Here is a 101,779-nt window from a genome sequence, read left to right as displayed (position 1 = left end):
TTGACATTTGAATTAGAAAATTAGACAGTTGATGCCAATCTTAAATTTCTAGTGATCTTAAGATTGCAACTTAACCACAGAAAAGTTTCTGTCAGTTACTTCTACCGAACGTGAATGCTTATTAGGTAAGTATTATTAAATGAATATATTGAAAATGTGTAAAATGTTATTAAATACAATGTAATAACTAATAAATAATACAAATTATTCAAAATTCAAGCTATTCACAGATATTCACGGTTGATTTTGCATTACAGTACGTATGGATGAGCGCTGTGCACTCACCGCCCTTTATCTCAAAAACGATTGAGCGCATCAAAAAATGTTTCAAATAAAAGTTGTTCCAAATTTTCTGCTCTACAATTATGATAATACATGTTAACATCATTGGGGCAATAGAAACCGAGATAATCGCGAAAAACTGTTTTTTTTTTGACATTCGACCTGGAATAACTTACGACGCAGAGACGAGATTTTATGAGACTTTTGAGACAACTTTTAGAACGCTAAAATGAAGGTATATACGAAAATTCAGCTTATTATCTCTCATTCCGAGGTTGATCGCTAATTTGATTGGACTATCTGTTTTGGGGCGATAAACTCATTCAAATCAAACAAATGTCTACGAGACATTCTTCCGATGTAATGGATTCCCGTTGATAATGTGCTGTAAGTAAATTTTTTGGACTCATAACCTTTTTTGATGACCTTGGCGCATGCGGGACGTCGAACATCACGCACGGTAGCCTAGCTCGCAAACGTTAAATTGCTAGGTGTTTACGACGTCGTTATTTATAAATAAAGCTGGACGGTCGAAATTTATTTATCCTATCTACCCGTCTGATGGGCGGCCGGTGCATCCTTGCCTTACTCGCTTCTGGCTTTCCAATTGTGCATTATTTTTAATAATTTACAGAAATAGTTTTATTTTTAGCAAGACCGACACTTGAAAATTATTAAAAATATTATTATTATTGTCGTGGATATGGATTTTAAAATCAACTGACGTTCAGTTAACGTCAAAACTGATATGCGTGTCCTTGCTAAAATGATGATGACGTCACCGCAAAATTTTTTAAAATGCTCCGCTATAAAAATGTGATGAGAAAAAAAAAACATAATAGGCACACTTTATTCTTATATTAAGCTTATTCAAAAAACTAAGTTATACCCAATTGTGAGACGCCCTCTCGCTCTTGACTTATTAAAGTTTTATGTGTATTGTTACGTTGATTCGTAATTTAAAATCGGCGTGGGTTAAAACTCATAACCGTATCTCTTTAAGTCCATACTCCGCTTCTAGAGATTTCGTGATCGAGGTCTTTCTGGAATGCCCATCGCAACTTCCGCTTCCAGACTTTTTTTAAGCGAACGCCGTCATCGCCGCACATACTAGAAAACCAATAGGCGTCGTACCGCCTTGTTCATATTGCTACAAAAGCGTGTTTTTTTAGTTTATTTGAACTATAATTTTTTATAACTACGTTTGCTGATTTAGCCAGCCTGGTGAACGGAATTCTATATAAAATAATGAAAAATTGAAACAGCAAACTAATTTTTAAAATATGAAAGTTGATCTGATGTTGAGGCTTTATTCTCCGAAAATGACGTGAAGATAACACGAGCTAAATCTAGGTCAATAAAAGTAGTGTGCAATACATGCAACAATAATATGGCTCAGTATAAAGATTTCAAAACCTTAATTTCATCGTTACAAACCGAGTTTACAACTGCCATAGAGAAACTGAAAGAAGACTTTGACACTCAACTAGCCACTTTTCGGTCCGCGCTTCATGAAGACCAGCGGAGCCCCAGCAATCAATTTGAAGAAATCGTTAACGAAGTAATGGAAAGGCAAAATCGAAAACAAAACTTAATCGTATTTGGTGTTGAAGAGCAACCACAGATTTCTACTAATAATAATAATCAGCGTTCTGCAATAGATAAGTCTGCCGTTGAAAATATTTTACAATTAGTCCGGCCTGATGCTGATGTTTCTGGTATTAAGATTCAACGTTTGGGTCGCTTTTCTCAACAAAATCCCGGTAATAAACCTAGACCCATAAAAGTTATCTTGAATGATGAATTCGAGGTTCAAAAATTTATTCGTAATGCCAAGGTACTGAAAAGCAACGTAAACTATAACAACATTACTCTGTCCTTCGATCGCACTCCTAAGCAAAACGCATCCTACAGACAAGTCAAAGAACAACTTGGCATTAGAATAAGCAACGGGGAAACAAATCTGAGAATAAAATATATAAATGGCTCACCCAAAATTGTCTCGGTAAACTAAAAAGAACACCCAGTTGCACGTCTTCGTTGTGTTGTATTTACCAGAATGTTCGGGGCTTAAGATCCAAAATATCTAACTTTTACAATTCTGTTTCTGAATTAATCAATGTTGATATAATAGCGTTAACTGAAACTTGGTTGGCCAGTGATATTAGTAACACTGAATTTCTTCCTCATGATTTTGTTGTTTATCGGAAAGACAGGGATCTACAAGCGATGGGCGTCTCTCGAGGAGGTGGGGTACTTTTAGGTATTAATAATACATTGAAATCATCTGCTCTGGATCTTTCTTATTTAGGGGATATTGTTCCGACTATAGATGTTGTAGGAGTTAAATTGTTCAGTGTTAAGCAGGAATTAATTCTTATTGTCCTTTACGTACCTCCTCAGGTATCAGTACATGAATTTCAACTATTTCTTGAAGCCCTAAGTAGAATAGACATTCAAGAAAATAATAAAATTTTGATTTGTGGTGACTTTAACATTCCGGATTTCACCTTGGGTAAAATAAACCAGTTCACTCTATCTCTTAATAATTTCCAATCTTTCCTTAATTTAGAGCAGCATAATAATGTGCAAAATAAATATCACCATATTCTAGACTTAGTTTTCTCTAATATCGAGTGTAAGGTAGAGGCTTCTGATTTCAATTTCGTCGATGATGATGTTCACCATCCTTCTCTTTGTATAGTTATAAAATCTGTAATCCCCCTTGATCAATCTTTCCCTATAAATAATCTAGAACAATATGACTTTAGAAAGGCAAACTTTCCAGTTCTTTATGATATGCTTTACTCTTGCAACTGGGATTTCCTAGATACCGATGGTAGCGTTGATGAAATTTGTTCTCTTTTTTATGCCAAACTCCATGAAATTTTTGATCTTGCTGTTCCTAAATTTAAAATCAAATTGAGTACTAACCGTCGACAATATCCTCCCTGGTTTAATCAGGAAATAAGAAATGCTATACGCACTAAATACTCATTGCACAAACTGTATAAAAAATATAAAACTGCTCATTACTATAATTTATTTAAATTCCATCGTTCCAAATGTAAAGTGCTTATTCAAAATGCTTATAGAATGTACATGCGTAAGATTGAAAATAATATTTCTATAGATCCTAAGTCATTTTGGATGTTTCTTCATAACAAAAAAGGTAGCACACGTATTCCTGGCTTAATGCGCTATGATGACAGAGAACTATAATGTCCACAAGCTATAGTTAACGCTTTTGCTCATCATTTTAGTAATGTTTATATAAAGTCCGATTGTTTAGCTCCTTTTTGCACTACGAATGAAACAGCAGCTCAGCTTTCAGTTACTATTACTTCACTGTCTGAAAAAGATATTCTTTTGGCCTTAAAAAACTGTAAAAACACATTTACATCCGGTCCTGATGGCATTCCTAGCTTTCTACTCAAGGACTGTGCATATATCTTTGTGACTCCATTGCTTAGAATATTTAATCTTATTCTCAAAGATTGTCAGGTACCAGAACTTTGGAAAAAATCCTGCATTACTCCCATATTTAAGTCTGGGGATAAAGCTGATGTAAAGAACTACAGGTCCATAAGTTTATTATGTAATTTTGTGAAGACATTTGAATCAGTAATGTATAAGCTAATTTATTCATCTGTGAAATCTTTTATAACACCATACCAACATGGTTTCGTTGAGAAGAGGTCGACTGTGACGAATCTGGCTTGTTTTTCTCAATACGTATCTCAGTTAATCGATAGTAGAAGTCAAGTCGACGCGATATATATGGACTTTTCTAAGGCCTTCGACCAAATCGATTACTTTATTCTCCTAGACAAACTGCGCCAATTTGGCTTCTCTGAGTCATTACTTAAATTATTCAAGTCGTACCTTATTGGTAGAGTGCAGTCAGTACGATATCGTAACTTCTATTCAGAAATATATTCACCGACATCTGGAGTTCCTCAGGGATTTTGGGACCACTTTTGTTCTTATTGTTTATTAACGACATTGTTGAACATATATCTTCCGAAAAGTTGTTATTTGCAGATGACTTGAAATTGTTTTTTGAAATTAACACCATTGATGATTGTAGGATTCTTCAAACCAACATTAATACTGTAGTCGAGTGGTGCAACACTAATCGTTTATCACTAAATAAAAATAAATGTTTTGTAGTTTCGTATACTAAAAAACAGGAACCTATTATCTTCAATTATAATATCGATGCAGTTACCCTAAATCGTGGAGAAAAGTATAAAGACCTTGGAATCACCTTTGATAGTAGGCTAATGTTTAATGATCATATGACAGAAATAGTGTCAAAAGCTTACAGGATGTATGGTTTCATTTACAGAAGTTGTAATGATTTTCTCAACATCTCTACTCTTTGCAATCTGTATTACGCATTAGTTAGATCTCAACTTGAATACGGAGTACTAATATGGTTTCCAATTTACGAAATTCATATAAAAAATATAGAATCCGTCCAACGTAAGTTCCTGAAATTTCTGTCATATCGTTCATCTGGGGTATATCCTGACAGAGGGTGTGATCACTTACAACTGTTAAATCAATTCAACTTTATTTCCTTAGAAATTAGGCGTATTATTCATACCATCAGCTTTCTACATAAGTTAGTTAATAACAAAATAGACTGTATAATTCTTTTAGATAAAATTCGTTTCATTGTACCTCGTGTTCATTCTCGACAGTTTTTAACATTTTACTCATTAGCAACCAGAACAAATGTGTTACGTAGATCACCTATAATTCTCATGTGTGAACTATTTAATCATATATCTAAATTTTGCGACATAAATGCTGATAGTTTAGGTACTGTTATTCAAACCATTTATAAAGTCTACTGTAATAAATAATTTATTTTGTCTTTTGTTCCGATCATAATATTATAATTGAACCATTAATTAAAAGTTGCGTTTTTGGATTAAGTTTTCACTTGTGACTTATTTTTACTTAATTTTATTTGAGTTAATATTTTATACATATATATATTTTTTTTCTTTTTCTTTTTCTTTGTACATATTTACTGCACTACTTCATAATTATTGTTAATTTTTTTCCCTGTTACTGGGTGTATTATTACCTGTTGGGAATAAAGTATTATTATTATTATTATTATTTTTAAGACCCACCACTGACCCGGAAATGACCGGCATTCAGGCAAGACTTCTATCATTACGGGTACTGAGACCAAGTAATGATATGAATTGATTAGATTAACAGAACAACTTTCGAGATTCTAGAATTACAGCATACAAATTAGTCTGCTATTATTCTCTAATCTCACCCCATCCCCAAAAGTCCAGCGTAACTACCGACCATTTATCCGCGCATCACATGAAAAGTGACCTACACTACTCTGACCTACTGGTGCTAATCTAATCTGACTGACATGATCAGACTGTTCAAGAAACTTACGAACAATATGACATGTTCCTAACAAAACAGCTTTTTGAATTTTGACAATTATTATTGAATCATTCAAATGCAAAGACTTTAAATTCTCAACTAAGCTATTTGGAACTACACCTACATTAGAGATAACTAGGGGTAGAATTGAAATTTTTTTAAGATTCAACATGGATTTCATTTCTATCGATAATTGTAGATATTTTGAAATCTTGGTGTCGTATGTTTGAATAATGTTGTTTGTGTTAGGAATAGCAATGTCAATAAGAATGGCTTCGTTCGTGTGTTTTTTGATAAGTATGATGTCTGGTCTGTTAGCTGTAATGTTTAAATTTAAGTCTGTAAGTATTGTGCGATCCCAGTATAATTTGTATTTGTTATTTTCAAGGAATGGAGACGGAATATAAGTGTAATAGGGTGTCGTATCTTCGATTAAGTTCATAAGTGTTGCTAATTCTTTGTGAATGATTTTGGCTGCGTTGTCGTGTCTAGCTTTGTAATCAGTTTGTGCTAGGATGCTGCAAGAAGAGATTATGTGCTGGATCGTTTCAGGTTTTGCTTTGCATAGGCGACAGCAGTCGTTTTTTATGTTCGGATCTTTGATGATGTATTTTCTATAATTCTTGGTATTGATTACTTGGTCTTGAATAGCAAACACAAATCCTTCTGTTTCGGCATACAAACTTGATTTTTTTAACCAAATCAATGACATCTTCTTATTGACATGATTTTCTTCTAAGTCTTTGTAGAATTTTCCATGTAGTTGTTTTTGTTTTAGCCCACTTATTATTTTATCTATTGTGGGGGGTGTGGATTTCTTTGGTGTTCGACAGATTTAAGGGTGTGTGGTTCAAATCTGCTCTTGTGATGGTGTGAAACATTTCATTTCTTTCCGCTCGTTTCAAGAAATACTTCTTCAAGTCTGAAATTTGTCTCTGATATAAGTTTTCTAAGTTCTGGAAACCCCTTCCTCCATTCTGTCTTGGTAATGAGAATCTTTCAATCGACGATTTTGGGTGATTATTATTATTATTATTATTTTAGTCTCACTGTCAATAATGCCTGGCCTTTTGTTAGTTCCATACTAGTACCATAGAAACCATCACAACAAAAACGCGTCTTGTCATTTTACTAACTTTCAGCATAATTTTCAAATGAATACTGCTGCAGCGGTAAATTTCTTTCGACATCTTCTTTTCCTCTTACTTGTCTTCAAAATGGTAAGACTTTTTTTGTATCTGCAGTCTCTAATAAGATGACATTTTAAGGTAGGGGTCTTTGCGACTACACTTGCAGCAATGGACTGCATGGGTAAATTCGGAGCTTCAGTTGTTTTACCTGCGCATTTAGAAAATTTGCACGACTCTATCAACATAACCATGGATTCGCTGCAAGTGGTGCCAGTGGTGTGTATCTTCATGACGATTGTGTCTTGTGCTACAGGTTTTGCCGGCGCTGTATGTTTTGACTCTCGCCCTTTGCTCGTTTTTGTGGTAAGAATTTTCTTTGAAGACAACCTCATTGTTTTCCTTGTGATTAGACAGGTATGAATTTTTTTTTTATTATGCTCTTGGAGTTAACTGGTGCATGGATTCTGATACCGGTCATTAACAGCCTTGAAAAAATAGTAATTCAAGAAATGCAACAATTGTTTGAGCAGGTCAATGCAATGAATCCTGAGTACAAGAGCTTGCTTTCCTCCTCAGAAAACGAACTATTCGAAACATTGGGGGAGACTACTTACAGCTATCAGTTGCCTCTTGCTAATGGATGGGTACGTTTTGCAAATGGCAGTGAATTCTTAAAGGCAGAGGTAGATTATATTCAAACGAAGGTGAGATTTATTGCACTTTTAGAAGCATTTTGTTGGAAATTTTTGCATCAAATTTAAGTAAATTGAAGATGGTTTATTTATACAAAGTGGTAGTTTTCTTTGAAAAAAACTGTAAGTTTAAGTTATTTTGACTTAAAATCAATTCGATAGAAGTGAAATTGTTATCATTAGTAGTTTATAATTGAATTTAGTTTAAGTTGTCTTATAGTACATTTTCGTGTAACTTTTGCCAATCAGAAATGTATAGCTAGTATACTTGGAACGTCGTTCTAGGTTCCATCACATAATAACCTTCTTCGTGTTAAAGTTTGTGGAAATTTCTTTAAACACACGCGACTCTGTTGTCATTGTCCAGATTTGTAAGCTAAAATAAAACGCTAAAATGTTCATTTTTTAAAGATTTCTCTGACAGATTCACGAATACAATAACACCTTCGTACAAAATAAGTTTCACAGATGTAAATTAATTACATATAAGCCAAAACAAATTTCACAAGCACAAGTTCAGAAAACCACAACCATCCTTTACCACAAGGGCAATATTTGGCATTTGGTTCACAAAACAAATATGCCTCCTAGAAAGTTAGACTAGAATCTGTCAAACTACCTAAGTCTGGCACGAAATACCTCTATTACATTTTTTCAGTTGGAATGTTGCGGATTCACGGGACGCCAATTTTGGAAAATACGAATTCCTGAGAGTTGTTGTCCAGAAGAGTACCCAGGTAATAACTGTACGTTGGATGTAGCGTACAGTCGTAGTTGCACATTTAAGTTTAACGGTTTCTCGTCTTGTTTGTCAACTTTGCAAGTCGAATTTTTGATTGTTGCAGTACTATCTGTAAGGAAAATCATAACGCGTTGAAAAAAAATGCATGGTTTTGTTTTCAGTTTGTAACAGGTTGTGTTGCCATGCGGCTGGTGCGTTATAAACAGAAATATCCAGATGGCAACTATGCTTCCGATGACAGTTCTTCGTCATCAGAAGAGGACAATGTTTTCGATCCGCAGGAGACTTTTAAATAAAACATTGTGTTAATATTTACTTTAAAATAATAATAATAATAACATTCATTGTTTACCAATTTTACAATCACTTATTACATGACAATTTCAAAAGCCGTAAATAAATAATGTAGTGTTGTAAGAAATCACCCATCTCATGTTAAAACAAAAACTTGTTATAAATTCAAAAAATTCAAAAAGCAATATCATGGTTTCACTGAATGTATTTTTTGTTCATTATAAATGTCATAATCATACTTCTTCTTACAAAAAGCTTCTGATTTATTTTTACAAAAAAATTCTTGTTTATTTATTCTAGCAACTATCGTCGTTATTTGGATTTTATATCATATTTTTTATCAAAATTTCATGAATTGAATGACATGATATGGGTTCATAATGATTACGGTATTCATAAAGTTATCACAATCTCTAGCTCTTATGTGCAAAGTTTCATTCGTGTTGTAATCTCTTGCATTATAAAATAAATATTGTTACGAATGAAACCCATGCGCCGCCCTGGTATGACGCCCATGGGTCTTCTAGTACGTATGTGTTTATTCTGGTATGTACGGCGGTGATGACTCATCGGCCGAGCGCAGCGGCGTTGGGTAAAGAAAAGTCTGGCTGCGGAAGTCGCGATGGATTCCAGAAAGACTTCGATCAGGAAACCTCGAGAAGGAGAGTATGCGTTTAAATAGAGACCATCGTCTGGAACAGGATTATTCAGTCCAGCGTGTGTCGAGAAAATCCAGACAAGTTGCGCCGGAAATATTTTTGTACATAATCGCTCTGTAATTTGTCGCGTAAACAGGAGTTACTGACAAATAAAATTGTCTACAATCTCAACCCACGATTATCCGTACATGCACAGAGGCTAGTTGAAGTCGGTGTCTCTTTAACCCGAACAAAAACTCTGTAATTCGAACTGAACTTGCAAACATGCACCGACATGCAAAAATGACGCAATATCGACTGCACGTGTTGTACTTATTTAATCTGGGTAATCTGATGCAAGAACTATCACACATTTAGCCTAGGAGTATAATGTTGGAAAGGCGACCATCTGTGGTATCAAGAGAAAGAAAACTGCTATTCGTTTCATCTGCAGAAAATGATTCAGGAATAAGGAAAACTCTAAAGTTGTGCCAAATTCCTGATACAGAATGTACAAATTTCGCATGGTCCCTGCGACATATTCCTGTATCTGGTGATATTAAATATATGTCAGAAAGCAAATGGAAGTAACTACAGAAGAAGTGGAAGAGTGGATCGCAAGCAATGATGAAGAATCCCAGATTAATGATGAAGAGATTATCAATGGACTAGCCACAGAAGAAACAGCGGGCGAATATGAGGTACCTGTTGAAACAGTAAATTCGTATTTTCGAATCTAATATACTCATAATAATACAAAAAAAAAACTATAATTACATTGTGGAAAATTTCATTTTTGAAAAGTCGTCAAAAAATTCCCAAAAAATTCAGGGTTATAGAGCTTGAGGTGCTAATACGAAATATGTAGCGTGTTTAGAGTCACAGAACACTATTTTCGAAATATTCGGAGTGAAATTCGAATTTTTCCAAATTTTTAAAAAGCACAATATTTCAATAGCGATTCTGGAAAAACGGTTGCGTTTTTTCGACGAAATGAGACCGGAAGTGACTTCTGCGCCCGACGTCTACACGAAAATGGTTTTGTTAAATTTCGAAAATGGTCGAAAATGGGTTGAAATTTTCATAATGGAAAATTTCATTTTTGCAAAAGTCGTCTAAATATTCTCAAAAAATTTAGGGCTCGGTGTAAATCTCGACGTGGCAATTCCAAAAATGTAGCGTATTAATAGTCACGGACTAGTATTTTTACGTGTTCTCTACATTTAAGTTTTTTTTTGTCGATTACTTTATTCTTATATTAAGCTTATTGAAAAAATTAAGTTATACCCAATTGTGAGATGCCCTCTCGCTCTTGACTTAAACTTTTATATGTATTGTTACGTTGATTGGTAATTTAAAATCGGAGTGGGTTAAAATTCATAATCCCTTTTCAAACGTGGTCTCTCTTTAACCCCATACTCCGCTTCTAGAGGTTCCGTGATCGAGGTCTTTCTGGAACCCCTTCTCAACTTCCGCATCCAGGTTTTTTTTAGCGAACGGCGTCATCGCTGCACATACTAGAAAACCCATAGGAGTCGTATCGGGGCGGCGTATGGGTTTATTTCGTAACCGTATTTAAAGATTATTTTTAATTTTTTAGTTCGTATTGCTACAAAAGCGTGTTTTCTTAGTTCATTTAAACTATAATTTTTTATAAATACGTTTGCTCATCTAGCCAGGGTAGAGGAGAGTTATTTTTTGTTTAAACCGTCAGTATTCTAACACCTGGTACACCGAATTCTGTATCAAATATTGGAAAATTAAAACAGAAAACTAATTTTCAAAAATGAATGTTGAACTGATGTTGAGGCTTTATTTTAGTCTCACTGTACATAATGCCTGGCCTTTTCTTAGTTCCATACTAGTACCATAGAAACCATCACAACAAAAACGCGTCTTGTCATTTTACTAATTTTCAGCACGATTTTCAAATGAATACTGCTGCAGCGGTAAATTTCTTTCGACATCTTCTTTTCCTCTTACTTGTCCTGAAAATGGTAAGACTTTTTTTCGTATTTGCAGTTTCTAATAAGATGACATTTTAAGGTAGGAGTCTTTGCGATCGCACTTTCAATAGTCGACTGTCAGGGTAAATTCTCACCTGCAATTATTTTAGTTGCGTTTTTAGAAAATTTACGCGACCCTATCGCCATAGGCAATGATTCGCTGCAAGTGTTGCCACTGGTGACTGTCTTCATGTCGGTTGTGACTTGCGGTCTAGGTTTTGCCGGCGCTGTATGTTTTAACTCTCGCCCTTTGCTCGTTTTTGTGGTAAGAATTTTCCTTGAAGACAACCTCATTGCTTTTCTTGTGATTAGACAGGTATGAATTTTTTTTTTATTTTGCTCTTGGAGTTAACTGGTGCATGGATTCTGGTACCGGTCATTAACAGCCTTGAAAAAATAGTAATTCAAGAAATGCAACAATTGTTTGAGCAGGTCAATGCAATGAATCCTGAGTACAAGAGCTTGCTTTCCTCCTCAGAAAACGAACTATTCGAAACATTGGGGGAGACTACGTACAGCTATCAGTTGCCTCTTGCTAATGGATGGGTACGTTTTGCAAATGGCAGTGAATTCTTAAAGGCAGAGGTAGATTACATTCAAACGCAGGTGAGATTCATTGTACCTTTTGAAGTATTTCGTTGGACATTTTTGTATCAAATTTGAGTAAATTGAAGGTGGTTGATTTTAAGCAAATTTGGTTATACAAAGTTGTTAGATATGTTAGATATCTAGTATGTTTAGAGACTTACTTTTGTCATGTAAAATAAATAGTTACAGAAATTAAATATATTAAAGAACACTCCAATTTGTAAAGACCGTACCGTTTTCTATACAAACATAAGAAATTATTGGCGACGAGGATGCCGAATGAAGCTACGACGAGGATGTTGAATGAAACTACTCCAAGTAATACTTTCAAAGCTACTTTAAATATTGAACTTTTCGACCTTCAATGAATTGGCTGAATTGGATTAGAAGATTAAAAGGTGATTTCAAACTTTTTCAAGTTAAAGACGTGGATTACGCTCCGGGATTATTACATTATATTGGACATGAAGCATTTGATGTCATTTGTGACAAATGCTCGCCTGACGATCCGTACAACAAATCATTTGAGGAAATAATACAAATACTACAAGAATTTTACGCACCGAAACCGATAGAAATTGCCGAGAATTATCGTTTTCATCAGCGTAACCAAATGGAGGGAGAATCATTACAAGATTACGTTGTGGCGATTCAGAAATTAGCGATAAACTGTAATTTTGGAGAATATTTGAAAACTGCGTTAAGAAATAAGTTCGTTTTCGGTCTAAAAAGTAATAGAATTCGCTGCAGACTATTGGAGATGGACAAATTAACATTTGACGATGCAGTGAAAATAGCCCATGCGATGGAAATGTCAGAAAAAGATGCAAATAAAGAAATACTAAATACATCAATGAACTATGTTACACTTAGAGAAAAGAAGAAAGGTGGTACGAAAAATACGTCTAGAACTTCTTCTATACTAGAGGAGAGTACGAAGACAAAAAAATTACAATCCATTCAACCGAAGTTTACGTCGCGAAATTCTAATTCCAATATTAAATGTTACAGGTGTGGAGGAAACCATCTAGCTTCAAATTGTCAATTACCTAAGAATACAAAGTGCAGATTTTGTGGGACCCTTGGTCACATCCAAAAAGTTTGTTTTAAGCGAATAAATAATAGTAACGAATTTGGTGCAGTACCAACTCACCAGGTGGAAGCAGAGGAGGAAATAAATCAATCAGACCATACTCACTTTAGAGATAAGTACACAATTTCTTTAAATATTAGTGGGAAATGGATTAAATTTGAAATTGATTCAGGTAGTGCTGTCACAGTTATGTCAAAATTACAATTCAAAAAAATGTTTCCAAATACGACCATTAATAGTACCGTTACAAAATTATTTACTTTCTGTAATACTGAAGTAACGACTGAGGGATACGCAAATGTTATTGTCAACCACAAAAATCAACAATATAATTTAAATATCTATCTTACTGATACAAATAAAATGCCTTTACTTGGTCGAGAGTGGATTAGACAATTACAATTGTTAAAATTAGACACCTTACATACAATTGACGTTCATAAGGAAGAAATAGATTCCCGAGTACAATTTTTGTTAGAAAAATACAATTCAATTACAGAGACAAAATTAGCAAAAATTACAGGGATACAAGCAAAGTTAACATTAAAATCTAATACGGTTCCAGTTTATATTAAAGCTCGTCCAATTCCATTTAAACTTAAACAGTTAGTAGAAAATGAAATAGATAAGTTAGTTGAGGAAGGAGTTTTGATTAAAGTTAATACATCAGATTGGGCTACACCCATCGTTCCGATTTTAAAAAGTAATAATACCGTTAGAATTTGTGGGGACTTTAAAGTTACATTAAATCCACATTTGATAGTAGATGATCATCCATTACCTACAACCGATGAATTATTTGCTACTATGGCAGGGGGTAAAAAATTCACAAAAATTGACTTAAAACAAGCTTATTTACAATTAGAACTTAGACCGGAAGACCAACATTTACTTACAATTAACACACACAAAGGACTATTTCAATGTACGAGATTATTGTTTGGTATTGCCAGTGCCCCAGCTATTTGGCAAAGGGAGATGGAAAATATCCTAAATGGCATACCGGGAGTTTCAGTTTTCCTTGATGATATTAGAATTACTGGTCCTGACGATTTGATCCATATACAAAGATTAGAAGAAGTATTAAAAAGACTTCATAAATATAATATAAAAATTAACACCGATAAATGTGAATTTTTTAAAAAAGAAATAAATTATTGTGGATATAAGATCGATGAAAAGGGAATACACAAATGTAAAAATAAAATTGATGCTATCGATAAAATGCCCAGACCTGCAAATAAAAGTGAATTGCGTTCTTTTATTGGAATGATTAATTATTATGGAAAATTTATAAAAAACCTAAGTACGATTTTATACCCTTTAAATCAATTATTACGAGAAAATGTTTCATTCACGTGGTCAAAAGAATGTGAAGAAGCATATTTATTAGCAAAGGAAGAATTTAAATCCGACACAATTTTAGCACATTACGATTCTAATTTACCACTTACAGTGGCTACAGATGCAAGTTCATATGGTGTAGGAGCTGTACTTCCACAAATACAGCCAGATGGTTCAGAAAGAGTTATACAGTACGCATCTCAAACACTAAACGATACACAAAAAAAATATTCACAAATCGATAAAGAAGCTTACGGTATAATATTTGCAATAAAAAAATTTCATCAATACTGTAAAAGTGTATAAATGAATAAAGACCAGCGAACAGTAAAAGAAGTATATATTGCTAGTAACAAGTGTTATGATAACTAAGAATAACAAGAATAGAATAGTATATGACCGTGCGGTCGAGAGTGATGACTGTCAGTTACGGATTGAGAATTGCGTATGAATAAATCAGTTGAGATTTAAGAATGAATGCTACCCTGTGTTCCAAGGTGGGGGTGGCTCTGGCTCCCACCCTTACGGGTGGGGAGGGGTGAGACAGGTTCCCGCCAAAGGCACTAACATACCCCCCGCCTTGAAACAATTACATTGTTTTAATACCAAATTATAGAATATTACAATGAATATTACATTACATGTAAGCCACCTGAAAGAGATTTACAACACATTATCAGGTACAATTGAATATGTTGTGCATTTGGGAACATATAAAACACGGGATTGATTGATTACTGTTAACATGGACTTTGTTTATATTTGATGACTGAAAAACATGCCTTTTAAGTGAAGCATTCACATTTGGTCTGGGAGTAATAATCGGTTTTCCTTCGTTACGAAATTTGTGTAAATTAATTGACTCTAAGTTTCGGCAACGTTTTTCTAAAAATGAAAGTAATTCCGCTTGCCCGGGAATGGTGTTAAATTCAATAGATTCCTCCCATGCCGCACTGGAGAAATGATCTAGTTTGGAGGTCAATATGTAAACAATGACGTCCCCCCATTGATCGACAGGACGCCCCAATGCCTTTAACGTATTTAGATTAATTTGCGCTTGGTCTAGAAAACCGCGCAAAGACTTAGAATCATTTTTATTCACGTGAGGAAGGTCGAAAATATTTTTTAAGTGGTTATTGACTATAAATCTTTTGTTTTCAAATCTTTGTTTCAATAGATCCACGGCAATAGCGTAGTTATTATTGGTTGTTTTAAGACTTTCTAACGTTTTCCTTGGTTCGTCACCTAAAGACGATTTTAGGCCGTTCTGGCAAAGGGAGGCTTCGAGTTAAGCAAATGGTCGTCTAATTATCCCAATATACAAGAATGCACTCAGCCTACATCGAGCGGTAAGCGCTTAATAACGGACAAACAACACAATAATAAAACTTTAGGTATCAGGTGGGATAACCAAAATGATTCGTTTTCCTATGCCGGTTTTAGTTTTTCGGTGACAAAGGTCACCAAACGATCTGTAATGAGCGCCATATCGCAATTATTTGATCCGCTTGGTTTGGTCAATCCGGCTCGAAGGACCATGTAAAAGTGTATAAATGAATAAAGACCAGCGAACAGTAAAAGAAGTATATATTGCTAGTAACAAGTGTTATGATAACTAAGAATAACAAGAATAGAATAGTATATGACCGTGCGGTCGAGAGTGATGACTGTCAGTTACGGATTGAGAATTGCGTATGAATAAATCAGTTGAGATTTAAGAATGAATGCTACCCTGTGTTCCAAGGTGGGGGTGGCTCTGGCTCCCACCCTTACGGGTGGGGAGGGGTGAGACAGGTTCCCGCCAAAGGCACTAACAAATACTTATACGGAAATAAATTCATATTAATTACAGACCATCAACCATTAGTTCAAATTTTCTCTCCAACCAAACCTTTACCAATTTACAGCGCAATGAGAATGCAACATTATGCCTTATTCCTACAAGGATTTAAATACGATATTAAATACAGAAATACGAAAAATCATTCAAATGCTGATTGCCTTTCCAGACTTCCACAATCACATACGCGAGAATCACAATTTGATGTAGTAGATGTTTTTCAAATACAAACGATAGAGACGTTACCATTATGTTCACATGAATTTAATAAATTCCTTTTTAGTAATAATATTATTCATAAAAGAATAGCGCCGTTCAATCCTGCAACTAACGGACAATTAGAAAGATTTGTACAAAGTCTGAAGAAAAGTCTAGTTAGTTTAAATATAGATTCCCAAAATACAGATGAGGTAAATCTACAAAGAATGCTAATGCATTACAGAATTACACCACATAGTACCTACAACTAATAAAAGTCCTTCAGAATTATTGTTCGGTAGACAAATTCGAAACAGATTAGATTTAATGTTACCAAATGCAATTTCAACGAAAATAAGTAATGTTAACAAAAATAATAAAATTAGAACTGTATCAGTAGGTGATAGAGTACAGTGTAGAAATTATACGTCAAAACAAAGATGGTGTGTAGGAAAAGTTGTTAAAAGATTAGGAAAATTACACTATTTGATTCAGCTAGACGATAATCGTACCTGGAAACGTCACATTAATCAAATTATTAAATTGCCTTTAAATGATAATCAAAAAGTCCATTTTGACACAGTGTTCTCGAGAAACAATGTACCACCAAGTAACCAAGTTGATAACTACAATTCACCTATGCTTACACCTGGTATACCTGATGGAAGAACGTTACCAAGGTTTCCAAATTCAAATAATCATAATGTTCCGAATGAAACTAGACAGGTTTCTGAAGTAACCAATGTTACATTTAGCCAAGATATTGTAACCAGTCCGGAACCAACGCCGGTAGTTAGTCAACCCAGCATTCCACAAATAGTCGCAGAAACGAGGCCCAAAAGATGGAATAGAGGTTGCTTACCGAGAAGATTATTAGATTTCGAAGTAGGAAAGTAGAAGTGAAGAAAGTTGGGAATTTGAAGTTGTCCTGACAGGAGAGGGTGTTAGATATGTTAGATATCTAGTATGTTTAGAGACTTACTTTTGTCATGTAAAATAAATAGTTACAGAAATTAAATATATTAAAGAACACTCCAATTTGTAAAGACCGTACCGTTTTCTATACAAACATAACAAAAGTGAACCAAGTTACAAATAGTTTTTCTTCGAATTTTCGTTTATTTACTTTTGGGAATTGGTTGTTTTCTTTGGAAAAGATTGTAAGTTTAAGTTATTCTGACAGAGAATCAAATCGATAGAAGTGAAACTGTTATCATTAGCAGTTTATAAATTAATTTCGTTTAGGTTGTCTTATAGTACATTTTCGTGAAAACTTTTGTCAATCAGAAATCTATAGCTGGTATTCTTGGACTGTCGTCCTAGATTCCATCACATACAATAACTTTTTTCGTGTTACAGTTTGTGGAAATTTCTTTAACCACACGCGACTCCGTTGTCATTGTCCAGATTTGTAAGCTAAAAATAAAAAACTAAAATGTTAATTTTTTAAGATTTCTCTGACAATTTCACGTACAAAATAAGTTTGATAAATGTAAATTCCATACACAAACAAAAAAAAAAAATTCCAAGGATGTAAAGTTGAGAAAAAGACAACCATCGTTTACCACAAGATCAATATTTGGTAGTTGGTTCACAAAACAAATATGCCGCCTAGAAGTTAGACTAGAATCCGTCAAAGTACCTAAGTCTCACACGAAATGCCTGTGTTACATTTTTTCAGTTGGGATGTTGCGGATTCACGGGACGCCAATTTTGGAAAATACGAATTCCTGAGAGTTGTTGTCCAGAAAAGTACCCAGGTGATAACTGTACGTTGGATGTAGCGTACACTGCTACTTGCCAATTTAAGTTTAACGTTTTCTCGTCTTGTTTGTCAACTCTGCAAGTCGAATTCTTGGTTGTTGCAGTACTATCTGTAAGGAAAATCATAACGCGTTGAAAAAAACTGCATGGTTTTATTTTCAGTTTGTAGCAGGTTGTGTTGCCATGCGGCTGGTGCGTTATAAACAGAAATATCCAGATGGCAACTATGCTTCCGATGACAGTTCTTCGTCATCAGAAGAGGACAATGCTTTCGATCTGCAAGAGACTTTTAAATAAAATATTGTGTTGATATTGTAATAAGTAAATAAAAATATAAAAATGGTTCTGGATTATTCCAACACGATCTTTTCGACGTACGGTTGGCCATTTATTTTTTTGTTTTTTATGAAGTGACAGTGACATTTCTATATGTAATCTCACCCTCAAGATTTGGTCTCGCAAAAATTTGTAATGAACAAAGCAGCATTTGTTAATTTTCTACGGCATTTACTCTTTCTTCTCGTTGTTCTGAAATTTGTAAGTACTCTCTTGTTTGAAATGCAACTTCAAAGTGATGGAATTTGCAGATTAGTGGTGTAATTATGATGATTCAATCGGACACATGTAGACACTATTACGACAATCAGCATTTGGTACCACTCTACTGGGAATATGAAATTCTTGAAACTATGGAGATTTCGTTTGATATGATATTTACCGTATATATGGGCATAGGTTTTCTCGTGATTGTAATAAGTATTGTTGGCTTTGTGGGAGCCATAGAGTTAAAGCAACATAAACTAATCAATTTTTCAGTAAGATGTTGGATGTTAAAAATAAGATATTTTCTATGTTGCTCAATTTGGCAGGCTGGAATGGCTATATTCTTCATGAGTGTGGTAGAACTCACATCTGCAGTTGTTGTTGGTGAAATTATAACCACTTTGCACTACACTATAGAAGAAACAACGATAGAGTTATTCAACAGTGTTAACTTTATTCCGAATTCTTCTCATGCGAATTTGGAAGAGTTTGTGTCGGGAGATGGCAATCATTTCATATACAGGAACGGCTGGAGTACTATCGCCCATTCTAGTCCCACCAACAAAAGTTTCATTGACTTTTACCATATAATTGTAAATTTATTATTTATGTAAATACTCTTTTACTACTTGGTGGTTTACCAGAAGCAATGCTGCGGACCGACGGGAAGATTTTTCTGGGCAGTACCGCCTCCATCCACTTGTTGCTCAGAAGAATACCAAGATGCAAACTGTACCATGGCTGTTGCTCACGCTACAGGTTGTCTTCGTACTTACCGGTTATTACGCAGTTGTTTGGGCACGATGCAGATTGCAGTCATTTTCTTTGCTTTCGTATCTGTAAGAATTTTCATGTAAAGTTCTCACGTCTAGATAATTCTTTTAGCTAACTAACGGAATCATTTCTCTTTATTTGGCTCGCATTAGGGTGAAATATCCAAACGAAGAATATGGATCCGAAAGCGATTCCTCGTCGGATGTGCTAGATAACATTAGTTTCCCTTGAGCATTTGTTTTGTAAAAGTGAACCAAACATTTTAATAAATGGGAGATCAAATGTGCAATTTAATTTTTTGTTATTATTATTATTTTTGTCACAGTTCCATGACAGATTGTCAAAAATTTAGTTGCTCACTGGACAAGTGATAAAATTCTCAATGAATAAAGCAGTTTTTGTGATTTTGCTACGTCGCATTCTGTTCCTTCTCGTCGTTTTGAAGTTGGTGAGTATATTCATTTTCGTTCTATTTTCAACTAACATTTGAGCTTCCAGGTTAACAGTTTCATTCTCGTACTGCAGTCTGAGGAATGCAGGAAGTACTACGCTTCCCACTTCCTCATGCCTATCACGTACGACGAAAAAGTTGCGGCCGCTTTTCATTTCGTCGTAGATCTCACTTATAGCATATACACAAGTCTAGGTTTTACTTGTGTAGTACTAGGGATAGCCGAAATCGTCGGTGCTATTTTCTGCCATACCAAACCGGTGATCAATTTTGCAGTAAGTTGTTCGATCGATATCGTACTTTTGTACTAGTTTTGCAGGTTGGAATATCAGCTTTGTGCATATTCTCGGCGGAAATAATAGCCGTAGTGGTTTTGAAGTACTTCGTGGACACTTTCGACGAAGCAATCGAACAAACAACAACTGATTTGTTTGACAGTGTTAACTTTGTTCAAGAGGAAGCTCGAACTCGTCTGGCGGATTATGTGACGTCTAGTGGGGAACATTTTGTCTACAAGGATGGATGGAGTGTGGTTGGTCACGAGGACTCTACAAATCAACGCTATATTGACTTTATACAAACAATAGTGAGTGTTTTGATGTTATCGTCCCGATTTAAACGTTTGTCGTTAATAGTTGAAGTGCTGCGGTTTAACCGGAAGATTTTACTGGGCGGTACCACCACCGGTCAGTTGCTGTTCCGACGAATACGATCATTCCAACTGCAGTTTCGCTGTTGCTAATTTTCTGCCATGTCTTACTCGGTACGAACGATTTAGACATTTACAGGCCAGACTACAAATTCAAGCGATGGTGTATACCTTGATGACTGTAAGGAGTACTGCGATATCAGTGATCATACTTTTATGTTACGTTTTAGCTTGCCACTGCAATCATTTCTCTTTACCTGGCTTGCACAAAAATAAAGTATCTTAAGAAACCTTCTTCGTCTGACGACAATCAACCGCAGTACCCAAAATAAAAATCATCATTTATCTAGTTTTATTTTTCACTTGCTAGTAACATTACAAAACAGCTGTATTAAGAAAAGCTGCTTCTGTTCTTCGCATCGCAAATTTCGTTGCAAAGTAAACCGCTACAATTAGTGCGCACTACAAAAGACTTTTTAGCTTCCAGGATTGCACAGTATGACCCAAGTACCGCCTCTGTGGCCGTAACGAAAGCCACAATAGCCAAAATTATGTTCATCTTTCTGTATCCTTTGAATAATTTTGCACTACAACCGTCCTTGTAGGAATTCGAAGGAGTGCAAACGTCTTGGTCACAACAGCTCGAAGGAATGTTGTTTCCCCAGCTTTCAATTCCCTCCAATCCGCAACACTTTACCTACGATTTTTCGATCAAATATAATTTTAAACCAAACCGTCTTAATTAAACTTGTGTTTGGATCAAATCTACGTGATTTTTGTGAGCTTGCTCTTGACTTTCAAAGATGTGAACGATGGCGTTTTTGGTGTTGTCTTCATCCATGCTACAAGCCGACGAGTAGGACACTATGGCTAACACGAAGTGAATTGTGGACATGACTGATACAAGGAAGATGAACTGGAAAGAAAAATAGTAGTGGTTTTGAGTGAAGAGTGGTACTACTGTCTTCAGTATCCAGATTCTTTGCATGAAAAGAGCCAAGAAACCAAAGAGACAGAGGCAGAGGAAGATGCATCCGTTGACCATGCTGAAGACCCAATGACTGCTGAGGTGTAAATCGATTCGGTTGGTTATGGTGAGCAGAGAAGCAGAAAGAGTGATCGTGAATATGGCTAAAATCTAAAAGGAACGAATTTGAGAATGAGTGCTAGTCGGAAGTACTCACTAAGAAGACGAAATTGAAGACAAACAAGAGAACTCTGACAGTGCCAAAATTTCGACACATCACTTTGACAAACACAGGGAAAGTTAGTACTTTATTTGAAAATTTACGTTTCACATTTTAGATAGTACAACATGGCAACAACGAGGAGCAGTTCGATTACGGTGAGAGCTATCGTACCAATGGCTACGTTAACTCGTGATTGTAGTACTCCCTCTAGTTTGAATTTAGACAGTATCGTTGGTTTCTTGGTACTACAAGATTGGTTTTGTTCGTTGCAACAACTAAGTCTTTCCTCTTCCGAGTCGTTTGACGTGTGGTACTCGGATCCGCAACATCGGTACTGAAAGAGACTCACTCGTTAAAACGTCGCGGTTTAAACCTAAGTTACCTTTTCCTGGTACAGATAAACAGCAGCCTTTGCTCTTTCGCTCGACTTAAAATCTTTAAACAATGAAGTTAAATCTTTGTCGTGCGAATCTTCCACTGTCACTGTGATTGAGAAAAAGATGAACCAGAAAATCATCAAGATAAGATAGAATGCGTACTGAAACACTTCATTTACGCTAGTTTAAGTAAAACGGGTCTTTACCGAAGCCAGAAAATAACGTTTCAGGCGGGCAAAACCATAAAACCCTAGTACAAGAATGAAGATTTTTTGTAACGAAAGTCCAACCAATAGTACTTGATAAGCTTTCGGAATTTTACCCAACTGCTTAGCCACGTCGTCCGTTATTAGTAAAAGGTTGTTAACGACCGCTTTGGTACTTATTGCTAGTACCATGAAAGCCGAGAATATCGTCTAGAAAACAAATTTTAGATACAGTTTTTGCTATTTTGAGAGTACCAGTTTGCATGTGATGATCAACAAAGCGATGGCACGATTTGCCTTGATTGCGTACTGCGGTACTTCACACGGACTCACACACTGGACTTCCATTTGAAAAATTTTTCGTCAAAACACAATCATACCGAAATTTGACAGCTGGCAAAAATTTGTCAACCACAAAAACACAAACAAGTGCATACAATTTGATTTATTTAAAGCTTGATAGTAGAATGTCGTGCCTGGTCCGTCTGCGAAGATAGTACATCATATGTGCAGTAAGAAAAATTTCGAAACACTGTAATTAAATTTGATTATTTAATCGAAAATGTGGTGGAAATTTGGTACTCAACCATGATGAGTGCGAATCCACTTATGTACGCATCCCGCACACGTGTGTCGTATACTTTGGCGTAAGCTTTTAAAACAGTCATTTTGTCGGTGCGGCAGGTGTTGTTGAACGTTTGGTCGGCTATGCATTTTGTTGAATTGTCTATTGTTGTAGTATTACAGCAACTCAGTTGATATTTTTCAGTATCCGAGCTGTGGTACTTCGATCCACAACACTGGTACTAAAAACTCAAATAGAAAAATGGAACTTATTGGGCTTTGTTTACCTGTTTTTGTAACGTATACACGGCGGTTTTTGCTCTCGAATTTGAAGAAAAATTTTTGAATAGTGTCGCTAGATCATGGTCTTCGGGGTTTGTGGTAGAGAAGACAACGAAACAAAACATGCACATCGCGAGCATTAGTATCAAGTAAAATAGGTACTGAAAACGAGTTTACATTAAAAAGGAAGTCTTTTTAACGGAAGTTTTACGTAGGCTAGAAGATGCAGTTTTAGCCGTGCGTTGCCGTAGTACCCCAATAGACAAACAATACACGTAATAATTATGCAGGTGGCCACGAAGGTTTTGATACAGCGTGGAATATCTCCTATATGTTTTGCATATTCTTCGGTTGTATCTAGAATCTCGTATATCAAGGCATCTACTTTCAGTACTACTATCAATATCGCTGTGTATGTTAACTGGAAAAAGCTATGATTTTGGTAAAGTGGGTACTATAAAGTTTTACCAGTTTGAAGGTTATCATGAACACGGCTATGGCGCGGTTTATTTCGATGGCGGCACCTAAAGTGCTCACTATTTCAACACTCTCTTCACTTTGGCTAGACTCCTCGTCTACGGGGTTCAGCTGTTTAAGAACCACTCAGTTTATCAGCATCAAAGCAAAAATTCTTACCAGCGCTAACTGATGCAAGCTCTGAGCTCTTTTATCCTTCAGCATCTTAACAAGGTTTTGATTAATCGTTAAACAGATAGGTGAAAAAATAATTTCTTACGAAATGTGTACTCGAACTTTGAGAGTCCAATCTGTCGGTTAGAGAAGAAATGTCCATTGTTTGTAAAATATTCAAATATAAAGTGAAAAAATGTAGATAGAATAAAATTTTATTATTTTGACGTTAATGTTGTCCCCATGGCGTTTCTAGATTTTATACACACTTTTGATTCTATGGTCATTTTCAAAAACAATATACGAAAAATTAAATTTTATATGTGTCTTTGGTTTACTTTGTATAACACGATTACTTCAGAACATATTCACACGGTAACTTCTCGTCGAAAAATAAAAATTTTACTATGAAGCTCTTTGGCTCACGACGAATAAAAAAATCATCAGAATTGAGACAGGGCGGGCGGGCGGGGCTTATATTTTGCCTTTATTTTTCTTAATATACATAATAGCCATCTTTTCGCAACAAGAAACTTAAAACATGGTTGAAATGGTACAGTTTTGCAAGGAAATATGGATTTTGTAATTATATTTTGGCAAATGACATGTCCCCATAACATGTTCAAATTGAAAAAATCGCAATTCAAAAATTTTTAAATTTCAAAAATGGACAATTCGAAATGTCGATTAATCGGAAATAACAAAAATAACATAATTAAAACAAGTATTAAACAATTTTAAACTCAGGAAATCGAGAGACTGAAAAATTTAAGAAACCGAAAAATTGAAAAATCAAAGACAAAAACGAGACAGCGAATAATCTAACATTTAAAAAGTCCAAATTGAAAAATCGAATACTTAATTGGAGGACCGAAAAAATGAAAAATAGATAATTTGCAAAATCCTAAAACTGAAATGTCGAAGAACTGAAAATTGAAATAGTCCAAAGGAAAAATTAAAAATCGAAAAATCCGTAAATCGAAAAATTGAAAATTCAAAAAAAATGACATATCCTCTAAGAAAACAGAGGGTGGGTGGGCGGGGCTAATATTGATAAGATAAGACTGATTTTGGCACTTTTGACATTTTACACCATTTTTCAACTATTTCCGAAAATTAGTTGAAGACATTTTCTTGTACATTTCGATATCCAGAAGTCATTTTCGTTTTCATTTCTTTGAAAATTCCTACAGTTTTTCGAAAATCGATTTGAAATACAGCTGTTTTAAAGATTAGCGCTTTTTTACATTTTTCGCATGGTAGATTTTATTATTAATTTCCACTCCCAGTGGAGAGAAAAACATTATTAGCCCCGCCCACCCACCCTGTCTCCTTTTCAGTGATTGGTTTCATCTGATCTGAATGAAATGAATGAGTATAAAAATACTGAACAGAAATAAAATTAGTCGTTAGAATGAGAAGAGGGGTGGGTGGGTGGGGGTAGTATTTGCTACGATAAGACTGATTTTGGCAAGTGACATGTCCTCATAACATGTTCAAATTGAAAAAATCGAAATTCAAAAATTTTTAAATTTCAAAAATGGACAATCCGAAATGTCGATTAATCGGAAATAAGAAAATACAAAAATTGACATAGGTATTAAACAATTTTAAAATTAGGAAATCGAAAAATCAAAAAATTGTAAAATCGAAAGACTGAAAAATTTAAGAAATCGAAAAATTGAAAAATCAAAGACAAAAACGAGACAGCGAATAATCTAACATTTAAAAAATCCAAATTGAAAAATCGAATACCTAATTGGAGGATCGAAAAAATGAAAAATAGATGAATTGAAAAATCTTAAAACTGAAATGTCGAGGAATTGAAAGTTGAAATAGTTCAAAGAAAAAATTAAAAATTGAAAAATCCGTAAATCGAAAAATTGAAAATTTTAAAAGTGGAGAGGTCGAAAAATGGAAAGATCGAGAAATGAGAAACCGAGAAAGCAATTAAAAATTCGAAAAACAGAAAGAGCAAGTACTAATATAATTAGCCCCGCCCACCCACCCTGTCTTTTTTTCAGTGATCGATTTCATCTGATCTGAATGAAATGAATGATCTCACACTGAAGAGAATTGAAATTAGGCGTCAGAATGAGAAGAGGGGGGGGTGGGTGGGTGGGTGGGGCTAGTACTTGCTAAGACAAGACTGATTTTGGCAAATGACATATCCTTCAAGAAAACAGAGGGTGGGCGGGTGGGTCTAATATTGATAAGATAAGACTGATTTTGGCACCTTTGACTTTTTCCATCATTTTTCAACTATTTCCGAAAATTAGTGAAGACATTCTCTTGTACATTTCGATATCCAAAAATCATTTTCGGCTACGTTTCTTTGAAAATTCCTACAGTTTTTCGAAATTCGCCAATTGAAATACACCTATTTTAAAGATTTGGGTTTTTTTTATTTGGTTCATATCCTAGATTCTATTATTAATTGCCACTCCTACTCGGCAGAAGAAAATAATTAGCCCCGCCCACCCACCCTGTCGCCTTTTCAGTGATTGATTTCAGCTGATTTGAATGAAATAGGTGATCTTATCCTGAACAGAAATAAAACTAGTCGTTAGAATGAGAAGACGGGTGGGTGGGTGGGGCTAATACTTGCTAAGATAAGACTGATTTTGGCAAATCACATATCCTCCAAGAAAACAGAGGGTGGGTGGGCGGGGCTAATATTGATAAGATAAGACTGATTTTGGCACTTTTGACATTTTACACCATATTTCAACTATTTCCGAAAATTAGTTGAAGACATTTTCTTGTACATTTCGATATCCAAAAATCATTTTCGGCTGCGTTTCTTTGAAAATTCCTATAGTTTTTCGAAATTCGCCAATTGAAATACACCTATTTTAAAGATTTGCGCTTTTTTCCTTTGTTCACATCCTAGATTCCATTATAAATTGCCACTCCCACTAGACAGAAGAAAATAATTAGCCCCGCCCACCCACCCTGTCGCCTTTTCAGTGATTGATTTCAGCTGATTTGAGTGAAATAGGTGATCTTATCCTGAACAGAAATAAAATTAGTCGTTAGAATGAGAAGACGGGTGGGTTGGTGGGGCTACTACTTGCTAAGAAAAGACTGATTTTGGCAAATGACATATTCTTTAAAAAAATAGAGGGTAGGTGGGCGGGGCTAGTATTTGCTAAGAAAAGACTGATTTTGGCAAATGACACGTCCTCATAACATGTTCAAATTGACAAAATCGAAATTCAAAAATTTTTTAATTTTAAAAATGGACAATCCGAAATGTCGATTAATCGGAAATAAGAAAAATAAAAAAATTGAAACAAGTATTAAACAATTTTAAAATCAGGAAATCGAAAAGTCAAAAAATTGTAAAATCGAAAGACTAAAAAATTTAAGAAATCGAAAAATTGAAAATTTTAAAAATGGAGAGGTCGAAAAATGGAAAGATCGAGAAATTGAGACACCGAGAAAGCAATTAAAAATTCGAAAAACAGAAATAGTAAGTTCTAATATAATTAGCCCCGCCCACCCACCCTGTCTCCTTTTCAGTGATTGATTTCATCTGATCTGAATGAAATGAATGATCTTACACTGAACAGAAATAAAAATAGTCGTAGAATGAGAAGACGGGTGGGTGGGTGGGGCTAGTACTTGATAAGATAAGACTGATTTTGGCAAATGACATACCTTCCAAGAAAACACAGGGTGGGTGGGCGGGGCTAATATTGATAAGATAAGACTTGTTTAGCACTTTTGACATTTTCCACCATTTTTCAACCATTTCCGAAAATTAGTTGAAGACATTTTCTTGTACATTTCGATATCCAGATGTCACTTTTCGCTTCCCTTTTTCGGAAATTCCTACCGTTTTTCGAAAATCGCCAACTGATATACAATTATTTTAAAGATTAGTGTTTTTTTACTTTTTTCACATCCTAGATTCTATTATTAATTGCCACTCCCACTCGAGAGAAGAAAATAATTTGCCCCGCCCACCCACCCTGTCTCCTTTTCAGTGATTGATTTCATCTGATCTGAATAAAATGAATGATCTTATACTGAACAGAAATAAAATTAGTCGTTAGAATGAGAAGAGGGGGGTGGGCGGGGCTCGTAATTGCTAAGATAAGACTGATTTTGGCAAATGACATATCCTCCAAGAAAACAGAGGGTGGGTGGGCGGGGCTAATATTGATAAGATAAGACCACGGTGATTTTGCCACTTCTGACATTTTCCACCATTTTTCAACTATTTTCGAAAATTAGTTCAAGACATTCTCTTATACATTTCGATATCCAGAAGTAATTTTCGTTTTCATTTCGTGGAAAATTCCTACAATTTTTCGAAAATTGCCAATTGAAATAAATCGTAATCAATGCATGCATTTATTTCTTAGTTAAACAACAACATTGCGATACTTATAAAATACGTTAACTAGATATGTTCGACATCTGGCTTTCTGTACTATCCATAGCTTTTTTTCTCAAACGATAAATCATTCCAAAAGTAAGAACAGCTTCAAGGATCTAAGAGCAAACCAGTTGAATTCTGCCCCAACGAGGATTCTTTTTTACCATAATCGCTATAACTGAACCAAAGATCACTATAACGTATTCATCGATTTCCCTCCTTTTCATCGACGTCCAAGCTTGCGCTACAAATGTATTACAAAGCTGTGGGAATACTTTTTCCGGTTGACACCTGACAACCCTCTTTTGACCACAGCAGCTTGAAGGCAACGCGTCTAGATCTTCAAATTTGTAGAAATCGGTACCGCAACACTGAAACTAGAAACAGCGGTAACTGTAACCAAATAAGTCCAACTAACATGAATCTGGAACATATTTAGCCTTCTCTCTTTTGTTTTGTCGTCGCGGAAGTTTTCGAACAGCGTTATTACATTTATATCTCTGGTATCTTGCGGAAGTACGGTAATAAGGAAGACGATCCCTGTGATTATGAGTGCGTTAGTTCCATACTAGAAAGCAGACTTCAGTTTGTGAAAATAGTTCCATGTTTTTGGTACAAAGGTAAGCAGGTGGGTGTTCAGCGTTGCAAAGCCGTAAATTCCAAACGCACACAGCATGCACACCTCGAAGGCGATTATCGCGTTGGTCCGCTGTATAGCATCGGGAAGGTCATACAAAGGTATGGCTTGGTCTTCTGTAACTCCTAAAAGTTGATTGATTGCATCCTGACCGCACACCACCAGTACGAAGACGGCCAAACAAGCAAGCTGAAACACAACGTGAGAATTTAGAGATGTGCCAAACACTCACGAATTTGCTTATGATCAAGACGAGAGACACCGAACGAGTTAAGTCCATGCATTTGTCTCTTTTAACTTGAGGCTTTTTGAACCTGCGCCGTTTGGTGATCGATAGGTCGGATAGGCGATCTTCGTGGATGAACATTTTCTCAAAGATGAAACGTCGACGAAACTGATGAGTTGAATGTTTGATAAATGTGGGTTGCCTGGGAGAAAAACAAGTTGGAAACTTTCTTAAATCGCGGGTGACTGGAACTCTTGCCAAAATCTACTTGGCAGACAGTTTTCCAAAATGTGTAAAAATTGTGGATTACAACTACTCCGATTTGTGTTTTTAGCCGTCTGTGTTATCATTTCGGTAAGTCGGTTTGTCGAACACTTAAAACTTGTGTTTTCTCGAAGATTCTAGCTGTGGTACTCATAGTACTGACTTGTATGTACATAAATCCCGACAAGTTAATTTTCGACGAGTATTTGAGCGCTGTTTGTATTGTTGGACTTACAGTGTCATTTTTTGTCCTACTGGACACCATAATCTTAGGAACTTTTTGTGGAAATTACAAAAAGTACCCGAAATTTCTCAAAGTGGTACGTACTTACACGTACGAACAACGAAACTAATTAATTTCTAGTACGCTTACTCTGTTTTCGGTTTCGCTCCCGTCTGCCTTATCATAGGTATGATAGCTGTGGTTGTAAGTAACCACAAAGTCAAGACAACGGTTAAAGATCTATTTGACCATTTCTCGAGGAATGTGACTGAAGATGTGGACTATATCCAACAAACGGTACTACTTTATCTGTGTAAACTAAAGTACTAACTCGATTCTAGTACGAGTGCTGTGGACGTGATGGTAATTTTCAATGGACCACTCCGCCTCTCGAAAGTTGTTGCTCATCCAAGTCGTGCAAAGAGGATGAAAAATACGCGAGAGGTTGCATCAATGCAGTTTCAGATCAGTTTAGAAGGTACAGAGAATTAGTCGGTATTTTTGTGCTATGTCTGCTTGTTTGGATTGTACCTTTTCAAAGGTTTGTATTTCTTGGGTTATCATGGATTGTTTTAGACTCTTGCTGGTATAATGGCGGTTTATACAAGCAGTGTGATCAAAAAAGAGTAATGTTGCACTTTCGACCAATAGGGACAAATTTTATTTTGTTGAAAATAAAGCAAAAAGCAAGACTTGTGTTTATTTCTTTATCTTATTGGATGCAGAAAAAAAATTACAAAACAGGGGAAGTACTATCTGAATTCCGATAAGTATTACTTAATACTAGGAATTTGGTCTCTTTATTACTGATTCGACATTTGCCCGTCTTATCTGATTATATTGTGGAAAATGTACAGTCATGTACTCCATATTTTTACAACTTTAAAAACACTTGAAATTAGAAATTCTAAGAAAAGATAAAGTTCGAGCTCAAGTAAGCTTATGCCAAATACATATTTTATGACAAAGATAAAGTTAACAGCGCACATAATTACATCATTGTTTCTCAAACCTGTGACAAAGATTCCTTCGAGTAAAAACGCGAAAATTTTTAATTTTTTGTAATTTTATTAAAAACAGTTATAAATACTTGTACATAAATAGCGTTACAGATTACGTCAGTTTTCACTTCTTCCTCACCATGCAAGCAAAAATTGCACCAACGAGCTAAAAATTTTTGCTATAGTTATTTCGACACCAAATCCACAACCACTTACCTCTACTACGGCGAATCCAATAGCGACTCCACCGATAATTTTAATGTTATCCATAATTATATCCCTAAAAGCTGCGGCACATCCTACTGTGTATAGTGTGTTTCCTTTGCTCGCACCTTCGTAACAACTATCAAGTAGGTCAGTGCCCCAATATGCAGTACCGTTAACACCGCAACATTCAAACTGAAACCCAAAATTATTTCTGAAACTACTAACTCCATAAACCACTCACGTCTTGTTGAATCTCGTCAATAATTTTTTCTTTGTCGTTCGTCGGTGTACTTTTATAATCGTCGAATACTTCTTGCACGACTTTTAATACTGCTTTGTCCAACTCCTCGTCGTCGTTGCGAATGGCGACGAAAGCCAACGCTCCCAAGACAATTTGGAGAATGAAAAGCACGATCAAAATAACTGCATACTGAAAAAAGTCGTCAGTTTTTGCTTATTGGGGGTGGTTAGACTCACTGTTGTTAGCATGCAGCTGTTTTGCTTGATGGCTCCGCAGCAGCCGAAGAAGGCTATAAGGAAAATTATGACACCCACAGCTATGGCGAACCCACCAACTGAGAAATCGGTGAAACTATCCAGGCCCTTGTTTTCGTTGACTAGGATTATAGCACCCACGGCTATGAGGGCTATACCGCATACCTGCAGACAACGTGCCAATTTAGATAAGATAGAACTATTATTAGAAGAGTGGTAATTACGTAACGTAACCGACTATTGATTTTTTTAATAATTTGAGAATAGGGGCTAATTTTGTTGAGGTTAAATGTTTGAAAAAGTGAATACGTTTTACTGAAAAAATAACTGATTAGTACTTACCACAATCAAGAAGTTGAATAAAAATAAAAGGTACTTTGCTATTCCTGAGAGGCAGCCCATGGTGGTGTGTTGTGGGAGACAATCGAGAGGGGAAGTTTACACTAAATGTTTGATTTTTAAAATGACAAGTTTTTCTGATAGGTGTAGTTTATATAGAGGCTTATGAGAGTCAAACCTTTATTATACCTTACTTAGGTTTTACTGTTAATGATGTTGATGAGGGGAGATAAAAGATAATGGGAAATAAACAATATGACTAATAAAACTACTCATAGTGGACGTATTACCGATTTCCTTTAAAATATCGGGCAAATGATTAATTTATCAAAAATTTGTCAGTGCGTAAGAACTAGATCTCTTAACAGGAATTTGAAATGACTTATTTGCAGTGTACATCAATTTACGATAACAGTGATAACAAAAACGTTGTCTCGAGTGTTGCTAAAACGTTTTTCAAAAAATATTAAAAATAGTGGAAAAAGGATTTTTACTTGATTTGCTCAGAAATTCTAGTATTCAGCTTCTTAAAAAAAATCGGGCAATAACAGTAATTAATGTGGTTTTACTAGCCACTTAAGTCTATTATTTTTACTGTAATTTTCAATAGTAGTGCTTGAGATAACTGGTATCTACCAGAGAATACTAGAAACGTGACAATTCGTGCGAAAAAATTCCCTAATGACGGCTATCCACCCTACATTGCTGACACACATTTTAAAGTTATACGCAGTGTCCGAAGTGCGATTTTCGTTTTGTGATTAACATCCTCGCACCCCTGCGTCTTTAAATATGACTGTATTTGTTTTTTTTTGTTTCATCTCGGATTCTTTTGTATTCTTCCGGATTCTCCCCGATCCTCTCGGAATTTGGCCGATTCTCTTATATTACTTTCTTGTATTCTCTCATATTTCTTCGGATTCTTTGCGTATTATTTAAGATTTCGTCAAATTTTATGCAATTGTTTTCAGATTTTCTCTGGTTCACTCTGATAGTTATAAATTCTACCAGATTTTCTTGGATTCTTTCAAAAACGTCCGGATTCTTTCATATTCTCTCATATTTTCTGAATTCTTTTCGTATTCTTCCGGATTCTCTCGGATTTAGGATTTTTACTTCCCGAGCGTAAGCAAAGGAAGTATTATAATCGAGTCCGTCGGCCGACTCTCTACTTTTACGTTTTCTCGATCTTTTATGACCCCTAGAAGACGAAGAAATAGGTCTCCCATTTCCGTCTGTCTGTCCGTCCGTCTGTCCGTCTGTCCGTCTGTTGTCCCGAATTTTTATTAGACAGATAATCTCCGAAAGTACTCGACCGATTGTTGTGAAATTTTGTACTTATATTAAGAATATCATGTAGATGGTAAAACGCTAACCAAAATTTGTCTAATCATCCCCACCACTAATGCGATGACGTCACTTCAAAATTGTACATAGTAAATGGGTTTTCAATTGTATAAAATAACATAGTCCTACACATGTAGTTTACAACTCTGAATCGACTTTTCACCCGAAACGTCCAGATTTTTGGAAAAAAAATCAAAATTATAAAACAACATTTTGAAATTTAATTTTTAATCTGCTAACCAGAATGCTTTGAAATGTTGCAGATGTTTTAAGGCTATAAAGAGCATCATAAATCTTTAGTCAAAAAATATTTGCTTATCCCCTCCAAAAACTTGATGACGTCAGCTCAAAAGTTTGTGGAATAAATCATATCTAAAATGTACAAAATATGATGAGCCTGTACTTGTGATCTATCACTCCATTCATATTTTTTGGATTTGCATATACAGGGTGACTCAAAAAAATTAATGAATGCGTAAATATATTTTATTGATTTAATCAGTAACTACAAAACCGAATGCTCTGAAATCTTGCAGATGTTTTAAGGTCATAAAGAGCATAATAAATGTTTAGTCAAAATATATTTGCTTATCCCCTCCAAAAACTTGATGACGTCAGCTCGAAAGTTTGCCGAATAAATCATATCTAAAATGTACAAAATATGATGGGCCTGTACTTGTCATTTATCACTCCATTCATATTTTTTGGATTTGCATATACAGAGTGACTCAAAAAAATTAATGAATGCGTAAATATATTTTATTGATTTAATCAGGAACTACAAAACGGAATGCTCTGACATCTTGCAGATGTTTTAAGGTTATAAAGGGCATAATAAATGTTTAGTCAAAATATATTTGCTTATCCCCTCCAAAAACTTGATGACGTCAGCTCGAAAGTTTGCCGAATAAATCATATCTAAAATGTACAAAATATGATGAGCCTGTACTTGTCATTTATCACTCCATTCATATTTTTTGGATTTGCATATACAGAGTGACTCAAAAAAATTAATGAATGCGTAAATATATTTTATTGATTTAATCAGGAACTACAAAACCGAATGCTCTGAAATCTTACAGATGTTTTAAGGTCATAAAGAGCATAATAAATGTTTAGTCAAAATATATTTGCTTATCCCCTCCAAAAACTTGATGACGTCAGCTCGAAAGTTTGCCGAATAAATCATATCTAAAATGTACAAAATATGATGAGCCTGTACTTGTCATTAATCACTCCACTCATATTTTTTGGATTTGCATATACAGAGTGACTCAAAAAAATTAATGAATGCGTAAATATATTTTATTGATTTAATCAGGAACTACAAAACGGAATGCTCTGACATCTTGCAGATGTTTTAAGGTTATAAAGGGCATAATAAATGTTTAGTCAAAATATATTTGCTTATCCCCTCCAAAAACTTGATGACGTCAGCTCGAAAATTTGCCGAATAAATCATATCTAAAATGTACAAAATATGATCAGTCTGTACTTGTGATCTATCACTCCATTCATATTTTTTGGATTTGCATATACAGGGTGATTCAAGAAAATAAATGAAAGCGTAAATTTATTTTACTGATTTACTCAGGAACTACAAAACCGAATGCTTTGAAATCTTGCAGATGTTTTAAGGTTATAAAGAGCATAATAAATTTTTAGTCAAAATATATTTGGTTATCTTCTACAAAAAACTGATGACGTCAGCTCAAAAGTTTGCCGAATAAATCGTATCTAAAATGTACAAAATATGATGAGTCTGTACTTGTGATTTATCATTCCATTCATATTTTTGGATTTGCATATGCAGGGTGACTCAAAAAAATTAATGAAGGCGTGAATTTATTTTATCGATTTAATCAGAAATTACAAAACCGAATGCTTTGAAATCTTGGGAATATTTTAAAGTTATTATAAGCATGGTAAACTTTTGTTCAAAATGTATTTGTTCATCCCTCCTAAAAAAATTGATGACGTCACCCTTAAATTTTGCTGAATAATCCTATCTAAAAGCCAAAAAATATGATGAGTTTGTACTTGTGATTTATCATTCCATTCATATTTTTTAGATTTTCTTAAGAGGTGGTTCAAAAAAATTAATGAAGTCAATTTATTTTATTGATTAAATTAAAGGCAACACTTATTATTAGTATTACACCCCAACCAACCCAATTTGGTAGACACAAAATTTGTTAAAGGAAAAACTCGGTTGAAACATAAGGGTAGCATTTGTTTTATGCGTTCACTTGATTCCGCGAATGTGAAATAGACATGTTTATAATCAACCAATTGTGAATTTCACCGTCAAGAATTAAAATAAAACCCAATGTTTTATATAATAAGCGGAAGTCGAAGCAATAAAACCGACGGTCGTTTTGTTTACAGTTTCTCTGTTTGGCTCTCACGTATGCTGTTACGCCTGTCATCTTAAATTAAGAATGTTTATACATACACGATTTTCAGTTGCCTCTGATACGTAGGTATACGTGAGTAAATTGTTTCGTTATTTTATTGATTATTACAAATCAATATTCAAACGACCCAATTCATTTTCCCGAAAATTTGAGAATATAATAATTTTATTCTTAGTATTACACTACATCTATCCCAACTGATATACGTGTCCTTGCAAAAATGTTGATGACGTCATCGCAATTTTTTTTTAAATTCCCACTACAAAAATGTAATGAGAAAAAAAACACAATAGGCATGCAGTCGTCAAGTTTCCGACAGCGAGGGAAGTACTGTCTAAACTCTTTAGACCAATTTTTTGTTTTTCAATGGCCATTTTACACTAAATAAAATAAGTTAGTGAAATGGAGAAAGGAGCTACTAACCCCACCCACCCACCCTCTCTTTTCTTAGAGGCTATGTCATTTGCCAAAATCAGTTTTATCTTTGCAGATACTAGCCCCGCCCACCCACCCTCTCTTTTTTTAGAGAGTATGCGATTTGCCAAAATCAGCTTTATCCTAGCAGCTACTAACCCTGCCCACCCACCCTCTCTTTTCTTAGAAGGTATGTCATCTGCCAAAATCGATCTTATTTTAGCAGGTACTAACCCCACCCTCTCTTTTCTTAGAGAATATCTCATTTGCCAAAATCAGTCTTATCTTAGCAGATACTAGCCCCGCCCACCCACCCTCTCTTTTCTGAGAAGGTATGTTTTTGCCAAAATCATTTTATCTTGTGGTGACCGAAAACATAAGCAACCATGTGCACGTTAGCGCTTTTGGGTAGCGTGTAGTTCTGCTTGAAATTTTAGTTAGAGGGTTGTTAAAAGAGGGCGGCTTGGTAGAGAGGTGAAAGCGCCATTGTTGGTTTGGTGCTGTGTGTGAAATCATGGTGAAAAGGCGCCTTGAGTTAGGTTAAATTTAGTTGGTTTGGTAGTTAATAAAATGGAGCCTTTGTTTTCTAATCGAAAAAATGCTAACACGTGCGGTAAATTTGTTTTAGTGTTTGTAAATTCACAGGTTATGTTAGGAGTTTAATCGTTAACTGGGCATTAGATTTGTTCAGACTGAACACTTGCTAGGAGATTTCATGAAATTCACTGTGTCAGGACTCGTTTGATTTTGTTTTTTTAATTATGAATAAGTTTCTGGATGCCTTACATTGTAACACTTCTTAATCCTTCACACAAGATTGCTAGTAGTTCATTTAAGGCAGTTAAATTAACCCATATCTAATACTACTATATCGCTAACTCTTCAGAAGTAACATAGAAACGGTGTTCACGAACAGAGAGAGACAGAAGATGTTGTTTTCTGTTTATAAGAATACCGAGGGTCTGTGCGCATGTACACAAAATAGAAGCGAAAGTACGAAATGTCAAAACGCATCCAGTCACGCTATCGACTACAAATCAACCAAGTATGAGTGTATGCGCAGTACTGTTTAGTTCCACAGAGAGACAGAGAGGTCCGATATATTGCTCTGCCGTTATGTTTTCGGACTCTTTTGAGGCCAGTTAGCAGTATAGTACTATTAGATATATAAGGTTATTTCGATAGAACTTTCCTCTCCCTTCAAGTATAATATGACAAATCTTGCTTCTCTAAAAAAAAATCGATTTTGAGATTTTCGTTTTTGTGATAATTTTTATATAGAAAACTAGCGGCTTCCAAGTACGGTCAATGTAAAATATATTTGAATCAGATAACCAACGGGAAAAATATCCTCTTAGCACTAATAACAAGCTTCAATTCAAGTGTTTATGTTTATACATCACTAACGTGGATACAGTCATAACAGAAAAGAAAAAAAGAAAATACTAATTTTGGCATAAAACATGCGACTGCTATCCCAGGAACGGTTATATCCTGCTATTATATCGTTTTAAGTTTTTTGTGAAAATTTGGACCTTTCAGGAAAAGCACAAGCCTAGGAATATATTGTTGTATAATATTTAAATCATTTCAAAACAGAATTCCTTGAGATGACGTCATCAAATTGTTGGTAAGGATGATTAGCCAAATTTTGGTTTGCGTTTAACCATGTCCATGACATTCCGAATATACGTAAAAAATTTCGCTACAATCGGTCTGGTGGCTTCGGAGATTACGTGTCCAATGAAAATCGACACAGACACCAGAAAGACAGACAGACAGAAACGGGGGATCACTTTTTTCGTACATGAATCGTCTAGAAAACATGAAACTGGCAAATCGCCCGATGGACTCGATTACTATTAGGTATGTCTTCCTTAGCTTACCCTTGGAAAGTAAACATTTTAAGAAAACTAATTAAACAAAGTAAACTGTGGTTGTAAAGCCGAAGAGGAGGTCAATTAAAATATATAAAAATATATAGGGTGTTTCATTAAAAACAAGTTTTGTGTAACGCCTTAAAACCGGAACACTTTGTATAGTTAAATATAATTTTAAAACATACCGGGTGTCTGGAAAATGTCGGATTAACTCTCCGCTACGCTCTTAACAATCAACTGGTGAGTCTGGGAAAAATAGTAGAAAAATGGTGTTTTATTTCCGGGTAGATTTAAAGGAATCTGATGTTTTGTTGCTGGATGAACTTAAAAAGATCTTTTGAGCATTAGTGTTTTATTTTTTACGAATGTGAAAAAGTCTTGAGTGTCGCAGTGTTTTTTTTTTATTTGGGAGACTCTTGGATACCCATAGAGTATTACTTTGGAAGCCCATGGAGATTTTTTTTGCACTCTTTTTTCTTAAGGGGTGTCTCATTTGAAAAATCAGTTTTATCTTAGCAAGTACTAGGCCCGCCCACCCGCCCTCTCTTTTCTTAGAGGGTATATCATTTTCTAGAATCATTCTTATCTTAGCAGGTACTAACCCCAGCCGCCCGCCCTCCATTTTCTTAGAGAATATGTCACTGGCCAAAATCAGTCTTCACAGGTCCTAGCCCTACCCACCCGCCCTCTCTTTTCTTAGAGGTTATCTCATTTGCAAAATCAGTTTTATCTTAGCAGGTACTAGGCCCGCCCACCCGCCCTCTCTTTTCTTAGAAGGTATCTCATTTGCCAAAATCACTCTTATCTTAGCAGGTATTAGCCCCGCCCACCCACCCTCTCTTTTCTTATAGGGTATATCATCTGCCAAAATCACTCTTATCTTAGCAAGTACTAGGCCCGCCCACCTGTCCTCTCTTTTCTTAGAGGGTATCTCATTTGCCGGAAAGGAAAAAATTTATTTTGACCAGAAACATTCGTAGCAGGTACCCTCTTCTTTACAATAGACGCAGACCACTCTTTTTTTTTAAATACTTACGTTCTTAGGCCCTTATTTTTTACTTGTTGTATTGTTTAAAGCTTGTTTCTCTATACATTGCTATCAAAATTTTCCTTTATTTTCAATTTCTTTTAAGTTTTGTAGATGCAGACTTCTATTAATTTGGATGTATTTAAAAATGATTCAAAATGAGGTTAATTGTTTAGGACGCGATAACCAGCAGCGAGTACCCTCTTCTTCATTCAACGCACTTCTGTTTATTTCTTGTTTGAATAAATTTTGGAACTCAATGTCTCTCAGCAAGTAATTTAGCACTCTCGGCTACGCCTCGGGTATAAACAGCACCTTTCGTCATAAAATTTAATTTTTACTGATTTGAAAGACGTTTAAATGGATTTTTAAATTATGACTTTCATTTTTCCGTATAAATTTCTATCCCGGGTGTCTGAAAAATGATGTGGTTGTGTTTTTTTTTTGTAATAATTTGATAAAATTCCGTTTGACAACACTGTTTGGCGTATCAAAAATTGTCAAAGTTTTCAAAACCCACGTTTAAAATGTTCACGGTTAATTTTAGGTTCCTTGGTGTATTTTTTTCGGATAAATTTAAAGAAATCTGATGTTTTGTTGCTGGATGAACTTGAAAAAATCTTTTCAGTTTTTAGTGTTTTCTTTTTTACGAATTTGAAAAACTCTTGAGTGTTTTTTTTTTAATTCGGGAGACCCTTGTGTACCCATGCTCTATGAATTCGGAAACCCATGGAGATTTTGTTGGAACACCGTTATTTTTTGAAAAATTTAAAATATTCTAGAGGTTCTAGCTATCCTTGTTTGGAAAGAATTTAAAAGTGCTTTGGAGCCTGAAGTGTCTTTTCTTATAATCATTTAATTAAATTTCTTAGAGGGTATCTCATTTGCCAAAATCACTCTTATCTTAGCAGGTATTAACCCCGCCCACCCACCCTCTCCTTTTTTATAGGGTATATCATCTGCCAAAGTCACTTTTATCTTAGCAGGTAGAAAAAGACCGTAGAAAAGTGCAGCAGAATTCATAATATAATATCGTGGACTGACGGGGGGATTAAAGATTTCTCTGCTTAGACAATTACGTCGCAACGTGAATAATTACATCACCGAGGAGCTTTCCTCGCAACGCCTAATGTATTTTGTGTTTATTTATCATGTGTTTTTTTGGGGATAAACAGTCCCCGATATAAACCCCCAAAACAAATTGTTTTAAGTAACCCATCACTTGGATCATGGCATAATGTAACATCATATAAATTCTTTGTTTGAATCGTTGATAAAATATGGTGGTTGTTAAAAATTTCACAAGATTATATGGCGAATTTAAATGTTGTTTATCGCTCTTTTTGAAACTTTAACACTTGTTCAGTTGTCGTTAATACTAGAGTTATAAGATTTGAACATTTAAATGGCATTGAGGCTAAATAACGCAATAACACGTAGTCGAAGCGGAGTGCGCGGTTCCTAGTCGAGCTGGCGGGATTTATCGCGCCATTTGCACAAGAGATGCAGGTTAGAATAGAATTCTAGATGATGTAACGCTGTCGACGTGGCCCAATAGTCGAAACCCACTCTTGTGGTGCTGGGCGACAGTGCTTGCGTTAGATAGAATCACCATCTTGGGTAGGAGAACAGCCACGACCGGGAGCCCCAAACTCCGCTCGCGCTACAACGCCCCTTATGGGTATTTTTGCTGTGCTCTATAATGAAACGGAAATAGTTCGATCGCCACACTGTTATAGCGCTCTGGTGCCGCTACCGCTGCATAGTTTGTTATTAAAATTGTGTCCTTTTAATGACTGCCATTGTTTTAAATTTACCACCACACGTCTGTAATAACTTTACTAAGGATTTCGCTTTGCTCTTATTAAATGTGTGATATTCAAATATTAGCATTGATTCAGAACGTTTAATTTGATTTCATTCCAAGTCACTCAAAGTTTTTTTTGTAACTGAACTCTTATTCACAGCTTTTTTTTTCTTTTTTTTTGTCAGTGGAGGAATACATAATTTTGTATCCTCCATAAATTTTGTGTTTTATTTAGCGGTACTTTTCCCAATTTGGGGTCCACAATTTGCATCGGAACGCATCACGCCATTTTTCAAAAACACAACGTAGGGTTCCATTTTGTCAGACGATCACCGCCAAGGATAAATTTTGAATTCTTGAATTTTTCGCGGGCTTTCAATTTTTTTCACATATCGATTTAAGGCGGGATGTTTGAGTTATTTCAATCTAAACAGATACTGGCCCCGCCCACCCACCCTCTCTTTTCTTAAAGGATATCATTTGCCAAATATTAGCAGGTAATAAGACTGATTTTGGAAAATGACGTATCCTGCCAGAAATTTAATTAAATTATTATAAGAAACGACACTAGAGGCTCCAAAGCATTTTTTATTTTTTTCCAAACCGAAATACCTTGAACTTCAGGATTGTTTTAAATTTTTCAAACAAAAAACTGGATCCCAGAATTAACTCAAAAGCAGGTCTGTTACGATTCTTCCAAAAATAGAACACCAAAGTGCCCTAAAATTGTTTTAAATAATTTGCAAAAAAATCTCCATGGGTACCCAAACACTGCGGCACTCAAGATTTTTTCAAGTTCAACCAGCAACATAACACCAGATTCCTTTAAATTTATCCGAAAATAAAACACCAGGGGACCTAAAATGCGAACATTTTAGACGTAGAGTTTTGAAAACTTTGTCAATTTTTGATACGTCAAACATTTTTAACTGCTTACTCGATTTTTGCTGATTTGTACCTTCGCTTTATGTCAGGCAAGCATTATTGTCAAATAGCAAAAGGACCAATTTTCCGGACACCCGGTATATCGTTTTTTATGCGTCCGTTATATTTTTAGGAGTATTTATTGCATTTGCAATTGTAACATCTTGGATATCGAAAAATCTAAATAATTGCATCAAAAAAAAGGAAGTAGACTGTTTCAGTTCAAATAATAAAAAAAATAATGCATCACTACCAAAGTGTTATGACTATGAGTCATACGTTAAATGTTGATATTTCTGTAAAAATAGCGTCACATATGTGACGTGTAAACAGTAAGTTTCACGCAAAATCCTGTTATCTTCTTTGAAACAGATGATCTGAGACGAACTTTTCCATGATAATCACAATTTTATCATGTGCAATTAAACGAAAACGGAGACCATCAGTCGAACATTTTTAGAAAAACTTAAGTTACAATTTTTTTCTTATCTCGAAAATATTACAATTAAACTAATACCTTGTAGATATATTTTGGTCAAGTGACTAATTCATCAAAAATGTTTCAATTCCTAAGAACCACTTAACTTAGTAGTTAGAGATGATTTATTGGAAGCTAATAACAAATTTATGATAAGAGATAACGATGACACGTTGCCAGAAATCTGAGTGTCTCTTATTGTTTGGGTGTTTACATAACGCAGAATTCAAGGTTTAAATTTTTCCAACGCGTGGAGATACTGTTTTTTTTTTCTCAATTTTGCCAAGCCTATTTTTATACGAGTACTTTGTTAGTTTGAGAGTACCTTTTGCTTCACAATAAGTACTATACCAATCATTGCCAAGGCTTACAAATATTTGTCGTGATAAAAACCAGGTGATTGTTGAATGAGCCACAGCATGATTTTCTGTAAACTTTAATCACTTATATTTACAAAAGCTACGTGTATTGTCGTTTCTTAATGGCAAGTCGTATGTACCAAGCCAAAATCGCAGTCACCAGCTACAAAAAAAAAGAAAAATAACCAACGAAATCAAACCCGACCTCCTTACCAAAACCGGCGAAAACCCAATGGCCACCCCTCCAATCACCCCCACGTTTTTCTGAATAGTGGCGGAATACACCCCCCCGCACCCCTTTTCGTACGGATTCGTACAAGGATCCTTCATTTCCGCACAACAACTAATCGGCAGAGGCTTATTGAACATGTTCTTCCACCAACTAGGTCCAGTAGCGCCGCAGCAACGAAACTAAAACACCTTTACCAACCACCGACTCCCAAACACAAACTTACGTTTTTCTGAATGTGGTTGATCCGTTTCACCGCAGAGTCGTCGTTAATCCGCACGAAGAGCTTCTCTACCGCTTTCTCCGTTTCGTCGTCGTCTTTGTTGCCAGCGCTCACCAGACCTAGTGCTATGGCTCCAAGGACGATTTGGACGATGAAGAGCATGATGAGGAAGATAGCGTACTACAAAAAAGATTGGAATGAAGAGGAGATAAGTTATTACTTACGTAAATTAAGTAGCTGGGTTTGCGTTTGAACAGGGCCCACAGGCCCCAAGTGGCCATGCTCAGACCCAAGACGCCGATGCCGATGCCGAAACCCCCGATGGATAAGTGAGCGAAGCTCTTGACGCCTTTGTGTTCGTCCACCTCGAGGATGGCACCAAAGGCGAGGAGGATGGCACCGCAGAACTGAAAGCTTGATTGGGGTGGGTGGTGCTGGGGTGGATACGTACTTACAGCGATGACGACGTTCAAAGCCAGGAAAACCAGGTATTTCGTGACTTCAGGAACACCCATTTTGGCTGCTACTGGTGAAATATTGGTGTTTGCGGGTGATGTGAAGGTGATTTATGGCTTTTGTTTGATCAGACTATCAAGGTTAGTCTGCTGGCGTAATTTACGTGGGGCTAACGCAGTGGCGGAGGTATAAAAAAACATCAATGTTAAAACAAAGACAATGTTTTTTTTCAGAGAACACATTCCGCCATTTTGTTTCATTTGACTGTTTTAAAAATAAATATTGCGCAATAAATATGAAACACCTAAAAACCACTTCCGGCAATCTTTATTTAGGTTAATTATCAGTTGGGTTTGCCATGAATATCAGTTCTATTTGCAGGACAGGTGAAGATAAGGATAACACAACAAGTGTCAGTTTATTACCAACTCTGACATTATGTGTTTTATCAAAGAAACTATAAAATTCGCCGTTTTAGCCTTTGGTATAATTTTTCTGGTAAGACGTTATTTATGACATAGACGAAAGGCAACGCCCTGTATTATCTCCGTTATCAGTCCAACTTCCCATTATCTATTTTTGTAGTTGACAGGTGTGGCACTCGTTTCGATCGGTGCCATCTACGAAATCACGTTCAAAGAGCTGAGTATCGTTATTCCAAAATCGTACGACCAACTCTTCTTCATTCCTCATCTGACGGTAGCCGCTGGGGTCCTCATCACTCTCTCTACGTGTTTTGGATGTGGAGGTGCCCTCTCCAACAACCGCTATCTTCTATTCACAGTAAGTCTTTTCATCACTCAACTCAACTCAAAATTGTCAATGGTTCCAGTACGCCGTTCTTCTAATTTGCGTCTTCTTCTTGCAACTGTCCATCGGTATCTTCACGTTCTTGGTAGTCCACGACAAAGAAGACTTATCTAAGAGCGTCAACACAACAACAACTGAGGTCTTCCAGGCTCAGAATGATCCCCGTTTTATCGATTTGCTCCAAGCCGAACTTCACTGTTGTGGAACTTACGGACCCACTTTCTGGAACGAAACGAAGAATCTTCCCTTTCCGCCAAGTTGTTGCACTAGTGACGACTGCAGAGACGTGCACTCACAAGGGTGCCAAACTGCCGTTTTTGTTTTCTTGACAGAGGCGGCACGAGTTGTGGGAATCGCAGTTTTAGCTTTTTCTGTAGCCGAAGTAATTTTTGTTATGTTGGTACAAGGATAAGTTTATTGGAGATGGTTTTGTAGGTAGCGGGGGCTATTCTGACGTTGTACATGGGAAACTTGGTCAAACACAGAAGTAGGAAAAAATACACGGAGGTGATGTTTGAAGAGGAATAATGGAGTTATTGAAGATTTTTATGACAAAAAACAAACTACTGAAACATTTACACAATGTATTTTATGACTGAAACAATTAAGTGCAGTTACATCTACCCTCTATACAAACTCCAATTAAAGTCGAATGTTGAAATCTGCAGTATAATTTACACAAACTTACGTCGCAGTTCATCTGTCTTTTAAAACGAAAATCTGAAGTACGATATTGCAGTTACCGAATTTGCAAAAATTTTAGTACTTACGTATATTGAGTGCAACTGTTGGTACCACTGTTGAAAATGCAAGGCAGACTATTGCAAAAATAAGCATTCGATTCAAAATTTTCATTTTCGTTTCGACTCTTCAACCTGACATTGAACACTGACTTCTTGTTGTGATACGTTACTTAAATAATTTTCTAATCAACAATAGAAAGTAAACATTTTGATTGAACGTCAAAATATGCTTATATTTTTTAAATTAATTACAAGTAAAGATTTGATAATTTATTGCGTATTTGAGATAAGAGTGGAATACGTAATTATATTATATAATTGTGCAAATTATACACGCGATAAAAACATTTTTCACACAAAAATAGCTAATACAATTTCAAGAATATTCTGAAACGTAATTAACGTATCGATAGAGGAAACAACTTTGCAAAAAATAACAATTCAAGGAAAGATACGATTCACAGTAAATAAAATTCGAACTCCGACAACAACAACTGTACAAAAACAAGGACGCCGAGATAAATGCGTATAATGTTAAAAAAGTGAACAATTTTCATAATACATGTACCTGTGCTGTCCGGATTTAATTTTAAATTTCGCGCCGAGAAAAAATATTACCCTTTAAATTGTATCTGCTAAGATAAAACTGATTTTGGCAAATGAGAGCTGATGACGAACTTTTAGAAAAAATGAACAAAATTTGGAAACATTACGAGCTTATTTATATGCACAAGGCAGGAATTTTGAACATTCGTTTAGTTGGTTATGCTTTAATGGATTTTTCTTTTGATGTTTCTACTTTTGTTTATAATTTATAAATGTCTTATTTAAATGTGTTTTTTTGGACTCTCGAAACGACCCTACATAACGTACTGAAGAATTAATCTGATATTTTCCAGACAACCGTGTAAATATTAAATAAAAGCTTCTTTTTACTTTCAGAGCGTAAACTCCGTACGAAACAATAGGTCTCCCGTTTCCGTCTGTCTATCTGTCTGTCTGTATGTCTGTCTGTCTGTCTGTCTGCCGTCTGTCCAGATTTTTACTATACAGATAATCTCCGAAACTACTGAACCAGTTGTGAAATTTTATATGTGTATTACGAATATCGTGTAGATGATCAAAAATTGACTAATCATCCCTACCACCAATTTGTTGACGTCATCTCCAAAATTTACGTAGTAAATATTATTTGGATTTTATAAAATAGCATACTCCTGCACATGCAGTTTAAGAACTTGTGTTGAATTTATATCCTAGACTTCCAGATTTGTGGAAAAAAAATCAAAATTACAACATCTTGTAACTTAACTTTGAAACTGTAAAACCCAATGCTCTGAAATCCTGTAAACATTCCAAAAGCATTTATTATTTCGAATCCAATTCTCATCTGAATGACTCGGGTTTAAGGATTGGATTATTGGATGCTTTAGATGAAATTTCTAAACTGAAATCAGTGGAAAGTAAAATGTTTTTTTTTCATCTACTTAAGGAAGCTTTTTTACTTGTTTTTTCCTCTATTTTAAGGTACTTTATCATGTTTTTAAGTAAACAGGCCAATTTTGACGTAGAGGTTTTTTGTTGCTTTTTTATAAAATAAAAAAAGACAAATTTTGTAGTACAGTTTGTTTAATGCATTTTTTTTTAAAACTTGTGGATTTCTAAAGATTTACGTACGTACGTTCCACCCCACTTTTTTTCCAACTATTGAAGCGTTTTCTACCTGTTTCTTCATCTATGTATTTTTAAATTTAGGAACATGGTAAATCGTTAGTCAAAATTTGTCTGTCTTCTTACACTTTTGCCTAATTTCTTCAAATTTATGAGTGTTTTTTGGAAAAAACCAAGTATGAATTAATTAATCAGTCCTTTCCTATCCGTTGAGGACACAAAATAAACCAAATTTCATTTTCTTTTAATAGCTGATGTTTGTGCTAGTAGTCGAATTCGGCCGAAGCATCAACATAAACAGTCGAAGTTAAGCATATACTGAGAAATTGAAATTGTCCACATTTTTCCCGTTAGTTATCTGCTTAAAATATATTTCATATTTAAAGACGTAGGGGCTGCGGGGATGTTAATTACGCCACTTTATAGAGCTATGTTTGTCTTGGTAGCGTTATGAGAATTTCAAAACCAACATAATTTTTTCAAAACGCCAATGTCGCTAGGAAAACTGAAAATAATAGTAATAATCATTCGACACTGCTCTTTAACATTTTCATGTGAATGTTTATCTGCAGTACCGAATTTTCAACCCTCGTGAATCAGGCCGTCTAGTTGGCTGTGTCCTTCGCGGGATGGATAACCACTTCTACAGTATCAAGAAAATTTATTTTTAACACAGAGAAATATCACTTATATAATTATTAATACTCAGTACTTAGTGCACCTGCATTGACAAAACGAAAAACTAATTATAAAAAAACAAACTTAACAAATTAGAGACAAGTACAAGTTTTAAAACTACACAGTCCCACATTAGGAAAACGGCAACAGTCGGAGCAGTGTCCATTGATGGTACACCGGCGATTCACGCAAGATGGTTTAACCGAAGCACGTGCAAATCTTCGTAAAACTGTAACGAGAAAAATGCGCATTAAACAAAATCAATGTAATTATAATTATCTTACCTTTTTGCTCTTCTGCATCAGAGCACGAGATAGTATTGATCAAAAATACCGCCAAAACTAAAGCAATAATTACAGCGGACTTCATTGTGAGTGAATTCAAGTTCTGAAGACTCGGTCGTGTCGTGAAAGCAACTCGAATGATGCTGCAGAACTGTTGCCGGCGTTTATATATTTGAAATGAGGCCATTTGAACAAGGGGATTCCTCGAGTTCATAGAAATGCAGTTCTGCTTTACCACTCGAGACTATTCTCAGAGGTTAACGTACCATGTGTTACCGTTGGTTAAAAAATCGGTATTATACAAGAGTCTCGTGGGATTGGGTAATTCACCTGGTTCAAGCAAAATTTTGGAATGACGTCAGTGAATTTTAAGTGGGGTGAAAACACAATAGTAGATAATTAAAACTTCATTTAGTCTAAAGCTCATCCACCTCTTGCAAATAACAACACAGAAACTCATATTTCTAGTTCTCTTCTAAGTTCGCTCCAATATGAGGTAAAATCCTGGTGAAACTCAGCATATTCGTCCACCTGTTCGCAAGCCACTCCAACCTCAGATCCTTCCCTTATTAAATATTCGATCATTTCTTTGTCACATCTTTCCCGTATGGCATAATACAATGCTCCGTACCCTTCCTTATCAACTAAATTAACACAAGCTCCTTTTTCAACCAAGTAGCGAACCATGTCAAAATTACGTTTTTTGACAGCGCAAATGAGCGCCGTTGCTCCCAGGAAACTATCATCACCTCGATGTTCTGACAAGTACCTCGCTTTGCTGGTTCCACACAACATTATAAAATTAGAATAAACATCGTTGACCAAGTCTAAAACAAAACCTGTGTCCACCAAATACTTAAATATTTCAAAATGGTCGTGAATTATTGCCAACGTTAGGGCGTTATGTCCCAGAAAATCTCTTTCGTATTTATCTTCTGCTTGTATCCACGACTGCTTCACCTGTTCTAAGTTTCCACTTTTTGCACCACGAAGTAAGGACTCAGAGAAGCGCTAGAACATATTTTTCGAAAAAATATCGATTCGAACTAAAAACAGTGACTTACTTCTGACATTTTTTAAATTTTTGGGTGTTTTCCAGTTGAAAAATAACATTATCAGATAACAGATAACAACTAATCGATGGTTTTGCAACTGATTGTTCGGTATTGACTGGTGACTTGATATGAGGTAGGTTCATCGAAGGTAAATTAATGTGAAGTTTCATTGAGTCTAGGAGTAACATTTTGATGTCACTTGTAACTGCTATAGGGCATGTTGGCGTTATCTGGTCAAACCTTTCTTTGTCAAGATAATGCCAACGTGGTTAGAGAAACGCGTTGACCACTTTGGAGACAGTGAAGACATCGCTGTTTTGTTGATGAATGCATATTCAAAAAAAAGATCACTTACACTTGTGTAAAGTATAAAATCTACAATATATTCGAAGGTATTATCATAGTGTGATAAAAATAATTTGAATGGCATTTAAATAACTTGGAATTCGCTTGACTTTCCTTTAATTATAGCATTTTTGTATTGGTTTATCAGGAAATTGCATAATTAAACTAAGTGCTTTTCCAAGACAAAATATACTGATAAGTAATAACAAATATCACTATCAATGTATCAGGTAATGCAGAATGTGAAACACGTGCGAATTAATTACCTCATGTATTATATTAGTATTTTTCGTCTTTTTTGTCCTTTTTCGTCTTTACCCGTCTGCTTCGTTCTTTTCGTCCTTTTTCGTCCCTTTTCGTCCCTTTTCGTCCTTTTTCGTCCTTTATCGTTCTTTACCGTCGGTGTCGTCCTTTTTCGTCCGTTTTCGTCCTTTCTCATCCTTCCTGGTCCTTTTCGTCGTTGTCGCCCTTTTTCCTCCTATTCGTCCTTTTCGTCTTTATTTGTCCTTTTCGTTATTTTCGTCATTTTCGTCCTTTTCGTCTTTTTCTTGAAAACAGTGCTATGAAAATGTTAGATTTTATATTACGGATCTGCAAGGATCTTGATAGCATCCAGACCTTGTAAGATTTGTATTATTCCCTTGTTAGGACGAAGCTTGAATATTGCTCTCTGGCCTGGTTTCCATACTACAGATATCAATGCACTTCCCTTGAAAACATCCAGAGGAAATTCTGAAGTATCTTTATTTCAAGGAATTGAAACAGTGGCCAGTGAGGAATTGTGCTCAAAATTTTTTGTTAGACAAATTTGCAGTGAGATCGCCAAGTTGTCGTAGGATTAATAGTGATATTGTGTTTTTGTATAAATTGTTACATGGTAAGTTAGACTGTTGCGATTTGCTAAGTAAGCTAAACTTTTATGTTCCGCGGATGAACAGTAGACTTAGGGTCACCTTGTACTGTCACACTCCACGCACTAATGTAGGTAGGAAAAGTTTATATTATCATATATTTACTAATAAATAAATTGGAATTGAGTAGAGATATTGATATTTTCAACTGCAGCTTAAGAACTTTAAATCAAACAGTTGAGAATACATGTAATTCTATTGTTTAATTCTTAAGTTAAGTTGAGATGTTTTGATTAATTTTTATATTTTCATATATATAATCGTCCTATTAATGGAACATTGTATTCTGTTGGGCAATAAATTTTATCTTATCTTATCTTATCTTATCTATTCGTTCTTTTTCGTCGTTTTTCGTCCTTGTTGGTCTTTTTTCGTCCTTTCTCGTCGTTTTTCGTCCTAGTCGTCCTTATTCGTCCTTTTTCGTCCTTTTCATCCTCTTTCTCCCTTAGTCGTCCTTTTCGCCCTTTTCGTCCTTTTTCGTCCTATTCATCCTTTTCGTCCTTATTTGTACTTTTCGTTATTTTCGTCCTTTTCGTGTTTTTTCGTCCATTTCGTCCTTTTTCGTCCGTTTCGTGCTTGTCATCTTTTTTCTTCCCTTTCGCCCTTTTCATCATTATTAGTCTTTTTCGTCATTTTCGTCCTTTTCGTCCTTTGTCGTTCTTTTTCGTCCCTTTTCGTCCTTTTTCGTTCTCTTTCGTCCTTTTCGTCCTTGTCGTCCTTTTTCATCCTATTCGTCCTTTCCGTCCTTATTAGTCCTTTTCGCTATTTTCGTCCTTTTCACCCTTTCCGTCCTTTTTCGTCCTTTTTCGTCCTGTTTCGTCCGTTTTCGTCCTTTTTCGTCCTTATCGTCCTTTTTCTTATTTTATAAAATTTACAAAATATGTACTGTAAACTTTGGAGATGATGTCAACAAATTGTTGGTAGGGATTGTTAGCCAAATTTGGATCGATATTCGTAATACACTTTATTGACGCAATTTTAAATCTTCAGGATTAGAGCAACTTGCCCGTTTCAGACGCGTCCCTAAAACTAATAGCTGCAACGACCGTTTGTGCAGAATCGAGTGTAAATCGAGGCATCCCTCCTACTCTGGAAGATGTGTCAACGGACAATGTGATTGTTCTTAAAATGATATATGCGAATTTAATAAACAATGTTTAAAGTTACATCAATGGTTTTATTTTTAAAACGGGCCAAGCAAACCTGATCCAATTGTGTTCTCTTTTATAATACTTGAGTGCACCTATTTCCAATGAAATATGCGTAAGTTTACGACGCACTTTATGATACTGTTACGAAACGACTCCGGTACGACGCCTATGGGCCGTCGAGAACTTTCTAGTATATACGGAGATGATGACTCATGATCGATGACAGCGGCCGGCGTTGGCTAAAGAAAAGCCCGGAAGCGGAAATCACGATGGGCAACTCAGAAAAACCTCAAAGCGACGTTCTCGATTCATCGAGAGGAACGTATCCGTTTAAATAAAGGCCACCGTCGGGAACGAGGATTATTCGATTTTTAATCACCGATCATCGTAACAATACCTTCGGTTAATTTTAATTGTTTTTCTACAGGACGTTGATTGAATAGGTAGGTATATACATTTACAATGAGATGCTAATTATTGTTAACGAATTGATTATGTCTTTCTTTAGTAAAATAAAAATTAAATTTTAGTTTCATAATTTCCGATATACTTAATACCTGAGAATTTGTATTAGATTCCTCACTATGCAGTCGAGGTAAAAAGCATTCCGCAGTCGTACTGACAGTACCGTGTAGTACTGTCTTTATCAACATTCGTTCCGATACCATGAAATTCATTGTAATTTTTTCACTAATGGTAGTGCTTTTTTGCGTTTCTTATAATGACGCTAAAAATCTAGAAATAACGGGTAAGTGTTTTATTTTAGTGCTGTTTTATGACATTAACAATTTATCATAGGTCACAACAAGAGTGGACCATCTAGAAAATGTAGCCCTACTTGCTGTAGTCGCCACTGTAAAGAAAAGCATGGTACTGATCACACAGGCTTACGCATTAACCAAGAATGTTCTTGTATATATCAAAAGTGAAAGAGTGAGTTCAATAGTTTACTTTTAACTGATACTTAAATGTAAACTCGTCAAATTCGGTTTATTCAAATATGTGTAAGATTTGTTAAATATATATTCTTTGAATTCTTGTAATTGTTTTTGTTTAACTATGCTCCAAACAATTAAAGACGTCATCTCAAAAACGAATTTTGTGTCGCCAATTTTGCAATTTTTCATAATAATGTGCTACATTGACGTTTTCACTTAATTATTTAAGCAATGTCTAAAAAAATAATTATTCTATGTTATCGCCAGTTACGTAACTTTTATGATATTGTAGCTGTTCATAAACGTCAAAAAAATTGTTTTGTAGTGGACACTAAAATGGGAAATAGATATTCAACTTAAAAAATTTCTCTACAATTTTCGGGCAATCTAGCACACATTGTTAAAGTCGCCACATTGGCCACATATGAATTATTGATAAAAAAATTTACCTACACTGATCATTACTGACCAAATAATAGCATAATACTACGTTTTAGATGAAAATTCTAAAGTGAAATCAGTAGAAAGTACAATTTTTTTACATCTATTTAAGCTTTTTTTAACTGATTCTTCATGTATGTATTTTTAGATTCAGAAACATGGCAAATCGTTAGTCAAAATTCGTCTGTCATCTTACACTTTTGCCGAGTTTCTTCAAATTTATGACTGTTTTTGGAAAAAACTGAGTATGAATTAATCAATCAGTCCTTTCCTATGCGTTGAGGACACAAAATCAACCTATTTTCATTTTCGTTTAATCGCTGATTTTTGTGCTAGTAGTCGAATTCGGTCGAAATATAAACATAAACAGTCGAAGTTAAGCATATACTGAGAAATTGAAATTGTCCACATTTTCCCCGTTAGTTATCTGCTTTAAATATATTTCACATTTAAAGACGTAGGGGTTGCGGGGATGTTAATTGCGCCACTTTATACAGCTTTGTTAGTTGTGGTAGCGTCATGAAAATTTCAAAACCTATATCATTTTCTCAAAACGCCAATGTCGCTAGGAAAACTGAAAATAATAGTAATAATCATGCGACACTGCTCTTTAGCATTTTCATGTGAATGTTTATCTGCAGTACCGAATTTTCAACCCTAGTGAATCAGGCCGTCTGGTTGGCTGAGTCCTTCGCAGGATGGATAATCACTTTTACAGTATCAAGAAAAAATATTTTTAGCACAGAGAAATATCACTTATATAATTATTAATACTCAGTACGTAGTGCACCTGCATTGACAACACGAAAAACTAATTGTACAAAAACAAACTTAAAATATTAGAGACAAGTACAAGTTTTAAAACTACATAGTCCCACATTAGGAAAACGGCAACAGTCGGAGCAGTGTCCATTGATGGTACACCGGCGATTCACGCAAGATGGTTTAACCGAAGCACGTGCAAATCTTCGTAAAACTGTAAAGAGAAAAATGTTCATTAAACAAAATCAATGAAATTATTATTATCTTACCTTTTTGCTCTTCTGCATCAGAGCACGAGATAGTATTGATTAAAAATACTGCCAAAACTAAAGCAATAATTACGGCGGACTTCATTGTGAGCGAATTCAAGTTCTGAAGACTCGGTCGTGTCGTGAAAGCAACTCGATGCTGCAGAACTGTTGCCGGCGTTTGTATAGTTGAAGTGAGGCCATTTGGACAAGGGGATTCCTGGAGTTCACAGAAATGCAGTCCTGTTGTACCACTCGAGACTTGTTTTTGTATGCTGATGCACACTTAGAACGAAAACGATAACACTTACTCCAGAGGTTAACGTACCATGTGTTACAGTAGGTTAAGAAATCGGTATTATGCAAAAGTCTCGTGGGATTGGTGAATTCACCTGGTTAAAGCAAAATTTTGGAATGACGTCAGTGAATTTTAAGTGGGGTGAAAACACAATAGTAGATAATTAAAACTTTGTTTATTCAAAAGCTGATCCACCTTTTACAAATAACAACACCGAAACTCATATTTCTAGTTCTCTTCTAAGTTCGCTCCAATATGAGGTAAAATCCTGGTGGAACTCAGCATATTCGTCCACCTGTTCACAAGTCACTTCAACCTCAGATCCTTCCCTTATTAAATATTCGATCATTTCTTTGTCACATCTTTTCCGTATGGCATAATACAATGCTCCGTACCCTTCCTTATCAACCAAATTAACACAAGCTCCTTTTTCAACCAAGTAGCGAACCATGTCAAAATTACGTTTTTTGGCAGCGCAAATGAGCGCCGTTCCTCCCAGGAAACTGAACATGGCGGGCAAGCGAGGCGCTGCCTCCTCTGCTGAGTGCAAAAAGTGTAAAAAACCAGTTGTAGATGCGGCTACATGTGCAAATTGTGGGGGCAAATAGCACCCCAGCTGTGGAGAAATAGTGGCAAAATATTTCGACGATAAACATTTTGAATGTTGTGAAAAACAGGAAACGAATGAAGATGCGGTGTTCTTGGACGCTATTGAGAATCTCCCTGGTACAGAAATGGATGCAGGATATTTCTCCTATATCATCAAAGGAAAAGATTGCATTATACAAGATCTTCGTGAGACCATTATATTCCAAAGGAAACTTATCGAATCGTTATTAAATGGGAAAGACCCTGAACCGATAGAGGACACCAAAAAAGAAAAGAAGTTGCAGACAAAAGCAAACCCTAAAAAAATAGACGGCTTGTTGACCTCCGATAAACCAGCTGACCTACAACCGATACGGAAATAAAAAGCAGCAAAGTACATTGACCTATCAAAATGTGGAAAATATACATGAAACACGTAAAGAGGCTGAAAATAGCAGAGAAACCAGAGACCAAGAAAATACCCGGCAAAACATTACAGAAAATTGGAGTGTGTTTGAGAACAAAAAGAACAAAAAAAGAAAACCTCCTGTAATTGGGAAATCAGTAGAACCATCATTGACGGGAATAAAGTCTGTACCAAAAGCATCGTCCCTTTTTGTATTTAGACTCGACCCAGTGACCACTTGCGAAGATTTGATCAAGTATCTAGAAAAAGATTTCCCAGAAGTCACTTGTGAAAAATTAAGATCCAAGTATCCTAGTTGTTATTCATCTTTCAAAGTTACTATCTACCACCATAATACATCGACCGCTTTAAAACCCCTTACCTGGCCAAATGGTATTTTGGTTACGAGGTTTTTTCAAAAGTACCGAACACCTCAAGAGAACGAGTAGCACCAACACAGGAAACATTGACGTGGGCTGAAAAGGCGGAACATGTAACATAGCAAAACAGCAAATTAGTGGAACATGCACACCTCCTTGGTCTGCTTTGACCTCAGCAAGGCCTTCGATTGTGTCGATCATGGAAACCTTCTCGAAAAATTGGCACACTATGGAATTCGGGGAACTGCTTGGTCATTTTTCGAATCTTACTTGGGAAACAGACAACAAAAAGTTGTTGTTGCCAATGAAGAGTCACTATATCGTAACGTGAAATATGGCGTAAAATAAATCGATGCAATTCTGTTCGCAGATGATACCACCAGTATAGTCTCTGACAAGGATCCTGTTAGACTTAAAGAACTAATAAACGAAAGGAAACAGAACATAAAAACTTGGTTCAATACAAATGGACTATGTCTTAACAAGAATAAGACGCAGGAATTATTCCTATCGACAAATCCCATTTTGCTAAATGGAAAAAATATTAAACTTCTAGGTATAACGATAGACGATGGTTTAAACTGGCAAGCACACATCAACCAAGTTTCTTCTAAATTAGCTAGCACCATTTTTCTCCTGAGAAAATTACGACCCTTACTGAGCTTCAGTTTACTCCTTTCAGCCTATCACGCTCTGTTCCAGTCTCGTCTTATGTATGGTATATTGATTTGGGGAAGTAGTAGTTATGCGATTAAAATATTCCGACTCCAAAAACGAGCGGTCAGAATTCTTTCAAATGCCAGCTTACGTGACCATTGCAAGCCCTTGTTCCTAAAATGTGGCATCTTAACATTTCCATGTCTTTACATCATTAGTATGCTAATTGCAATCCATAAGAAGAAGAAAACGATGGTTAAAAATTCAGATGTTCACTCGTATAATACTAGACAAGCTCAGCACATCAAAACTGCTAAATACAAATTCACAAAATCCATTAAAAACTCCTTGGACATAAGTATGTATAATAATCTCCCAGAATCATACAAAAACCTTCCACAGACAACGTTCAAACACAAAATAACGAAACATTGTAAAATGCACAATTTTTACTCGGTAGATGAATACAAACAAAACACCCCCTATACATTTATAAAGTATGTGTCGATCTTAAATAGTTATATGTGGAGGTTTTGTTGACCAAGTCTAAAACAAAACCTGTGTCCACCAAATACTTAAATATGTCAAAATGATCGTGAATTATTGCCAACGTCAGGGCGTTATGTCCCAAAAAATCTCTTTCGTATCTATCTTCTGCTGGTATCCACGACTGCTTCACCTGTTCTAAGTTTCCATTTTTTGCACCACACAGGAGTGACTCAGAGAAGTGCTAGAACATATTTTTCGAAAAAATATCTATTCAAACTAAAGAGAGCGACTTACTTCTGACATTTTCTAAATTTTTGGGTGTTTTTCAGTTGAAAAATAACATTATCAGATGACAGATAACAACTAATCAGTGGTTTTGCAATTGATTATTCGGTATCGACTGGCGACTTGATATGAGGTAGGTTCATCGAAGGTAAATTAATGTGAAGTGTCATTGGGTCTAGAAGTAACATTTTGATGTCACTTGTAACTGCTATAGGGCATGTTGACGTTATCTGGTCGAACCCTTTTTTGTCTAGATAATGCCAACGTGGTTGGCGAAACGCGTCGACAACTTTGGAGACAGTGCAGAGATCACTGTTTTGTTGATGAATGCATTATAAAAAAAAAGATCACTTACACTTATGTAAAATATAAAATCTACAATATATTCGAAGGTGTTTTCATAGTGTGATAAAAATAATTTGAATGGCATTTAAATAACTTGGCGTTCGCTTGACTTTCCTTTAATTATAGCATATTTTGTACTGGTTTATCAGAAAATTGCATAATTAAACTACGTGCTTTTCCAACACAAATGATACACTGATAAGTAATAACAAATATTACTATCAACTGACAATGGATGAGCAAATTTTCCAGGTAATGCAGAACGTGAAACACGTGCGAATTAATTACCTCATGTATTATATTAGTATTTTTCATCCTTTTTGTCCTTTTTCGTCCTTATCCGTCTGCTTCGGCCTTTTCGTCCTTTTTCGTCCCTTTTCGTCCTTTTTCGTCCTTCTTTGTGCTTCATCGTTTTTTTCGTTCTTTTCGTGCTTTTTCGTCCCTTTTCGTCATTTTTCGTCCTTTTTCGTGCTTCTTCATTTTCGTCCTTTTCGTCCTTTTTCGTTCTTTTCGTCCTTTTCGTTGTTTTTCGTTCTTTATTGTCCGTTTGGTCATTTTTCGTCTTTTTTCGTCCTTCTTCGTTGAATTTCGTCATTTTCATCCTTTTCGTCCTTTTTTGTCCTGTATCGTCCTTTTTCGTTCCTTTTCGTCCTTTTTCATCCTCTTTCGTCATTTTCGTCCTTGTCGCCCTTTTTTCTTCCTATTCATCCTTTTCGTCCTTATTTGTCCTTTTCGTTATTTTCGTCATTTTCATCCTTTTCGTCCTTTTTCTTGAAACCAGTGCTATGAAAATGTTAGATTTTATATTACGGATCTGCAAGGATCTTGATAACATCCAGACCTTGAAAGATTTGTATTATTCCCTTGTTAGAACGAAGCTTGAATATTGCTCTCTGGCCATACTACAGATATCAATACACTTCCCTTGAAAACATCCAAAGGAAATTCTTGAAGTATTTTTATTTCAAGGAATTGAAACAGTGGCCAGTGAGGAATTGTGCTCAAAATTTTTTGTTAGACAAATTTGCAGTGAGATCGCTAAGTTGTCGTAGGATTAATAGTGATATTGTGTTTTTGTATAAATTGTTACATGGTAAGTTAGACTGTTGCGATTTGCTAAGTAAGCTAAACTTTTATGTTCCGCTGTTGAACAGTAGACATAGGGTCACCTTGTACTGTCACACTCCACGCACTAATGTAGGTAGGAAAAGTTTATATTATCATATATTTACTAATAAATAAATTGGAATTAAGTAGAGATATTGATATTTTCAACTGTTGGTTAAGAACTTTAAATCAAACAGTTGAGGATACATGTAATTATATCATTTAATTCTTAAGTTAAGTTGAGGTGTTTTGACTACTTTTTAATATTTTCATATGTATATATAATTGTCCTATTAATGGAACTTTTTATACTGTTGGGCAATAACGTTTATCTTATCTTATCTTTTCGTCCTTTTTCGTCCATTTCATTCTTTTTCGTCCTTTTTCGTCCTGGTCGTCCTTTTTCGCCCTATTCGTCCTTTTCGTCCTTATTAGTCCTTTTCGTTATTTTCGTCCTTTTCACCCTTTTCGTCCTTTTTCGTCCTTTTTCGTCTTTTTTCGTCCTTTTTCGTCCTTTTTCTTATTTTATAAAATTTACAAAATATGTACTGTAAACTTGGGAGATAATGTCAACAAATTGTTGGTAGGGATTGTTAGCCAAATTTGGATCATCTACACGATATTCGTAATACACTTTATTAACGCAATTTTAAATCTTCAGGTTTAGAGCAACTTGCCCGTTTCAGACGCGTCCCTAAAAGTAATAGCTGCAACGACGGTTTGTGCAGAATCGAGTGTAAATCGAGGCATCCGTCCTACTCCGGAAGATGTGTCAACAGACAATGTGATTGTTCTTAAAATGATACATGCGAATTTAACAAACAATGTTTTAAGTTACATCAATGGTTTTATTTTTAAAACAGGCCAAGCAAACCTAATCTAATTGTGTTCTCTTTTATATTACTTAAGTGCACTTATTTCCAATAAAATATGCGTAAGTTTACGACGCACTTTATGATACTATTACGAAACGGCTCCGGTACGACGCCTATGTGCCGTCGAGAACTTTCTAGTATATACGGAGATGATGACTCATGATCGATGACAGCGGCCGGCGTTCGCTAAAGAAAAGCCCGAAAGCGGAAATCACGATGGGCAACTCAGAAAAACCTCGAAGCGACGTTCTCGATTCATCGAGAGGAACGTATCCGTTTAAATAGAGGCCACCGTCGGGAACGAGCGTTATTCGATTTTTAATCACCGATCATCGCAACAATAGCTTCGGCTAATTTTAATTGTTTTTCTACAGGACGTTGATTGAATAAGTATATACATTTACAATGGGATGCTAATTAATGTTAACGAATTGATTATGTCTTTCTTTAGTAAAATAAAAATTAAATTTTAGTTTCATAATTTCCGATATACTTAATACCTGAGAATTCGTATTAGATTCCCCACTATGCAGTCGAGGCAAAAAGCATTCCGCAGTCGTACTGACAGTACCGTGTAGTACCGTCTTTATCAACATTCGTTCCGATACTATGAAATTCATTGTAATTTTTTCACTAATGGTAGTGCTTTTTTGCATTTCTTATAATGACGCTAAAAATCTAGAAATAACGGGTAAGTGTTTTATTTTAGTGGTGTTTTATGACATTAACAATTTTTCATAGGTCACAACAAGAGTGGACCATCTAGAAAATGTAGCCCTAGTTGCTGTAGTCGCCACTGTAAAGAATCACATGGTACTGATCATGCAGGTTTATGCATTAATCAAGAATGTTCTTGTATATATCAAAAGTGAAAGAGTGAGTTCAATAGTTTACTTTTAACCGATTTTTAAATGTAAACTCGTCAAACTCGCTTTATTCAAATATGTGTAACATTTGTTAAATATATATTCTTTGAATTCTTGAAATTGTTTTTGTCTAACTGTGCTCCAAACAATTAAAGACGTCATCTCAAAAACGAATTTTGTGTCGCCAACTTTGCAATTTTTCATAATAATGTGCTACATTGACGTTTTTAATTAATTATTTAAGCAATGTCTAAAAAAATAATTAATCTATGTTATCGCCAATTACGTAACTTTTATGATATTGTAGCTGTTCATAAACGTCAAAAAAATTGTTTTGTAGTGGACACTAAAATGGGAAATAGATATTCAACTTAAAAAATTTCTCTACAATTTTCGGGCAATCTAGTACACATTGTTAAAGTAGCCACTTTGGCCACATATAAATTATTGATAAAAAAATTCAACATTTACCTACACTGATCATTAGTGACCAAATAATAGCATAATACAACGTTTTAGATGAAAATTCTAATGTGAAATCAGTAGAAAGTACTTTTTTTCCATCTATTTAAGCTTTTTTTAACTGTTTCTTCATCTATGAATTTTTAGATTTAGAAACATGGTAAACCGTTAGTCAAAATTCGTCTGTCATCTTACACTTTTGCCGAATTTCTTCAAATTTATGAGTGTTTTTTGAAAAAAACTGTGTATGAATTAATCAATCAGTCCTTTCCTATGCGTTGAGGACACAAAATCAACCAATTTTCATTTTCTTTTAATCGCTGATTCTTGTGCTAGTAGTCGAATTCGATCGAAGTATAAACATAAACAGTCGAAGTTAAGCATATACTGAGAAATTGGAATTGTCCACATTTTAGCGTTAGTTGTCTGGTTGAAATATATTTTATATTTAAAGACGTAGAGGTTGCGGGGATGTTAATTGCGCCACTTTATACAGCTTTGTTAGTTGTGGTAGCGTCATGAAAATTTCAAAACCTACATAATTTTTTCAAAACGCCAATGTGGATAGGAAAACTGAAAATAATAGTAATAATCATCCGATATTGCTCTTTAGAATTTTCATGTGAATGTTTATCTGCACTACCGGATTTTCAACCCTAGTGAATCAGACCGTCTCGTTGGCTGAGTCTTTCGGGGGATGGATAATCACTTTTACAGTATCAATAAAATTTATTTTTAGCACAGAGAAATATCACTTATACAATTATTAATACTCAGTACGTAGTGCACATGCATTGACAACACGAAAAACTAATTATAAAAAAAAACAAACTTAAAAAATTAGAGACAAGTACAAGTTTTAAAACTACACAGTCCCACGTTAGGAAAACGGCAACAGTCGGAGCAGTGTCCATTGATGGTACATCGGCGATTCACGCAAGATGGTTTAACCGAAGCACGTGCAAACCTTCGCAAAACTGTAACGAGAAAAATCAGAATTAAACAAAATCAATGGAATTATAATTATCTTACCTTTTTGTTCTTCTGCATCAGAGCACGAGATAGTATTGATTAAAAATACTGCCAAAATTAAAGCAACAATTACAGCGGACTTCATTGTGAGTGAATTCAAGTTCTGAAGACTCGGTCGTGTCGTGAAAGCAACTCGATGCTGCAGAAATGTTGCCGGCGTTTATATAATAGAAATGAGGCCATTTGGACAAGGGGATTCCTGGAGTTCACAGAAATGCAGTCCTGCTGTACCACTCGAGACTTGGTTTTGTATGCTGATGCACAGAGCGAAAACGATAACACTTACTCGCAGAGGTTTATTGTACCATGTGTTACCGTAGGTTAAAAAATCGGTATTATACAAAAGTCTCGTGGGATTGGGGAATTCACCTGGTTCAAGCAAAATTTTGGAATGACGTCACTGAATTTTAAGTGGGGTGCAAACACAATAGTAGATAATTAAAACTTTGTTTATTCAAAAGCTGATCCACGTTTTACAAATAACAACACCGAAACTCATATTTCTAGTTCTCTTCTAAGTTCGCTCCAATATGAGGTAAAATCCTGGTGGAACTCAGCATATTCGTCCACCTGTTCACAAGTCACTTCAACCTCAGATCCTTCCCTTATTAAATATTCGATCATTTCTTTGTCACATCTTTTCCGTATGGCATAATACAATGCCCCGTACCCTTCCTTATCAACCAAATTAACAGAAGCTCCTTTTTCAACCAAGTAGCGAACCATGTCAAAATTACGTTTTTTGACAGCGCAAATGAGCGCCGTTGCTCCCAGGAAACTATCATCACCTCGATGTTCTGACAAGTACCTTGTTTTGGTGGTTCCACACAACATTATAAAATTAGAATAAACATCGTTGACCAAGTCTAAAACAAAACCTGTGTCCACCAAATACTTAAATATGTCAAAATGGTCGTGAATTATTGCCAACGTTAGGGCGTTATGTCCCAGAAAATCTCTTTCGTATTTATCTTCTGCTTGTATCCACGACTGCTTCACCTGTTCTAAGTTTCCACTTTTTGCACCACGAAGTAGGGATTCAGAGAAGTGCTAGAACATATTTTTCGAAAAAATATCGATTCGAACTAAAAACAGTGACTTACTTCTGACATTTTCTAGGTTTTTGGGTGTTTCCAATTGAAAAATAACATTATCAGATGACAGATAACAACTAATCAGTGGTTTTGCAACTGATTATTCGGTATCGACTGGCGACTTGATATGAAGTAGATTAATCGAAAGTAAATTAATGTGAAGTTTCATTGGGTCCAGAAGCAACATTTTGATGTCACTTGTAACTGCTATAGGGCATGTTGGCGTTATCTGGTCAACCTTTCTTTGTTTAGATAATGCCAACGTGGTTGGCGAAACGCGTCGACAACTTTGGAGACAGGAAAACATCACTGTTTTGTTGATGAATGCATATTCAAAAAAAAGATCATTTACACTTATGTAAAATATAAAATCTACAATATATTCCAAGGTGTTATCATAAAAATAATTTGAATGGCATTTAAATAACTTGGAATTCGCGTGACTTTCCTTTAATTATAGCATTTTTGTATTGGTTTATCAGAAAATTGCGTAATTAAACAAAGTGCTTTTCCAAGACAAATGATATACTGATAAATAATAACAAATATCACTATCAACTGACACTGTGTCAGTAAATTTTCCAGGTAATGAAGAACGCGAAACACGTGCCAATTAATTAGCTCATACATTATTATATAAGTATTATATTGTATATAGTACTATAAAATTATTGGGTCACTAATGATCAGTGTAGGTAGATGTTGATTTTTTTTTTTTTTTTAATGGAATATTCCCATTTTAGTGTCCACTACAAAACAATTTTTTTGACGTTTATGAACCATTACAATATTACAAAGGTTACCTAACTGGCGATAACATAAAATAATATTTTTTTTAGTCATTGCTTCAATAATTAAGTGAAGACGTCAGTGTCACATATTATGAAAAACTGCAAAGTTGACGACACACAATTCATTTTTGAGATGACGTCTTTGTTTGGAGCACAGTTAAACAAAAAAAATTCAAGAATTCAAAAAAATATATTTAACAAATGAAACACATTTGAATAAACTGACAACAAAAATTCCGAGTTTGGCGAGTTTATTTTAAATATCGGTTAAAAGTAAACTATTAAAGTCACTCTTTTACTTTTGATATATACAAGAACATTCTTGATTAATGCATAAACCTGCATGATCAGTCCCATGCGATTCTTTACAGTGGTGACTACAGCCAGTAGGGCTACATTTTCTAGATGATCCACTCTTGTTGTGACCTATGATAAATTGTTAACGTCATAAAACAACACTAAAATAAAACACTTACCCGTTATTTCAAGATTTTTAGCGTCATTATAAGAAACGCAAAAGAGTACTACTATTAGTGAAAAAATTACAATGAATTTCATGGTAGCTGAACGAATGTTGATAAAGACGGTACTACACGGTACTGTCAGTACGACTGCAGAATGCTTTTTACCTCGACTGCGTAGTGGGGAATCTAATACAAATTCTCCGGTAATAAGTATATCGGAAATTATGAAACTCAAGTTTATTTTTTATTTTACTAAAGAAAGACATAATCAATTCGTTAACATTAATTAGCATCTCATTGTAAATGTATATATTCAATCTACGTCCTGTAGAAAAACAATTAAAATTAACCGAAGGAATAATAAACTGCGTCGTAAACTTACGCATATTTTGCTGGAAATAGGTACACTTAATAATATAAAAGAAAACACAATTCCTGTTTCAAAAATAAAACCGCTGATGTAACTTTATACATTGTTTATTAAATTCGCATTTATCATTTTAAGAACAATCACATTGTCCGTTGATGCATCTTCCGGAGTAGGATGGATGCCTCGATTTACACTCGATTCTGCACAAACGGTCGTTGCAGCTATTGCTTTTAGGGGCTCTTCTGAAACGGGCAAGTTGCTCTAAACCTGAAGATGTAAAATTGCGTTAATAAATTGCTTCGTGTTTATAAATAAACTCATTACCTTCTTCCTCTGATGTCGGTGATGAATGAACAAATGCAGTGCAGATTACTGCAATTAAAACCAAAATAAACATTAGCTTCATGGTAGTGGATAAAGTCACCGCAAACGTAACACTGATGCGAGAAGTCTGCAGATTCGTTTTATACTAATCTCGGCCAAACGCGGGGAATCCTTGCGTTCAATAATAATAATACTCAGAATCGCTAAGCAAATAATAACACGCTTAATCTGAATGTTTACAGAATTTATTGACAAGATATTATGCATTGTGCAATTGAAAACGATGGGGTTTTCTTGACAGTTGTGTTTGTAACAATAAAAAAAGTTGTCGATTTTAAGAAAGTTTTATTTCTTTTTGTGTCAGTTTACCAACATTTACATGTTATAGCACTGCTACAATAACTCAAACCACCATTAGTGCAACAACCTCTGCAGTCTTCGTCAATAGTGCACGATTGGTAACGACAATGGGTATAAAGCGTCGAACGTGGAACTCTTGAGGTCCGTCTATCTACAACTATAAAATACTGGATTAATAACACTGTTAAACAATTATCCGTGAAGTAAAACTTACAACTTTTGTAGTCATCGGGTTCATAATAACCAGCTGCAGCTAAACCTAAAACTACAACTAAAATAGTTGTAAAAACGTAAATCTTCATTTTGGGTTTGGTGAACGTAGAGCGGTTTTCTTCTTGTACGATTAATCAAAGACGAACGCCAGCTTTTATATGTTCATAGTGGGAATAAGGGATTCCTGTTCTTATCCGAACGTGACCTTACCGTAATATTTTTTAACGGTGCTTAACTCATTACTGCGTTTTTGTTATTCACAATAATAAATTTCCCGAGAGTCTTCTGCGATAAGTTGAAATAGAAACCGTATCGTTTCGACCAAACTTTCCTGGTTTTTGGTATTTTGTACTATTTTATATATTATATATATTTATTTCCCAAGCGAAATTTTGGAGATGTTTTAAAGTTACCACAATATTTCTTAGATTTGCTTAAACAACAGGTGGCTCAAAAAATTAATGAGACCATTTTACACTAAATAAAATAAGTCAGAAAATGGAGAAAGGAGGTGGACGGGGGTAAATTTAGATTTTTTCTAGTTTTATAAGCAAGCAGTAGCACCGCCCACCCACCCCTTCTTCGTTCCAGTAACTACCCTTAATATTGTACAGTCCTAGGGTAGCAAATTTTAGCAGCGCCCACCCACCCTTTTTTTTCTTAGAAGATATGTCATTTACCAAAATGAATCTTATCTTAACTAAATCTTGAAAAATCTAAAAAATTTAAAACTGAAAAATCTAATAAGTTTTTATAATTGAAAAGCTGCAAAATTTTCAAATTAAAAATTGGAAAAATTAATAAAATTCAAATTGAATACTCAAAAAAATTGTAAACCGAAAACTATAAAAATGAAAAATTGGAGAAACGAAAAATTAACATATAAAGAATTTAAATAGAAGAGATAAAACTCGAAAAACTGAAAAATCGAAAAATTTAAAGAAATAAAAATTGGGAAATTAAAGCAATGGTAAAATGGGAAAACTGCAAAATAAAATTCATAAAATGGAATGACTGAAAAATCGGAAAATTCGAAAAACTGAGGTATCAAAAAATTTAAATATTTAAAATGCGAAAGTGAAAAAATGCAAAAATTTAAGAAACGAAAATTTTAAAGTTGAAAATTTCAAAGCTGCCGAAACTGAAAAATTGAAAACCAGAAAAAAACTGAAAAGTCGGGACATTGTGAGACAATGAAAAATTAAAAACACTAGAAATTTAATGAAAAAAAAATCGAAAAAGCCATGCATTGAAACATCAAAAAATTAACAAATTTTAAATTGAATACTGAAAAATCGTAACATCGAAAAATCGCAATAGAGATCGAACAATTTTAATTATAAAAACGAAAAATTGAGAAATCGTAAAATCGAAAAACCGAAAAATCAAAAAATCGAAAATTGAAAACTCGAAAAATTTAATTTGAAGAAATGAAAAATTGGGAAATTAAAAAAATGGTAAAATGGAAAAACGGCAAATAAAATTCATAAAATGGAATAACCGAAAAATCGGAAAATTCGAAAAACTGAGATATCAAAAAATCAAAAAATTAAAATATTTAACATACGAAACTCAAAAAAATGCAAAAATATAAGAATCGAAAATTTTAAAGTTGAAAATTTCAAAGCTGCCGAAACTGAAAAATTGAAAACCAGAAAAAAACTGAAAAGTCGGGACATTGAGAAAATGAAAAATTATAAACACTAGAAATTTAAAGAAAAAAAAATCGAAAAAGCCATGCATTGAAACATCAGAAAATTAACAAATTTCAAATTGAATACTGAAAAATCGTAACATCGAAAAATCGCAAAAGAGATAGAAAAATCGCAAAAGAGATCGAAAAATTTTAATTATAAAAACTAAAAATTGAGAAATCGTAAAATCGAAAAACCGAAAAATCAAATAATCGAAAATTGAAAAATCGAAACATTTAAAGAAATGAAAAATTTGGAAATTACAAAAATGGTAAACTGGAAAAACTGCAAAATAAAATTCATAAAATGGAATGACTGAAAAATTCGAACAACTGAAATATCAAAAATCAATAAATTAAAATATTTAACATACGAAACTCAAAAAAATGCACACATTAAAGAAACGACAATTTTAAAGTTGAAAATTTCAAAGCTGCCGAAACTGAAAAATTGAAAACCAGAAAAATTCATGGAAAGAAAATTGAAAAGTCGGGACATTGAGAAAACGAAAAATTAAAAACACTAGAAATTTAAACAAAAGAAAAATCGAAAAAGTCATAAATTGAAACATCAGAAAATTAAAAAATTTCAAATTGAATACTGAAAAATTGTAACATCGAAAAATTGCAAAATAGAGATCGAAAAATTTTAATCATAAAAACGGAAAATTGAGAAACCGTAAAATCGAAAACTCGAAAAATTTAATTTGAAGAAATGAAAAATTCAAAAATTGAACAGACAAAATTTAAGAATTTCAAACTGAGTGCTCGAAAAATTACAAACAAGATCGAAAAATGGAATGAATGAAAAACACGAAAATCCAAAAACTGAGATATCGTAAAATTGAAAAACTGAAAAGTTTCAAACTTAAAAAAAGAAAAATAAAACAATAAAAATGAAGAAATAAAAAAATGAAAAGTTGAAAAATTCTAAATTGCAACAACAAAAAATTGAAAATTTTAAATATTTAAACACATGAAAAATTGGAAAATTCGAGATTCAAAAAATTATGAAGTTTAAAAATGTCAAATTGAACACTCGAAAAATTGTAAAACCGAAAAATAGTCGAGAAGCCGAGAAATTGAAAAATCGAGCAATCTAAAAATCGAGAAATCGAAATAGCCTGAAATCCAAAAATTGGAAAATTAAACTCTGAAAAAATTGAAAAATTTAAATTAAAAAAAAAATGAAAAATCGAAAAAAAAATCAAAAACTAGAAAAATTTAAAAAGAGAAAAATTGAAAATCTAAAACGTTTAAAAAACTTAAAAAAAAAACGGAAAATGAAAAAACCAAAAATTGAAAAACGAAACATTGAGAAAATCGAGAAAATGAAGAATGCGAAAACTGAAATGTGGAAATGTGGAATGTGGAAATCATCAAAAGAAATAATAGTCGAAAAGTCGAAAAATTGGACAATTTAAATTAAAAAAAAATTGAAAAATAGAAAAATCAAAACATCAAAATCACGATAAATCAAGAAATTGACGAAAATGAAAAATCAAAAAATTTTAAAACAGAAAAATTGAAAAATCGCAAAATGTAAAATTTAAAAAACGACAAACTGAAGAATCGAAAACCTGAAAAATAGAAAAAGAACACAAGAAATCGGGAAATCGAAAATCTAAAATTTAAGGAATTAAAAAATTAAAATATCAAAATAAGAATCGAAAAATTGAAAAATCTTAAAAGTCAGATTTCGAAAAATTGATTATTCGATAAATCGAAGTTTAAAAATGTCAAATTGATTACTCGAAAAATTGTAAAACCGAAAAATGGAATAATTGAAAAACTTCAATAAAAAAAAATATCTGAAAATTTCAGATAAAAGAAATTGAAGAGAAAAATTCTTAAGTTGAAAAATTAAAAATTGTAAAAACTGAAAATTTGAAATGTAAAATTGGGAAATCGAGACAGTAGACATCGGAAAAAGCCTAAAAACCGAAAAATCCAAAAATTTAAAGAAATAAAAAATAAAAAAAATTCAAACTGGTTCCCCGAAAAATCATAAAAATGGGAAGTAGAAAAATGGAAAACCAAATCTTGATAAAAGGAAAAATCAGAAAATATATAAAAATTGAAAACTCGGAAAAATGGAAAATGAGAATTTGAAGGAACAAAAAATTTAAAAAGTGGAAAATTCAAAAGTTGCAAAAATTAAAAATTGGGAAATTTAAAAGTCGAAAAATGAAAACTCGAAAAATTGAAAAATCGAAAAACATTAAAAACGAAAAATCGAGAAACTAAAAAATTGAAGATTCAAAAAATCGGAAAATTAAATTATTTACAATTCATAACTCCCAAAAATGCAAAAATTGGAGAAGTGCATATTTTAAAGTTGAAAAAGTCAAAGTTGCAAAAACTAAAAAATTGAAAACTAGAAATATTCATGAAAAGAAAAATTGAAAAATCGGAACATTGAGAAAACGGAAAATTAAAAACACTGAAAATTGAAAAATCCAAAAATTTAAATTATTGAAACATTCAAAAATTGAAGAGACATTTAAAAATTTCAAACTGAAGGCTCGAAAAACTGCAAAATCGAAAAATGGAATGAATTAAAAATAAGAAAAACGGATAAACTGACATCGTAAAATCGAAAATTCGGAACATTTAAAGGAATGAAAAATTGAGAAATTCAAAATTAAAAAGTTATACTCCTAAAATTTAAAAATGTGAAACTGAATGCTTGAAAAATTGTAAAACCCAAAAATGAAATACCTGAAAAACTTCAATCATCAAAAACTTGAAAAAAACGAAAAATTAAGATATGTAAAATAAAAATTGAAAAACAAAAATTAAAAAATTTAAAATATCAAGTACTAAAGTCGCGATCTTTTCTATCGAACCACTCCCTAGTGTAAATTTTCAAAATTTGTTTGGTGTAAGTGACCTTGACGGGTTTCTGGGGGAAAACATATGTGTCAAAAATTTGACAGGTTATACAGACCCCATTGTCAATGTAGATATTTTATTTTAATAAACAGATGAACAGAACATACAGTGTGCACGGGATACAGTGAGGCATAGCTGAGGGCAACCGAAATATTCGTGTTGTGCTAGTTTCGATTGCCATATCAACTACAGCTACCAACCGCGTTCGGCGTAAAGTACTAGATGACAGGGCTACCAACTTGACTTTTTATCGAGTGGTTCCGTAGAAATGACCGCTACTGTATATGTGAAAATTTCAGCAAAAAAATTTGAAGATAAAATTTTTAAATGTAAAATTGGGAAAACGAGACAGTAATAAATTGAAAAATTAAAAAAGTCTAGTAACCAGAAAATCATAAAAATCTAAAAATGGGAAACGGAGAAATGGAAAACTCAAAAATCGTAAAATCGAAAAACTGAATATTCCAAAACTTCATAAATGGAAAAATTAAAATATATAAAAGCCACCTTCCATTCGAACTGCACAAAATGAGTCACTGAAATGGAGGCGGGGTAGTGGGCGGGGCTAAGTTTAACTTTTTCATACACAATCTTTTATAAGCAAGCAATAGCCCCGCCCACTCACCCTCTATTTTCTTAGGGGGTATGTAATTTGCCACAATCAGTCTTATATTTCACAAAATAAGTAAACCAGTAGGAGTTTACAAACCCCAAAAAGGCGTTTTTAAACTAAATAATCACTAATCAGTAACTGAACTTTTCAGTTAAATTTACCAGATTTGGCAGAAGAGTTAACCGTTAAAAACCTTTATGTTTGAGCTTTTTTGATGGTGTTATTAATTAAAATAAATTATGAATGAGATTCCATAAATCAATAGTATATCTGCCAACCTTAATTAGCCTCGACAAGCGTTAGTCTAATATTAGCTTTTGCAACTAACATTTGTTACAGTCATATAATTAAATTTACAACATAAACTTCAAGCCAAGTTGAAAAATGTGTACAATATTTAAATACCAAAGTCATATTTTAGTCCAAAAAATAAAACCGACAACATAATTAAATTAACTCATTATCGCCTCATAAATTTTTTTATTTTAATTGGAGTTAATGCCAAATCTATTTTTGTAAACCTTATCAAACGAGACCTAGAATTCACCACGCTGACCGTAAACGGGGATCCACTGCTAAGCCTCACGATAACATCCTCACAATCATATAAAAGCGTTCATTTCCACGTTCAAATCATCCGTCTCTTGAACTTCTTCAAGCAACAACCACAACCACCAACCAAAATGGCCAAACTGACTTTCGTTTTTGCTTTAGTAGCTGCCTTATTCATCATTTCTGCCACAGCTCAGCAGTACGACCAGTACGAAGGAGAAGGTTAGTAAAATTGTTAATGTTTGTTATAAAATTCTCAATTTTTTTTTTATTTAGGTGTTGTCGAAGAGGTTAAACAACGCGCTGAACGTGGGTTCTTCTGCAATCCTGGTCAGTGCTATGGCTACTGCAGACGTAATGGTCACAGGCGAGCCTCTTGCTCTGGAGATGAATGTGTTTGTCTCTAAGAAGAACCCAGAATGATATATTTACTTTGTTTTAATATTTATTTGTTGAAATATATTTCTACACTGAATTTGTTTTGTGTTGTATATAAATGCATCGACGGGTTGTAAGATTACATCATCTTTGGCTAAAAAGAAATCTCGAGACGTGATTCCCCTATCTCAAGATAGCGAAATGTTATTGACCTGGTTCTTGGTATTTTCATACATTGCATCAACTGATGTGTATATAGAGTTGCCTATACACCAAATTTTAAAGGCAAATAAAACAACCACATTCGCTGCTTCGGTGTATTTAAATCATTCAAAATTAATTATTGTTATCATTCATAAAATAAATGTTTCTGTTAAGAAATTTGACTGACGACTTCTTTACTTTCACGTCAGGCTTCTCATTAATCTCCCTCCTGCACAGTTCTTCAGCCGCCTTCGCTTCCTTCTTCTTCTTACACTCCCGCTCGTAATCAAAAACTTTGAGGGGCGTCCTCCCCAGTAGCATATTTCGCACTAAATCGACCTGTCTTGCGGAAACGAACGGTGCATACATGACTTTCTCCTGTCTGGGGGGCTTCATTCTATACCAGACGTTTTCGTGCAACTCGCTGACCTCTTCAGCCGCATTTTTGTCCACGACGGTGCCTTCAATGTAACAGAAGCTTTTTTCTGAAACACAATAACGAAATCGCTGATTTTAGTGTCAGAGTTTTACCGTCTTCGTCGTCCATGGGGTCGCCACAAGAATTTTGAATTTAGCGCCTGAAAGCGCAGCCGTTTAAAATTTAAAATGACGTTTGACGTTTGGTTTTGAAATTATTTGAAAGTCGAAATTTTGTTCAAATTGCTTGATTTAATAAGCGGACGTTTGCTAAATTTTTAGTTTGAAAAGTAATGACTGTGTGGTGAGAGTTTGCGCGTTTTTGTAGTTTGAGGTTATGTTTGTCAACAAGTTTGGGTAATTTTTTGGGTTTTTGGTTTATGGGTTTAATGCGGTTGTTTTCTAGGTGGTTATAAAATGAGTTCGGATAGAAGTGACGATGATGACCATGACGCCGTTTCCAAACAAATCGTGGATTATTATAAGAAGTATTCACAGAGTAAGCAGCTTCCTAAGTACTTTTCAGGGACTGCGCTCTCTTACATGCCCCCCATTGTTCAAAACGAGGAAATTGCTGCCTATTCTAAACCGAGTATAGTCATAGATGACACCAATAGCGAAACTTTGGTGCCAAAACCAACCCCAGAAGCGTCAGTGGAACCCAAAGCTGTATCCCCGACTAGTAGCGTCACATCTAATCGCAAATTAGAGTGGGATAATGGGGCAGATATTGGTTACAACAACTGCAACAGAAGTACAAACTTACATAAAAGTCTGTCTTTACCGATTTTATTAAGTTCAGTTGATAACAAAAAAGTGGCTAAATCAACCAAACCAACACTAAGTAGTCAAGTGGTGACAGTCATTTCATACCACAGTGAAAGTGACACAAAAGATGCACAGATAAATTCATCTTCATCTTCATCTTCACCTTATAGACCAGAAGTGCCAATCCAGTCCTCCAGTTCTAGTGTCAAAACTAACCCAAAACCAGTGAGTAGTAGCTCCAGCTCTTTTTCTAACACCATTGCGTACTTAAAAAGTAAAATTGGGTCCCCTGATGCTGAATCAACCCCAAAAATAACCAGTAGTTCACAACCACAAGTCTACATTGACACACCGATAGCCCCCAAACCAAAGCAACAAATCAAACACCGAACCGTTAATTTGTGTTTCACTAAACCAATTTCCATCCAATGCCTAGATAACCAAAAAAAGAAAGCCTCTGATAAAAAAATCCAAACAAGTTTTGCAGAAGGTGTATCCAAAAGCGTACAAACTAGTGAAAGTTTGGAACTACTGACTCACAAAACTGACAAAGAGGTTATAAATGAGCGCGAAAATCAGAGCGTGGTTTTCATAAATTACAACAGCGAGAGTGATAAGAGAACTTGTAGTTCTAATACTCAAACAGACGCTGAAATTATAGCTTCACACTGTGATAGTTTTGAATATTATAGAGAGGAAAATCTACAAAAAAAAATTTCGTCTAAGTCAGATTTGACTGATTCGTCTAAAGACGTCCCTGTTCTTGGTCAACTCATTTCACAAAAGCAATCAGGCAGTCTTATCAATGACGTAGACCGCAGCATCGAGCTTTTACAAAAGTTGCTAAAATCAAAAAAGTATGACGTGGCTACGAAAAAGCGCTACGTTAAAAAGATTGTGGATAAAATCGTAAATACGAAATATAGCGAAGATAGTACGACTAGTTCGGAGCTTTTTGTCCCCAAAAGACAACCAAACAAAGACGGTGTACCAAAATTTTCAGTCAAAACTTTTACCGACGAATTTGTGCCCGGGTTCGAACACAAGAAAAGATCGATTTTAACTTCCACCCACCAGAGTGGTGACCCAAGCGTCTTGGGCACAATCGACTCTAAAACGAGTCTAGAAAAACAGCAAAATCAGTCATCTGGGAGCTACCACAGCTGGAAAAATGATAAAACCGAGTCGGAAAAATTACTCGAGGAAAAACAGCGCGGTCAAGGCGATCAGCTGGTTAAATTCGCGATGAAAGAAAGACAGCACCAGATAGCGTGGATCAACGACGAAATTTCCCACTTGACCAAACTGAAGGGGTTATTGGAGAAAAAAAGCCAGAAGACGACGACAGTGTATATGGTTTCTGACTGTGACTGTTTGAGTGGGAACGCGGCTTCAGGTTCTCGGGGTCCGTCGCCCAGGAATTACGTGATTGAAACTGAGGTGTCGACGAGTTCTTCAAGCGGACCGGTGGACTACAATTTGTATGATAAAGACGGGACTAAAAAGAATTATCGGGTTAGAGAAACTTCTGCACAAGCGAATTTAAATTTTAATAGGAAAGTCGTACGGGATATTGAAGTCGTGTCTGATGATAAGACGACGAATATTAAAGTGGGGGCTAAAAAACTGGAAGGTGAAGATATTGGTATGTTTAAACCAAAACCTCCAACTTTGATTGGGTTTGGAAAGTATGATACTTTCCCTAGGAGCAAGGCAGAAGAAGAGAGGTGTTGGCCTTGTGGACGGGTGAGGTCAGCGAAGGGTGAGTATTTTTTCACTTTTAATTTCATAGTTCGTTGATGTTTCATAACTCCTAGAATATGCAAAAGTAGGTCTCTCGTTTCCCACTTTGTCTGCAAACGATTAAAGAGATAATCTCTGATACGATACTCAGACACATTGTATATATAAATTTGAATTGAGATTGGGAGGGGGGGCGCGGCTTATATTTTGGCTTTTTTTTTAATAATGGTTACAATGGTACATTTTTGCAAGAAAATATGGGTTTTGCAAATAATATAGATTTTCCATATTGAACATGTTGTAAGTTTCATTTTGTGAAAATAAGTCTACACATATTAAAACAAAAAGGCAAAATGTGAGCCCGCCCACCCGCCCTGTCTCAATTCTGATATTTTTTTTTATTCGCCGTGAACCAAGGAGGCGGAGATTAACTGCAAAAAACTTATTTCTTTCCAAGAAATTAAAAACATGTTTTTGAGTATTGTGTTGTCCAAAGAATACTGTGTATATTAAAAAAAAAGGGAAAATATACACCCCGCCCACCCACCCCATCTCGATTGTGATGATTTTTTTATTCTTAGAAACTTAAAATACGTTTAAAATATAAATAAGAAATAATGATTTTACAATTAAGGTAAATTCGGTTACTTTGGCTCCCGACGATAAAAAAAATCATGACAATTGAGACAGGGCGGGTGGGCGGGGCTTATATTTTGCCTTTTTTTCTTAACATGTGTAGACTTATTAGGAAAATATCGATTTTGCAATTACGCTCCGCCTCTCGGTCTGACAACGAATGAAAAATTCATCCCGATTGAGATCGAGACGGATGGGTGGTACTTTTCTTTTGGTTTTCTTTTTTAAATTAATACATTTAGTTTTCTTTGTATAACACGATTACTGAAGAGCATATTTCACATGGTAATTTCACGTAGAAAAATAAGTATTTTACAATTAAGCTACGCCCCTTGACATACGACGAAAAAATCATCGGAATTGAGATAGGGGGGTTGGGGGGCTTATATTTTGCCTTTTTTTTCATAATATACGTAGCCATCTTTTCACAACAAGAAACTTAAAAATTGGTAAAATGATACATTTTTACCAGGATATATGGATTTTGCAATTATGGGGCGGAGCTTAACTGCAAAATACTTGTTTCTTTACAAGAAATTAAAAACATGTTCTTGAATATCGTCTTGTTCAAAAAATACTTCGTATATTAAGAAAAAAGGGCAAAATATAAACCCCGCCCGCCCACCCCATCTCAATTGTGATGATTTTTTTTATTCTTAAAAAACTAAAACACGTTTGAAATAGTAAATTTTTGTAAGGTAATATGGATTTTGCAATTAGGATCCGCCCCTCGGCTTAGGACGAATAAAAAAATAATCCGAATTGAGATAGGGCGGGTGGGCGGGGCTTATATTTTGCCTTTTTTATTCTTATTATACATCGTCATCTTTTCACAACAAGAAACTTAAAACATGGCTAAAATGGTAGATTTTTGCAAGTAAATATGGATTTCGCAATTTTGGGGCGGAGCCTAAACATAATATCAGTTTAATGTTGTGAAAAGAAGTCTACACATATTAAAACAAAAAAACAAAATGTATTCCCGCCCACCCGCCCTGTCTCAATTGTGGTTATATTTTTCTGATTGGCCGTGCACCAAGGGGGCGGAGTTTAACTGCAAGATACTTGTTTCTTAACAAGAAATTAACATGTTCTTGAGTATCGTCTTGTTCAAAAAATAATTTGTATATTAAGAAAAAAAGGCAAAAATTAACCCCGCCCACCCACCCCATCTCAATTGTGATGATTTTTTTTATTATTACAAACTTAAAACACGTTTAAATACAATGAAACATTTTCGAAAAATTATAAATTTTTTTTATGAAAACCTCTTTTTCGGGTAATCAGTTTGAATTTTTTTTAATTTTTATTTCTCTAAATTTTTGGATTTTTCGGTTTCAAGGCTTTTTTTAATTTTTCGATTTCTAATTGTCTGAATTTCCCATTTTACATTTCATAAATTTTTATTAATTTTTCAGCTTCAGAATTTTTCTCTTCAATTTTTTTTTTAATCTGAAATTTTCAGATATTTTTGATTTTGAAGTTTTTCAATTATTCCTTTTTTCGGTTTTACAATTTTTCGAGTATTCAATTTGACATTTTTAAATTTTAGGAGTATAACTTTTTAATTTTGAATTTCTCAATTTTTCGTTCCTTTAAATGTTTCAAATTTTCAATTTTTCGTTTCATTTTTTCATTGTTTTTGCAGTTTTCCGAATTCAGTTATTCGATTTTACGATGTCAGTTTATCGATTTTTCTTATTTTTGATTCATTCCATTTTTTTATTTTGTTGCAGTTTTTCGAGCCTTCAGTTTGAAATTTTTAAATGTTTCTTCAATTTTTGAATTTTTCAGTAGTTTAAATTTTTGGATTTTTCAATTTTCAGTGTTTTTAATTTTCCGTTTTCTCAATGTCCCGATTTTTCAATTATGTATTCTTTTCATGAATTTTTCTAGTTTTCAATTTTGTGGTTTTTGCAACTTTAAAATATGCATTTCTCCAATTTTTGCATTTTTGGGAGTTATGAATTGTAAATAATTTAATTTTCCGATTTTTTGAATCTTCAATTTTTTAGTTTCTCGATTTTTCGTTTTTAAAATTTTTCGATTTTCCAATTTTTCCTGTCAACAATTTTTCGATTTGCAATTTGTCGAGTTTTCATTTTTCGACTTTTGAATTTTACAATTTTTTATTTTTGCAACTTTTGAATTTTTCAGTTTTTAAATTTTTTGTTCCTTCAAATTCTCATTTTTCATTTTTCCGAGTTTTCAATTTTTATATATTTTCTGATTTTTCCTTTTATCAAGTTTTGGTCCTTCAGTTTTTCGATTTTACGATTTTTCAGTTTTACATTTTTCCATTTTTTTATTTTTCGGGTAATCAGTTTGATTTTTTTTTTTTTTTATTTCTCTAAATTTTTGGATTTTTCGGTTTCTAGGCTTTTTTAATTTTTCGATTTCTTACTGTCTCGATTTCCCAATTTTATATTTCATAAATTTTTGGATATTTCAATTTTTCGGTTTTTCCAAATTTTAATTTTTCTACTTCAGAATTTTTCTCTTCAATTTTTTTTATCAGATATTTTCAGATATTTTTGGTTATTGAATTTTTTCAATTATTCCATTTTTCGGTTTTACAATTTTTCGCGTGTTCAATTTGACATTTTTAAATTGCTTATTATTATTGCTTATTATTAAATGCTTAAAATTTTCAATTTTTTGTTGTTGCAATTTAGAATTTTTCAACTTTAAAATATGCATTTTTATTTTCAACTTTTCCATTTTACAATTTTTTTTCATAAGTTTTTCGATATTTCGATTTTTCGGTTTTTATAATTTCTAATTTTTCAACTTCAGAATTTTTCTTTTCTTTATAATTTTTTGAATCTTGAATTTTCCAATTTTTCATCTGTTTAAATGTTTAAAATTTTCAATGTTTTGGTTGTTGCAATTTAGAATGTTTCAACTTTTCATTTTTTTATTTCTTCATTTTTACTGTTTTATTTTTCTTTTTTAAGTTTGAAACTTTTCAGTTTTTTAATTTTTTTAAGTTTTTCAATTTTCTTGTTTTTCAATCATTCCATTTTTCGATTTTGTTTGCAATTTTTCGAGCACTCAGTTTGAAATTCTTAAATTTTGTCTCTCTAATTTTTTCATTTCTTCAAATTAAATTTTTCGAGTTTTCGCTTTTTTGATTTTTCGTTTTTTCGATTTTACGATTTCTCAATTTTCCGTTTTTATGATTAAAATTTTTTGATCTCTATTTTGCAATTTTTCGATGTTACAATTTTTCGGTATTCAAGTATTCAATTTGAAATTTTTTAAATTTCTAGTGTTTTTAATTTTTCGTTTTCTCAATACCCCGACTCCTCAGTTTTCTTTCCATGAATTTTTCTGGTTTTCAATTTTTCAGTTTCGGCAGCTTTGAAATTTTCAACCTTAAAATTTTCGTTTCTTTAATTTCTGCATTTTTTTGAGTTTCGTATGTTAAATATTTTAATTTTTTGATTTTTTGATATCTCAGTTTTTCGAATTTTCCGATTTTTCAGTCATTTTATTTTGAATTTTTCCATTTTACCATTTTTTTAATTTCCCAATTTTTCATTTCTTTAAATTTTTCGAGTTTTCAAGTTTTATGTCTTCAATTTTCCGATATTTAAATTCCTTATATGTTAATTTTACGTTTCTTCAATTTTTCGGTTTAATAGTTTTCGGTTTACAATTTTTTTGAGTATTCAATCTGGAATTTTTTTATTTTTTCAATTTTTTATTTGAAAATTTTGCAGCTTTTCAACTATTGAAACTTAGATTTTTCAATTTTAAATTTTTTAGATTTTTCGGTTTTTAAGTTTATAATTAAACAAATTAAAACGTCCACCTTTTTTGCAGCCCCTAACATGTACTCTTTCAACGTTCCCTTAACCAACGAAACCAACTTCGCCGAAAAAATCCAAGAAATCATTAACAAATACACACAAGGAAAACCCCCAAACAGATACGATCATCAGTGTAAATTCAGGAACGTTCTGGAAAACACACGAACCACCCCAACCCCTCCAGTCGCACCAGAGTTAAAACCCAAACCTGAAGACAAAATCCCTCCCATGTGCAAATGTTGTAAATGCAAACACCAATTGTCACCCGCTCCCGACGAACGATTCGTCGCAGAAATCACCCTTAAAGCCCCTGAACCCGAAAAAAAAGCGTCATCAAGTTCGCACTGTACGTGTTGCAAGTGCAAGAAACGTACGGACAAAGTCGTACCACCAAAAACGCGTGACGCGGCTTGTGATTGCTCTTGTAAGGTCCAGGGAGTGGAGAGTACCCAATGTCAAACTGACTGTGTTTGTTGCAACAAAGAGATGCAAACGGATTACAAGTGTCAGACCGAGGAGTGTACGTGTTGCAATAAAGAAATGCAAACGGATGACGACGTTAATAGGGAGAGAATGAGAATGAGCGATTTGGAGTCCACTAAAAGTACGTCACAATCGGGTACTTCTAGCACTAGTAGTACTTCTGGAACCATGTCAAGTAGTGGGCAGTCAGCTCAGACGTGCTTGTGTTGCAAGCGCAAAAACGTCACCGAGAAACATTTGTACAGTCTTAGGAAAAAGTTAAGCGAGGAGGTTTACCCACTCTGTCGACCGTGCTATAGACAAAATCGGATGGGTGCCTATCCACCAAATTGTTACAACAATAGTACCCATGTCTGCAATTGTTACACAGTGGTGAAAACTAAAACGCTTAACGAAATTAAAAACACGATTAACCATTTGAATGAATTGGAAGAGTACTGTACTTGTGTTAACCCCGATAATCGTAACACTTCGGACTACTGCAAGTACTGTAAGTGCAAATTGAAGAGTACTTGTAATAATAGAAACGGGATAGCGTATATGTTGACGTTCGATGAAACCCTCCGCGAAAAGAAGAAGAAACACAAAAAACCGCATTTGGAAGAAATTAAAATTAAGATTCCGGTTTCGTATAAAAAGAAGCGAAAAGACAAGGAAAATAAGAGAAAGAAGGCGAGGCTAACGGACGATAGTGAAGAGGCGGGGTCTAGTGACGTGCGAAGGAAGGCGGGGTCTACGTTACAAGTATGTGTGATTGGGGGATGACGTACAATAAATACAAAAAATATTAAATTTTAGGAATATTTAAGGCAAAATCGTCCCGATTTTGTTGAAGAAGCGGAAGAGAGGAGACAAACCGTGAATGAGTCGAAGGCACTGCGAGAAGAAATGTCGGACTATAAAAAATTGATGTTTTTGAAAAAGTGTCAAGAGGAATGTGAGAGAAGTACGACGGGTTAATTTTAATTAACTTGATTGAATTAATTTGGTGACTTTATTTTAGGAGCCAAGCGACTATTTTCTGGCAAAGAAATGAAAGAAATCACTAAGAGAAACTACAAGAAGTGTCCAGAAGTTCAACAGAAGTTGAATGACAATAGAGAAAGACAGTTGCGACAAGCGAACCGATTAATGGCCGATACTTTCAATAGGGTGAGTTTCCGGTAAGTCTTCCAAATCCTCCCTCCTGTATTAAACAATCTTCCTTTTTTTAGAAATTGAGGGAAAACGTCCTGAAGGGAAAGCGAAACTTATCCACCAATACCAAAGTCATTAATATGTAATTACTAATTACTAATTTTTGTTAGAGTATATTTTTCTACCAAACCTAACCTACGTACAACTTATTGTGGACAATAAATACTGTTTGTAAAAAGTGCGTTTTTTAATCGCCGGCTTTAATTGTAGCGCGAAATAAAAATCAACTCACTGTAACAAGACATGCCAAAGGTGGCTCTTACTATTCGGATCCCATAACATTTTCACTAATGGCGTCATCATTTAACTAGGATGAACTTGCTACGAAAAAACGCTACGTTAAAAAAATTGTAGATAAAATCGTAAATACGAAATATAGCGAAGATAGTACGACCAGTTCGGAGCTATTTGTCCCCAAAAGACAACCAAACAAAGACGGTGTACCAAAATTTTCAATCAAAACTTTTACCGACGAATTTGTGCCCGGATTTGAACGTAACAAAAGATGGATTTTAACTGCCACCCACCAGAATGGTGACCCAAGCGTCTTGGGCACAATCGACTCCAAAACGAGTCTAGAAAAACAGCAAAATCAGTCGTCTGGGAGCTACCACAGCTGGAAAAACGACAAAACCGAGTCGGAAAAATTACTCGAGGAAAAGCAGCGCGGTCAAGGCGATCAGCTGGTTAAATTCGCGATGAAAGAAAGGCAGCACCAGATAGCGTGGATTAACGACGAAATTTCCCACTTGATCAAACTGAAAGGGTTATTGGAGAAAAAAAGCCAGAAGACGACCACAGTGTATATGGTTTCTGACTGTGACTGTTTGAGTGGGAATGCGGCTTCAGGTTCTCGGGGTCCGTCGCCCAGGAATTACGTGATTGAAACTGAGGTGTCGACGAGTTCTTCAAGCGGACCGGTGGACTACAATTTGTACGATAAAGACGGGAATAGAAAGAATTATCGGGTTAGAGAAACTTCCGCACAAGCGAATTTAAATTTTAATAGGAAAGTCGTACGGGATATTGAAGTCGTGTCTGATGATAAGACGACAAGTATTAAAGTGGGGGCTAAGAAACTAGAAGGTAAAGATATTGGTGGGTTTAAACCTAAACCTCCAACTTTGATTGGGTTTGGGAAGTATGATACTTTCCCTAGGAGCAAGGCAGAAGAAGAGAGTTGTTGGCCGTGTGGACGGGTGAGGTCAGCGAAGGGTGAGTATTTTTTCAGTTTTAATTTCATAATTTGTTGATGTTTCATAACTTCTAGAATATGCAAAAGTAGGTCCCTCGTTTCCCACGTTGTCTCTGATACGATACTCAGACGCATGTTTTTTATTTCTTGTATAAAAATAAGGAATTTGCAATTAAGCTCCGCCTCTCGGCTTATGACGAATAAAAACAAATCATCAGAATTCAGATTGGGTGGGTGGGCGGGGCTTATATTTTGCCTTTTTTTTTTTCTTAATATAAATAGCCATCTTTTCAGAACAAGAGACTTTAAACATGGTTAAAATGGTACATTTTTGCAAGTAAATATTGATTTTGGAAATATAAATTACAAATTTTCCATGTTGAACATGTTTTAAGTTTCATGTTGTGAACAAAAGTCTGCACATATTAAAACAAAAAGGCAAAATATAAGCCCACCCACCCGCCCTATCGCAATTGTGATGATTTTTTCTTATTCGCCGTGAGCCAAGGAGGCGGAGATTAACTGCAAAATACTTATTTCTTTACAATAAATTAAAAACGCCCCTTTGAGTATCGTGTTGTTCAAAGAATATTGTGTATATTAAGAAAAAAAGGGAAAATATAAACCCCGCCCACCCACCCCATCTCGTTTGTGATGATTTTTTTTATTCTTAGAAACGTAAAACACGTTTCAAATATAAATGAGAAATAATAACGATTTTACAATTGAGGTAAATTCGGTTCCTTTGGCTCCCGACGATAAAAAAAAATCATTACAATTGAGACAGGGCGGGCGGGCGGGGCTTATATTTTGCCTTTTTTCTTAATATACGTAGTCGTCTTATCGTGAAAAGAAGTCTACACATATTAAAACAAAAAAAAAAACAAAATGTAATCCCGCCCACCCGCCCTGTCTCAATTGTGATTATATTTTTCCATTGGCCGTGAACCAAGGGGGCGGAGCTTAACTGCAAAATACTTGTTTCTTACAAGAAATTAAAAACATGTTCTTGAATATATCGTCTTGTTCAAAAAATACTTTGTATATTAAGAAAAAAGGGCAAAATATAAACCCTGCCCACCCACCCCATCTCAATTGTGATGATTTTTTTTATTATTAGAAACTTAAAACACGTTTAAATACAATGAAACATCCAACATTTTCGAAAAATTATAATTTTTTTTAAAGAAAATTTCTTTTTCGGGTGATCAGTTTGAATTTTTTTAAATTTTTATTTCTCTAAATTTTTGGATTTTTCGGTTTCAAGGCTTTTTTAGTTTTCGATTTCTAATTGTCTCGATTTCCCAATTTTACATTTCATAAATTTTTATTAAATTTTCAACTTCAGAATTTTTCTCTTCAATTTTTTTTATCTGAAATTTTCAGATATTTTTGATTTTGAAGTTTTTCAATTATTCCATTTTTCGGTTTTACAATTTTTCGAGTATTCAGTTTGACATTTTTTAATTTTAGGAGTATAACTTTTTAATTTTTTCATTCCTTTAAATGTTTCAAATTTTCAATTTTTCGGTTTATTTCTTCATTGTTTTTGCAGTTTTCCGAATTTTAAGTTATTCGATTTTACGATGTCAGTTTATCGATTTTTATTATTTTTCATTCATTCCATTTTTCGATTTTGTTGCAGTTTTTCGAGTTCAAATTTTTAAATGAGTCTTCAATTTTTGAATTTTTCAATATTTTAAATTTTTGGATATTTCAATTTTCAGTGTTTTTAATTTTCCGTTTCTCAATGTCCCGATTTTTCAATTTTTCTTTTCATGAATTTTTCTAGTTTTCAATTTTTTAGTTTTTGCAACTTTTATTTTTTCAACTTTAAAATATGCATTTCTCCAATTGTTGCATTTTTGGAAGATATGAATTGTAAATAATTTAATTTTCCGATTTTTCGAATCTTCAACTTTTTAGTTTCTCGATTTTACGATTTCTCAGTTTCGATTTTTATTTTGCAACTTTTCCATTTTACAATTTTTCGATTTTTCGAGTTTTATTTTTCGATTTTTAAATTTTACAGTTTTTAATTTTTGCAACATTTGAATTTTTCGCTTTTTAAATTTTTTATTCCTTCAGCTTCTTATTTTCCATTTTTTTCGTTTTCAATTTTTATATACATATTTTAATTTTTCCTTTCATCAAGTTTTGGTTTTTCAGTTTTTCGATTTTACGATTTTTCAGTTTTCCATTTTTTCGTTTCCCATTTTTAGATTTTTATGATTTTCTGGTTACTAGACTTTTTTAATTTTTCAATTTCTTACTGTCTCGATTTCCCAATTTTACATTTAAAAATTTTCTCTTAAAATTTTTTTCCTGTAATTTTCAGATATAGTACTTGAATTTTTAGATATTTTAAATTTTTTAATTTTATGTTTTTCAATTTTTGCTATTTTTCAATTTTTATTTTACATATCTTAATTTTTATTTTTTTTTTTCAAGTTTTTGATGATTGAAGTTTTTCAGTTATTTCATTTTTCGGTTTTACAATTTTTCGAGTATTCAATTTGACATTTTTAAATTTTAGGAGTATAACTTTTTAATTTTGGATTTCTCAATTTTTCATTCCTTTAAATGTTCCAAATTTTCAATTTTCCGGTTTATTTCTTCATTGTTTTGGCAGTTTATCGATTTTTCTTATTTTTCATTCATTCCATTTTTCGATTTTGTTGCAGTTTTTCGAGCCTTCAGTTTGAAATTTTTAAATGTCTCTTCAATTTTTGAATGTTTCAATAATTTAAATTTTTGGATTTTTCAATTTTCAGTGTTTTTAATTTTCCGTTTTCTCAATGTCCCGATTTTTCAATTTTTCTTTTCATGAATTTTTCTAGTTTTCAATTTTTTTGTTTTTGCAACTTTGACTTTTTCAACTTTAAAATATGCATTTCTCTAATTTTTGCATTTTTGGGAGTCATGAATTGTAAATAATTTAATTTTCCGATTTTTTGAATCTTCAATTTTTAGTTTCTCGACTTTTCGTTTTGAAGTTTTTCGATTTTTCAATTTTTCCTATCAACAATTTTTCGATTTGCAATTTTTCGAGTTTTCATTTTTCGACTTTTAAATTTTACAATTTCTAATTTTTGCAACTTTTTCACTTTTTAAATTTTTTGTTTCTTCAAATTCTCATTTTCCATTTTTCCGAGTTTTCAATTTTTATATATTTTCTGATTTTTCCTTTTATCAAGATTTGGTCCTTCAGTTTTTCAATTTTACGATTTTTCGGTTTCTAGGCTTTTTTAATTATTCGATTTCTTACTGTCTCGATTTCCCAATTTTATATTTCATAAATTTTTCGATATTTCAATTTTTCTACTTCAGAATTTTTATCTTCATTTTTTTTTTATCTGAAATTTTCAGATATTTTTGGTTATTGCTATTTTTCAGTTATTCCATTTTTCGGTTTTACAATTTTTCGAGTGTTCAGTTTGACATTTTTATATTTTATAATTTTTTGAATGTTGAATTTTCCAATTTTTCGTTTGTTTAAATGTTTAAAATTTTCAATTTTTTGTTGTTGCATTTTAGAATTTTCTCCAATTGTTGCATGTTTGGAAGATATGAATTATAAATAATTTAATCTTCCGATTTTTCGAATCTTCAATTTTTTAGTTTCTCGATTTTACGATTTCTCAGTTTCGATTTTAATTTTGCAACTTTTCCATTTTACAATTTTTTGAATTTTTCAAGTTTTCGTTTTTAGGTTTTTCGATTTTTCAATTTTTCGAGTTTTCATTTTTTGATTTTTAAATTTTAAAATTTTTAATTTTTGCAACATTTGAATTTTTCACTTTTTAAATTTTTTATTCTTTCAAGTTCTCATTTTCCATTTTTTTCGTTATCAATTTTTATAAAAGTATTTTAATTTTTCCTTTTATCAAGTTTAGGTTTTTCAGTTTTTCGATTTTATGATTTTTCAGTTTTACATTTTTCCATTTTATAATTTTTTGAGTCTTGAATTTTCCAATTTTTCATCTGTTTAAATGTTTAAAATTTTCAATTTTTTGGTTGTTGCAATTTAGAATTTTTCAACTTTTCTTTTTTTATTTCTTCATTTTCATTGTTTTATTTTTCTTTTTTTAAGTTTGAAACTTTTCACCTTTTTAATTTTACGATATCTCAGTTTTTCGATTTTCTTGTTTTTCAATCATTCCATTCTTCGAACTTGTTTGCAATTTTTCGAGCACTCAGTTTGAAATTCTTTAATTTTGTCTGTTCAATTTTTGAATTTTTCATTTCTTCAAATTAAATTTTTCGAATTTTCGATTTTTTGATTTTTCGCTTTTTCGATTTTACGATTTCTCAATTTTCCGTTTTTATGATTAAAATTTTTCGATCTCTATTTTGCAATTTTTCGATGTTACAATTTTTCAGTATTCAATTTGAAATTTTTTAATTTTTCGTTTTCTCAATGTCCCGACTTTTCAGTTTTCTTTCCATGAATTTTTCTGGTTTTCAATTTTTCAATTTCGGCAGCTTTGAAATTTTCAACCTTAAAATTTTCGTTTCTTTAATTATTGCATTTTTTTGAGTTTCGTATGTTAAATATTTTAATTTTTTGATTTTTTGTTATCTCAGTTTTTCGAATTTTCCGATTTTTCAGTCATTCCATTTTATGAATTTTATTTTGCCGTTTTCCATTTCACCATTTTTGTAATTTCCAAATTTTTCATTTCTTTAAATGTTTGGATTTTTCAATTTTTCGTGTGAACAATTTTTTGAGTTTTCAAGTTTAATGTGTTCAAGTTTCCGATATTTAAATTTTTTATATGTTAATTTTGCGTTTCTTCAATTTTTCGTTTTTACAGATTTCGGTTTACAATTTTTTTGAGTACCTATTCAGTCTGGAATATTTTAATTTTACCAATTTTTAATTTGAAAATTTTGCAGCTTTTCAATTATAAAAACTTAGATTTTTCAATTTTAGAGATTTTAGATTGTTCAATCTAGGGTTATAATTAAACTCCAAGAAAATAAGGGTGGGTGGGAGGGGCTAGCACTAAGATAAGAGTGTCAATAAAATAAATTGACAAATTAAAACGCGCACCTTTTTTGCAGCCCCTAACATGTACTCTTTCAACGTTCCCTTAACCAACGAAACCAATTTCGCCGAAAAAATCCAAGAAATCATTAACAAATACACACAAGGAAAACCCCCAAACAGATACGATCATCAGTGTAAATTCAGGAACGTTCTGGAAAACACACGAACCACCCCAACCCCTCCAGTCGCACCAGAGTTAAAACCCAAACCAGAAGACAAAATCCCTCCGATGTGCAAATGTTGTAAATGCAAACATCAATTGTCACCCGCTTCCGACGAACAATTCGTCGCAGAAATCACCCTTAAACCTCCCGAACCCGAAAAAAAAGCGTCATCAAGTTCGCACTGTACGTGTTGCAAGTGCAAGAAACGTACGGACGAAATCCGCGTACCACCAAAAACACGTGACGCAGCTTGTAATTGCTCTTGTAAGGTCCAGGGAGTGGAGAGTACCCAATGTCAAACTGACTGTGTTTGTTGCAACAAAGAAATGCAAACGGATTATAAGTGTCAGACTGAGGAGTGTACGTGTTGCAATAAAGAAATGCAAACGGATGACGACGTTAATAAGGAGAGAATGAGAATGAGCGATTTGGAGTCCACTAAAAGTACGTCGCAATCGGGTACTTCTAGTACTAGTAGTACGTCTGGAACTATGTCAAGTAGTGCGCAGTCAGTCCAGACGTGCTTGTGTTGCAAGCGCAAAAACGTCACTGAGAAACATTTGTACAGTCTGAGGAAAAAGTTAAGCGAGGAGGTTTACCCACTGTGTCGACCGTGCTATAGACAAAATCGGATGGGTGCCTATCCACCTATCCACCAAATTGTTACAACAATAGTACCCATGTCTGCAATTGTTACAGAGTGGTGAAAACTAAAACGCTTAACGAAATTAAAAACACGATTAACCATTTGAATGAATTAGAAGAGTACTGTACTTGTGTTAACCCCGATAATCGTAACAGTTCGGACTATTGCAAGTACTGTAAGTGCAAATTGAAGAGTACTTGTAATAACAGAAACGGGATAGCGTATATGTTGACGTTCGATGAAACCCTCCGCGAAAAAAAGAAGAAACACAAAAAACCGCATTTGGAAGAAATTAAAATTAAGATTCCGGTTTCGTATAAAAAGAAGCGAAAAGATAAGGAAAATAAGAGAAAGAAGGCGAGGCTAACGGACGATAGTGAAGAGGCGGGGTCTACGTTACAAGTATGCGTAGGATACATGATGACGTACAATAAATAAAAAATATATTAAATTTTAGGAATATTTGAGGCAAAATCGTCCCGATTTTGTTGAAGAAGCGGAAGAGAGGAGACAAACCGTGAATGAGTCGAAGGCACTACGAGAAGAAATGTCGGACTATAAAAAATTGATGTTTTTGAAAAAGTGTCAAGAGGAATGTGAGAGAAGTACGAAGGGTTAATTTTAATTGGCTTGATTGAATTAATTTGGTGACTTTATTTTAGGAGCGAAGCGACTATTTTCTGGCAAAGAAATGAAAGAAATCACTAAAAGAAATTATAAGAAGTGTCCAGAAGTTCAACAGAGGTTGAATGATAATAGAGAAAGACAGTTGCGACAAGCGAACCGATTAATGGCCGATACTTTCAATAGGGTGAGTCTCGGGTAAGTCTTCCTCCCTCCTGTATTAAACAATCTTCCTTTTTTTAGAAATTGAGGGAAAACGTCCTTAAGGGAAAGCGAAACTTATCCACCAATACCAAAGTCATTAATATGTAATTACTAATTACTAATTTTTGTTAGAGTATATTTTTCTAGCAAACCTAACCTACGTACAACTTATTGTGGACAATAAATACTGTTTGTAAAAAGCACGTTTTTTAATTGCCGGCTTTAATTGTAGCGCGAAATAAAAATCAACTCACTGTAACAAGACATGCCAAAGGTGACTCCTACTATTCGGATCCCATAACATTTTCACTAATGGCGTCATCATTTAACTGGTATGAACTTTTCCTCTGTTGTGTATTGACCTCATTCGGTTCCGAATTCGAGACATCTACATCACGACGAAACAGATCTGTTCCCATTGATAAGCACTTGAGCAGCAGGAGGTCCAATGTACTCCTGCGGCACTAGTACTTAGTAACAGGACAGTTTAAGTGCGGCGTCGACTTTCCTAGTGCACCCCTGGAAAATATCGTTAATTATTAAATAGGCACACGGTCACGCTATAATCGAATGAAGTCAAGCAGTTGACCAGGGACGGCCTTTTGACAATTGAATTATCATCAAGTGTGATAAATACGTGTCGAAATACGGTTACCTCCTTACGGGTGTTTCTTTAACATTTTTTTCATTCACTCGTTAGACGTCGGAAGGTTAATTGAAACGACCCTTTGTAAATTAAACGTCTGCCGGTTTATAATTGGCTCTTAGAAGATCTGACTAAACGCTCGAGCGTCGTCTCAAGAAAAATCTACAGTAGGTCCGAATTAAAGTACCCCTCCAATGGATTGATGACGTCATCCAAAATTTATTAAACTTCGTCTAAATTTTGATTCAAATAAATGCATGCATGGTGATTGCCTTTCTTGTTTCCGATTACATACACAGGGTGTATCAAAAAATAAATTAAGTGAAACAGATTTTTATCACCACTAACCTTTATCAATTATCACAACGAAATTTACGTCAGAAGCTGTATTTTTCAACCACTTATCAATAGATAATTATTTAACCTTCCACTGGAATACAATTAAGCCATTTTTACTTTAATTTTATTATCAATTGTTTAATCGTATATATCAATTAAAGGTACAATTTGATGACGTCACCCTAAAATTTCGCATGGTAAATGTTATTCAATTTTTATAAAATAACATACTACTTTTGTTTAATTAATAGTAATAGTTTCAAATTTAAAAAACATCGAATTAATTTTTAACTTACCCATTCTAATTTTCTTTATAAAATCACGGACTGGTGGATAGTTCGGATGTGAATCTGGAACATGAAGCGAATTAAAACTCTATTCAGCAGTACTTTTTGGTGAATGATTTAAAATTTAGAATTGAGTTTTGAGTTAATTTACAAATTAGTTTACACTGACATCACCCTGCCTACCTAAATATAAATCTAATTTTTTATGCACTGTTATATTACTGACCCACATGAAGAAGAAACCACATCATGTGCGTAACGCAATTGAGCACAGTTTCCTCCAGCAGATTGCATGATACGGGTATCCCATTCTTGGCGCGGAATCCAGCAACGAGTGGGATGACTAATGCCGGGACTAATAAGGCACCCACCTCTCATTAGTGCCCAGCATTAGCATTTAACATAAATTATAATTAATTTGAAAAAATGCAAATTTAGTTAATTAAATTCCCCAGACTAAAGAAATCATTATTATTATTTTGGAACGTAAAAATTTAAAAGTGAGTTTCCTTTTGAACTCCTGTGGATAATGACGTGACATGTTTTGTAATGAATGAACGCTGATAATGGTCGCTTAGTTAACTTATACTTAATCACTTAAGCCGTCTTAACCTAGCTCTGTTATTTTTATGTCAAAAATTTCGTGCAAATGAAAAATGCAATATTTACCCCTAAGTCCTCCTTCACTACTCCTCGAGTAAAATAAGTCTATTTTTACGCTTAGAAAATGATAATCATTACCTTGAAGTATATTTGTGACCACCGCACTGCCTACTGGACGACTATTTGTTTTAGAAAACATGGTCGGGGGTCATCATAATATCAGCGGGTTAGGGGTCAATGCGATAAGGTCTTTTTTCATTTACATTCAGTCGTTTGACTAATGTCTCACTAATTTAACTCACATGGATTTATCTCTGTATAATTTATCTCCAACGAAAAATTGTTGTATTTTCGAAAATTCGACTTTAGCCCCGGAAAAATCAAAAAAGTACTTACGTTTTTTGCAAAAATAGCGTCATCACACGACACAACGTAGATCTTGTAATAGACCGACACACATCACGCATTAAAGTCTGCCACTGACGTTTAATGAGAGTCAATTGGGTTTATATGCGAAGCCCACATCCCTGTGTTAATTTAACTTAAATTAAGAGATTATTTCCTTTGTACACGTTATTATTCTATTGTAGCCTGCATTGATGCTACTATACCACTCTATGAATAACGCTATTACTATTTATATAAAACAATCTCTGCAAAAAAAGATTTTTAGAACGTTGGCACAGCAACAATTAACACTGAAGGATGCGCCACACTGATTTGGGTTGATATAGGTTCGGTCTGCAAGTGTTACTATTATTACACGAGTTTTTCATTGGTTATAAAAAATTTTTAAACTTATTCCATTTTATCAATCTGTAAACATTTTGAAAATTATTTATTTATACATTTCATAGATTTAGAAAATTTAAAATTGCGATTTGCCGCTCACTCTGATAGTGTTCGTTCCAACTTGACAACGTCAGTTTGACAATTGTTCGATTATAGTTGCAATATCGACAAGGCGGCAAAATCAGCGCATACTTTGATGTCTAATTAAATCGGAACGGACGGACAGACGGAAACATTACACGCTCAATTACGATAATTTTCTTCAATTGCGGGCGAAAAATACCCTAAATCGTGAGAACTTCTTGTGTCAGACATAACAACACTTGAAAAACAAGCCTGCAACCTTCAAAAAACAAACGCGGTGACATTGCTTCTGATTGAACTGATTGCATGATTGGTACTATTACTAAGAGAAAACATTATAAAATTACATACAATAAAAAGTAAATCACTTTTATCGTGTGGAACGGTTCATATTTAAAGCCACACTTTTACCTAAACGTTACCTAATATGCAAATCATGTTAAGACTTGAACACTTGTATGCGAAATTGTAAATTGGCCAACACAAACAATACAATCATTGAATACAGCGCGTGTAAAACGGCACAAGAGGCATTCAGCAAACAGCAGCAGCGTCATGATCATTATCCTATTTAGCCAGAAGTGGTACGTAACGAGATTTAAATATGTTCACCGTGGACAACATACTGTACCAGATGAGCTTTGTTCCATTCATTCAAGTCGTCTGGTCAATTGATTAATTGAATTAAGGTAGATACGGAGACGAAGTATAGGAGATGGATTTATTTGGTGAAGAGAGCGTAATGCGGGACCTCAGACGGGCGGCTACAGGAAACCCGCTAAATGAGGAAGTCGAATTAAAACATATTAAATCTGACACCATGCGCACCGCAAGTCGCCGCTGGAAGTGTCTTAGTTTCTCCACAAAACTAAGCACGGTGCAATTAAGTAAATCATTTCTTAGAATGATTAGAAAAATCTTACTCGATCTTCTGTTTTTTCGTCGTTCCTGGTCGAACACCGTTCACTAAATATAAAGCAGTCACACCGAGGGGACTTAAACACATCACCTTCGGCGCAACTACTTAATACTCAGAGAACGAATTTTTCTACGTTTCTGAAGAAATTGTGAGATGGGTGGAAGCAAAATTCTCTTTATATAGTTATCAGGGGTGGTTTATCATTTCGTCTACTTTCCAGTCGATTCGTAACGAGTCTGTTATTGTTTGTTGTTCGCATTACTTACAGTCTTTAAATAAACATAATGATGGGATAATTACTCGCCATCGCATTTATCTCTTATTGTTGTAGTCACTATAAATAAACGCCGATTGTGATTTATCTAATTTTGGAATTTTAGTTTCAAGAAAAAGTCGCTTTTATTCGGAGAAAAAACTGTTTAATAAGTTTTAGAGCGACGTCATCAACTCTTTAGTGGGGATAAATTTATAGATTTACCACGTTATTAAAATTTCAGGGAAAATACACAGATCGAAAATTTATTATTGCTATTTTCGAACACAAATTTGTTCGTGGTATTTGTCCCAAGATAAGCATTATTTACGAATTTACAATACAGATAAGAACATAACATTGTTAATTTTATTGAGCAAACATTTTCCATTAAAAAAAAATATGTTGGCAGCGCTGACTCATCAATTTCATGGCTTGTTCGATCTAATGATATTTTCAACACAACTTAAATCCGTCCTAGTTAAACTACAATGATAAAATATGATTTTTACGTTTCGACTAAATTTATTAAGTAAACAGGCCCTTCAGTTGTGAATTTTCAATTTTGCCGCCAAATTCGTAACGTCAAGTTACCCCGCCGGTAAGTGTCGTTTCCAAACGATGTCCAAACGCTTCCTAACATAACCTCCAAACCGATTCGCATTATTAAAACTGTTCCACCACATTCACCGAAATGGCTTTAACCAAACCCAAATCCGAGATGACCGCCGAAGAGCTCCAAATGCGCGAAGAAGAGGAGTTCAACACCGGCCCGCTTTCCGTGCTCACTCAGTCCGTGAAGAACAACACTCAAGTCTTGATAAATTGCCGCAACAACAAGAAACTGCTCGGGAGGGTGAAGGCCTTCGACCGCCACTGCAACATCGTCCTCGAGAACGTGAAAGAAATGTGGACGGAGCTGCCCCGGCCGGGAAAAGGCAAGAAGAAAGCCAAACCGGTGAACAAGGACCGGTTCATTTCAAAGATGTTTCTGCGCGGAGATGCCGTGATTATAGTCGTAAGAAACCCCCTGGCCACGGCCAGTTAGTTTGTAGGATTGAATAAATTTTGTATTGCGAGCGTGTTATTATTGATAAATGGACTCACCTTCACAAATGGCTAAGCAGACTGTAATTGCATCAGGTGGTAATTGATATTTTGTGGTCAGCTGACGTGGTAAGTGCACATAAAATGAAGTATTTACTAATATTTATGTAAAATTGACCGTGTATATTTTTGAACAAAAGCAAGGACAGTGGCACTTTTTATTAACATACTTAAAAAAAAAATGGAATGTTTATATCACAATGTTTATATTAAAAATGCCAAAATACTTTATGATTTTATCCTCTTTCACAAATTATGTCTACTACACTAGGTTCCATCAGAATTGGTTCCAGGCACCTGTGTACCGCTGATCCTAATATTTCATCCAGGAGAAAATGGACCAAACTGCAAAAATTTTCAAAATAACAAAAATAATAATTATTTTAACACGTACTTTTCATCTGCCACAAATCGCCAGAGATATAGTTGTAAATAATGAGTGTCCACTTGTATTTGTTGTAACCCATATTTGCTGAACGTTTTCAGACGCACACATTCCATAAAAGTCTGAAAATGTAGTTGTTTGTGATTTAATTATCATCAACTTTATCATACCTTCAGACTAATTTTAATAATCCCAGTCAGAATAGAAATTTTGTTGAATTCTACTGTAGAAAATATTTCTATGCGCTCACTAAATAATTTATGCATGTTTGAAACTAGAGCGGAGTCCAAGTGATTGGGGGTTAAACTAGACCAGTTTGACCTGTATTGGTGTCTTGATACTGAAATACTACAACACAGGTCACTTTTTTCCGATTTTTCTGAATACACACCTGTGCGTTTTTCTACTTGAATCGCTACTGTGTTCTGTATTAGTTCCCTGATCTTCGTATAGGAGCGCTACGGTCGCATCAATTGCGGAAATATCTTCAACCACACGTTTCATTACAGCTCTAACAGTCCTAGGTTCAATAGTGTGAAGCCAATCTCTAGTTTCAACACTTTTTCTTAACATCTACAATCCACACAATAATATAATAATCAACACCCAATATAATAAAAATACTTGTGAGACATTAAGTCCTTGAATCCTCACAAAATAGTTCAGCAATTCTTGCGCAGACTCCTGCATTGTCATACTTATCTCATATTCATTAGTCAAGCCAGCGCTTTGCGCCGGATTTATTTGAAACAACTCGTCAGTTTGTGAAAGCTGTAAAACCCGTTTTGACATCAATCGCGCAATTCGATTTTATTTACCAAAAAACCGACGCTCCCGCTCTGAAAATCTAGACACAACTTTGACAACAAAAGCAGCAAAGTTGGTGGGATTTTTAAATCGGATGCCACTTTTGCGCAGTAGCTTCTAGCGGTGGCCGTTAGGTGGTGCATGAAGCAAACAATGAGGCCTTCTCTGACGTTGTCCACACAGAAACTATCTTTGAATTGGGGTTTTTGAGCGAAATTAATTTCAGGTTGGATGAATACCTGTACAATAAATGATAATTGAGTGTTTATTTGTCATACCACTTGTCTTACCACAAGATCTTGTAAAACCCCTTTAATTTTTTCCACGATTGATAATATAAGTGAGCTGAGGAGCTCATTGAGGTTTTTGGAGGAGTCTTCCTGACTCACGAGTTTCGGCGTGGTTAAACTTTGCCGGATTTTAGTGACGGAGTCGGCGAAGTGCATTTTCAGAATTTGTAAATGTGCTTTGCATTGTTTGCGTCCAGCGTTTATAACGATGTCTGTAGCCACCCTGAAACCGAAAATTAGTGACATTAAGTGTGACGCTTGCGCACTCACGCTGAAAAATCCACGTCTCTACACAACGTGTTGCTTTCAATTCTCCTATAAAACCTATCCAGCGCCTGTACTAAAATTCCCGTATCCCCTACATCCTGCTCCAGATCAACCTTACTTTGTACCAACTCAAAATACTTCTGCATATTTTGTTTAACAAAATTGTTCAACTCCGTGGCGGCGAAATTCTCAAAAATGTCGCTGTTTTCGATATTCTCGTTCGTGTTTCTGTTGATAAACATGTCATCAAAAGACGCTACAACTAGACAAAGGTCGCTTAAAAATCCGGAACAGCCTAGATCAATAAATTCCGTGATATCCCGCTGCTCACTCTGGTCTTTCAGAAGGACTAACTGGTCGCTTAGGCGTTTTTCGGCACAAACTAAAAATTCCGAGCATAGTTCGCTCGCTGGCTCGTTCAACTGGAGTAGTAAATCCACTGACTCTGTCAACTCTTTGGCTGACGCCTGCGGGTCGCTGAAATGTTTGCGCAGCTCTTTTTTTAATTCCACTAAAATGGTTTCACAGTCTGATTTGATCCCCTGCAAGGAGGGTAAATTCCCGTATTGTTCTAACACGCGCTGGGCGTGCAGATAGTCGTGGACGGCCTTAAAAAAATAAATGTAGATGAAAAGTGTAACAATTGCAACAGTTCACACTTCAATGTAGCTTTTTTCTTCCATTCGAGACTTCAAGCTTGTTGGTAGTTTAAACAGGAATTGCAGCCGCTGCAAGAGGGTGTGCACGCCTGATAGTTTGTTGATTTGGGTTCTAGTCCCCCGCAGGGTCGAGTTAATCTGGTCTGAGAACGACGTGATTGAAGCCATGTTTGACGCCAACAGATCCATTTCAGTTTCCATTTTTTTAAAGTCGACTTTCATCTGGAAGCAACGTTAATGGTTATAAGGTGGTATCAAGCTAGTGGTATGAATAAACTACTCACTTTTTTTATAGTGTCTGTAGCAGATATAAATTTGTTGTAGTTTTCATATACTAGGGTTTGCATGTCGGAATGTAGGGTTTGGGTGTCTTTCACGATTTCGCTTTCGTGGTCCATTATTTGTTTTAGGTTTGATTCCTGAAAAAAAAATTGCTTGTGGTTGAAGTGGTGACAAGTGGGTTGTTTACTTTGAATAGTTTGTCCAAGTACATGTTAGGGTTGAAATTGGAGCTGTTGAGGTCCAAAGGGTTTGGTTTTTTTTCAGTCATGGTTGTTTTTTAATGACTGGTTTTTCTAAAATATCGCTGTTCTAAAACAGGTTGTGGTCGTTTGACGTTGTTTTGACAGGTGACGTTGTTGACAGCTGCTGCATCACACTAGGCAACCAAATATTCCCAACATGAATTTCTAGTAAGTCAACGACGGGAATTTGGGGTTACCTATAATTTTTGTAACAGATTGGCTATAAACTTTTCCTCATTTTAAATTTGGTGCCTCGAAATGCACCAAGAATGTTGTGTTTAATTTAAAATATTCATTGTTTCATTGTCGCCAACCTCAAGAAAGTTTGGTATTGGGTTGTCATTAGCTGTGGCATTATTTTAACACAGACAGCAGTTTTGTCCCCCTAAGTTTGCAAGTGAACTCTTCCGTATGATTTTACGTCCACTGCGACATTTTGTGACTGTATTCTTCTTAATTTTTTTTGAAAAATTTTAAATTATTAGGCAACCAATAATACACTTAATGACATTAATTGGCTTATTCTAAGACTCTTTTCTTGATTTTACAACTTTATAGTGAATAATCGTTTTATATACTTTTGCAATATTGTAATGAGTCATTTGTTAAAGGTTTAAATTTTAGAGTTATTCATGTGTGTATTGTTGGTTGTATAAGCAAAAGTGGGTAATATTAAATACCGGGTGTCTGGAAAATTGCGGATTAACTCTTCAGTACGTTATGTATAGGGGTTTCGGGAGGAAAAATTCTTCAAGAACAAAAACAACAAAAGAAAAATCCATTAAAGCAAAACCAGCTAAACACTAGAGAAGATGTTCAAAATTCCTGCCTTATGCATATTCCTCCTGATTTTGGCAATGACATACCTTCTAAGGAAAGAGAGGGTGGGTGGGCGACACAAGAACCTGTTAAGACTGATTTTGGCACATGACATTTTCTCTAAGGAAATAGAGGGTGGGTTGGTGGGGCTAGTATCTGCCAAGATAGCACTGATTTTAGCAAATGACGTATCCTGTAAGAAATTTAATTAAACTAGTATAAGAAAAGACACTAGAGGCTCCAAAGCACTTTCAGATTCTAATTCACAAATTGTTTTAAACTTTTCAAAAAAAAAAAAAAAACTGTGTCCCAAGATTAACACACAAACAGGTCAAATCAGAATTTTCCAAAAATAAAACACCAAAGTCCTCCAAAATTGTTTTAAACAATTTACAAAAAGAGTCTCCATGGGCTAGCAAAATAATACACCATGGGTACCCCAACACTGCGACACTCAAAATTTTTCAGATTCGTAAAAAGTAAAACAGTAAAAGCCCATTAAAGCATAACCAACTAAACACTTGGGTTGTTCAAAATTCCTGCTTTGTTCATATAAGTAGGCTCGTAATGTTTCCAAATTTTGACAATTTTTTATAAAAGTTAGTCATCAGCACTTGGTGGGGGGGCTAGTAGCTGCTAAGATAAGACTAATTTTGGCAGATAAGATAGTCTCTAAGAAAAGAGAGGGTGGATGGGCGGATTCTAGTACCTGCTAAGATAAGACTGATTTTTGCAAATGAGATACCCTAAGAAAAGAGAGGGCGGGTGGGCGGGGTTAGTAGGGCTCATTTGCCAAAATCAGTCTTAACAGGTTCTACCCCACCCGCCCGCCCTAGATTTTTTTTCATCCTTTTCGACTTTTTGGTATTTTTTTGTACATTTTTGTCTCCTTTTATAATTTTTGTTTTTATTTTTTCCTTGTCGCCTATTTTTGTGTGGTTTCTTTTGCAGTTTTTGTTATTTTTCTCAAGTTTTTTGTGGAATTTATTTTGGACTTTTTCTCACTTTTTGATTCCTTTATTTGTTGTTTTTTTTTATTGTTCGATTTTTTTTAACCTTTTTTGTCGCCTTTTATCATTTTTTTTACTTTTTTCCTTGTCGCTTATTTTTATGTCGTTTTTCCATTTTCCTGTCTTTTTTTCTAGTGTTTTTTGTCATTATCTTTGATTTTTTGATCTTTCACCTTTTATCAGTTTTTTTTACTTTTTTCCTTGTCGCCTATTTATGTCGTTTTTCGGCCGTTTTTTTGTCGTTTTTCCTATTTTTTTTGTGGCATTTTAATGGCCATTTTTGTTACCTTTTTTACTCATTTTTTTGTTGCTTTTTTATTGTTTGATTTTTTTTTAACTTTTTTGTCGCCTTTTATCAATTTTTTTACTTTTTCCCTTGTCGTCTATTTTTATGTCGTTTTTCGGCCGTTTTTTGTCGTTTTTCCAATCTTTTTTTCGCATTTTAATGGCTATTTTTGTTACCTTTTTGACTTCTTTTTTACATTTTTTTGTCATTTTTCTTTTTTTTTCCTAGCGTTTGTTTTTGGCATCCTTTTTGATACTTTGGTATTCTTTTAACTTTTTCTTCGTCTTTTACCAGTTTTGTTACTTGTCGTCTATCTTTGTCGTTTTTTTTCCGTTTTGTTGTTTTTTCAAGTTTTTTGTCGCATTTTTTTGGCCTTTTTTTGTCACCTTTTGCACTTTTTTTTTGTTACTTTTTTGTCATTTTTCTGTCTTTTTTGTCATTATCTTTGATTTTTTGATCTTTTTTAACTTTTTTGTCACCTTTTATCAGTTTTTTTTTTACTTTTTTCCTTGTCGCCTATTTTTATGTCGTTTTTTGTCGTGTTTCCAACATTTTAATGACCATTTTTGTTACCTTTTTGACTCCTTTTTTTTGTTGCTTTTTCCTTGATTGTTTTTTTTTTTAACTTTTTTTGTCGCATTTTATCAATTTTTTTACTTTTTTTCTTGTCGCCTATTTTTATGTCGTTTTTTCCATTTTTCTGTCTTTGTTTTCTGGTGTTTTTTGTCATTATCTTTAATTTTTGATCTTTTTAACTTTTTTTTCACCTTTTATCAGTTTTTTACTTTTTCCCTTCTCGCCCATTTTTATGTCGTTTTTCGGCCGTTTTTTATCGTTTTTCCAACCTTTTTGTCACATTTTAATGGCCATTTTTGTTACCTTTTTGATTTCGATTTTTCTACATTTTTTTGTCATTTTTCTCTTTTTTTTTTCTTACCGTTTTTTGGCATCCTTTTCGATACTTTGGTATTCTTTTAACTTTTTTGTCGTCTTTTACCAGTTTTGTTACTTTTTCCCTTGTCGCCTATTTTTGTCGTTTTTTTGCCGTTTTTGTTATTTTTTCAAGTTTTTTGTCGCATTTTTTTGGCCTTTTTTTTAATCACCTTTTGCACTTCTTTTTTTGTTGCTTTTTTGTCATTTTCTCCTTTTTTGATTTTGGTATTTTTTTAACTTTTTTGTTGCCTTTGATCACTTTTTTAATGTTTTACTTCCCGAGCGTAAGCAAAGGAAGTATTGTAATCGAGTCCGTCGGCCGACTCTCTACTTTTACGTTTTCTCGATCTTTCATGACCCCTAGAAGACGAAGAAATAGGTCTCCCATTTCCGTCTGTCTGTCCGTCTGTCCGTCCGTCTGTCCGTCTGTCCGTCCGTCTGTCCGTCTGTCCGTCTGTCCGTCCGTCTGTCCGTCTGTCCGTCTGTCCGTCTGTTGTCCCGGATTTTTATTAGACAGATAATCTCCGAAAGTACTCGACCGATTGTTGTGAAATTTTGTACTTATATTAAGAATATCATGTAGATGGTAAAACGCTAACCAAAATTTGTCGAATCATCCCCACCACTAAAGCGATGACGTCACTTCAAAATTGTACATAGTAAATGGGTTTTCAATTGTATAAAATAACATAGTCCTACACATGTAGTTTACAACTCTGAATCGACTTTTCACCCGAAACGTCCAGATTTTTGGAAAAAAAATCAAAATTATAAAACAACATTTTGAAATTTAATTTTTAATCTGCTAACCAGAATGCTTTGAAATGTTGCAGATGTTTTAAGGCTATAAAGAGCATCATAAATCTTTAGTCAAAAAATATTTGCTTATCCCCTCCAAAAACTTGATGACGTCAGCTCAAAAGTTTGTGGAATAAATCATATCTAAAATGTACAAAATATGATGAGTCTGTACTTGTGATCTATCACTCCATTCATATTTTTTGGATTTGCATATACAGGGTGACTCAAAAAAATTAATGAATGCGTAAATATATTTTATTGATTTAATCAGGAACTACAAAACCGAATGCTCTGAAATCTTGCAGATGTTTTAAGGTCATAAAGAACATAATAAATGTTTAGTCAAAATATATTTGCTTATCCCCTCCAAAAACTTGATGACGTCAGCTCGAAAGTTTGCCGAATAAATCATATCTAAAATGTACAAAATATGATGAGCCTGTACTTGTCATTTATCACTCCATTCATATTTTTTGGATTTGCATATACAGAGTGACTCAAAAAAATTAATGAATGCGTAAATTTATTTTATTGATTTAATCAGGAACTACAAAACCGAATGCTTTGAAATCTTGCAGATGTTTTAAGGTTATAAAGAGCATAATAAATTTTTAGTCAAAATATATTTGGTTATCTTCTACAAAAAACTGATGACGTCAGCTCAAAAGTTTTCCGAATAAATCGTATCTAAAATGTACAAAATATGATGAGTCTGTACTTGTGATTTATCATTCCATTCATATTTTTGGATTTGCATATGCAGGGTGACTCAAAAAAATTAATGAAGGCGTGAATTTATTTTATCGATTTAATCAGGAATTACAAAACTGAATGCTTTGAAATCTTGGGAATATTTTAAAGTTATTATAAGCATGGTAAACTTTTGTTCAAAATGTATTTGTTCATCCCTCCTAAAAAAATTGATGACGTCACCCTTAAATTTTGCTGAATAAATCCTATCTAAAATGCAAAAAATATGATGAGTTTGTACTTGTGATTTATCATTCCATTCATATTTTTTAGATTTTCTTAAGAGGTGGTTCAAAAGAATTAATGAAGTCAATTTATTTTATTGATTAAATTAAAGGCAACACTTATTATTAGTATTACACCCCAACCAACCCAATTTGGTAGACACAAAATTTGTTAAAGGAAAAACTCGGTTGAAACATAAGGGTAGCACGCTTATTTACATCGACTTTAACATTACAGACCTGCATTTGTTTTATGCGTTCACTTGATTCCGCGAATGTGAAATAGACATGTTTATAATCAACCAATTGTGAATTTCACCGTCAAGAATTAAAATAAAACCCAATGTTTTATATAATAAGCGGAAGTCGAAGCAATAAAACCGACGGTCGTTTTGTTTACAGTTTCTGTGTTTGGCTCTCACGTATGCTGCTACGCCTGTCATCTTAAATTAACAATGTTTATACATACACGATTTTCAGTTGCCTCTGATACGTAGGTATACGTGAGTAAATTGTTTCGTTATTTTATTGATTATTACAAATCAATATTCAAACGACCCAATTCATTTTCCCGAAAATTTGAGAATACAATAATTTTATTCTTAGTATTACACTACATCTATCCCAACTGATATACGTGTCCTTGCAAAAATGTTGATGACGTCATCGCAATTTTTTTTTAAATTCCCACTACAAAAATGTAATGAGAAAAAAAACACAATAGGCATGCAGTCGTCAAGTTTCCGACAGCGAGGGAAGTACTGTCTAAACTCTTTAGACCAATTTTTTTCGTTTATTTTATCCTGCCTTTTGTAGTTGCTTGTTTGACAGCCTTTTTCCACCTTTCTTCATCTTTTTTTTTTTTGCAAAAAGTGTTTTTGGCTTTCTTTTGTTCGTTTTTGTGGTCGCTTTTTTACTAGTCTTTTTTTCACATTTCTTCGCCTTTTATTTGTCGTTTTTTTCATTTTTCTTTGTCTTTAATTTCAACATCTTTTTATTTTAACTTATCATAAGAATGAAGAAATAAATCTAAAAAACTAATTTTTATTTGATTTTATTTGAAAGACAAGAGAAGTTTTGTCTATATAACTTTCGACAAATTTAATGTTCGGAACAATAAAACTTTTAAATTTTTACGAACATCCTATATTTTGCCAGCTGCGAGAACTAGATTGTGATTGGCTTATTAATCGAACCAAACCAGATAAAGAGTCAGATACTAGCCCC

The 101,779-nt window shown here is 34.2% G+C and overlaps 21 protein-coding genes and 4 long non-coding RNA genes across 31 annotated transcripts; 11 read left to right on the top strand and 14 right to left on the bottom strand.

Moving 5' to 3' along the window:
• Positions 1-6,598: 6,598 nt before the first annotated feature.
• Positions 6,599-8,628, top strand: LOC135134335 (uncharacterized). Of its 2 annotated transcripts, XM_064062991.1 has the most exons (6): positions 6,599-6,694; positions 6,754-6,929; positions 6,978-7,202; positions 7,250-7,543; positions 8,190-8,384; positions 8,435-8,628. In XM_064062991.1, exons 2-6 carry the CDS (start codon positions 6,864-6,866, stop codon positions 8,567-8,569), a joined length of 915 nt encoding a protein of 304 aa, XP_063919061.1. In that variant the 5' UTR covers positions 6,599-6,694; positions 6,754-6,863; the 3' UTR covers positions 8,570-8,628. The 2 variants fall into 2 exon arrangements, with proteins under 2 accessions (XP_063919061.1, XP_063919054.1); XM_064062984.1 differs by having other exon boundaries at positions 6,599-6,929.
• A 1,158-nt stretch (positions 8,629-9,786) lies between these two features.
• On the top strand, positions 9,787-18,338 carry LOC135133710 (uncharacterized). Its single transcript, XM_064062199.1, has 7 exons — positions 9,787-9,921; positions 10,636-10,687; positions 11,125-11,202; positions 11,322-11,476; positions 11,524-11,817; positions 17,956-18,150; positions 18,201-18,338. The coding sequence occupies exons 1-7, from the start codon at positions 9,787-9,789 to the stop codon at positions 18,333-18,335; spliced, it is 1,044 nt and encodes a 347-aa protein (XP_063918269.1). The 3' UTR covers positions 18,336-18,338.
• Positions 18,339-18,460: 122 nt separating this feature from the next.
• On the top strand, positions 18,461-19,644 carry LOC135134328 (uncharacterized). Its single transcript, XM_064062971.1, has 5 exons — positions 18,461-18,575; positions 18,626-18,853; positions 18,908-19,174; positions 19,226-19,420; positions 19,467-19,644. The coding sequence occupies exons 1-5, from the start codon at positions 18,510-18,512 to the stop codon at positions 19,584-19,586; spliced, it is 876 nt and encodes a 291-aa protein (XP_063919041.1). The 5' UTR covers positions 18,461-18,509; the 3' UTR covers positions 19,587-19,644.
• Positions 19,645-19,691: 47 nt separating this feature from the next.
• On the top strand, positions 19,692-20,787 carry LOC135134317 (uncharacterized). The gene is made up of 5 exons (XM_064062962.1): positions 19,692-19,803; positions 19,854-20,081; positions 20,126-20,392; positions 20,442-20,636; positions 20,686-20,787. Exons 1-5 carry the CDS (start codon positions 19,738-19,740, stop codon positions 20,785-20,787), a joined length of 858 nt encoding a protein of 285 aa, XP_063919032.1. The 5' UTR covers positions 19,692-19,737.
• Positions 20,788-20,830: 43 nt separating this feature from the next.
• On the bottom strand, positions 20,831-21,699 carry LOC135134308 (23 kDa integral membrane protein-like). Its single transcript, XM_064062954.1, has 5 exons — positions 21,640-21,699; positions 21,417-21,593; positions 21,204-21,371; positions 20,967-21,152; positions 20,831-20,917 (listed from the first exon to the last, which is right to left on the bottom strand). Exons 1-5 carry the CDS (start codon positions 21,697-21,699, stop codon positions 20,831-20,833), a joined length of 678 nt encoding a protein of 225 aa, XP_063919024.1.
• Positions 21,700-21,713: 14 nt separating this feature from the next.
• On the bottom strand, positions 21,714-22,627 carry LOC135134300 (uncharacterized). Its single transcript, XM_064062941.1, has 4 exons — positions 22,484-22,627; positions 22,229-22,438; positions 22,028-22,183; positions 21,714-21,979 (listed from the first exon to the last, which is right to left on the bottom strand). Exons 1-4 carry the CDS (start codon positions 22,574-22,576, stop codon positions 21,743-21,745), a joined length of 696 nt encoding a protein of 231 aa, XP_063919011.1. The 5' UTR covers positions 22,577-22,627; the 3' UTR covers positions 21,714-21,742.
• Positions 22,628-22,658: 31 nt separating this feature from the next.
• LOC135134292 (uncharacterized) lies at positions 22,659-23,937 on the bottom strand. Its single transcript, XM_064062933.1, has 7 exons — positions 23,811-23,937; positions 23,711-23,755; positions 23,543-23,662; positions 23,286-23,495; positions 23,080-23,235; positions 22,816-23,034; positions 22,659-22,760 (listed from the first exon to the last, which is right to left on the bottom strand). Exons 1-7 carry the CDS (start codon positions 23,865-23,867, stop codon positions 22,674-22,676), a joined length of 894 nt encoding a protein of 297 aa, XP_063919003.1. The 5' UTR covers positions 23,868-23,937; the 3' UTR covers positions 22,659-22,673.
• Positions 23,938-28,050: 4,113 nt separating this feature from the next.
• Positions 28,051-29,095, bottom strand: LOC135138638 (uncharacterized). The gene is made up of 5 exons (XM_064068617.1): positions 28,961-29,095; positions 28,708-28,917; positions 28,510-28,659; positions 28,256-28,468; positions 28,051-28,207 (listed from the first exon to the last, which is right to left on the bottom strand). Exons 1-5 carry the CDS (start codon positions 29,093-29,095, stop codon positions 28,112-28,114), a joined length of 804 nt encoding a protein of 267 aa, XP_063924687.1. The 3' UTR covers positions 28,051-28,111.
• A 128-nt stretch (positions 29,096-29,223) lies between these two features.
• On the top strand, positions 29,224-30,096 carry LOC135138658 (uncharacterized). Its single transcript, XM_064068636.1, has 5 exons — positions 29,224-29,308; positions 29,353-29,538; positions 29,583-29,738; positions 29,783-29,968; positions 30,018-30,096. The coding sequence occupies exons 1-5, from the start codon at positions 29,243-29,245 to the stop codon at positions 30,069-30,071; spliced, it is 648 nt and encodes a 215-aa protein (XP_063924706.1). The 5' UTR covers positions 29,224-29,242; the 3' UTR covers positions 30,072-30,096.
• Positions 30,097-30,489: 393 nt separating this feature from the next.
• Positions 30,490-31,661, bottom strand: LOC135138651 (tetraspanin-8-like). The gene is made up of 5 exons (XM_064068630.1): positions 31,487-31,661; positions 31,127-31,309; positions 30,891-31,079; positions 30,659-30,841; positions 30,490-30,608 (listed from the first exon to the last, which is right to left on the bottom strand). Exons 1-5 carry the CDS (start codon positions 31,544-31,546, stop codon positions 30,567-30,569), a joined length of 657 nt encoding a protein of 218 aa, XP_063924700.1. The 5' UTR covers positions 31,547-31,661; the 3' UTR covers positions 30,490-30,566.
• A 10,536-nt stretch (positions 31,662-42,197) lies between these two features.
• Positions 42,198-43,129, bottom strand: LOC135138418 (tetraspanin-7-like). 2 transcript variants are annotated; one of them, XM_064068399.1, is made up of 5 exons: positions 43,044-43,129; positions 42,813-42,995; positions 42,592-42,768; positions 42,350-42,547; positions 42,198-42,299 (listed from the first exon to the last, which is right to left on the bottom strand). In XM_064068399.1, the coding sequence occupies exons 1-5, from the start codon at positions 43,101-43,103 to the stop codon at positions 42,237-42,239; spliced, it is 681 nt and encodes a 226-aa protein (XP_063924469.1). In that variant the 5' UTR covers positions 43,104-43,129; the 3' UTR covers positions 42,198-42,236. The 2 variants fall into 2 exon arrangements, with proteins under 2 accessions (XP_063924469.1, XP_063924462.1); XM_064068392.1 differs by having other exon boundaries at positions 42,813-43,103.
• Positions 43,130-43,455: 326 nt separating this feature from the next.
• On the top strand, positions 43,456-44,515 carry LOC135138433 (tetraspanin-6-like). The gene is made up of 4 exons (XM_064068407.1): positions 43,456-43,542; positions 43,630-43,827; positions 43,877-44,236; positions 44,290-44,515. The coding sequence occupies exons 1-4, from the start codon at positions 43,483-43,485 to the stop codon at positions 44,380-44,382; spliced, it is 711 nt and encodes a 236-aa protein (XP_063924477.1). The 5' UTR covers positions 43,456-43,482; the 3' UTR covers positions 44,383-44,515.
• A 2,394-nt stretch (positions 44,516-46,909) lies between these two features.
• LOC135138398 (putative ZDHHC-type palmitoyltransferase 5) lies at positions 46,910-48,387 on the bottom strand. The gene is made up of 3 exons (XM_064068371.1): positions 48,295-48,387; positions 47,231-48,241; positions 46,910-47,175 (listed from the first exon to the last, which is right to left on the bottom strand). Exons 1-2 carry the CDS (start codon positions 48,301-48,303, stop codon positions 47,687-47,689), a joined length of 564 nt encoding a protein of 187 aa, XP_063924441.1. The 5' UTR covers positions 48,304-48,387; the 3' UTR covers positions 46,910-47,175; positions 47,231-47,686.
• A 7,454-nt stretch (positions 48,388-55,841) lies between these two features.
• LOC135134287 (uncharacterized) lies at positions 55,842-56,417 on the bottom strand. The gene is made up of 2 exons (XR_010281271.1): positions 56,194-56,417; positions 55,842-56,140 (listed from the first exon to the last, which is right to left on the bottom strand). It is a non-coding gene; the product is annotated as an uncharacterized LOC135134287 (long non-coding RNA).
• A 413-nt stretch (positions 56,418-56,830) lies between these two features.
• Positions 56,831-57,202, bottom strand: LOC135133703 (cylicin-2-like). Its single transcript, XM_064062186.1, has one exon. It carries the CDS (start codon positions 57,200-57,202, stop codon positions 56,831-56,833), a length of 372 nt encoding a protein of 123 aa, XP_063918256.1.
• Positions 57,203-61,302: 4,100 nt separating this feature from the next.
• Positions 61,303-62,084, bottom strand: LOC135138408 (putative ZDHHC-type palmitoyltransferase 5). The gene is made up of 2 exons (XM_064068381.1): positions 61,975-62,084; positions 61,303-61,921 (listed from the first exon to the last, which is right to left on the bottom strand). Exons 1-2 carry the CDS (start codon positions 61,981-61,983, stop codon positions 61,367-61,369), a joined length of 564 nt encoding a protein of 187 aa, XP_063924451.1. The 5' UTR covers positions 61,984-62,084; the 3' UTR covers positions 61,303-61,366.
• Positions 62,085-62,927: 843 nt separating this feature from the next.
• On the bottom strand, positions 62,928-64,637 carry LOC135134279 (uncharacterized). 2 transcript variants are annotated; one of them, XR_010281270.1, is made up of 5 exons: positions 64,489-64,637; positions 63,915-64,431; positions 63,603-63,857; positions 63,233-63,545; positions 62,928-63,182 (listed from the first exon to the last, which is right to left on the bottom strand). It is a non-coding gene; the product is annotated as an uncharacterized LOC135134279 (long non-coding RNA). The 2 variants fall into 2 exon arrangements; XR_010281269.1 differs by having other exon boundaries at positions 63,233-63,857.
• A 5,359-nt stretch (positions 64,638-69,996) lies between these two features.
• Positions 69,997-70,715, top strand: LOC135138387 (uncharacterized). Its single transcript, XR_010282034.1, has 2 exons — positions 69,997-70,462; positions 70,517-70,715. It is a non-coding gene; the product is annotated as an uncharacterized LOC135138387 (long non-coding RNA).
• A 206-nt stretch (positions 70,716-70,921) lies between these two features.
• LOC135138371 (uncharacterized) lies at positions 70,922-80,201 on the bottom strand. 2 transcript variants are annotated; one of them, XM_064068347.1, is made up of 2 exons: positions 80,114-80,201; positions 70,922-71,307 (listed from the first exon to the last, which is right to left on the bottom strand). In XM_064068347.1, the coding sequence occupies exons 1-2, from the start codon at positions 80,124-80,126 to the stop codon at positions 70,955-70,957; spliced, it is 366 nt and encodes a 121-aa protein (XP_063924417.1). In that variant the 5' UTR covers positions 80,127-80,201; the 3' UTR covers positions 70,922-70,954. The 2 variants fall into 2 exon arrangements, with proteins under 2 accessions (XP_063924417.1, XP_063924410.1); XM_064068340.1 differs by lacking the exon at positions 80,114-80,201 and adding an exon at positions 71,354-71,441.
• On the top strand, positions 71,509-80,059 carry LOC135138342 (uncharacterized). Of its 2 annotated transcripts, none has more exons than XM_064068299.1 (6): positions 71,509-71,596; positions 71,646-73,769; positions 78,215-79,428; positions 79,483-79,630; positions 79,688-79,836; positions 79,899-80,059. In XM_064068299.1, the coding sequence occupies exons 2-6, from the start codon at positions 71,657-71,659 to the stop codon at positions 79,965-79,967; spliced, it is 3,693 nt and encodes a 1,230-aa protein (XP_063924369.1). In that variant the 5' UTR covers positions 71,509-71,596; positions 71,646-71,656; the 3' UTR covers positions 79,968-80,059. The 2 variants fall into 2 exon arrangements, with proteins under 2 accessions (XP_063924369.1, XP_063924378.1); XM_064068308.1 differs by having other exon boundaries at positions 79,688-79,847.
• LOC135138355 (uncharacterized) lies at positions 80,095-87,902 on the top strand. Of its 2 annotated transcripts, none has more exons than XM_064068321.1 (5): positions 80,095-81,096; positions 86,144-87,341; positions 87,397-87,544; positions 87,602-87,750; positions 87,807-87,902. In XM_064068321.1, exons 1-2 carry the CDS (start codon positions 80,580-80,582, stop codon positions 86,998-87,000), a joined length of 1,374 nt encoding a protein of 457 aa, XP_063924391.1. In that variant the 5' UTR covers positions 80,095-80,579; the 3' UTR covers positions 87,001-87,341; positions 87,397-87,544; positions 87,602-87,750; positions 87,807-87,902. The 2 variants fall into 2 exon arrangements, with proteins under 2 accessions (XP_063924391.1, XP_063924399.1); XM_064068329.1 differs by having other exon boundaries at positions 87,602-87,761.
• Positions 87,165-87,875, top strand: LOC135133695 (centrosome-associated protein Alms1a-like). The gene is made up of 4 exons (XM_064062174.1): positions 87,165-87,341; positions 87,397-87,544; positions 87,602-87,750; positions 87,807-87,875. Exons 1-4 carry the CDS (start codon positions 87,165-87,167, stop codon positions 87,873-87,875), a joined length of 543 nt encoding a protein of 180 aa, XP_063918244.1.
• A 52-nt stretch (positions 87,903-87,954) lies between the features above and the next one.
• Positions 87,955-90,114, bottom strand: LOC135138392 (uncharacterized). The gene is made up of 3 exons (XR_010282035.1): positions 90,039-90,114; positions 89,049-89,102; positions 87,955-88,286 (listed from the first exon to the last, which is right to left on the bottom strand). It is a non-coding gene; the product is annotated as an uncharacterized LOC135138392 (long non-coding RNA).
• Positions 90,115-92,275: 2,161 nt separating this feature from the next.
• On the top strand, positions 92,276-92,770 carry Smd2 (Small ribonucleoprotein particle protein SmD2). The gene has a single exon (XM_064068288.1). The coding sequence runs from the start codon at positions 92,385-92,387 to the stop codon at positions 92,736-92,738; it is 354 nt and encodes a 117-aa protein (XP_063924358.1). The 5' UTR covers positions 92,276-92,384; the 3' UTR covers positions 92,739-92,770.
• Positions 92,771-92,941: 171 nt separating this feature from the next.
• On the bottom strand, positions 92,942-95,840 carry LOC135138322 (vacuolar protein sorting-associated protein 51 homolog). The gene is made up of 11 exons (XM_064068277.1): positions 95,675-95,840; positions 95,490-95,624; positions 95,206-95,427; positions 94,550-95,154; positions 94,280-94,502; positions 94,001-94,228; positions 93,807-93,953; positions 93,574-93,755; positions 93,353-93,530; positions 93,192-93,304; positions 92,942-93,142 (listed from the first exon to the last, which is right to left on the bottom strand). Exons 1-11 carry the CDS (start codon positions 95,753-95,755, stop codon positions 93,034-93,036), a joined length of 2,223 nt encoding a protein of 740 aa, XP_063924347.1. The 5' UTR covers positions 95,756-95,840; the 3' UTR covers positions 92,942-93,033.
• Positions 95,841-101,779: the final 5,939 nt, after the last annotated feature.

Source organism: Zophobas morio, unplaced genomic scaffold, assembly GCF_036711695.1.
Source record: "Zophobas morio isolate AGI-343-1 ecotype UQ-CSIRO unplaced genomic scaffold, CSIRO_AGI_Zmor_V1 ptg000004l, whole genome shotgun sequence".
Classification (NCBI taxonomy): domain Eukaryota; kingdom Metazoa; phylum Arthropoda; class Insecta; order Coleoptera; family Tenebrionidae; genus Zophobas; species Zophobas morio.
The sequence above is the reverse complement of the archived record's forward strand: the minus strand, read 5'-3'. Positions and strand labels throughout refer to the sequence as shown.

Coding starts and splice junctions, on each gene's coding strand:
- LOC135138651 (XM_064068630.1), bottom strand. CDS start 31,546: ATGGGCTGCCTCTCAGGAATAGCAAAGTACCTTTTATTTTTATTCAAC. Junction 31,080..31,126: donor ACAGCTGCATGCTAACAACA/GTGAGTCTAACC, acceptor GACTTTTTTCAG/TATGCAGTTATTTTGATCGT. Junction 30,609..30,658: donor TTGGATTCGCCGTAGTAGAG/GTAAGTGGTTGT, acceptor AAAAATTTTTAG/CTCGTTGGTGCAATTTTTGC.
- LOC135134308 (XM_064062954.1), bottom strand. CDS start 21,699: ATGTGTCGAAATTTTGGCACTGTCAGAGTTCTCTTGTTTGTCTTCAAT. Junction 21,594..21,639: donor TCTTCAATTTCGTCTTCTTA/GTGAGTACTTCC, acceptor CGTTCCTTTTAG/ATTTTAGCCATATTCACGAT. Junction 21,153..21,203: donor TAGATTTGATCCAAACACAA/GTTTAATTAAGA, acceptor GAAAAATCGTAG/GTAAAGTGTTGCGGATTGGA.
- LOC135133703 (XM_064062186.1), bottom strand. CDS start 57,202: ATGACGAAAGAGGATGAAAAAGGACGAAAAGGAACGAAAAAGGACGAT.
- LOC135134335 (XM_064062991.1), top strand. CDS start 6,864: ATGAATACTGCTGCAGCGGTAAATTTCTTTCGACATCTTCTTTTCCTC. Junction 6,930..6,977: donor TCTTACTTGTCTTCAAAATG/GTAAGACTTTTT, acceptor TGACATTTTAAG/GTAGGGGTCTTTGCGACTAC. Junction 7,203..7,249: donor GCCCTTTGCTCGTTTTTGTG/GTAAGAATTTTC, acceptor CCTTGTGATTAG/ACAGGTATGAATTTTTTTTT.
- LOC135134300 (XM_064062941.1), bottom strand. CDS start 22,576: ATGGAAGTCCAGTGTGTGAGTCCGTGTGAAGTACCGCAGTACGCAATC. Junction 22,439..22,483: donor TGATCATCACATGCAAACTG/GTACTCTCAAAA, acceptor TTTGTTTTCTAG/ACGATATTCTCGGCTTTCAT. Junction 21,980..22,027: donor TTTATCTGTACCAGGAAAAG/GTAACTTAGGTT, acceptor AGTCTCTTTCAG/TACCGATGTTGCGGATCCGA.
- LOC135138658 (XM_064068636.1), top strand. CDS start 29,243: ATGTGTAAAAATTGTGGATTACAACTACTCCGATTTGTGTTTTTAGCC. Junction 29,309..29,352: donor CCGTCTGTGTTATCATTTCG/GTAAGTCGGTTT, acceptor GTTTTCTCGAAG/ATTCTAGCTGTGGTACTCAT. Junction 29,969..30,017: donor TATGTCTGCTTGTTTGGATT/GTACCTTTTCAA, acceptor GGATTGTTTTAG/ACTCTTGCTGGTATAATGGC.
- LOC135138355 (XM_064068321.1), top strand. CDS start 80,580: ATGAAAGAAAGGCAGCACCAGATAGCGTGGATTAACGACGAAATTTCC. Junction 81,097..86,143: donor ACGGGTGAGGTCAGCGAAGG/GTGAGTATTTTT, acceptor CCTTTTTTGCAG/CCCCTAACATGTACTCTTTC.
- LOC135134328 (XM_064062971.1), top strand. CDS start 18,510: ATGAACAAAGCAGCATTTGTTAATTTTCTACGGCATTTACTCTTTCTT. Junction 18,576..18,625: donor TTCTCGTTGTTCTGAAATTT/GTAAGTACTCTC, acceptor TGGAATTTGCAG/ATTAGTGGTGTAATTATGAT. Junction 19,175..19,225: donor TTGACTTTTACCATATAATT/GTAAATTTATTA, acceptor GTGGTTTACCAG/AAGCAATGCTGCGGACCGAC.
- LOC135138418 (XM_064068392.1), bottom strand. CDS start 43,103: ATGGGTGTTCCTGAAGTCACGAAATACCTGGTTTTCCTGGCTTTGAAC. Junction 42,769..42,812: donor AACCCAGCTACTTAATTTAC/GTAAGTAATAAC, acceptor TCTTTTTTGTAG/TACGCTATCTTCCTCATCAT. Junction 42,548..42,591: donor TCAACCACATTCAGAAAAAC/GTAAGTTTGTGT, acceptor AAGGTGTTTTAG/TTTCGTTGCTGCGGCGCTAC.
- LOC135134292 (XM_064062933.1), bottom strand. CDS start 23,867: ATGGACATTTCTTCTCTAACCGACAGATTGGACTCTCAAAGTTCGAGT. Junction 23,756..23,810: donor AAAGTTCGAGTACACATTTC/GTAAGAAATTAT, acceptor AACCTTGTTAAG/ATGCTGAAGGATAAAAGAGC. Junction 22,761..22,815: donor GTGGATTCGCACTCATCATG/GTTGAGTACCAA, acceptor ATTTAATTACAG/TGTTTCGAAATTTTTCTTAC.
- LOC135138638 (XM_064068617.1), bottom strand. CDS start 29,095: ATGTTCATCCACGAAGATCGCCTATCCGACCTATCGATCACCAAACGG. Junction 28,660..28,707: donor ACACCCACCTGCTTACCTTT/GTACCAAAAACA, acceptor TCTGCTTTCTAG/TATGGAACTAACGCACTCAT. Junction 28,469..28,509: donor TAAATATGTTCCAGATTCAT/GTTAGTTGGACT, acceptor CGCTGTTTCTAG/TTTCAGTGTTGCGGTACCGA.
- LOC135138433 (XM_064068407.1), top strand. CDS start 43,483: ATGTGTTTTATCAAAGAAACTATAAAATTCGCCGTTTTAGCCTTTGGT. Junction 43,828..43,876: donor ACCGCTATCTTCTATTCACA/GTAAGTCTTTTC, acceptor CAATGGTTCCAG/TACGCCGTTCTTCTAATTTG. Junction 44,237..44,289: donor TAGCTTTTTCTGTAGCCGAA/GTAATTTTTGTT, acceptor ATGGTTTTGTAG/GTAGCGGGGGCTATTCTGAC.
- LOC135138322 (XM_064068277.1), bottom strand. CDS start 95,755: ATGACTGAAAAAAAACCAAACCCTTTGGACCTCAACAGCTCCAATTTC. Junction 93,756..93,806: donor AAGGACTTAATGTCTCACAA/GTATTTTTATTA, acceptor TGTGGATTGTAG/ATGTTAAGAAAAAGTGTTGA. Junction 93,305..93,352: donor TTATTAAAATTAGTCTGAAG/GTATGATAAAGT, acceptor CTACATTTTCAG/ACTTTTATGGAATGTGTGCG.
- Smd2 (XM_064068288.1), top strand. CDS start 92,385: ATGGCTTTAACCAAACCCAAATCCGAGATGACCGCCGAAGAGCTCCAA.
- LOC135134317 (XM_064062962.1), top strand. CDS start 19,738: ATGAATAAAGCAGTTTTTGTGATTTTGCTACGTCGCATTCTGTTCCTT. Junction 19,804..19,853: donor TTCTCGTCGTTTTGAAGTTG/GTGAGTATATTC, acceptor TTGAGCTTCCAG/GTTAACAGTTTCATTCTCGT. Junction 20,393..20,441: donor TTGACTTTATACAAACAATA/GTGAGTGTTTTG, acceptor TGTCGTTAATAG/TTGAAGTGCTGCGGTTTAAC.
- LOC135133695 (XM_064062174.1), top strand. CDS start 87,165: ATGTTGACGTTCGATGAAACCCTCCGCGAAAAAAAGAAGAAACACAAA. Junction 87,342..87,396: donor AGGCGGGGTCTACGTTACAA/GTATGCGTAGGA, acceptor ATTAAATTTTAG/GAATATTTGAGGCAAAATCG. Junction 87,545..87,601: donor TCAAGAGGAATGTGAGAGAA/GTACGAAGGGTT, acceptor ACTTTATTTTAG/GAGCGAAGCGACTATTTTCT.
- LOC135133710 (XM_064062199.1), top strand. CDS start 9,787: ATGGAAGTAACTACAGAAGAAGTGGAAGAGTGGATCGCAAGCAATGAT. Junction 9,922..10,635: donor ATGAGGTACCTGTTGAAACA/GTAAATTCGTAT, acceptor CTCCGCTTCTAG/AGGTTCCGTGATCGAGGTCT. Junction 11,818..17,955: donor TAGATTACATTCAAACGCAG/GTGAGATTCATT, acceptor ACATTTTTTCAG/TTGGGATGTTGCGGATTCAC.
- LOC135138342 (XM_064068299.1), top strand. CDS start 71,657: ATGAGTTCGGATAGAAGTGACGATGATGACCATGACGCCGTTTCCAAA. Junction 73,770..78,214: donor ACGGGTGAGGTCAGCGAAGG/GTGAGTATTTTT, acceptor CCTTTTTTGCAG/CCCCTAACATGTACTCTTTC. Junction 79,429..79,482: donor AGGCGGGGTCTACGTTACAA/GTATGTGTGATT, acceptor ATTAAATTTTAG/GAATATTTAAGGCAAAATCG.